The sequence below is a fragment of the Peromyscus eremicus genome, chromosome 8a (assembly GCF_949786415.1).
Source record: "Peromyscus eremicus chromosome 8a, PerEre_H2_v1, whole genome shotgun sequence".
Taxonomy (NCBI): Eukaryota; Metazoa; Chordata; class Mammalia; order Rodentia; family Cricetidae; genus Peromyscus; species Peromyscus eremicus.
The window spans coordinates 58,217,973-58,341,967 of NC_081423.1; the positions used below are offsets into that span (position 1 = coordinate 58,217,973).

Below are 123,995 nucleotides of genomic sequence, written 5' to 3' on the forward strand. Positions count from 1 at the left end.
CCTGACAGGCCACCTCTGACATCCATGCCAAGATGTTCCATTGGGCCTTCCCTCCCAGTCCCAAGTGTCTTAGTGCCAGATGGGGGTGGAAACAAAGGGCAGGAAACATCCGCCCCTGCAGAGTCTGTAGAACCCTGGGGGGTTGTGGGAAACACGTTAGCACCACCTGAGAATGTTGGCACTGAAGCAAGCAGTCCTCCCTCCCTGTCTTCCTTCCCCTCCCCATGTGGCCTGGACAGAACCTCTTAAACCCAGGCCCTTAGACCTAAGGGACGGTTTGCTGCACTTCAAAAGAAGGCAGAGCAACAGAACCACACATTGCCCTGAGCTTTCTGCTTGCCTCTCTGGGTCCTGGATGGACTGGCTTACAGGCTTTATTGCTGGACTTTGTTCCCAGGAGGTTTTCAGTTAGGAAAGAAAAAGTAGATTGGTCACTTTTGCTAGATGGTCAGTAATTGGTGTAACCAAGAAAGCTCCCTGCCGTCTCCAGGTCACCTCCCCAGACTGAGAAGGTACCTCCTATGCCTTCCTAGGCAGCAGTCACTGGTGCCTAGCATCTTTGTTCCTGAGAAAGACAGCGAAAGTCAGAGCTCTGGCCCGTGGTCCTGAAGAGCCTAAGTTTGGTAGAGAAATCCAGATTTGGTAGGAAAGGGACAAGCATAAGAAAACCTAGAGGATACATCAGAGCAAAGTCAATGACCCTAAGGGTACTAGCAACTGACAGCAGTATTGCAGCCACACAGACCAGGCGCTTTGACCCTGTGTCAGCTAGGCAGATCCCTGTTCTTAGGGCTGTGAGGGGAGCTCCTGTTCCCTCACGCTTTCCTTGGTGGACTCCTGCCCTATAACCAGAGCAACAAAGGGTTAAGCTGACAGCCTTCCATGTTTGTGTCTTGTGCTCTTTAACCTGCTCTGTGCTCTTTAGGTCTGACCCCAGCATTGAGAAGTCCCGCCTGGTGCAGAAGCACAAACAAGCGTCCCCTTTGAAGCCTGTTTAGTTTGGAAGCAGGAAAGCAGATTTTGGGATAGAATACCAGTTTTTCCTGTTTGATGTTCTGTTTGCTGTACCATACCACCCATTCACCACTGCCACACATTGTGTGGACCATGCAGCTTCATGGTGCTAAAAGCGTGTGTGTGTGTGTGTGTGTGTGTGTGTGTGTGTGTGTGTGTGTGTGTGTGTGTTAGTTCCCATATTGGCCTTTTCCAGAAAATGTTTCTGAATACCCAGACAATGAGTGCCAGGCTCACCATGGAACAGCATGCTCATGCCGATTCCCCAAGCTATGAATCATTATACTAAGGAGAGGCCTCAGACCCCAAACTCTCCCCAAGCCCCCAAGGAGTGCATATTTCCCACTTGACCTCAGGCTTTTGGCTGGAATTTTGGAAAGAATCTTCACCAGAAAATGAAGCCATGTTCCAGACACATAGACAGGCAGACAGGCACACGCATACACACACACACACACACACACACACACACACACACACACACACCAAGTAAGTATCAAGGAGGTAATGTGCCAAGGTTATGGTTTCATGAAATACCAGGGTCTTTGCAAGTAAGTCTGGCTGTCCTTCCTTGGTGGCTTCCCTGTCCTCTGCCCCCTTTTAGACTGCTGTGGTTCAGACCCACGTAGCTGAGGACGCACACCTCACTTACCCTTTTGCTGCTGTGTTCCTTATTTGATCCTATAACTAAGGAATGCCAGCTCCAGAAAACCTCGTAAGCTCCTCCTGGGAGGAAGATGGGCTCAGAGGAAGAGGCAGATAGGAGCTGAGGCTCCCTCAAAGTCTTGGGCCCTTTCTTGTCCCCACAAGCGCCTATCCTGCCACCATAGCTTCATTGGAAAACTCCAGTGGAGAGGTTGGCCTCCATAGTCTGTGAAGGTGCCTGGCCGAGAAAGTAAGGGGCAGAGACCACGGGGTAAAGGCAGGCATAATTGCTGATTGTAAACTCTGTCTCATCAGTGATCAATGAGCTAGATGGCCTTGCCAAAGGGCAGGAGACAGACCACCGGGCCGGGGGCTATGCCCGTGTGGTACAAGAAAAGGCCCGGAAATCCATCGAGTTCCTCGAACGGAGATTTGAGAGTCGGGACTCCTGCCTGCGGGCCTTGACCAGCCGTGGCAATGAACTTGAATCCATCGCCTTCCGCAGTGAGGACATCACTGGACAGCTGGTGAGACCCCCCAGGAAGAATGGAAAGCCCATGGTCCACTATAAAAAGTGTTCCTGAAAGGAGGGAGTAAAAGAAGGCTTTGAACCTGGGCAGCCGAGGGGTGGCCACCATCAAGGCCCAGGAGGGGAGAGTTCCCTGTATCACTGAGGACAGTTACACTTAGCCAAGCAGAGCCAGAGCATGCCTGAGTAAGACTCCAGGACAGCCCTGGAAGTACTCTGCCTCTGCATGGCGCCCCCTCCTGCCCAGTGGTGCTTTTCACACTGTCTTCTTCCAGGGTAACAACGATGACCTGATCCTCTCCTGCTGCCTGCACTACTGCAAAGACAAGGCTAAGGATTACATGCCCACCAGCAAAGGTACAGTTTGGCCTCTCCTTGGGCCTTCCATCCCTCTGTTCTACTTTATCCTACCCATCCATAGTCCCTAAGAAGAGCCCCTCTACTGACTTTGGCCTGCGAAGTCAATATAGGGCCTAGACAAGCCTGAGGAGGCCATCTTGTCTACCCTCCCAGAGGTTAGACCTCCTATCGTAGACTCCCAAGGAATGTCAGGTGATCTGAGGGCAACAAGGAACAAGCCTCACTAACCCAGGAAGCCCTGCTCTAGGCAGTGAGCTTCCCCACTCAGTCTGCATCCATTTCCTTTCTTGGGTCCTCAGTGAGTTCCTTCTGACAGCAAGAATGTTATGATTCAGTATAGCTTGTTCTGGCCATGGTCTCCTGAGGAGTAGAGCCTCAAGTGGGCACACTTTTTCTTGGCCATTCTCACCTCGCTAGCCATTTCAGAGTGTTATTTGAGTGTTAACCCATATCAAGCCTGCAACGGGGGTTGCCCCTGGCCAGGAATCGCTCTTCCTGATCTCTATTGCACTGAGCTATAGCATTGTACAGGCTAACTAGAGCTAGAAGTAGGGGAGAGCTTAAAGACTGAGCCCATGGCTGAGTTTTAAAATGTTTTGGTGAGCAGAATCCCACCTCTGGGTCACCCTAGAAATCTCAAGTGTCTGACTATCTCAGCTTTGAGTTCCAATGGCATACAGAAGACTTTGCTACTGATTCTCAAGATTCCAACATTTCTTCTTGTGGAAGGGAATCTTAACCCCTCCTAGCCCAGTATCATGTGCTGAGCTAGTAATTCTCATAAGTGGGTCTCTGCTCACATTTGTGTATATCTCTGTTGTTCCTTTAACTCCTCTGTTCATGCCCTTAGTCCTGGCTTGCTGGCTAACCCAGGAGTTGTCCTCTAGGGGCTTCTTCCCACACATTAGTACAGCCCTCTCTCATGCCTGCGTCTCTCCACCAGGAGCTAGTCAGGAATCCACCACTGCTGCCACAGAGGGGCTGCCACATGGACTCTCCCTGAGGGCCAGACCTGGACTGTCCAACTGACAAATTAGAATCCTGGCTGAGCCAGAGGAACTTGTGACCTGCCCCAGGGCAGCTTCTTAGAGGGAAGCAGGATTGCAAAGGTCCAGTTATCCTCAGCCACCAAACTGTTTTGTTCTTAACCCCTATGCATTTGGAAGCAAGGCTCTACTAGTCCCGCCACCCCCCAGATCACCCCCAAACAGCCTACAGAAATCCACTGCCATCCTGGGGACCGCCCCTATCAAAATTACATCAGCAACGGCTGGTGTAATCAAACCCCATTTGTCAGTGTGAATTCTTAGCAGATTAACTTGTCAGATTCACAGAGAAACCATCACCAAATGTTTATGTGTAAATGATGTTGAATTTTAAAATCATGTGGATTATGGCGGATGGGGCCTGACAAGATGACAGTCTCTGGTTTCTAACAAAGTGAAGTTACCAGTGTCAAAACAGAGGATGTTTATTGTTAAAAATGTCTCAAAGTATCCACAGAAACCCCTGCAGACCCCTGCCAGCACTGCTGGGCCTTTGCTGGCTGACCTAAGGCCTAGGACTCTTCTGGTCGGAGGCCCAGGCAGGAATAGTGGAGTTCCAGGCAGACTCAGCCAGCAGCTGGGAACCCCATGTAGCACCCCACACCACTACCCCACCACACACTCACATTCCAGGCCCAGGCAACAGAAGTGTCCTAGACCTCCCTTCCTCATGAACCACCTTCTTCACCCTCTATACACAGCTCTCTCCTTCCTCCTCTCCCTTTCCTCACCATCATCAGCCCCATGAGCCTCTCCCTCTTCATCCCCAAATTCCTCCCTAGGCTGAAAGCCAATTCTCAGCCTCCCCGCCTGGAGCTGGCAAGCCCAGAACTACTCAGGTCAGACATGGATGTTTGCAGTCCCCCAGCCTGCCAGCCCTAGCAGTCCCCAAACACCACAGGACATTTCCTGTGCCTTTGCTCTCTGCCAGACCTCCACTAGGAAATGCCAGGCCAGAGCTTAGGGGTAGACCTGCCACCCAAGCAGTCATGCCCAGGACTTGGAGTATCACTTGAGTGATTGCTGGGCCCCACTTTAAGGTCTCTCCTGTACATTAGTCAGAGACAGAGAAAGACTGCTAGAAAAGTTGTCTAAAAAGACGAAGGCTATTTGTACTGGTACAGAATGATTTTTGAGTATATAAAATGCTAAAAGAAAGTGTGGTAAAGAAGATCTCAGTAGCCGGGCGGTGGTGGCGCACGCCTTTAATCCCAGCACTCGGGAGGCAGAGGCAGGCGGATCTCTGTGAGTTCGAGGCCAGCCTGGTCTCCAAAGCGAGTTCCAGGAAAGGCGCAAAGCTACACAGAGAAACCCTGTCTCGAAAAACCAAAAAAAAAAAAAAAAAAAAAAAAAAAGATCTCAGTATTACAGGGGGGTCTATACATATGCCAGTGTGTGTATTTACAGAAGTACATAAGGAAATCTAGAAGGCACAGAGCTCCCTGGGGCCCAAGGCAGCTGGGAGGACAGTCCTGCCTCTCCTTTTCTTTTTACCTTCTGTACTGTTAGATGTCCGTAGATAACTTACTTAATAGATCTTTAGCCATAGCCACAAGGCCCCTTTAGCACAACCTCTCCTGAGAGCTCCCTGAAGCTCACCCCTTCCCCCACATTCGTAAACGGTTCTCACTTGCTATTCATCTTTGGATTTTTAACCTCTGGGAGCATAAAACATTGATACATACACCCCAGCCTTAGAAGGAGAGGATGTGGTGGGGTGGGTAACAGAAACCTAGGGCCAGCAGTACAGTTAGGAGTCAGTGGCAAGGGGCTGCTTCCCGTTAGTTCAGAATCCCGGAAGACAGGTCTGTGGATGACAACAGTTTGAGTACTCTCAGGCACCAGGCACAAGAGTCCTGTGCAGGAGGCCAGAGTTGACAGCAGCAGCACAACCCTTGCCTAGCCTGACCCTCTAAGCAGGAGGAGTCTGGAAGAAGGAAAGGGCTTGCCCCTCCAAGACCACATTCCCCTCAGGACAAGAAGTGGCATTTGACACTTTATCCTCAGTAGAGCCCATCTGCTTTCTGTGCCAACAGAGGAGCCGATCCGCCTGCTACGGGAGGTGGTTCTGCTGACCGATGACCGGAACCTGCGTGTGAAGGCGCTGACAAGGAATGTGCCCGTGAGGGACATCCCAGCCTTCCTTACGTGGGCCCAGGTGGGCTGAGGGGGCCACACTGGGGCCCACCCCCATGGAACCATTCCTGAGAGGCCACCAGGCGCCCAGTGTAGCACGGAAGATGTCCACGTGCCTGAGCCACCAATCCACCCAGACAATAAACCATCCTCTTCCAACCTCACGCCGTGGCCGTGCTGTGGGGGAGCTGCTCCTCACAGAGCCCCACCCGAGGGTCAGGCGGAAGCTGCTGGGACCCTCCTGGGCTGCCAAGTTTAGCAGGGAGGTGACTGGCTACAGTGACAACAGGTGGACAAGCCAGATAGGCCACCAAGCCCTCAGCCTTTCTCCCTCCTGTCTGGTTTCAGGGCTGGAGGGAGGCCTACTCACCAGGGACCCAGCCACTCTGTAGTGGCAGTGGGGCAGAAGTTCCAGAGTTTCCATCGGATGTGAGCGAAATGATAGAGCCCTCAGTCTGCAGAACCTACTGCCCTGAGTGTCTGAGAGGAAGAGAGTGCCCAGGGGGTCGTCATCTCCCTGAGGCCTAGATCCCCTATGGACCCACACTGGGTTCTGTCAATAACAGCAGCCCTAGTCCTTCACGACACACACACACACACACACACACACACACACACTCACTCACTCACTCTTCTCTTCCTGTCCACATCAATCCTTGTCCTTGCACTTTGCCCTTGTTTACCCTGGGCAGCCATGGATCTAGAGGGAAGGACATCTAGTCCTGGGCCCGCGCTTCCTGAGTGGCCTTGCCCTGCATATGCTCCCAATACTGCCTGCCTTTCACTCAAGTACCCTCTTGGGGAAATTTCCTCAGACTCTTCCTGTTCCTTCTTCGTCTGCCTTCCCTTTCTAGTTGACCCCTTTCATCACCTCAAGGCCCCTCAACTTCCTCACGGCAGTTCCTTGTGGGGCTTCTCCTTCTGAATTTCCCCCTGCCACCTGTGACAGGAACCCAACGAAGCTTTCCCAGCTCTCCTTCCTTCCTTCCTTCCTTCCTTCCTTCCTTCCTTCCTTCCTTTCCAACCCTCCTCACACCTCTGAGAAACTTCCACGCAGATAGAGCTGAACCAGGGGTAGAGGTGGGCCCCGTTTGTCCTGTTCCTGGCTTTGTCCTCTGCTTCTCTACCCGGAAGAGGGGACTCGGGGACCCTTTAGCCTTTGAGGGATTTTGTTGTTGTGTTTTTTCTTGCTGCCCTTCTGTTCACAACCTCACCTGGAGACTCCCTACCGGGAATGAATTCCTTCAGTCCAGCACAGAGGTGAAGGGGATGGAGAAGGCAGTCTGGGTTAGAGTAGGAGTCAGTCTCCACAGGATCCCAGCCCACTGCCTGATGGACCATCTGGAGGAGCAATGCTTCACCAAGGGTGCTCTGCCCTCTTCAGGCTCAGGACCCTACCAGGAGAGGGCTGTCCAGGAGAGTCTAGGACAGTGATTTGGGGGAACAAGTGCCCAGGGCTCAGAAGACCTCCTCTCTGAGTTGTAAGGCCCAGGCTACTACCCCCTTTGAGGTCCTCTCCCCTGGCTGTGAAGGCCATTGGCTGGGGGTGGGGGAAGTGGGGAGAACATCTTTCTTCTTTCTGTCCCGTTTGAAACCCTGGTTTTGTTTCCTTAATAAATTTTTAGTTATGAAACATAATTGACCTCCTGTTGGTCTATTTTGGGGACTGAAGAGGGGAGGCAGACTCGAGCCGGTACACCTGTGTTGGGGCCCAGCCACCCACCCTGGTGCAGGGGCAGAAGAGAGCCACAGGATTAGGGACCTTGGTTACTGCTTTATTGCTGTTTGGTTGAGTATAGAAAATGGAAGCGGCTCTAGAAGAGCCTGTGTACAGAGTAGGGAATATACAAAAGGACAGAATGGGAACCAAGGAGACCTCGCTCCAGCCCAGCTAAAGCCGGGCTCAGGATAGGGGCCACCTGGGGCGCATGCAATAAATATGATGGGGCCCCAGGGAGAGGAGGGGACCTCAGAAGCGGAGACAGGTGGGCCAGGACTGACTGTCATCCCTGGCTCCAGGCCTGCCCACCCTGGTGGGTCAGGAAGGGAAGGGTTGGCCCTGGGGCTAGTGCCACTTGTGCAAAATGAGGAACTTCACATTATCAGTCCCGGGCTGGGCAGGAGCGGGGGGCGGGGAGGCCCTCCGGCCGGCTCAGTCCCCTCCCTCTCCCCAACTGTGCCCAATGCTCCGACCCCAGCGGGGAGATTCACAGTGAGAATGGGTGTGGTCGCAAGGGCCGGAGGTAGGGCTGGGAGCGTCCGAATAGTGACACCCCTCCCCCAAGAGCAGCACGGAGCCGGGGGAGGGGGCCAGCGAACCACAGGGAGAGGCGGGGTTCTCCTTTGGTCAAAGCTGATATCAAAAATATAAATCTCCCTTCCCCTATCCCACCCCCGTCCCGAGGTTTTCCCCCACCGGCTCCCCCGGGTTAAGGCACAAAGCAGTGAGGCCAGGTGAGGCGTAGAAAGGTGGGGCCACCACTGCGGCGCTGCCGCTGCTACCAGTTGTCCCCGGGCCGCCGGGTAGCGCCGGGAGCACCTGCGAGGGGCGCTCTAGGTGGGAGAGAAACGGTCGATGGTCCGGCCGTCCGGTCCCGCGGCCAGGTGCGCGCCCTGGCTCAGCACCTCTGCCGCCTTATCCGGGCTGAGTCCCAGCTCGGCAGTGAATTTGGCCAGCGGGTAGAGGCTCTCGAGCGCCACCTTGGGGTCGTGCAGGAAGTGCGTGGTCTGCGCCAGCAGCTCTGCGGCAGCTGCCTTGTCCTGTTGCTTCAGGCTCAGCTGTTCAGCTGTGAGGCGGGCCACAGCAAAGACACCCTCCGGGAAATCGAGCTTGCCCTTGCCGTCGGGGCCGGGGACGCCAGGTAGTCCCCCGAGGCCAGCCAGCGCCCCTGCTGCGCCGGCCGCACCACCTACAGCGTGCATCTTCATGTGGCTGATGAGGTTGCGCTGTTGAGCGAACTTTCCACCGCACACCTGGCACTCGTAAGGCTTCTCTCCCGAGTGGATGCGCATGTGCTCCGTGAGGCGGTACTGGCGGGTGAAGCGCATGCCGCACGCGTCGCACGCAAAGGGCTTCAGGCCTAAGTGGCTGCGCATATGGCGTGTCATGGTTCCGCGCTGCGTGAACTTCTTCCCGCAGATGGTACACGGATAGGGCCGTGTCAGCCAGTGCGTCTTCTCGTGCTGCCTCAGCGTGGCCGGGTCCTTGTAGCTCTTGTCGCAGGACGCGCAGCGGTACGGCCGCAGCAGCTCTCCTAGGCCACCGGGGGCCCCAGCGATCTTGTCCCCACCACCACCAAAGGGGGGCCCGAGGCCGGCGGCCCCGGCGGCCACCTCAGCAGCCTCTGCCCTGCCATACAGTGCCTCCTCTTCCTCCACGTGAGCCTCCACGTGTGCATTCAGCTGTTCCGAGCTGGGGAAGCCTTTGCCACATGGGATGCATACGTACAGGTTGTCACCAAAGCTCTCAGGCTCGCCGTAAGCCAAGTGCGGGCATGGGTAGCCCTCCAGGTGGCCACCGGGTGGGCTGGGGTCCTCGCTGCTGCCGGTCTCCTCGCTGCTGCTCTTGTAGTCGTCGCCGTCAGCGCCTGTGCCTGGCCCGTCCAGGCTGCCCGGGTAGCGTGGTGGGGGCACCAGGCCGAGCGGGGGGCCCCCGGGTGACGTGGCTGGGTCCCCACCGCGTTCCTCGAGGCGCTCGCCTGGGGAGCCGTGATCTCGGACCAGATCATCGCCGTAGCTACCCAGGCCTGGCTCGTGCTTCATCCAGCGGTAGAGGAGGCTGGAGCCGTCGGGGCGGCCGGGGGGCTCGGGTCCCGGACTGCCGCCGCTTCCTCGAAACGGGTCTGGAGTCGGTCCGGCCTCTTCCAGCTTCTGGAAGGGCAAAGGCGGCAGCGGCGGCAAGGCGAGCGGTGGCTCCTTGTAGACTGCGGACCCCGCACCGGGAGGACTGTCCGGGCGCGGAGGCAGTTCGCGCTCACTCAGCGGTCGCTCGGGGACCGAGGAGCCTGGCGGGCTCTTCTTAGACAGATCCAGGCCGCAAAGCGGAGAGCAGCGGCGCTCCGGGGCGCAGAGTGAGGCTGCTGGGCCCGGGGCCGAGGCGTACAGCTCGGCACAGTGGGTGTTGACGGCGGCCTCGGGGCCCGACGGGGGCTCGGCGGCAGGCGGCGGCGGCGGCCCGGCCGGGGACGAGTAGCAGGCCTGGATGACGGGCGTGGCGGCCCTCAAGCCCCGGCCCGGCCGCCCATAGGGCGCATAGCCGCCGCCGCCGCTGCCTCCTCCCCGCAGGTGGCAGTACTTGCCGTGGCGTTTGAGGCGCTTCTTGCACAGAGCCACGAGGTCAGGGATCTGCAGGTAGCTGGCGGCGGCCAGCACCGCGCCCAGGCTCGGCTCGGCCCCCGGGGCCACTGCTGCGGCGGCGGCGGCCTCAACACTGTCAGTCAGGCGGCCGGTGTAGATGAAGTCCAGCACCAGGCGAAACACGGCCGGGCTCACCATGTCATGGTCCAGGTTTAGCAGGTTGTCATGCACCACCAGGGACTTGAGGTAGGCGCTGCTGGCCGCCAGCACGTTCTTGTGCGCGCGGAAGAGGGCGTTCTGCACCACGATGATCACGTCGCACAAGAAGCCCTTGGTGCGCTGGTTGTTGAGCTGCAGCAGTAGCTGCCTCGCGTGGCCAGGCGCCTCCATCGTGTCCAGCATCGTCTGCCCAGCACACTCTCCTGCGGGGGACACACACCAGCTGGGTAAGAGCTACGCCGTGCCCTGGCCGCTCGCACCCAGCCCAGCACTGTTCCCCTCCGTTTCCCCTTCCCCTCAGCTGAGCAGGAGCATGGAGGAGCACCAAGGCCTGGACACTAACAGAGGAGGCTCGGCGGCCTCTGGGAGCGGTGGAACCTAGGCCCGCTGGCCCCAGACGGAAGGAGCAGGAGGAGAGAGGCTGGGGATGGACAGGAGGCCAGGTTAGCCTAGTTGTCCCAGACCCAGGTGCTGCTGGGCACTCCAGCCGGGTGCTGGGAACTTCCAGGGAGAAAACTGTTCGGGCGAAATGACCCTTTCGGAGACAATTACCCGATTTAAGTAAAATGTCCGCTTCAGGAAAAGTCATTCAGGGCCGAAAAGTTTTGCCCAAGTGGGGAGAAAAGGAGCCGAGTCAGAAGCGCCTCCCGCCTCGAGAGAAGTTGCCCCAGTTCGGGGAAGTGATAAGGAGGACGGGAGCACGATGCCCATGGAGGCGCCGCCCTGGCCGGGGGCTGTCAGGCCTTGGTTTGGGCCGGCCGGCCCGGCGCGGGGAGAGGAGACAGTGGCTGCGGTGGCGGGCAGAGCGCGAAGGCCGGGCCCCGGCGCGGGGAGGGCGTTATATCGGGGCAGGAGGCTGAGGCAGGAAGCAGGTGGGGGGGAGGGGGGAGCCACGCAGCTCCCAGGGGAGGGAGGGGGCAGCGCCCCGGGCGGGCACGACGCACAGCCGGCTGCGGCCCTGACCCCGGCCTGCGCCCCACCCGCGTTCCGGACCCAGCCCCGGCCGGCCTCGACTCTGCATCTCTTTCCCCAGCTCCCCTCGGGCCCGTCTCCCCCGAAACTCTGCCGCCCCAAACTTGGGGGGAAACTTTCCCAACTTCAGACAGGGCGGGAGGAGCGCGCCGGCCCTAGCCCACCCAGCCCCCAGTTTCTCCTCTAGGCCCCCAATTTCAGCAGCCCGGCGACGGCGGGGACCCACGCCTAGTCTTGAGCCGCCCTGCCCGCCGGCGAGCGCGCCCGCCCCTGTTCCCGCCTGGCCCGCAGGGCCTCGCGGGCCCGTTACCTGCGGCCGCAGCCCAGCCCGGCTTCCCTCCCCGAGGCTGTGGCAGCTCCTAGCCCGCGCCCCACCCGCCCCGCTGCCAGGCGCCGAGCTGTGCCAGGGCAGCGCCCCTGCCAGCCCCGCCCGCCGGCTCCCCTTGCCTTCCCCTCTCCTCCCCAGCCCATGTGCGGGCAGAGCCGGCCCGGGACCGCTGACCCCGCCGTGAACCCGGCGCCGAGCAGCGGCCCAGCCGTCCCGAGTCCTCTAGGAAAGACACTCGGAGCCCTAAACGCCAGCTCCGACCCGGGCGCCCGCGCCTGAGGATGCTCCCCGGCCGGCCCACGCGCGAGGACCAGCCCGTCCCGGGTCCCTTGCCTGCCCCTCGCGGTCGCCAACTCGAGGACCCACCTGGGGAGCATGTCGGAAGCCCCGGGCCCGGCTGCCGGCGGATCCAGGGGGGGACGTGGCTGCAGTGCGCTGCCCTCCGCCCGCCGGGCCCCCGGTCGGTCTGTCCTGCCGGTCCGTCCTCCCCGCGTCCTGGTCGCGTCTCAGCCCCACCGCGCTTTCAGCACACTCTTATCTGGAGCGGCCCGAACCGGCAGACGCTGCCGCGGCCATGGCGCCACCTCGCGGCCGCGCGGGATTGTGTGTGGCCGGGCGGCGACCTCTGGCGCACACCTGGGCTGGAGGCTTACAGATGCCGAGCCGGGGATCTGCAGGTTCACGCTTCCAGATGTGCCCACCTGGGGACCCAGAGATCGGACCTGGGAGTCCCATAAACCCTGGGGTTTTGAGCTTCGTGCTCCCGAGTACATGTTTCTATGTAATATGGGGGTCAAGTCAGAAAAAGTTCTGTCTTCAGAAAGGGAACTCTGAAGCCGGTGTGATGGTACACTCTTGTAATCCTAGCACCAGGGAGTTGGAGGCAGGAGGACCAGGAGTTCAAGGTCAGCCTCTACTACATGAGACCCTCTCTTTAAAAAAAAAAAAAGGCGGGGAGGGGGTAGAACACTAGTGACAGTAGGTGGTGAGAGGGCAGTTTTGGAAATCCTAAATGAGATGAAGGTAGATCAGTTTGGGGCGGGGTGGGGAGGAGCTGGGAGATGGGGGGAGGCTTTCATTAGGCATTTCTGAACACCACTACTATCCGCTTGGACTCAGGCTCCAAAAAAAATCCCAACTCTTCCCTCAGGCACATGTTATCAGTATGCACATCATAAACCGTCGACACTCAACCGCTTCCAAGCGGTGACACTCGATGGAGCGTATGTTTACAGAGGCAGCCCGCCCCCTCCGGGAGTCCCAACTTCTTGGGCTACTGCGCAGGCTGCTACGGAGAGCACCGCTGTGAAACAGGGTAGCGGTTCTACCAAAGAGCCCTCCCTGCGCTTCCGGGTCTCCAGAAGGAACCGAGGGTCCTCGACTGGAAATAGCTGGACAGAGAGAGCCCCTTGGGACGTGCCCCTCAACCCCCACATCCCTCATCTAAGCAGTTTGGAGGGATCCCTAAGTGATTTTTTTTTTTTTTTAACCAATCCACCGTTTGAGAAACATCACGAGAGAGCGGGCAGCTTGAGATCCACTCCCTCCCAAAAGATCCTACACGCCACACGGGCTCGATTCACGTTGGTGACGCCTCTTCCAGGAGGGAGGGCACCGTGCACCGGCTCGTGGGTGCTCTCCGGAAACGTCCCTGCGCAGCTGGGCGGAGGCACCAGCACCGTTGCAAGCACCGCGCCTCAGTGGCCCACGCTCCGCCTCCTCCCCGCACCTCCGACCCCCGCCTACACCACTGGGGGGGGGTCCCCCAAACCGCCCACAGCTTCTTATTGGCTGCTCCTTCCTCCGTGGCCAAGCCGGAGAGGCTGGGGCGCAGTTACTATGGTAACCAATGAGGTTCCCAGGATCTCATCTCTCAGAGGCCTTGGAGAGCTTAGCAACCGCGCGGGGCCACAAGGCGGGTGGGGGCCGCGCTCGCCGCACCCCACGCTGTCCTCGAGCCCCCACGCCCCCGCTTGAGGTAGCGGCTGAGTCACTCGCCCGGGGCCGCAGACTCGGCCTCTAGCTGTACCCGTGAGACACCCAGGTCTTGGGCGCCCCCTAGAGGCTGCGTTTCATCGGCCGGCGACTGCTGCGCCGGGCCTTGTCTTCCGAAGGTCCAAACCCGTCAAGCCAGCAGCCCCTCGCCAGGTTCCCGCGGTGGGCTCCGTGTCCATCTGTGCCACACACAGCCTTGTAGCTCCCCACGAGACAAGACACGCACTTGCGGTCCTCCAGCGGGCTCCGCAATTCCTGAGCTCGAGGAGGAGCAGACACAGTATCTCGGTCGAGGGGTACGCTTTGGGGCTGAAGCGGAAGTGCAATGGAGCGTTGGGGATGTGAAGGCTCACCAGAAATGCTCCCAGCGATGGCTTTTGACAGATAAAGAGGGGTCTCCCACCAGATCGGAGGCCACATGCCAAACGTCAAGCAAGGGTGTGTCCGTTTTTATTTTCCTCCTTTTAATGGGGATAGACTGTACGAGTCTGGAAAGGAGCCCCCAGCCTCTGTGTGTCTTTTACACAGCGGAGGCTGTCAGCTGGCTGGCCCGCACACGGTTCCCTGTGTCCACTGCCAGTTCTTATTCCCTCTCCACCATACCTCACCTACTCCAGCCGTCACTGCAGCGCTGTGGGGGGGACCACACAGTCCAAGCATCTCCGTGTACCCCCCTCCTCCCTCCCACCCCCGTCCTCGGGTCTCACTATGCAGCCATGGCTGGCCTCGAACTCTATGGAGACCAGGCTGGCATCGAACTCACAGAGACCTGTCTGCCTCCCATGCGCTGGGATTAAAGGCAGATGTGCATCACCTTTAACTCCACTTTTCCCTCCTTCCTCAGCTCTCCAGGTCAACCTGGTGCCGCCCCCATTTAGAGCCTAGAGGTAGTACTGGGCTGTTCCGGGAAACCTGCCCCACATGGCCAATTCTCACTACTCCCCTCTTCCCAGCCCAGCGGTCTCATTCATTCCCTTAGTCTCATTCCCTCTCTTACAGCTCTGCCTACGCCTTTTACACCAATGAGTGCTGAGGTGGTCCCTCGGTGCCAGTGCCGGGCACTGCCAGGTTGCCCTCTCCATCACTTGTCAGGCTAGCCCTTCCTTTTGTGGATGCTCTGGACACGTTCCCCAACTCTCTTTAGATAGTTTCATTTCTGAAGTCCAGGCTCCTCTCCTCAACTTCCTTACCTTCCCTATAGTTTCCACCATCCGACTAATACCTTCCCCTTCCCGCTGCCGCCCAGTCAGGAAGCCTTCCGAGACTCCCAGGCTTCACCACCACCCCTTTCCCCAGCCTCTAGCTGGGGTTTCCTTTCCTTGGCCGAGAAAGTGACAGAGAGAAAGAGAAAGAGAGAGAGACAGAGACAGACAGAGACAGAGAGACAGCGGGGGTTTCCTTTCCTTGGCCGAGAAAGTGACAGAGAGAAAGAGAGAGACAGACAGAGATAGAGACAGAGACAGAGAGACAGCTGGGGTTTCCTTTCCTTGGCAGAGACAGAGACAGAGACAGAGAGAGATAGACAGACAGACAGAGACACAGAGAGAGACAGCTGGGGCTTCCTTTCCTTGGCAGAGAGAGAGACAGAGAGAGAGAGACAGAGACACAGAGAGAGACAGAAAGAGATAGAGACAGAGGAGAGAAAGAGCGAGGACGCCACAGTGGCCATACGGGGGTGTGATACCACCGCGGGGCATCTTCTGGCGTCACAGAGCTGTCGGGTCTAGCATCGAGGAATGTGATTGGGGGCTACCAAGTGAGGTCCCCCGAGGTCCAGGCGAGAGAGGACCGAGCCCCCCAGGACTCCCAAAGCCCAAAGGGGAGAGCGAATACACATGTAAAGGGGCCGCACCCTCCCTGCACTATCCTCCTCCAGCCCGCCGCCTGCAGTTCCGGAAAGTTAACCCCTTGGAGGCCAACCTGGGGTTGCGTACCCCCCCTACCCAATCCTGCTTCCGCGCGCACACCCTCCTCCCGCTCCCAATTCCCTGTCGCTTCGCCCCGTCCTCCCCTACGCCGCCCCCCCGCCCCCCGCGCGCGCTTGCCACTATAAATAGCCTCTTTTCCCGTTTCCTAAATTCCCTGCTGACGTCGGCAGCGCGTCAGTGTGTAGGAGCCGCGGCCGCATGAATGAGCCGCCGCACGAGTACTACGCGCGCCTATAAAAGCGGCGGCGCCGGCCGGGCTGCGGGAGGCAAGCCGGCACCGGCACCGGCGCGACGCGGCCCGCCAGGTAAGGACCCACCGACGGTCGGTCGGAGGTGGGCCGATGCACGGACACCATGGGAGGGCAAGGAGGGGACCGGCGGGCCGAGGGTTGGAGGGTCGCTCCGGAGTGAGGATGGGGACAGAGTGGGAGGGACGGAGGTTCCTTTGCAGCTCGGTGGAACCGGGGCCGGAGGCTGACAACCCAATGCAGCACCTGCCGGCACCCAGATGAAGACGCAGACACTCTGGGGAAACGTTGAGCGGAGAACCGAGCCCCCGACCCCATTCCCCGAGGCTGAGCGGCTCCTGCGCCATCCTGCCGAAGAAAGTGGGGAGAAGGTGCTGGAGTCCCAGGAGACGCGCCCCCTCCTTCTCTCCCTGTCCGCAGCGCGGTGACTCAGCCTAGGTGGCCCCGATTGACTGAGCCAGGGCGCCCACGACAGACAGACAGACGCACACCTGGGCCCTGCGACTGTCTCGGGACCCCGGCCCCGCATGCTGCCCAGACGCCCCTTCCCTGTCCTGTCCGGTCCCTTCGGGCTGTCCCACTGCGCCCGGGACTTCCCGCCTCTGCGAGCGGAGCTGTCCTCTCAGGACCAGGCGGGGGCGGGGCTTCGGCCAGGCCGCCCCGCTCCCCCCCCACCGCCACCCCACTGCCGGAAGTGCCTCCCCGCTGGGACATCTTTGACGTCACAGGACTCTGACGTCAACGGTCGCGTGCCTGTCCGCGCGCGCTTGGGCGGCAGAGGAGGAGGAGGAGGAGGTGAGAAGCAGCAGCGCCCCAGCCGCGGGCGACGGGACATCTCCGCCCGGGCAGTGCGCCGGCACCTTGGCTCTAGACTGCTTACTGCCCGGGCCTCCCTCAGTAACAGTCTCCAGTCACGGCCACCGACGCCTGGCCCCGCCCCAGGACCGCCGACCCCGGGCCCCTCCGCGCCTCCCTGCGCCGCTGTCCGCGGTGCTGATGCAGCGCGGGAGCCTCCCTCGGGCCCGCCCGTCCAAGGTCCCCGTGGGCCGCTGTGGGCGCTGGTCCCGCACACGCTCGCACAGCCCTCGCCGCCCCCGCCGCCCGCGGTGCTGACGTCAGCCTGACAGTCCCGCCCCCGCGTCTCCAGGGCAACCGTGGCTTTCGATTGTTACTGTGGGAACCGGAGGTAACAGTCTACAGCCATGGTCGCCCCGCAGCACGCCCACGCTCCCCACCACGCCGAGTTCTGCCCGCCCTGGTTTGGGCAGATGCAGAGCGAGAGGAGGCGGGGCGGCGACGCAACATACGATGTGTCTGCGGGGGTGGCAGGAGGTGTGCTCAGAGAGGCGGCCTGTGAGGCTGCTGCGCACCCACCCAGGCACAGAAGCAAGCAAGGTCCGCCGAGTGTCTGACCATCCTTCTCAGTGACTGTCCACTCTTTCCAGTCGAGGTATCTGCTACCTAATGGTGGCGAGAAAATGGGTTGTTCTGGGATAAGGATCCTTATCTCCCGGGGGTGGAGGACAGATGAGATCAGGAGTCCTTCAAGAAGGAAAGAGGACACACGTTGGCCTGCAAAGATTAAAGGGAGTGGAGAGGGAAGTTTGTCACACCTTTCTTCCAGAAACCCCCATGTGAGCAGGCAGAGGGCAGAGCACAGAGGACAAAGAATCCATTTCCTGATAGACCTACAGCCTCTCTATGACTCTGTCCCCCAACTCTCCCCTGAGCCACGGAAGACGATTAAAAGGGTCCTTGCCAGGTGGTGGTGGTGCACACCTTTAATCCCACCACTCGGGGAGCAGAGGCAGGAGGATCTCTGTGAGATCGAGGCCAGCCTGGTCTACAGAGCAAATTAAGGGACAGCAAGTTCACCTGGTCCCTTGTCCAAACATATCATCCAATATTATCCCTTCAGTCGGTCTCTAAGTACTGTATCCAACTCGAGTTTCTCCAACATGCCCTAAAAAGGAGTACCACAGAGGCTGAAAGGGGATACTCTGTGTCTAGGGCTACTGAGGGACTCTGCTAGGATAACTGTCTTTCCTCAGAGCTTTAGAAATCCTGGGTGTAATCGAGGCATAAAACAAATGATAGGGAAGAGAGACGAATCTTTTGCAGTGAACCCATCAGAAGAACGTGGGCAGAAGGTTAACTGTACAATGCCGCGATTGTTTAGTATCCTAGAAAGCATTTAGTGTAAACCATGCCCTCCTCCCCGACTTATTTTACGGATTGGAAAGCTGAGGCCCAAGTTGTGCATTTAGCCTGTAGTGAGTGGTAGCTTCTGCTTGCTTTCTACAGGGCAGCAGAGGAACCACCAAAGCCAGGAACACTGCTATGTACACGCAGTCCCAGCTACTCAGGAGGCTGAGGCAAGTGAGCCCGTGAGCCCAGAAGCTCCAGGCTAGCCTGGGCAATATAGTGAGATCCTCTGTGTCTCAAAACAAGGGGGAGGGGAACACTGATGGCCACAGGCAAGAATGTGAATCATCCAATCTTGAGTAATGTACTTAGCCTTTCTGTGACTTGTTTCCTCAATTGTAAAACTCGGTTATTAGGTTAATGACAGTACTTACTTCATGACATTACAGAATGAAATTAGGCAATAAGGAGGTGGTCTGGGCATAGAGCTCCATGGTACAGTCTGTGCTTAGCATGCCCAAGGTCCTGGGTTTGATTCATGGCACCAAAAAATAGATGAGTTAAGCCATGGTGGTGCATGTTTTTGAATCCCAGCACTTGGGAGACAAGAGAAATAAGTGAATTTCTGTGAGTTCAAGGCTAACTAGAACTACAGTTGAGACCCTGTCTCAAAAATAAATTAGATGGGCTTGTACTTATCCCATTGTCTGGTATAGTTATTTCTCAATAAATGTTTCTAGCCTCAGGACCTTATTTGCCTGGGCTATAAATGGAAAGAAATTGTTTTTGGACACAGGGTTTCTCTATGTAACAGTCCTGGAACTTGCTTTGTAGACCAGGCTGGCCTCGAATAGTCACCCGTCTCTGCCTCCCAAGTGCTGGGATTAAAGGCATGCGCCACCATGCCCACCCAGCTAAATTGAAGATTTTAGATTTAGATTTTAGAGCAGTGATTCCTCAGGGGACCTGCTTTCTCTCCTCCCCAGAGGGTTCTGAGTCACATAGAGGCTCTTTCCTAATAACGTACTTACCAGGGATTTAAAATTCTACCCTAGGCTGTAGTTTTCGAATACCTACCTCAGGAATGACCAGCAGCAGTTTGTCAAGTAGATCTAGCTAGAGTTTGCTCTAGGAGTTGCAAGTCTAACAAATGTTCCTCGTGTAAGTGACCCACAGGATGTGCATGTGGTAGTGTTGGGGTCCAGTCTGCATGGTGAGGTGACACTGTACTTGTTGGGAGTCAGAGCCATCCTGACCTCAGGAGGAATCTTTACTCCATGTGTGAGCACCTCTGTTTCAGCTAATATGCCTGAACTTCCCCTTTTCCTATAAGCCAGGGCCTAGAGACCATTCACAGGCATCTTTATTATAAGATTCCCAGTAGTGCAAGTGATCCTTTTCACCAACTTGAGTCCACCTAAAGGGGGCAGCCTATGACTGCCAGAGGATCCGAGTACTAATTTGCAGATCCATCTATTTTCAGAAAAGCAAGGAATACTACCGGTCCAAAGCCAGTAGGTTTAGAGGAGTAATCCCATCTGTTTGTCAAGGAAGCAACCCTTGGGAGACTAGAGCAGGGCAGAGGGACCAACTCCCCACCCCAGCTTTTTCAAAAGGTTCTAGAACCAGTGAACTGGGCCTTTGTAAAACTTTTAAAAAGATTCAGTGTGTATGAGGGTCTTCTTGTTTTGGCAGTCAACGCTTTACCGGCTGAGCCACCACACTGTCCCTTTAGTAGAAGTCTTCAGTCCCAGGCTTGGGTGACTCAACCAGAGACTACATCTGAGGAGTTTGGGGGTAGAGAACACCTGGCCAGGCTCTGCCTTGCTTTAGTCAAGTTCAAAATCAACTTTTGAAACAGTGTTTCTCTATGTAGACAGGCTGTCCTCAAAGTCAGAGATCCTCCTACTCTGCCTGCATGCGCCACCACCCTGAAATTTCTGGGTCACTGACTTTAAGCATATACCATGTGCGTGCGTGCGTGCCTGGATCCTGGGGTTAGAGCCTCTGGAATTGGAGTTATAGATGTTTGTGAACTGCCATGTGGATGCTGGGAACTGAACCTGGGTCCCCTGAAAGAGAAGCCTGTGTTCTTAACCACCCAGCCAGTTCTCCAGGCCCTCCAGTCCACACTTGGAAACACTTCTCGGTCAAGGAACATATAACTGTGGATACCTTAAGTGTGATTGTTTTCCTTTTTTTTTTTTTTTTTTTTTTTTGAGACAGGGTTTCTCTGTGTAGTTTTGGTGCCTGTCCTGGATCTCCCTCTGTAGACCAGGCTGGCCTCGAACTCAACAGAGATACACCTGCCTCTGCCTCCCAAGTGCAGGAATTAAAGGCATGCGCCACCACTGCCTGGCTTAAGTGTGATTGTTAAAGGATGACGTGGAGTATTTGTGCCAGCCCCAACTCCTCCTCCCTAGAGGATACTGTGGCTTGGGACTAGGTAGGACCTTGTGGTGTCTTAGAAAAAGCAATGTTTGTCTTTCAGAGGCAGACATCAGAGGGCAGTGTGTCTACAAGTGTGCCTGGAATGGGCACTGAAAAAAGAAAACAGCAAGAGGGCGGTGATCCTTACAGTGCCTGGGCTGACTGCACTCCCCAGGGGTAAAACAGCCAGTCTACTTAGGCTTTCTCAACACATCAGTGATAATTAGCATAATCGATTATGAATAGCATTCACCTCAGAAACCCCTGTAGATCCTTAGGAAAAGGCAGTTTATTCTGTGCTGTCTTTGGCCCTACCCAACATCTGGTACTACCCAAGCCTTCAAGCTCAGAGTTCAGAGGGTACGGAAGAGAAAGCAAAGAACAGGGCCAGGAACCAAAAGAAACCAACTCCAAATTCTCAGGTATCAGGATCTAGGAAGCCTAAAAGCTAACGGACGACCCAGGCAGAGCCTTGCCAAGTGTTCTTTCCCCAACCTCTTCAGATGTAAAAACTCTGATTCTGTCACCAAGACCTCTGGCTTCTTTGGTCTGGGACTTAAGACTTCCACCAAAGGATGGTAAAGGCCTGAGTTGCCAAGCCTGATAATCAGAGTTCCACTCTGGACTCACATGGTTGGAGGAGAGAATCAACGCCCTCTGGTTCTCCTCTAACCTCCACACGGTCATGGCTTGTGTACGCACATACACAAAATAAGTAAGCAGAATTTTAACTTGTGTATGCACATACACAAAATAAGTAGGCAGAATTTTAAGACACAAAATTTAAAAAAAAAAAAAAAAAGTTCCACCAAAAGTGGAACAAAAATGTGTCTTGGGGCTCAGAACTGCAAGTAATTCCTAGCTTGGCGCTGCCCTGGGGTCTGTGCCAGGAAAAAGATACTCACAATCTTACACCACTTTATTGTGGGCCAATCGTAATGGGGCCTGCCCCTGCTTGCACATCACTCTCCTCTCACGGGCTTTCTGGCCTTCTTTCTCATGTTTATCACAAATGAAGTCTATTAAGGCTGCCTGCTCCTCTTTGCTCCAGTAAAGGGCAGGGTTTATGTGAGTCCTGAGAACTGAGAGGGTGCCACAGTGGAGAGTCCACCAGTTTAACAACAGGAGGGCATTACACAACTGGCTGCCAGAGCAAGTGGGAGCGGTCCAGAGACATTTGTTGACCCTTCACTCTGCAAACTGGTCCAAGAACTTGAGGTAGGCCTGACGCTGGGCTGCAGCTGCTGGAATGAAGTGACCACCAGCGTGGGTGAGAGTGACCGCGCCAAGGAATCGGCTAGCCAATTGCATACTCTCCTGAGAAGGGATAACTCGATCAGTGTCCCCAAAAACATGAAGCGAGGGCAGTGACAAGGGGCTCTGCGGGATGGATTCCTTAAAGCCACGGCCTCGGGGACAGAACCCCGACACAAGTATGATAAATCGCGGCAAGGGGAAGCGGGGATCGCCTGCCTGACTCAGGGCACACACAAAAGCTGCTAGTGCAGCCCCCTGGCTGAAGCCAAGAAGTCCGTCAAAAGGTCCCAGCGTGTTCAGGGCCTGTGCCACCGTTTCCAGGGCCGCCTCCAAACCCCTGCATGCTGTAGGCTCTTCCAGCGCCGAGAAAACATCTGCTTCCTGTTCAGAAAACCACCAGCCTCGAGGCTGCTCCTCCGGAGCACAGGGCCCTAGAAGCGGATGGGAGAAGAGCACAGGATCAGGGTTCGAGGGGACCAGGGAGAAAGAGCGGGGGCAAAGCTGGGGAAAGATGCGACCAGGAGACTCGGTAGGGAGAGGGAAGAGACTCGGTAGGACTGGACACAGATAAAGGAGAATATCTGGAAGCGCAGGCTGGAGCCCGAGTTAAAGGGGCTGGGTGACTTCGAAGAACCGAGAGGCCCCGGTGTTAAGGGGACCGGCAAGACGCGGGGCATTTCCGGAGGCTTGTCTCACCGGAGTCTGGCCCGGCGCCCTCGGGAGCTGCTGCCTCGGGGACCGGGTGCGGCCCGCTGAGGCACACGAGCTCTGCGCGGCCCCGCAGCGCCTTTCTCAGCGCTCCAGTCTTCTCACGGAAGCCCCGCTCGCTCTGCCGGAAGCCCGCCAGGCACAGCACTCTCAGAGGCCGCCGCGCAGCCATGCTGCGGAGCCACCGGAAGCGGGCCTTCCCCGGGCGGAAGTGGAACCTGGGAGGGGCGGGGCCCGGGCGGGCAACACCCAGAAGGCGGGGACTCGGAGAGGGCGGGGCTTCTAAGACAAAAAGGTGGGGTGTGGCCGTGAATACCTGCGACTCGCGACGTCTCAGGGAGCGGGCGGTGCGGTCCTCTGCTCTGCGCAGCTGCAGCCCGCACAGGCCTGGGCTGGAGACGGGCCTCTCGACCCCTGCTGCACCTGAGGTGGCCCACAAAGCCAGGTCTCACTACTGCGACCTCTACCCGGCAAACTTGCATTTTCCCGGGCGTCCTCAGGGCGGCGGCCGTGGCTCACGTCGCTGGGGAGTCAGCCTAAGTCAACTCCGCCATCGCTGAAGTCCCCGCCTACCTTGCCCGGCTGGCCCGGCTGGCCAACACCCCGGGGCCCGGGGTCCCGACCGTGATTCACTGTCCAGGGCCCTAAGGAGCTGCCTGCGTAGAAGTCCATAGGGTAGGGCTGCTGCCAGGAAATGTCCTTCAGGGCCACGGCCGCCTAGAGAAGAAAAACAAGACAAAGATAGCAATCCTTTTTTTTTTTTTTTTTTGCCTCTGCATTAGTAAATTTGACCACAGCCTAAGAAAGGTAGTATTCTTCTTAGGATATAATTATTATATAATATATACTACAAAAAAAAAGAAGAAAGAAATGTGAGGTGAGACTCATTTACACAGTGAGTCAGGTGTGGCGGCTCTTGCCCTCCCAGCACTCCCTAAACTGCGGCCAGTCTGGGCTACTACCAACAGTATAGACCAAGTATCAGGACCAATTCTTAAATACAAACAAAAAAAGATGGTGACCCAACCTTGGAATGTGCTCATGATGCCAGCCATCTCCCAACCCTCTCTTGACAGGAGGTACAAAGCGCACTCTCCTGCAGATTTTCCAAATGTGGTTGTTACCTCGTAGGGTGTCAGCAGTGGCTTGGGAAAGGCTGAACCCCAGTCAATGGAGAGGCGTGGACATGCCACCTGCACCCACCTAAGAAAAGAAGTTAGTAAGACTTGACATGGAGGCCACCTCTTTCTGAGGTAACCACACTGAAGAACATGACCATTGTCAACAGGACGTAGTGATTCTATTGTTGTTAGTACTATACTGTTGGGAAGATAACTAACTCTAAAGTGCTTGCCTTGTAAGCCAAGGTCTTGACCTTAACTCCCAGAACCACTGCACTAATAAATAAATAAATACATAGTGTGTGTGTGTGTGTGTGTGTGTGTGTGTGTGTGTGTGTGTGTGTGTGATATACACTTGTACCCCAGCACTAGGGAGGCCTAGACAGGTGGATTGCAAGCTAGCCTACTTGGCAAGCTCCAGGTCAGTGAGAGACTGTGTCTCAGAAAATTAGAGAGAAAGAGAGAGAGAGAGAGAGAGAGAGAGAGAGAGAGAGAGAGAGAGGATAGCACCTGAGGGTGGGCACTAGAGCTCCACACATGCAAAATTTGGAAAAAAATTTCCAGCCGGGCAGTGGTGGCGCACGCCTTTAATCCTAGCACTCAGGAGGCAGAGGCAGGTGGATCTCTGTGAGTTTGAGGCCAGCCTGATCTACAAAGCAAGTTCCAGGATATCCAGAGCTATTACACAGAGAAACCTTATTTCAACAAATCAAAAAAGAACAAAAGGAAAGAAAAACTTTCACCTTAAGTGAATCAGGCTCAGGTCATCAGACCTTTACTCCATAAGCCATCTATCTGCCCGGCACCCTAAGGGCTTTCTGGGGGTAGTTCATGTGTGGGTAGTTACCTCCCCTAGAACCAAAGTTTGTACATAGTACCCTCACACACACTCATCCCACAAGACTACTATGATGGTCAGACAATGCAGGTGGCCCATGGTCAAGGGTGGCCCCTGCTGGATAGGTGCTTGATAAATACTAAAGTTTCAGGACCACACACGCAAGCCCCGTTGGCTGTAGCCTCAAGTCTGTGCTGGGCAGAACCTGATTTCTGAGCTCCCTTTAGCTGCTCACCCTACATGGGCAAGGTGGGGGACTTACACATCCACCCCGGGAAGTAGACTGAGCTTGCTGGGGAAGATCTCAGAGAGCAAAAGCCTCACGAAGGGAAGTCCCAAGTCTTTGAGCCGAGATTCCAAGTGCTGTTGGAAGAAGGAGGCCCAGTTGGAGTCTCAGTGATGAAACAGCCAAAGCGAGATACTTTGGCCTACAGAGTTTTCCAGCTACTTTCCTGTCAGCCCCCTTCTCCTGATGCTAAGCCTCTCACCTCCAGGATCTTGGGACTACCCTGTCGGCCCAAAGTTCCCAGAATGAGGCCCCAGGACTTGGCTGAGCGTGCCGCAGCAATGGCTTCCTGGCGAATGGCCTGCATGCGCTGATGGTCATAGTGCTCTCTGGATAGGACTTTGCTGTACGGGTCGTACCTGGAAAAGTTGCCAGGGTCACTGTGACAGCCAGAGTCACACTGGCTAAGAGCTTTCCTGACACAGGATCTAAGCAAGTAATTAAGAAATCTGGCCCCAGGCAGGAATAAGGATTGTAATGAGATCAGCCCCACAGCTAGAGCAGGGGAGAGCAAGGCAGTGTTTTAGGAGCTTGGTATGACTCCCAGGGAGGCCACAGCAGTCCTGGGTCTAAATTCCAGAGGTGCCTCAGTTGGGGATGGCTGCCACTTAGTGAACAGGGAATGTGGAATAGCCTGTTGCAGGCCTCCAGGGCAGAGATTCTCACCCTGCCTCAGATGGCCAGCCCTCCCCAGCCCATACCGGTAAGCAGGGACATTAGGGTTGGCAATCATGACAGACTCCAGATGGAAGCGGCCATCTCCAAGATACCTACAGGGAGGAAAGAGTGTGTAAGTGTGGTATGGGGTAGCACAGGGGGTACCCTGGCTTACAGGTCCAGATGACTGAGTCCTCAGCCACCCATGCTGCTGAGACAGTCCTCAATTCACCTTAGGCTTCTCATATGTACAGTAAGGACCTGGACTTAGATGCCTAGGAAACACCTCTAGCTGTGTATCCAGGCTTCTGTGGGAAAAGTAAAGGAAGTGCCAGGGCCAACCAAAGGCCACCTGGGCCCAGGAGAGCCTATTTTGAAAGCTGAGGGACAGTTTCTCTTTTATTAAGATCAACACAGACATAAGAAGTTGTGTTCAAGTTGTTATTTCTACTCGGGGCTGGAGAGATGGCTCTTTCAGAGGACCTGGGTTCCATTCACAGCACCTGCACTGTGGCTCGCAGCCACCTGTAACTCCTATCCTAGAGGGCCCGATGTCCTTCTGGCCTCCACATGGACCAGGCACACCCGTAGCAAACAGACATACATGAAGGCAAAACACTCATACAGGAAAAATAAAGAAGCTGGGTGGTGGTGACCCACCAGGCCGTGGTGGCGCACGCCTTTAACCCCAGCACTCGGGAGGCAGGAGGAGGACCTCTGAGTTCGAGGCCAGCCAGAGCTGCACAGGGAAACCCTGTCTCAGAAATCCAAAGTAAATAAATAAAGACCTAAAAAACTTTAACTGTATGTTATATAGGCCGAAGAGGAGGCTCCAGGGTGCACAGAGGCTACTCTTGAACCAAACCAGCACTGGCCCAGTGCCGAGTTACAAGAGCTGCTATTTCCTGGTCTTCTGATTTCCAGGCCCGGACTAAGTAACTAACACACCTACACTGTCGCCATTTACAGGAAACACCCAGGGTCTAAGGACCTTATATACTTGCTCAAGCCAGGTATAGTGACTCATGTCCTTTTGCTTCTTTTTGTTGTTGTTGTTGTTGTTTTAAGACAGGGTTTCTATGTAGCCCTGGCTGTCCTGGAACTCACTCTGTAGACCAGGCCAACACTCAGGGTATCTCCCTCAACACACACCTTGAAGCCCCAGATGAAGAGCATCCATTATACTGGCACGCGTCACACGTACAAAGGGAATGGCCCTCAGGGAACAGGACTGCCAGGTGTGGGCTGTGGAAGGCCTGAGGGGCTAAGGGCAGGAGTATCCTATGCAGGACCAGTACCCAAAGCTCCCGGGGCGGGACTGAGTCAAGTGCCCCTCCCACCTTTCTTGCCATTAGCTAGGAAAGAACTCCCCTCCAGAGGAGCTGTCGGCTCTGAGGCTGGCTGCATTCACACAACATTAAGCATTTCCATTACCTAAAATAATTAGGCGGCAGGAGACACGCTGCTCCCGCTTGTTAGCTGTCCGGATGCTAAATTAATGGGGCTGCAGCCTGGGCGTGCCCATCCATCTTCTCCAATTATATTCCCTCCATTTCTACCCATCCTGATCCCCCCATCAGGCCTTCGGAGTTCCGTCTCCACCCTAGGCATAGCCTTGTGGATGAAGGATGGAACACGGGAAGGTTCCAGTCAACCTGAAGTGTAGTCCCCACTTGGGCTCCATCTTGCAAGGTGACCTTGAGCACACAGGTTAGGAGCTTCAGACTCAGCCTCTTTTCCTGTACCAGGAGCCTCAGGCTCCTTCCCTGAGTACGTTTTGTGTGTCTCTACAAACTAGCCTCCATTTTTAACTTACACGAGAGCTTCCACATCCTTGGGTAGTCGAGGGGATGTGCAGCCTAGGATCTCCCCAGGGGACAGGGGCTTGCACTGTGGGACACTGACACGATAATCAGCTTTCAGCTCCTGTGCAGCTGCCTGTATTGATAATGAGGGACGGGAAACAAGTAGCTGGGAGAAAGCCAAGGCCAGAGAGAAGAGCCCAGAGCACCAGGCCCAGGAACCAGGAGCACCCTGGAGTACCCTCTCTGCCCCGTGGGAAGCCAGCAGTCCTTCATCTACTTACCTGCAAAGTTGACACAAACTGAATAGTGCTGACCAGAGCAAGTGAAGTGCCTGGGGTAAAGGTGAGGCGGACCGAGTCCAGAAGGTGGGCAGTATCTATGCGGATATCCACAAAGACATACAGCACACGGAAGTCTTGGACTGACGTGTCCATGGGAACTACAGAGAAGAGTTCAAGAAAGTGTTCTAAAAAGCAGGAGGAGCAGGAAGCCTGGCCCAGTCCCGGTCTTAAAAGTAGCCAGGACAGTGGCTTTGGCTTGGGAGGGATTAGGGGAGAAGGGCGGATCCCAGTCTCCTGGAACTCTTTCTCATCACTTAGCTGGGTACCCAGTCTGTTCTACCATCAACAGCCTTTCAAACACCTGCATCTGCCAGGTGTGGTAACTCACACCTGTAATCCTAGCATCTGGGAAGTTAAAACAGGAAGACAGCTGTTAGGTTCCAGGCCTTCCTGGGCTGCAGAGTAAGACTGTCTCAAACAAACAAACAAAAACATCAAACATGCTCATCTGAGACAGTAGCAGGATTTCCAAGGCAGCCAAATCCAGAGGAAAGAGTCACCAGCAAAGCAGAAAGGCCAAAGCCATCCTGGAAACCAGAAGGGATTCTGTGCTTGCAAGTAGATATAACAAGAAGAACCCATGATGGAGACCAGCCTGCAGCCTGCCTCCCTGCCAGGACTGATGTCCCAGCCCACCATACCTAGACAGCTGTGGCCGTAGTGCACCAGAAAGTCGACTCCCAAGGCCCTTGCAGTGAAGTCATCTACACAGCAGGCCCCATAGGTCACATCCCCCATGACCATCACTTCAGCCTCTGTGAACCTGGAGGGGTGGGGGTGGGGAAACAATGGTCCAGCGACACAAGGAATACGTGGGGAGACAGTCCTAACTCTGGAGGTGTCTCGGAACCCGGCTCTTCTTTCCCCACATCTTCTAAGTCCTTGAGTTGGCAGCTGCCAACCAACAGTAGGAGGGCGCAGCTGCCACCTCCCTCAGCCCTGGCAGCAGCTCCTAGAACAGTTGCTGTGCGAGGATATGTCTGCAGCACCCTGTCCAGCCCTAGACTGCAAGCAGGACCCCTACCCCACAGAAGTGCACGTGCAGAGTCCAACATGGACCCCAAGACTGATTCACCCTTCCCAGGGCAGGGAAAGATTCCCCCCACCCCCCACCCCCCCCAGCTCTGGCACAGTTGTTTGTGTGGGCATGGATGTATGGATACACATGGCCACCCCTTCCCCAGACCCCACCAGCTCCCCACCCTTAGGCAAGGCCATAGGCGCCCCCAAGATGGGGAGGACCCATGTACAGCTCCCCCACAGCACATGGCGCTGCCCACACTCCTCATGCATCAGGAAGAGTGGGCTCTGGACAGCACATTGTTATGAGATCTGCTGCCAGGCCTGAATCACTGGGGGGCAGGGTGGGTAGGAAAGACCCTGCAGCCCTAAACTCACGGCTGGGACAGAGCAGGGGGCTGAGCTCTCCGAGGAGAGACCGTACCTGAGCATAGATGCCGGCTTTGTGGCTGGGCTCCCCCATTCCTCCTCTGGGGTGTAGTGGGGGAAGCTGAACCGCTGCCAATCTGCCCCCTCCTCCACCCCCTTCCCCAAATCAGGCTGTGCACAGAAGCCGATTATTCAGCTCCTTAGAATGCAGCCCAGGCTCTGAGTCAGCCAGAGCACTTAATTTTTTATAGATTAAAATGTATGCAAATTGGCCTGAGCCCCAGAGAGCATCCCCGAGGGGCAAGAGGGTGGGAAGAGGGAAGTGGGTCTACAGTGGCAGGGAGGGGGAGGGGGAGGGCAGCAGCAGGGAAGTAGGAGGTTCTCAGCAGGAGATGACCTCCCCTTCCTTCATCCCCCCTCCCTGTGCTCATGCTGGCTCCAGATGGCTGAGTGCTGCTCCCCCCACCCCCCAGCAATGGCTCATTGTCATGAAGAAACTTAGAAGGAGGGGGGAGAGGAACTGAATACCTTTCCCTAGGCATCTCTCTCCTCTGCCACCCATGCCTACTCCCACCCAAACTTGAGTCTGAGAAGAAGATGCACCCTCTTCCACTCCCCAGCCCCTCATCCCCCACTCTACCCCCACCCTTGACAGCCAGACCCTCACCCACTTAGGTTCCTCCCAGATGCTACCACCTGTTCTGACCTAGAAACCAGAACTAACTTCTTTGCCCTTGTCCAGACTATATAGGGGAAGGGAGTTCTGTGTTGAGTTTTCCCCTTTGTGTGCACGTGCTTGTCGGAGGCTCAGAGGCTAGCCAATGGTCCAGAAGAGGAGATGATGCCAGCAGGCATAACTAACTATACTGGGCAAAGACTCGGCTTGCTCTCCAGTGCCCAAGCCTCACCTTTCCAAGATATCCACAATGGTGCAGGCAAAGAGGAGGAGGCCTTCTGGCATTTGTAAGGCCACTGCAAGACAAAAAAGACAGACATGAAAGGCAGAGGGCCAGAGATGGGACACAGGGACATGGCTGTGTCTGGGCAGGCACCCCAGCTCCATCCTTTGGGGGCTCACCCTTCTTGGCCTGGGCTTGTTGGATCCTCCAGATGGTCTTGGGGATCTCAAAGTTGTAGTTAGAAGGCAGGGCTTGGACAGCAGCCTGCAGCTGGGGGTTGTTCAGGATCTCAGGGGGGATCTGATTGGCCAGTCGACCCCGAGAGATGCGACCTAGAACCAACATAAGGCCTGAGTCTGCATCTAGACCACAGGCAGCCAGAGTCACTTCATCTGTTGACTCTAGACTGAAGACCCAGATTCCACACACAAAGGACATCCACCCAGCTTTTGCTTCAACTGAATTCATCCTACAGACAGAGACAGCCCACAAACCAGGGGAAAAACCTGCATAATTTACTTCTATGCTGTGAGATTATGACTAGCAGTCATAAATAGGGGTATGGCTCACTCCTCAGAACTAGAAACGGCACAGAAAAGACTAAAAAGCAAAGGAGAGTGAGTCTGTTGACCCAGAAGTCCCATGGACTTGGCCCACACTGACTAATCCATGCCTTCATCCCCTCCTCATTTAAAAGGGCAATAAAGCTGGACGTGGGGTGTACCCCTGAGGCAGGAGAATCAAGTGTCAAGACCAAAACAAGGGCAACATAAAAACCTTGTCTCAAAAAACCCAAAAACCCATCTCTAAATTTGAGGCTAGCCTGGCCTATATATAGCGAGTTCCAAGTCACCCAGCGTGACATAGAGAGACTCTGTCTCAGAAAACAACAAAAACTCCCACAAAAATCGAGGGTGAAGAAAAGGTAAGGTGCTTGTCACACGGGCATGAGAAGTTCAGTTCAGATCCCCAGCACCCATGCCAAAAAACACTGGTCTCACACACACACAAAAGCCGGGCAGTGGGGGGGTGGGGGGTGGCACTCGGGATCTCTGTGAGTTCGAGGCCAGCCTGGTCTACAGAGTGGGTCCCAGGACAGGACAGCACTGTTACACAGAGAAACCGGTCTTAAAACCGCGACACACATCCGCCACCCCCCACCCACCCGCAAAAAAGGCTGGTCACCACGCAGTCCTGCAATCCCAGTGTTCAGCTTGTTGGACAGCCAGCCTCGGCAAATCAATGAGCTCCAGTTTCACTGGCAGACTGAATCAGAAAAGGAAAGTGGGGTGCTGGAGAGCCGGCTCACAGCTGTGAGCACTTGGTATGACAACAGCCTGTAACTCCAACTCCAGGGGATCCAACATCCATTTCTGGCCTCCTGGGGTCCCTGCTCACGTGTGCATACAAGAAACACACACATAAATAAAAAATAAATCCCCCCCACCCCTGCCCCAGACAGGGTTTCTCTGTGTAGTTTTGGAGCCTGTCTTGGAACTCGCTCTGTAGACCAGAATGATCTTGAACTCACAGAGATCCTCCTGCCTCTGCCTCCCAAGTGCTGGGATTAAAGGCATGCACCACCACTGCCTGGCAAAAAATAAATCTTAAAAAAAATATATAATAATAATGGAGCTGGAGAGATGGTTCAGTGGTTAAGAGCACTGGCTGCTCCTCTTCGGGCATGCAGGCATATATAAAGGCAGAACAATGTATATATAATAAATAAATATTAAAAAGAAAAAAATCTATTGGGGGAAAAAATGAAGATGGAGGACTGGAAAGATGACTCAGCATAAAGGTACTTGCCTCTAAGTCTGAGAACCTGAGTTCAATTCCCTGAACCAATATGGTAAAAAAGAGAACTGACTCCCTTGAGTGATATCATGATCTCCACACATGTGCTGCTGCACATATACATAACAAATACATGTTTAGTTTATTTTATTTTCTGAGACAGGGTCTCTCTGTGTATCCTTGGCTGTCCTGGAACTTACTCTGTAGATAAGGCTGGTCTCAAACTCAGAAATCCACCTGCCTCTGCCTCCCAAGTGCCGGGATTAAAAGAGTACCACCATGCCTGGCTTAAAAAATATTTTTTTTTAATTAAGAAGGGGAGAAATCAAGGTACCTGACACCGACCTCTAGCCTACACACACATACACACACAATTAAACTGGGCATGGTACAGAAGGCCTGTAATCTCTGCTACTTAGGAAGTTAGGCAGGAAAATAAAATCAAAAGTTCACAGCTAGCCTGAGCAACTAATTGAGACTTTGTCTCAAAATAAAAAGTAAAAAGGATTAGCTGTATAACTCAGACTGCTTGCTTAGCATGTACAAGGCCCTGGGTTCAATCTCCAGTATCTGTCTCTGTGTGTGTGTGTATGTGTGTGTGTGTGTAACTTTTTGTTGTTGGTGGTGGTGGTGGTCATGGTGGTTTGTCTAGGCTACAGTGAGTCTCAAATTGAGTCTCACAACAGCCACAATTGGGGGCGGGGCTGGGGGCGGGGCAGCTCAGTCATTAGAGCACCAGCTGCTTTTCTAGAGGTCCTGCGTTTGATTCCCAGCACCCTCATTGCGCGGTTCACAACCACCTGTAACTCCAGCTCCAGAGGAGTCTGACAGGATCTTCCTACCTCTTCTGGCACCCACACTGGTGACACACATACACATAAGTAAAAATAAACTTTAAAAAAAAAACAAAAAACTTTATTTTTAATTAAAGGGAAATAAGCACCATACATTGCATTGACTGAACAAGTTCCCTAGTCTGTGGCCCTTATGTTCAACCTAGGAAGGCCAGAAAGAATACACTTTAGTACCATCAGCGGACAAACAGATAAGAAGAGTGACTTTACACCTTAGGAGTAACACTCTAGCCTGGGCAGAGAGGTATACAAATAAGGCCTTGAAGAAAAAAGAAAATACTCAAGCCAGCAGCTTAGTGGGTAAAGGTGCCCGCCTCCAAGTCTGAGGACCTGGGCTCCATTCCTGAGCCCTACATGGAGAAAACTGACTCTTCTGGTTGTTCTTTGACCTCCCCCACAGGCACTGGGACACATACCGTCAAATAAGCATAAATAATGTAAAATAAAGAAAATGAATGTGTTTTAAAAAAAAAACTAGGGGCTGGAGAGATGGCTCAGAGGTTAAGAGCACCGATTGCTCTTCCGGAGGTCCTGAGTTCAATTCCCAGCAACCACATGGTGGCTCACAACCATCTGTAATGAGACCTGGTGCCCTCTTCTGGCCTGCAGTCATACATGCTGTATACATAGTAAAATAGTAAATAAATAAATCTTTTTTAAAAAAAAAAAGAAAAGAAAAAATAAATAAATAAAAAAACCTAAATTTAAAAAAATACTCAATTTCTGGTTTAAAAAAAAAAATACTGAGGCTCATCAGCAAGGGCTTATCCTGGACATCCTATTCTCCCCAGTATAGTATCTCACTAGGAGCCAAACAGTTTGAAGATGTGAAAAGACAAGAAATTAATTTAGTCATCCCATAACTACAGAGCCGGTGCTATGTATCAGAACTTCTGCTTGGGCACCCATGATAGAAGGGACCCTCCCAGACCCGTACTTGCTTCTACTGTGGCGGAAGGGAACCCTGAAGAACTCTATAGCCTGGTAGGCTGGGGCCCTGAGACAACATTTAAATATTATCGCTGTCAGAGCGTTTGGTCAGTTGTTTTCATGGCCTTGAACAAACTAGCTTAGACTCGCCGGCTTCTCCGCAGAATATCTTAAACAGGTCTTTTTGGACATGGCACCTCCTCCTTTATCAAGGCTGTCATCTTCTGTGTGCATCAGTATCCCCTGCCCCCCAGCTGAGTAGAGATCCCTAGGTCAAGGGAGTATTCTAGTCCCTACACCTAGCACAGGGCTGGCATTTAGTGGGCGCTGCCTAGTGCCTAGCGAAGGACACCAAGCGCCTCTTCGCATAAATAAAAGCATTCCTTGTCCACTTGTAAAACGCACCACGGTCGGTCCCTTCCCCCCGGATCCGTCTTATCCGTCACGCTTCCGGGGTCAGTCTGCCAACCCGGATAGGGTGTAGTTTCGCCTTGAGGATCATAAACTCCCAGGAGGGACAGCTCTTCACGTCCCGAAAGACTGGTCCCTGGGGCTCTGGTGACTGGAGCCCAGAACTTCTAACAGCATGAGAGAGACTCTCGGGTCTCAAGGAGAAAGGAGTCACCTCCCGCCCTGTGCCTGACCGGGGGGTCCCACCCGAAATGCAAGGTCTGGAGGCCACAGCGTTGCTGCACCCACCTCTGCCAGGGCCCACTCGGCTTCCTGGCTCCGCCGTCTCCGACACAACCAGCGCCGCCATCACCCTGGAACCCACGTGGGGACCAAAAAGGCAGTGCTGGAAGAACGCAGAGAACCCAGGCAGCACAATCGACCGCCGAGCGGCCAGCAAAGGGCGGGGATTCGCGCAGGGCGGAGACTAAAGAGAGATGTGGGCGGTGCTACAATGGTCTGCCTTTGGTCCAAAAGGTCCGGACTCTGAGGACTCGCCCTGTCCCCTAGTGGTCTCAGTTGCCTTCTGAGCGACCTTGTCCCCATGCTCTTCCTGGCCTGGTTCTGCCGACCTACCGGGCCTTCCTGTTGCTCCCCACCCTCACCCTCGTTCTTTCTGGTAAGCAGTAGTCTGTCAGCCGACATGAACACCTTCTCTACCTCAGAGGACTGCTATCCCAACAAGATGGAGCCTTAGTGTCCACCAGCCCAGCTCCCAAGCCGAAAGCTTGGTGTGGATTGCTGTGAGCCCACCGTGTGGAGGGTTGACGTCGGAGAAGTTGGCACTCAAAAGAGCCTGGAAACTGAAAAGGCTTTCTTGGAAGGATGGGGCAGCCTGAGGCCTCCAATTCCCTAAACCTTCTGGGTCCTGGCAAGCCTTTGCCCTGCCTAGACTCTTTCAGGCAATAGCCTTTTTTCTGATCGGTGGACAGCACTCCTGGGACCCCGAAGAGAAGGCAGAGCAGTCAGTGAGACAGCCTTGACCTTTGGAAGAACAAAGCACCCGCAGAGCTGACCCTCAGCAGTCTGCACCACAGAGCAGTGGTCACCAGGACTCTGAACTCACACCCCCCCCATCCTCCTCTTTCTGCAGTGGTACCAGGAGCACAGCTGTCCCTTTAAGACAGCTCTGTGGCCTAAGGCTCCCCTGGAGGCCCTCCCTGCTTGGAAACCCCTAATTAAGGTGCAGAGAGATGTAAAAACAAGCAGCCAGGGACAGGCCTTGCCTGGGAGGCTGCTAGAGGAGACAGAGCTAGGCAGGCTGGGAGTGAGCAACCAAGGGACAGGGTGGAAAGGGTCAGTGCCCCTCAGTCTCTGCCACTCTGAGGACAGGGATGACTTGGCTCAGGATGTGTTCATCACGGTACACAGTCTTTCTTCACCTTGATAAGAGTCCAGCCTGGGCTTCCCATGTCTCCCAGCTTCTCTGGACATCCCCAACCCCTCCGAGTGCAGGGTCTGAGCTCCAGAAGCCCACTCTGCCCCCTTGGCATACCAAAACCTAGTCTCCCTGTGGACAGCTTCCTCTCTGGCTTTAGCTTTAATTTCCATGGTGGAAAGATGGTCACCAATGGTGTGGTGGCTTCTCCCAACAGCCGCCTCATCCCCTAGGGCCTTACCTGGTCAGAGGTATGCCCATCTCCTAACACTGCTGTATAGCATCCCATCTCTAATGAGCAGCTCTGCCCCCATTATGAAGCCAGGTGTTACAGAGGAACACCGCAGCTCCAAACAATCATGAGTGTGTCCCTAAGACCTTGCCGTGCAGGACCATGGTAAGCTGCCATTCAGCTTGGATATTTCCATCTGTCCATGAGGGTCTCCCTTCCTGGGTTACTCAGAAGTCTGAGTAATTACTGCCTGATGAGAAGGCAGACTCAGTGTAACCCCCTCCCCCATTACACCACAGCACCCACCTACAGCCACCCCCATCCCCTGGCTGGACTCCAAGTCAGCATTCAGCCCTCCCGAATCCCAAAATAACAGCTTCTCACACTCATGCCGCCGCCCAACTTTACCCAGCATACTGGAGTTTGTGGGGCAAGGGGGTCCTGGGGAGGCGGCATGGGAAGGTGGGAAAGGGAGTCGCACACCCTCACTGGCGCCCACACTTTGTCACTGATTACTGGGTGCTCTTGAGCTAGCTGTTTAACCTGTCTGGGCCTTAGCTTTCTGGATTGCCTCCACAGCTCTCAGTGTCCTAGAGTTTAGTCTGGCAGGACTCAGGTGGTGCAGGGTCGGAGAGTCCTACAGCCAGCAGGGACTATTACTTTGTGTTCCCAACCCTAGAAGGACCAAGCTGAGGAATGTTCTAAATAAGGTTCCTTCGGATCTTCAAACATTTGTGCATTCTGTTCCTCCTGGCGTTCCATCCCCCCTGGGTGCCCTTCCCTCTCAACCTGTTGAACCCAGACCTCAGGGGCACCTCTTCTGATTCTTCCTCCTACCTGATGCTGCTTGCTAGTCAGCCCCTTCCTGCTGCACCTTGTAACTTTTGTTGTGTTTGAACCTAGCTTGTGGGTCTTTCTTCTCTCTTATCAAATGCTTTTGATTGTCCTGAGGCCTGTGTCCTGAGCTTAAGCCTTAGGGCACTGAGTGCCTGAATGATAATGGCCTTGCTTTTGATCTTCCTATCAGAGGACTTCTACTAGATCTACTAGATCTCTGTTTTGACGGCTGCTGTCAAATTGGCTCCATCCCCACCGGGAACCCCACCCCAGGTCAGCTCCTGAGCAACACCCCCCCCCCCCCCGCTTGTTTTTCTTCCAGGCACTACCATCTCATCTGGACTTTTCTCATTGGTCCTATTAGAATGTAGACTTCAGGAAGACAAAGACCTTCTCTTTTTCACTAGCAGAATTTCCACATAGTGTAACACATGTATGTGTTCAATGAGTGACCTGGCCCAGTCTTTTTTTCCTTTTTCAGAGTCCTTCTTATCTCCGGCCAGTAGGGGGTGCCGGCCTCCACCTAGGATCTCTGCTGGCTTGAACCTTCTCGGCACTTGGCCCAGAGGGCCCTACAGGACCCGCTTTCCAGGAGGTACCTCCTCCCCGTTTGGAGAATCCTCGCACGGGCGGGGTCTGTGTAGAACCAGTGGGGACCAGGGGCCCTCCAGCCGGAGACAGTCCACCTGAGCTCGCATTAGTTCCTTATAGGGTTTTCAACTGGACCTCCTCGAATGCTAGCTGTCCCGCACATCTCCCGCAAAAGAACAGTGTCTTGGGACTCGGGATGGGGAAACCGCTATTTCTCCAGAGCTGTTCTGGGCAGGCAGGAAAGAACCGTCGAGCCCTGCGGGAGGAAGGGGCACCGGTCAGGGAGGAGACGGGACAAGGGTGTTGGACTTGTGATCAGGACTCCGGGCGGGTACACGCTTCCAGCCGCTTCTCTCCATGACCTCCAGCCGCGAAGGGCGAGCTGGCGGGGGCTGGGCTGCGGGTGCGTGCTCGGAGAAGCCTGCGGGGCCGGGGAGGGCGGTTCTAGTGGCCCGACGACCGGCCAAGGACTAGGGCAGGTACTTGGACGGACGCGGGCCGAGGATCGTCCCCGGGGGCAGGTGCAGCGAAAACACCTTGGGAGGCGGCGCCGCACGGCTGAGCGCTGCTGCCCTGGGAATAGGACGGCGCTCCGCACCGCGAGCTGAGAGCACTTTCATAAATTTTGTATGGGAGGCGCTCCGTGAGCGGGGGCGGGGAGCAGAGCGGGAGGGAGGGAGCTGAAGAGCGAGGGAGGGAGGGAGGGAGGGAGGAGGAAGAGAGGTGGGGGAAGCCGGGGGGAGGAAGGGAGGCGCCCCGCTCGGCAGATCGCTTGGTCCTGCAAACGCGCGCCGGGCGCTTTCCCCGGAGCTGGGCTGTGCGTGCGAGCGCCCTTTTGCAGCAGCCACTGCCCGAGGGGGCGGGGAAGAGGGGACATCGGCCGGCCGGCCAGGGGGCGGCGTCCCCCCTCAAAACCGCCTGCAAAGTGTTTGGGGCGGCACAATCAGGCCGCCTGCTCGGCGGAGCAAGCCACTCGCCCCGGGCTGAGCGAGCGCACCGGGTTGGTTGGTAGAGCCGCGGTTGCTAGCGGGTGCCGGTGCCCTGGGCGCCGGGCTTGGGCTCACCATGCCCCTGCGGGACCGGGTCGCCGGGCACAAGCGGATTCCCGGCTTGCCCCCGCCTCGACGCGCTCGGATTAGCTGCAGCTGGCGCCCAGGGATTTGAATTTGGACCCCAGGAGGGAGCGCGCCTAGGCCGACCTCGGAGTGGCGGCCCCGCGGCCAACATGCTTCGCAAAGGTGAGTGGGAACCGTAGGAGCAAGTTGGAGTTGAATGGAACCGGGCAGAGCCTCAAGTCCCCGAAACCGTCGAGCTCCAGGGAAATGGGTCTCGGAAGCAGCCCCCTGCTAGCTGGCTGGCTTTTGTCACAGACACCCGCCGTGCGCCTGCTGCTGAAGCTGAGATCCCGTTGGTGGCCTGTTGCGAAACACGGGGTTTGTTCATGGATCGAGTGGCCAGGCGCCAGGGGTCTGTCTCGAGGGCTCAGAGACCAGAGTAGAAGCCTTTGGTAAAAAGGGAGCTGGTCTCCGGGGACCTTTGCTTTGTTGCCATTATAAAGTTTTGCACTTGCATGCTCCATCCCCTGCGCGGGCACCCGCCTCTGCTTCTGCTGCTTCGGCGCCGGGTACCACCCGCACTCGGGTGCAGCCAGCGGTCAGTCAGCGCGCGACCCCGGCGCTCACCGAAGGTCCTAACTGGGCATCTTCCTAGCATCCTAGCCTTATCCCCAGGGACAAGCCCTGAGCACTCAGAGACCGAGGATGGGGAGTGGCGAGCGCCAGAAGTCCGGTTCCTCAAACTTTCCTAATGCCTAGATCAGAGGGACGCGACAGCGAAGGCCGTGCTGGCAGTGTGCGCGGCCGGAGCCAGGCTCAACTTGACGGGCGCTGGCTCGGCGACCACCTCGCCCAGACTCCCCGGCAGCAGGAGCGCAGCAAAGTTGGCGCGGGTGCCGGGGAAGTCCTGCCGCGCCCCCACGTGGTTGCCGTTCTGGGTGCTGTCCCTCCGGCCCAGAAAGGGCAGGTGACCACACGTGAGCCCGCGGACCCGTCACCCTCGCTTCCCCGCCCCTGCATGTCTCTTTGCTCCGAGGTCCCAGTGGGCTGGCTGTGGCGCCCCTCTGGGACCCCCTTGTCCCTAGCCTGGGCCCGGCGGCTGCTGAGCCGCGGTGTCTGCTGCTGGCTGCTCCCGCCCTGCGGGAGCTAGCTGAGGCGGGAGCTCAGGTAGCGGAGGGGCCTGATCCCGGCGCTCCGCGCTCCAGCCTTAATCCGCCCCTGTTTCCATGGCAACAGACCGAGGTGTCGTAAGCACAGGATTCTGACCTCACAGCAGGATGGGGAAGGAGAAAACGGGCAGGGGGAGGTGGTAGAGGTGGGGGAAGCGAAGCCCCATGATGGGCGGACAGAAGCAGATACCCGATGATATCTGAGAGCCAGATAAGCAGGTCAGACAGGTGGGTGAAGAAGCCACGCCTTCCGTATGAGCAGGAAAGGCTGAGTGGTGGTCCAGCCTCAGGTAACCGTGGAGGCTTGGTTGCCCCACCGTGTAAGAACAGTCACAAACTTGTGTATGACTTGTGCCCTCCACGTGGGTCGGTACAGTGCGGAGAGCCTTTCGCTGTGGTGTGGGGCAAGTCTCTGCAGTAGTTAGAGGAGACGCTTTGCTGTTGACACCCCAGTTCCTTTCTCTGCAGAAAGACATGGAAAGTCATTTCAGCCACTCAGCAGTGCTGGAGTGTTGACCAGTGTGTCTGCACAGGAAGGTGATTTTAGAGAGCTGAAGACAGCGGAGCCTGAAAGGCCCAGGCATAGAGCATGCAGACTTGCTCTAGTGGGGAAGGCTTCCCAGGCAATTTTTAAAAGGCTGCCATGTCTGGGCTGCAGGTCTGTGATGGAGATAATGAGGAAGAACTGACATCTCATTTCCCTTTGGGTCTTTTGTCTTTTGGCAGTTTACAGTTAAGAATGAGCCACAAAGCAGCCCACACACTTTATTTATATGGTTTAGGTGCCCGGGGAGGCTCCAGCAACCTCCAGGAGCTCTCTGGTATCCTTGCTAGCCAGAAGCCCAGCTCTAGGTAAGCCCCAGTGCATTCTGGGGGATGCTCCCTGGGAGAAGGTTCCTTTCCCTGCTCAAGAGGTGGCCACTGGAGGTTTAGTAGTCATGTGTGCTTGCCACTTGGGCTGTTTGTCCCTTCCTGCACAGAAAAGGTTGGCTAGAGAGATTCCATCAATTGAAGTTCACACCTGGGTTGATTTGAGGGAAACAGAGCAGAGAAGCCCTTGCCAAGGCTGAGTGGGGCGTGGGTGGCCTGGAGCCTGCTCCTGGGACACTCTGTGAGCAATTGACTTCTGTTTGGTCCTTTTCTGAGCAACTTTCTCGTTGGACCGTTGATCCGATACCATGGCTTTGTCTCTTCTGTACATGTAGAGGATGCTCAGATGCGTTGTGTGGATTGTAGGTGTGTGCCGAAAGGCAAAATATGCCTCGGGCGAATGCCAAGGGAGGTGGCCATTGAAGTTTCCGTTTGTGGAATTGTTCCCAACGGCTCCAAACAGCAAGGTTTACAGGTTGATTTGAGAAGGTGGTTGCCTAGCTGGTGTAGAATCCTACATAGGGTCCTGGACCTGGGTGAGTTTAATAGTTTATGATTTGGAAGAGGGTTTGAAGGAAGGAAAAAGTACTCTTCCTAGAGGGGGAAAGAATAGGTCCTAGACCATAAGCGTCATCTCTCTGATTTCTAATTGTCCTAGTAAAGCTATTTCTGTCAGGCCTTTTTTTGGGGGGGTTGGGGGAGATATCTTTATCTCTTAATAAACGGACTCCACTGGCCACCACTGTGTGAACCAGAAGCACCCCAGTGAAATCCAGCTGCTGACAGGGCTGGTATCTGAAGGCTTCGGCAGCTGCTCTGCCCGTGTTTCCAGCTCATAGTCTACCCTGAGAGAACCAGGGATATAAAAAGCAAGCCTCTGGTCAAGAGAGATGAGAGCCACCGTCAGGGCAAGCAAGGCCCCCGAGCCGAGCCATGCAGCCCTCTCCAGGAAGGAAGGTCGGCCTGCTGGGGGTTTTGCTGTTCCAGAGTTGCAAGCATAAGGTCAGGGTCTATGGTTTTCATTTTTAGAGCTATAAAAACCGAATGCAAATCAAGAGCCCCTGGGCTAATAACAGAGCCCTTTCCTTAAAGTTTTTGCCTTGTTAAGCAAGGAAATAGAGTGCCAAACAGGCTTTGTTAAGTGGCAGTCTAATTAATAATTTAAAATCGTGTAGCTGTCTTTCATTAGAATTTATCTGTACATCAACCACAAAATCAGTCAAACACACTCGTTTATAAGTTAATGCCATCCCTAAATAATTCAGCAAGTTCTAGATTAAGGCCTGCAACCCAGTAAGGCATGTTTGTTCTCCTGGTGTCCATATCTAGATGGGCTGGCTGGCCAGGTATCTGAGTGGGTTTCTCCTCCGTGGGAATAAGGGAAGCAGAGGAGAAAACAGTGTGGTGCTGTGTGGATTCCACAGAGTCCCCTTAGCGATGTGAGGGTCTCCTCAAGGCCAGTGTGGACGGCTCCATCCTTCTGAGAACAGGAGGACCCAGAATTGTGGCAGCATGGGTCTTCTTCGCCCCAATGGAAAGAAGAGAGAAAATGTTCATGGACGGCAAAGGCACTCTTTTCTGCTGTGGGAAAAGATGTGGAGGGGAAATATGAGATCTTTTCTAGAAAGAGCTGAGATATTTTACTTTTTTAGTCCAAATTCAGCCACGGAAGTGGAACTTCAATGTCTTCAACCTCTTTCTATCCCAATCCGGGGATTCAGCCTGGTGGAACTAACTTCACCCAAGTGCTTCATTTTATCAACCCCCTGGAACTGTGTGCCTCTCCTTACAGCTCCTGGTCCTTACTCCAGAAGAGAACAGCTAAGAGAAGTTTTAGGGACACCCAGGCAGAGAGGAAAGGCAGAGGAGGTTGCTAAGTAAAGTCGGTGAGACATGGTCTCTTCTGCAGCCAGAAGTAACGTGCTGGGTTTCTGTTTGCTTAGTGGTGGTGTTTTAAGACAGGGTCTCACTGTGTAGCCCTAGCTGTTCTGGAACTCACTATGTATGCCAGGATGGCCTTGAACTCAGAGATCTACTTACCTCTGCCTCCCAGAGTCCTGGGTTAAAGGCAAGTGCTGCCATGCCCAACAAGAAGTGAGGTAAGGACAGTGGTGAGCTTGGACAAGGTACACAGTTTGATCCAGTTCTTGACAGCTTGGGGTCAATTCTTTGGTACAGAATCTTTAGGTCTGTTTTCTATAGGGAAATTGTCTAGGACCCAAATTCCCGGCATGAATATTGTTCCTTCACTATAGGAATGAGCCCCAGATCTCCTGGGCTCTGTTCCACGTTCTAGCCTCTATCCCTGCAGAGGGTTCAACACTGCTATGGAGACCAGATAGAGAACCACAGCAAATGTGCATACATAGAGCCAGGAGAGGTTCTTGGCTAAGTCTGTCAAGACGAAGTCTCATTAGGGAAAGGCAGGGAAGGGTAGGTGTCTGCCCTCTTAACCTGAGCAGAGTTGGCAACAGTTGGGGCCCAAATAAGGGGAGCTTGTGGAGTGAATCCACCTCTAAGCTCTAGACACATCTTTGGGGTGGGGTCTGAGAAAGGACAGAGCAGTTGATGCTGAGGAGCTGAGAAGCGGGGAGCAGGCATCATGAAGGATGTCAAGAACGGGTCTGTTTGGTACCATCTGCAGTGAAGTAGTGGTTAAGGTTAAAGCAGAGAGGAGATGACAGGGAGGGAACAGATGGCCAAGGAAGCAAAATAGCTGGCGAAACGGGAACAGAGCCTCCAGGGACAGCAGAAGGCAGGACCTCGGCACCGAGTGCCGGAAGCAGCCCTTTCCTCGGAGCGTGGTGGCCAGGCCACCCTGGGCAGAAGTGAGTCAGGGAGCTAGCTGGGTATGGGGGCTCGTGGATATAATCAGGTACCCAGGAGGCTGAGGCAGGAGGATTGAGAGTTAAAGGTCTCAATGGACTACATAGGAAAACACATACGTGTATCACACACACACATACACACACACACACACACACACACACACACACACACACACACACGGCTGGGGTTATGGCTCAGTGGTGGAGCATTTATTTAGTACTATGCACGAGACTTTGGGTCTATCACCAGTGGTATGGGAGGGAAAAGTGAAACAGGAAGGAATGACTGGCTTGGCTCTCACAGAGCAAGGCAAAGCCACCTTGGATCTTCAGAGCTTGAAGGAGAAGGCTAGGAAGGGATTCGGATGCCACCAGGACATGCACAGCAGGGCATGGATTATTCTTCCTAGCTCACTTGGCTGCCCTGGGGCTGTTCATATCTACGTAACACTCACTGTGGGCCAAGCTGAGTGCCCAACACCGAGCCGTCTCCACAGATACCAGCGAGATCCAGCTGTGCTTATTCTCACTTTCAAGATGGGGAGACTGGGGATGGAGAGATGATTCCGTGGTTAAGGGAGAGGACTGCTTTTGCAAAGGACTCGAGTTCAGTTCCCAGCACCCACATCAGATGGCTCACAACCACCTGTAACTCCAGCTTCGGGGAATCTGACACCTTCTGGCCTCTCTAGGTACCTGGACTCGCATACACATAACCCACACAGAGACGCATAATTAAGATAAGAATAAAAAGGAGAAACTGAGGCGTAGGCAGATTCGTGTAGTCCTTGGGCCTGTGTCCTCCCAGCTAGCCTCCTGATGCATCTGACTGTAGTCCAAGGCTCTGTGAAGAGGCCCACACTCTTCTCACCCTCTCAACCCCTAAGCTCCACCGTCTCATGTGCCCGTCTGTCTTGATTTCTATGACATTTGCTTTGTGGGGTGCTAATGAGTCATTTGTGTCCTGGTGGTTTCCCCGGGGAAAACTCCGTGGCTGGGACCCAGAGTCCTGAACCTCTGTCTCCTGTACCCCCTTGAGTCTAGGTGGACCTTTCCTGGTCCTGCTCTGGCTTATGCTAGCAGACACAGGACAGTTAGCCAGGAGCTCTCCCGTCTGCTTCATATTCCCGAGAAAGGCCCAAGACCACTGCTTATGTGGGCTGGTTGTACACTCTCAGCCCTCTCCCATGCCTGCTCTCCCTGGCACCCCTTCCAGGCTAACAGCACTGGCCAACACAGCCACACCCACACGGGTAGGTGGATGGTCTCTGGAGCAACATGCTGGCCGGGCGGTTGCAGGCTGATTGAGACAGATGTCTCCACCTGTGCTGGCTTTTCTCTTTGTATGATCCAGCCATAGCCTACCAGCCAGGATGGCACCTGCCGGCCTCAGAGGCTGTTCTGTGCCCTTCCAGACACAGCAAATAACCACACGAAGCAAGCAAGGCAGAGTCTAGCTGAGTCTTGGGGTGTGGAAGAGTGAAATCCCGCTTCAGACGGGAGGCTCCCCTCCGTTCAGTTGAGGAGGCATCTGATCTAACTGATACAATGGGTGCTTCTGGGTCTGTGGTCAATGGGTGCTGCCTGGTCAGTCAGCGAAGTTTGGAGACAAAACTGCAAACAGCCCCTGCTATCTAATTTACAGGAGTCACTCTGGGGGTTCTGTGCTGGCACAGCAAGAGGGTTGGCACAATTTGGTGTGTGTGTGTGTGTGTGTGTGTGTGTGTGTGTGTGTGTGTGTGCCCGCGTGCACAGAAACACACCTGGCGAGCATGCAGCAGGCTCTCAGAGTATGCAAGTCAGAAGTCCACTGTTGCAAAGCAGCACCCCCCACCCAAGTGCACTGGCACAGATGTGAGCACCCACGCTCCCATCCACTAACGTGGCTTGATGCCACGGCAGGATGGTGAGCCACTCGTTTGGGGGCCCCAGGAGTGGGTGGGCCAGTGTGGTTGTGTGCCACATGTTGGGGACAAAGCTTGGTGAGTGGGTGTGTGGCTCGCCCTATAAGGGGGTGGGTGGGCACGACTCATCACACGTCTGCCAGGGGACAGGCCACTACAGCCCCCAGAGACGGAGCCTCTTGGCAGCTTACTGGCTTCTTTCCAGAGGGTGCTAGCATCATGGTGACAATTTGATTAGTCTACAGGAAACAGAGCGAAAGTCTTCCCTGAGTCAGGGGAAGAGCCGGGCTCCCAACTCCCCACCCATGGAGGTGGGATGAGAGTTGCTATTGCCTCCAAATGATCAGGGCTCTCTCCGGGCCCATGACCAGCTGATTGCGAAGGAGGCCTTTACATAGGCTTATGTAGAGAGATTCATGAGGCCCTAGGGGAAAAATTGGCATTCTTCTTACAATGATTTATTTATAGGGCGATTGGATGATGGGATGTGGAGGCCAAGGTGCCTCCATTAGCGAGAAGCACACAAGGCAGGAAGCCTTGCTCTGCGTTTGACATTTAGTGGGACGACTCCTACCAGGGAGCTGCTTTTTCTGTTAGAAGGTTTTGCCTTTAATGTTCTATTCATGGACTTGTCTGGGCAGGCTCAGGGAAAGAAGGAGCATGTGGTGAGATGGGCCGGGGACTGGCCAGTCTCAGGGGACACAGAGCCTGGGGAGGTCACTCAGTGGCCAGTGTGGGGACAGCCTGGGCTCTCGTTGGCATGTGCTGCCTGTGACCCGCTGCGCTGCGTGTGTACTTTCCTGTCCGTCCGTCCGTCCCCCACGCCCCACCCCCCCACCCTGCTCCAGCTGATTGCAGCCCTCTTGCAACCCTGGCTTTGGCCTTGGTGACACCCCTTTCTTTCTGGGAACTGTGGAATTGTGGGAACCTCAGTTGGAGTCCTGGAACTGGGTGAAGGTCCATCTCTGTGACTGACTCACTAGGACCCTGGGCACATCTCTTCCTCTTTGAGCCTCAGTTTACCCACTTCTAATATGGCTAGATGGATAGCCTTCAGCAGTAGAACAGTATTCTTTAATGTTTCCCGTGTCAGAGCCAGGAATATACAACGTAAGGGTGGAGCCCTGGCCAGGGCTAAGGGAGGAGCTTCCTCCTTCCTCCGGCCTGCCTGCTTCTCCAGCTTAGAGACTTATGAATTCCATAGGATCCATCCTAGCAAGCTTTTGCACACTGGAAGGCCACTGGTGTGCTAACAGGGAGAATATTTCTTCTCCCCGGATCATAGGGCTTGAGAACAGGCTCTGCAGTGAGGGGCTTCTTTCCTCTCTTCACTTTGCACCCTATGACCACTTGGCTCTGGCTCTCCCATCCTGGTGTCCTACGAGAGGTCATCTGCGCTAGCAGCATCCTTGTCTGTCACCCCCCACCCCCACCCCGTGGCCCCTCTACTCTGTTGACTGTCCTGTCTCCCGACTTCCATAATGACCACTTCCCCGGTCTCCCCCAGTTGCCTTCTCAGCTTCATCTTCGCCATCTTCCGCTGAGGTGCTTCCCTGGGCAGTGCCTGGGAAGTGTCTCTCTCCCTACCCTCTGCTCTGGAGGACTTTCCAACCACCCCATCTGCAATGGCTACTTGCTGATCCCAGAGAATCTGCTGCTTCTGATGCCCGCCACAGTCCACTCAGGGGACTCTCAGATATCCTCACTTGTTGCCTCTCTGGTCCCTCAAAGTCTAACATCCCTGGTGTTCTTCTTGTTCCTGTCCTTGTCTCTGCAAGCTGCTCTTTCCTCCATCTTGGCGTCTAGAACCATCTTTTCCCCACGCACTATAATCCTAGAACCGGAAGTCCCAGATGATGAGCTTCCCCTTCCTCCTCCCCAGAGCCGTCATGGAGTGGAGTCCTGGAGTCCTTTTACCCCCCCCCCCTCCTCCTCCTCCTTTGCTGCTGTCCTAGACTCCACCCCAACCCAGCTGCCTCTTCTGCCTCCTCCACCGCCTTCACCCAGAGTAGGCTTTTCACTGTGGCAAGCCTCCACAGTGCTATGTGTTCTTGTCTCTCTAGTTTATTCTTTTCATCAACACATCAGGATTGTATATATTTGTGGGGACCATGTGATGCTCTGTCACTCACCAGCTTAAAAACCTTCTCTCCTGCAGGAGATGGCCCAGACTCCCTAGCCTGGCTGTCAAGGCCTCCCCCTCCCCCTCCCCCTCCCCCTCCCCCTCCTCCTCCCCACTCTTGGGCTGCTTCTCCCCACTCCCTATTTTGAACTCTAAGCTCCAGGATCTGCTCAACAACTTTCCAATCTCCTGAATCATATTTCTCCCTCATCTCTAAGGATTTGCACAAATAAATCTGCCTAGAATACTCTTGTTTGTTTGTTTGTTTTGGTTTTCCCAGACAGGGTTTCTCTGTTAACAGCCTTGGCCATCCTGGAACTCGCTTTGTAGACCAGGCTGGCTTCAAACTCAGAGATACGCCTGCCTCTGCCTCCGGAGTGCTGGGATTAAAGGCTGCGCCACCACCGCCCAGCCCCTAGAGCACCCTTGATTGCTTTCCTCCACACTCCTGGTCTTCAGATGGCCGCTGACACCAGGCCAGCTTCCTGGGAATGTATCCCTGGCCCAGGGAGGGGTCTTCTATCTCCCTGTGCTGGTGTTTTCCCTACTTTACAGCAATGACTTTTCTGTCCCTGATGGCCGGTTGGGTTCCGTGAGAATACTGGCCACCACCTTCCCCATCGTCCTTCTAACCCATTCGCTGCTCTACTGTCTGCCCCTCAAGGTTGGCTGTCCACGTTCTGCGATGGGCTTATGTTCAAGTAGAGGCAAGCTGCCGTGACTTCTCTGGATCCCCACAGGAAAAGCCACCCACAGGTTTTCCCAAAAGCGCAGCCCGAAAAGATTCCAGCAGGTAGTTTCTGTGGGAAGTGATCCTGGGAAATGCCAGGAGCCAGTGGTGAGCTGACAGAGAGAAGGCAAGAAGCCAAAAAAAGGCCTTGTCACACAGCTTCCCACGTGGCCATCCAGGACTTAAACTCACGGGGGAAACTTTAGGGTACAGCCTAAGAGAGTATGCATCTCCTTTATCTCATCCAGAGAGGAAAGCAGGGAAGCCTGGTGGGTTTACACTCTTACCCACCCTCCCATCCCCCACCTCGAGCATTGGGGTGGGGGGCCAAGCAAGACTTCTGGAGAGGTGTGAATGCCCAGGTGCTTTTGGCCTTCTCTAGGGTTGAGCAAAGCCAGGAGCTTCATTGCTAGAGAAAGCCTCTGGCAAAGCGGGGGGATGGAAGGGAGGCTGTGGAAGGCTGAAACTGTCCAGGCTTGAACTGCGGGCAGGCCCTGGCTGCATCTGCCACCCAGTTCCTGCCAGCGCTGTTCTTCGTGTCTGGGCTCAGTAAGAACACCTTTCCCTCCCCGAGCCCCGGTGTGCGTCTCAGGGTTTCTTCACTCTCCTGTTCCTACTCATCAAACTATTCAATCCAAGGCCGGGCAGTGGTGGCACACGCCTTTAATCCCAGCATTCAAGGGGCAGAGGCAGGTGGATCTCTGAGTTCCATCCAGGCCAGCCTAGTCTACAGAGTAAGTTCCAGGACAGTCAGGGCTACACGGGAGAAATCCTGTCTGGAAAATGAAACAAAATAAACAAAAAATACTCAATTCATGGATACTCTGTTTCCAACCAGGATCCAACTAAACCAGCCTCCTGCACAAAGTATATGTAGTGCATCCACAGAATGGGTGACCCGCTAATAAATGGTGGTGGTTGATTCTACACATAGGCTCAAATACAAACAACTTAGCAGGAAAACTTAACTTTTTCATTATGTTATAGCCATAAGATTAGATCATGAAATCCTCAAGGTTTTTGTTCTGTTTCCTTGAGACAGGCCTCAATATGTTGCCCACTGGCTTTGAATTTCCTGGTTCTAGCCTTTTTACTGTCTTGGTCTCTAGCTGGGATTTCAGGCTCTTGTCTAACTTTAGAGCATTTGGGGGGGGGGAGGCAGTTTCTAGAGCCAGGAGAAGCTGTAGGGCAGGGTCCCAGGGTGTTTGCTATGAGCCCCCACCTTCACCCCCAAAAGCAACAAGGCCAGGTCTAATTAGCTCCAAGTCACAGGAGGACTCAGAGTGTGCAGGAATTGATAGCTCCTGCCAGCCCAGAGCTGTCACCGCGCCTTCCTTTAGTCTCCTCTTCCCAGGCATAGAAAGAGGCTGGGCGGGACAGGCTCTGCGTGGGGGAAAAAGAAACAACACTCTCCCTTGGAAAAGTTTAGGTTTCGGCTCGGCAGATTTTTCTGGAACAAAATTTGCACTATCGATTCCATGGCAAATGAAAATCTCTGGTGGGCACGCTGGGCTTCCGAGATCTGAACTGTTTAAATGAGGCTGGACCTAACACGAGGGGGTGAACTTGCTATCCGAAGCCGAGCGCAGGTGGTGCCTGGGGTGGGAAGACGGCTCTTTTGTTTTCTCTCCAGTCTGTGAAAATGACTTGCTCCTTTGAACTGATGCTCTCCTTTCCTCACAGGTGGCCTCAGGGTTGCTGCCCAGGCCTGTGGTTTCAGTAGAAAATCCGAGCAGAGGGGGAGAGGCTGGCAGAGGGAGAGAGGCTGGCGGCCCTGCACAGGGTCAGACAGAAAGATGCTGCCGAGGGGCACATTTTATCACCCAATCCAACGGTGGGGCAGAGGCTGGCCAGGGGCTGGCTGCAGGTGGCTCTCTTCTGCCTGTAACTGGCCCGCTGCCCCTGGTGCTGCTGCCTGGAGGACACATTTGATTGCAGAATCAAGGCTCGTTGGAAATGGGAGTGTTGCAAGACGAGCACCCTCTGCTTCCCAAGCCTCCAGAAAGGCAGCTCTGAATACAACCTCAAATGTAGTTCCCTTCCTGGCCTCTCCCCTGCCCAGCCTGCTCCACCTTCTCTACCTTGCTTTTGACATCCCTGGATTGTTGTCTTGCCTATGGCTCAATACGGCTACCCTAGGCTTACTCTTTAAGTAGGCCTTTCTGCTTCTTTCTTCCCCTCCCATAATGCACTGCTTCGTGCTCTGTTGTTAGTGTTAGCAGTTGTGTTTACCAGAAGAGAGACTCAGACTGAATCAGCCAGGCCACGGCTCTTGTCAGGACATGTGTTGGGTTACGGCTACCTTCAGATTTTCTCTTCATCGGCTGAGGCAAGAAGGGTATGGGAGGGCTGTCTGCCATTTCACAAATATGGATGTCACAACTCTTGGAATTTTGGTTTTGTTTTTTTTTTTTTTTTGCTTTGAGGCAGGGTCAGTCTTAGTTCAGACTAGCCTCAAAATGTAGCCCAGGCTGGCTTTGAACTCCCCACAATCCTCCCAAATGCTGTGATTACAGACACAAGCCGCCATACCTTGCTGGATACAATGGGTATTGACTGGTGGCCTACTGCTGTCTGGGCAGGGGATGCTGCAAGGAATGAGCCAAGCCCCCTGCTGTTACGGAGCACACACTTTAGTGGGGGTGGGGAATAGGTAATAAACCACTGACTATAATCTCTCAAGTAAGGCTAAGTGCTTAGCAGAAAATCTGCAGAGTTAATTAAAGGATAGAAGGTAACTGGAGAGCTTTTGATTTAGAGAGATTGGCTGTGAAGCCTTTCTGATAAGGTGATATTGGAACTGGGACCTAAGCAGAGAGAAAGACTGAGCTCTGTAGGTGATCAGAGCTGCTTCAACCTGGGAAGAGGTCTCTCTCCCCACAGTGAGAGCCACAGCAAAGCACAAAGCCCCTGAGGCAGGGGTATGCCTGTTAGTATAGCGGTCTGTTCTGGGGATGTGGGCAGAGCTAGCATTTTGAGGTATGGCCTGAGAAGTTAGTTTCACAGTCCTTTGGAGAGGACCAGAGCTTGAGGCCCATCCCAAGTTTATCAGCCACCATTGGACAGGGAATGGGAGATCTAGGTACCAGTCCTGATGGAGTGAGGGAGGTTTGGGGGGTCTGGAGAACCCCTTGCCTCAGGGTCAGACTCTTTCCTTGGCTATTTCTGTGGCCAAGATGTGGTCAGAGGTTGAGTCCCAATAGCCCTTCCGTTCTATTGCAAAGCATATGCATGGAACTGAGTTATTGTACAGTTTTATCTGGTCACTGGCTCCTCGTGCTTTTGTCTCTGTTGACAGTGTTGGTCAGGCCTGAGCCCCTGTGCATTGTAATCATTCCCACTTAGCTTTGTTTGGTTTGGGTTTTGGCCATGCTAGGGATCAAACCCAAGGCCCTATGAATGTTAAGCCAACACTCTGCCACTGGGTACATCCCTGCCATTCCCTGGGTAACTGAATCTCACTGTGGTACAGAAGGAAGCAGGTAATAGTCTGGATGGAGTCCCTACTCTCCAGCCTGACGGGAAAAGCCCCATGTTGGGGAGAAGCCACCGGCTGGAGAGAAGGTACGGGAAGCTGTAGGTGTCAGGGCAGGTGGTTGGTTTCAGGTGGGGACAGGTGGCTGGAGGGGGCGGGTCCTCCTCTCCAGCTCACCTGGCCAGACTTTGAGAGCAGGCTGGAAGGCTGTGTGGGCAGCACAAGGCGAGCATTCCATGTCACCAGGTGGCAGATCGGTGGTAGCAGATTAGTGGTCAGATAGATTGGCAGGAGTTTATTATCGCAGACCCTTAAGTACCAAGGAGGAGGAGGGTTGGTTAGCTCAACAGCCACAGAGTAATTTTTTTGAACTTGCCAAATAGTACATACCCATGGTAGAGAAACCACAGGCTTTCGAAAAGGAGAAAAATCACTGAAATCTCACAGCCCGAGGAGCAATATGGAAGCTTGGCCTGCTGGGCACGGGTGCTTCCTCCTGCAGGCCCTTCCTACAGCCTGCAGATGTGTCCGTCTTAACTAATTGTACCCCGAACACCTTTCTTTTTCGGCCATGCTAAGCCTTTTGTTTGTTTTTGTTCTGACATAGGGGTTTCAGTATGTAGCCCAGGCTGGCCTCAAACACCTGACCTCCGGTGACTCTTCTGTTTCCTGAGTGGCTGAGCCCCCAGGCATGTGCCACCGTCTCCACTTACCCCAGTTATTGCAGCTTTTGTTGTTTTGAGACATGGTCTCACTATGTAGTCCTGCCTGGCTTAGAACTCACGACGTAGTTCAGACTGGCCTTGAAATCAGAGAAATCCTCTTGTCTCTGCCTCCTGAATGCTGGGTGTGTACCACCACAGCTGGCCGAAGTCTAAGTTACAGTGACTGTAAATGTTCTATCATATGCCATGCAAAGTCCCCGGAGATTTGCAGGACCACTGTTAGAGACCACATCGTGGCCAACGTCTGAGAGATTTGGCCGTGACCTCTGAGAGAGGAGGTGGGGCTCTGCGGGGATCTGTGTGGATGAAGGCCATCATAGGAAGTGAGTGACGTCCATTGTGACTCACCAGCATCCAGTTAGAACCCAAAGCCAGAATCAGCAAAGAGCACCCCCTCCCTATCTCTCTCGTGTGTGTGTGTGTGTGTGTGTGTGTGTGTGTGTGTGTGTGTATACCATAACCATGGCCTTAGTACCCAGTAAAAAAGGTTGCTGGGGAACCCAAGAGGGCGATTACAAAGGCGTCCATTTTCTTTGATGCCGGGTGGTTTGTGACTATAGAAAAGTTCTGAGGAGAGGTGTAAAGAGGAACATGTCCCTTGCTTCTCATTTGTGCTGAGGGACTTGATAGATTTTTAGGATCTTAGGCTGAGGATGTAGTTCAGTTGGTAGAGAGTACTTGCCTAGCATTCGTAAGGTACTGAGTTCCATCTCCAGCACCATACAAATGGGATGCGGTGGCAAATGCCTTTCAGCCCAGCACTTGGGAAATAGAGGCGAGAGGGTCAGCAGTTCCGGTCACCTTCCTCTACATAGCAAGTTCAGGTCATCCTGGGATGCATGGGGAAACTATAAATTCTTTGAAATTTGGTGCTAAAGGGATCTGATCTCTCAGCTGAGGAAACAGTCTCAGAGAATTATAATGACTTCCCCAAAGTCACACAGCATTGAAAATAGTTGCTACAGGGCTGGAGAGATGCTCAGTGGCCAAGAGCACTGGCTGCCCTTCCAGAGAACATGGGTTTGGTCCCCAGCATCCACGTGACAGCTCACTACTGTCCACTTCTAGGGGATCTATATACCCACAAGCAAAAGACTCACACACATACAACAAGATTAAATAAATCTTTTGTTTGTTTGTTTTTGGTTTTTCCACACACGGTTTCTCTGTGTAGCCCTGGCTGTTGTGGAACTTGCTCTGTAGACCAGGCTGGCCTCGAACTCAGAGATTCCCCTCTCTGCTTCTGGAGTGCTGGGATTAAAGGTGTGTGCCACCACTGCCCAGCTGTTACCTTATTTCTTGAACTTGAATTCCTTCATCCATGAAATGGGGTTGTAGTAGTACCGACCTTGTGGAGTTGGAAAGATTGAAGGTGGTGTCTTATACAAAGCTGTGGGCACTTGGCTGTGGCCTGACTCAGGCACTTGGTGAACGTTGCCATCAGTGTGAGGAGTAGCAGCAGTGACTGCCTTCCCTGAAGAATTTCTGTGTTGTCTTCCTTCTGCCCTCCCCTGGCTGTCCTTTGAAGTGGAGCTGCCTGTCATCCAGAGCTGAGACTTGGGAGTAGCCAGGACTGGACTCTCAGGGCCAGCACGGACCAACCGAGAATTGGTTACATGAGAGAGAGTCTCAAACAAAATGAAACAAAACCATGGAGTGAATGGCACCTGTCTGTTGGGGATTTGGGAACGGACACCAAGTGGACTGACTCAAAGTGCCTTCCTGGTGAAGGTTGGGCCGCCCTACAACCCTGCTGCTGTTCCCTGTGTCACCTTTGAATTATTCAGCAGCCCTGCACCGAGGCCCTACTGTGTGTCCTGCCCTGTAGTCCCCTCTCAAGCCATCTCCTCACTCTTCTCTGTTCCAGGGCCTGCCTTGCCCTGGATCCACCTTGCTACAGAATCTACAACAAAGAGGCCTGTCTGCCGGTCTCCAGGACCAGGCATCAGTAGGCTTCTGATCCCTTATGGGGAGGGGGGAGTCTCACATCTTTGTCAGAGCTCATGACCTGCCTTCTCATCAGGTAGATACATTTCTGGAGGGGAAAGGTGTGTCCTGGGAGCTGACAGTGCCCCCTTGTGACGCTCTCAGCAGCCCAGGTGGAGAGCTAGCTATCCTCCCCAACAAAGGAAGCTGGGATCCGTTGATGGTCTCTTGCTGTCCCTTTGAAAAGAAGAGCCACCCTGTGGGAAGGCTGCTTACCATGAAGGGTTTGTCCTAGAGAGCACTGGGGACAGAAATGGCCAGGGAGTCCAAAATGAGGGCACAGACACCCTCCCCAGCTCCCCCCCCCCCCGCCGCCCCATGCCACCCCCCCACCCCCCACCCCCGCCGCCCCATGCCACCCCCGCTCTTTGCTGAGTTGAGATCTGTGCCTTCACTACACCAAGAATAGGGACCCTCCCTGGTCGCTGGCCCTGTGGGCCTCACTCACTGATGGCTGACCTATCCGTCCCACTGGGAACTGGCCGGGTGTTTCACTAATAAGCTAACCGCATTACCATCTCGACAGAATTAGCCAAAAAGAGAAAAAGGAAAAGCAGGAAAGAAATAGTCCTTGAACAAATGCTGCTGTAGTGTCTACCAGGACCTAAGATCTGGTACTATCTGTTTTTTAATAATTGAGGGTAATAAATATGTATTTCTTTCTCCTCCCTACCCCCCATCCTCCTCCGGAGCTTGTCAGCTCCCTTCCTCTCTCCTCTGATCAGACCAAGTCTTCCCCAAGCAAAAAAAAAAAAAAAAAAAAAAAAAATCCTTTAAGCAAAAAGGATTAAAGCCTTGAAAGTAGGTCTGCCTGCACGATCTCCTCCCCTCCCCCAGGCCTGGCATGGAGAGGCCCCTCAGGAAGCCAGGGACTGAGGTGGGGGGTGTGCATTGAGGCAGCAGATTTTCGGTGAGGAGCTCAGTAGGGAAGGACCCCTGTGGTCTTCCCTCCCTGTAACCCATCTAGCCTGGGCTAACTGGGGAATAGCAGCCCAGTGCAGACCAAGTGTCCACTGGTAACTGAGGGCTAGCCTGAGAGCCAGGCCCCCTTAGGCCCCAGCAGGACATAGGAAGACCGCTCTGGTCTCTGCTGCAGCTCGGCTTTGCACCCTGGGTCAGCATTTTAGAAATCTGTGTGTCCTTAGAATAAAGCCTCTAATTCTGTCTCCTTATCTGTAAAATGGAAAAATAAACAGAACCAGCCTCACAGAGGATCAAACAAGGAGAAGACAGCCTGGTGTCTGGCACATGGTAAATGCAGAATAAATGAAACAACTATTGTTGTCTTAACTGAATCTTCTCAGCTTTAAGAGGGCAGCCTGTCATCTCTCCCATCCCATGACCCACCAGAGCTCCGAGGCCCTGCCTTGCTTCCGTTTCATTCCTAACAGCCCCCCAAAAGGGAGTTGAGGCCAGAAGGTGTATTTAGGACCCTGCCTAAGACTGGTGGAAGTATCTCCCCGCATCCTCCTTGACTGATTTTATTTATTATATTATTATTATTTTAGACAAGATCTTACTGTGTAGCCCTAAGAGGCCTGGAACTTGCAAAGTAGACCAGGCTGGCCTCAAACTTACAGAGATCCATCTGTGTCTGCCTCCTTTCCTTTGGTGTGCTGGGTGTAAAGGCTGAGCCACCAGCCCTGGCTCTGACACTTCTTCTTGTGCCCATGTTACTTTCTTTTCTGTTTAGTTTAGTTTAGTTTTTTCAGACAGGGTTTTATTAAACTCACTATGTAGCCAAGCTGGCCTTGAGCTCCTCATCTTCACCCAGTCTTATGTCTCAAGTGCTGGATTTATTTTATATGCATGAGTGTTTTGCCTGCATGTGGGTATGTGCACCATGTGAGTGCCTGGCGCCTATGGAGGTCAGAAGATGGCATCAGATGCCTCTGGAACTGGGGTTATGATGGTTGTGAGCCACCATGTGGGCGCTAGGAACCCCAAGTGCTGGAAATTATAGGTACAAATACACCCCCCACCCTGTGACTCATGAGGATTGATTCTCCTGCCTCCGCCATTCAAGTACTAGGATTACAGGCATACACTACCACACCCGGTCCCATGCCATTTTCTGAAAACCCAGCATCCTTGGTGGTAGCTTTCAGGAACCCAACCAAGAAAGGCCTGGCCTGGCCGGGAATGTGGCACCAGGGCACCAGGGCTGCTGCTTGGCTCCTGCCTGCCTCCCACCGCAGCTGGCAGCCTGCAGTTCTGCTGATGCAGCAGCCATGGCCCAGGCGGCCTCCCTCCCTCTGTGCTGGGCATAGGCACCCTGGGCAGGCTGCAGGTGGCCTGGAGCTATGGCCCTGCGCCCACCGAGGCCCAAAGCCCCTGGTCTGCTCTATTGCTCAGTTGGTTGGCCAAATGGCCTCTGGGGCCCTGCTGCCCACCCCCCAGGCCTGCCCTGGCTACTCTGGGCCCTAGGCAGGAGGGAAGAGGCAAGGCTCGGCCTGAGGGCAGGAAAAGCAGGAGGGAGGTGGCTATTTATAGCTGGCTTTGCTTTTGTTCCTTTTCCAGCAATGCTTCTCTTTAAATAGGAGCAGGACTGGAGACTGCAGCTCTTCCCCAGCCACCGCAGTCAGCGTGCGCACGCGTGTGAGTGTGTGTGTGAGTGTGTGTGTGTGTGTGTGTGTGTGTGTGTATCATTGCAGGGGAGGAGGTGGTTGATGCATTTTGTGTGTGAATGTTGTGTGCTACCATATATGCACAGACATGGGGATGGGGCAGTTCTGATTATGAACAGGTTTCTTGGCTTTGGGTTTTGAGACAAGGACTAGATTAGAACTCGCAATTCTTCTGCCTCTGCCTCCTGAGCATTAGAACTGTAAATGTGAACCACCACCCCGGGCATGCGTATATAAGCGCATACACATCGTGAGATTGTGCAGCCACTCCTTAATGTGTGGGGTATGTGTGCACATGTGTGTACAGATGGGGTCAAGATTGGGCAAGAGTGTGCCTAATATGGGGCCAGCGGCTTTGTAGGGTGACTGTCTATCCACCCAATGTAGCCGCTGCCCATAGTGCCAGGAGGGGGAAGGGTCAGGCAGCTTGATTGCACTCCATGAGGCTTGAGCTGTGTCTTTCCTGTGCCAAGTGTTAACTGGATCCCTAGGAATTGGCATGGGAGAGAGGTGTGTGTGTGTGTGTGTGTGTGTGTGTGTGTGTGTGTGTGTGTGTGTACAGGCGCGCGCCTTTGTAAAGGGCCCCCGGGATCCTGAGTACACGCCCAGCAGGTGTTTTTAGAGCACTCACAGAGCCCTATGGGAGCAAGAACACTCCCCTTTCCACTTCTCTGCTGCAAACACGGCCTAGTGGGGCAGAGCGCACCGGGCGAACAGGCCGTGCAGCCTCAAGTAGGAAAGTGCCAGGGCGACCTTGGTGACCAGATCCCTGGAGGTTTAGAAGCAGGCCCTCGTTCCCAGCATGTGCCTAGCCCAATTCTGTAAAAAGGGGAGGGGAACACCGTCCGGGTTGCTGTTAGGATTCCTGGGAGAGCCAGCTTGTGAGGTGACTTAGCGTCCTGAGCCAGGTTGGGAAGCTGGAACTAGAATGGGACTCCGGATTCCCACGATCAAGCATTGCGGCAACCCAGATCTGTCAGCGCGGCTGGTGACCTGTGTGTGTGTGCGTGTGTGTGTGTGTGTGTGTGTGTGTGTGTGTGTGTGTGTGTGTAGGGGGCCGGGGTGCCACTTCGGGAACATCGCTTCGGGGCACCGGGCCGGCCATGGCCCACGCCCCTGGCCGGCCCGGCAGCTCCAGATCGTTGCGACAGCCCTCCCCGCCCCTCCCCCAAAGGCCAAACAAAACATAGTAAATATTTAATCCGGGCCAGGGAGCCAAGCAGGCCTCCCCGCCCCCTCCGCAGCCGTCTGGCTCCTCTGCCAGCCCCGGCTGCTCTCCGCCGTAATGAGGCCGGGAACGGCAGGGATCGATCGCGGCCTGGGGCGGGGTGGGGGTGGGGTGGGGCTCCCTGTGCCCTGGGGGGTGGCATCGCTGTCCACCCCAAGCACCAGGTCTGGGAGCCTAACTCGACGCAGCCACCCGCATTCTCGCTTTTCCAGGAAGGTCCAGGAATGAGTCCCCCACTGGCGTACCCCTGCGAAGAGGTCAAGTGTGAGCAAGTTGTGGGGTCAGTAAAGGGAGTAGGAAGTCCCATCCCTGGTTGATGCCTGAGCTTCTGCCCTAAGACCGGACCTGATCTTTAAGGCCTAGTGGACTAATGCGTGGGGCTATGGATGAGGCAGGGGTAGGCAGGAAGAGACCCCTAGAGAGAGGTAAAGCCCGCGGGGTTCCTGGCTTCTAGCTGCTCTACACTGGCCCAGAAGAGACTTAAACCGGATGATGACATCCTGGCTGCTCCATTTACATAGTAATCACTGAACACCTACTGTGCGCTGGGCCACAAGCTGCCGGCCTAGAAACACACCCATCCAAGCTGCAGACATTGCATTCTGAAAGGAGATGGTTGATAACTAAACCCAAAAGATGATTTCAGCAAGTGGTTGCATTTAGTGTAAAAAATAAAATGTAATATGATACTGTGCTTGGCTGGGGAAAGAACATTAACTGAGGTGGTCAGGATGACGGTGGATTGGGATAAAAATCATCCCTGACAAATTTTATAGAAAGTGCAAAGGCCCAGAGGCAGGAAAGAAATTAGCCTGCTCCCGGATTGGGAAGAGGGACCTGGGAGGTTGAATGTAGTGATGAGGAGGGAGAAATAGGCAGTGGCAGTCTCCAAGGATCTTGTAGGCTGAGGGAGGAGTTTGGATTTCATTCTAAGTGCTGTGTGATGGCAGAGATTTTAAGTAAAGGAATGGCGTGGCCTGATTTACCTGTTTAAAAGCTTCCGCTGGCAGGAGGGTGGCGAAAAGAGAGTGAAGGGAAGGGCACAGGTTGGTGGGGGATGGTTTAGTGGTAACCCGGAGGAAGGCTGGTGCCTGGCTGGGGCAATGTCTGTAAAGTGGCATTTACACTCTGGGGGGGCCCGGCCAAAAGCAGCCTGCTCTCAGGGCACAGTCCAAGGCTGGGTGGCCACTGTCCTGTCTCCCTGACCCAAACTCCATGATGGGCAGCCCAGGAAGCATTTTTTTTTTTTTCCTTTCCAGGAGCATTAGAAAATGTTGACATGTTTTTTGAAACAATTTCAGATCTGATATCTCCGCCAGATTGAGTTTGTAACCAGCTTTATTGTTTAAGCCTGCTGGGATTTCATCAAAGGCGTCTGCTGTTTACTCAGAACCATTTCATTGGAGAAAACAGCAAACAGACCTGCATTTCTATCTGATTTCACTTTTTCCCTTCTCTCATGAATTTAAGTGCTTGTGAAAGGCACTGCTGATAAGGCAAAGCGGCAAGGATCAAGTCCCGAGGAGGGGGGTCGGGTCTCAGCTAAGGCTTATTAACAGAACCAGAAAAGCTGGGGGTGGCTGGCGGTTCCCCCTGGGGGGCTGAGAGGCATTCCTGGCCAGCTGCCAGTCTTCCCCAAGGGGACACTGGGGAGATCCGCTGTTCCCCATACTCTGGCAAGATTTTCCAGTGTGTGCTGGTGTCTTTAGCGGGTTTTCATTTCAGAGACTGGGAACAATGAGACTGAACATCAGCTCCCCTTCAGAGGGAGAGACACCCAGCCTGGGAGATGGGCTGGGTGAGGTGGACTCCAGTTGTCCTGGGAAACATTTGAGACATATGTGAGGCCAAAGAAAAGTGGGAGCCAGGTCACAGGAGTGTAAGGGGTGTGTGTGGATTTTCCTGGCTGCTCCTCTGCTAGCACTGGGATTCAACCCCTCTGCCTGTGGCTGCCTGAGCCAGCTCAGCTAAGAGACTCTTGTCACAGGCTGAACACTCACTCTGTCCCCCCAAGGAATCTACCCTACTGTTATCTCTACTGCCTCTTAGGACCTGAGACCTTTAAATAGGACCGTTGACCCGGCAGATGTTCTAGTCCAGGGATGGAGATACAGCTTTGTAGCCTATCAGAAAGCTTCCTGAGAGATTCGGGTTAATGTGCCCTGTTCAGTTGCTTGAGCGGCAGCTAGCTAAATGCATGGGCTGCCTGGCATGCAGGCCGACTCTCACCAGTTATACATTAGACCCACTTGTAAGGTCAATCGATGTGAACCAATTAGCAGAAGGATAAGGACTTGTCTTGGACCGAGTGTAGATCTAACAGCAAGCCTTGAGAGAGGGCCGATGGTGTACAGAGGGATTCCTCAGTGCCAAGGACTGGCGGTACCATTGTGCTTTACTGCCTTCCCACAGGTGGGACCTCCAGCTACAAGAGCCCCTCACTCAGGTGATTAGCTTCAGGAGGGAAAAAGAGGAAAGGTCAAAGTTCTTGTCCCCAAGAGCCAATTCGAGGCTCTCCCAGTCAATCTGAGTTGCCAAATGGAAACCCATTGCTCTGGGCCTTCAGGGGCTCCTCCATCCCTGCAAGCTCAGAGTGGGGTTTCAGGCTTTCTTCAAGAACAGAAGAGTCACAGGTCTTGGGAATGCTGGCTGCCATCTTTATATATAATTATTGTACATGTGCGTGGCAGGGGTGAGTGCCTGCCCTATGGCACATGTAGAGGTGACCATATGACTTTATGGATGGCTCTTCTACTTACACTGGGTTCCAGGGATCACTCTCAGTTTGTCAGGCTTGTGCGGCAAATGCTTTTGTGTGCTGACCACCTTTGGGGGGCCCACACCATTTCATCTGTATGTCATGCTTCATCTCCATTGTCAAATTGGCTAGATCTAGAATCACCTTGGAGACAGATCTTGGGCTTATCTGTGGGGTTAAAGGGAAGACCTACCCAGAATGAGCTAGGGTCCCAGTGAAGAGGGGGGAAAAGGACACAGCATTCATCTCTCTCTGCTTCCCAGATGCTGATGCAGTGTGAAGGGAACACTACCAAGATGGCCAGGAGGGTGGAGTGGGCCCTTGGCTATATATATTTAAGCCATTTGCTCCCTGACTGTCCCAGTGACCTCTGCTGGAGGTTTTCAGGTCGTGTTATTACATTATTACAAAATTGGTTTTTGGCTATTTGGGAGGCTGAGGCAGGAGGATCACTTGGCTGTGGGATCTGAGGCCAGGCAGACAAGACAGCAATTCTCTTCCTAATGAAAACAATGGGACCAGACACGGAGGAAACCCTCGCTCTGCTCCCAAGGTATCCCACCTCTGCTTCAAGCCCCCAAACTCCTTTCTCATTACCATAAAAGGAGGAATAGCCGCTCTGTCTTCCAGCCCTGGTCATCACTTTTCTCTGGGCATCTTGTCTGGGAATCCTGCTGGAGTCCACACTCCTCAGACCCAGCTGGCTCTGCTGCTGCTATGCCCGAGGCTGGGGACTAGACTCGGGGTGTGGACTGGGAGTACTGAGGTGTAGTTGCCCATAGGGAGGGGCCAATGCAAATGTCTCCAGGAATGGGCTGACTTAAAGGGGTGTGGGGATGGGGGTGGGAGTGTATGTGTGAGTCTTCCTGTGTACATGTGCTTTGTTTTGTTTTTTTGAGGCAGAGTTTCTCTGTACAGCCCTGGCAGTTCTGAAACTTGAAATCATAGAGATCCTCCTGCCTCTGCCTCCCAAGTGCTGGGATTAAAGGTGTGTATCACCATGCCTGTCTGCTTGTGTGTATGTTTGTGTGTGTATGTGTGTGTATATGTATATGGGTCTGTGTATGTGTATATTATGTGCATATGTGTGCATGTGTGAGACAGTCTGTGTGTATGAGTCTGTGTGTATGTTTACAAGTGCATGTGTATATACATGTGTGTGAATGTGTGTATGTGCATGTGTGTGTATGTATACATGTACATGTGTATGTTCTTGTGTGTGAATGTGTATATGTGCATGTGTGTGCTTTTCTTTTAACTCAGTGAGTTGATCCCGAACTGCTTTAGATCTTACATCCTTTTCCTCTTACAGCATCGATTGTCAAATCCTTGACCTTTGACGGTGGGTTGGATTTTTTTTTTTTTTTTTTTTTTTGGAAAAGGCCAAAAGTAATTTGAAGCTGTGTTGTGAATAAAGGGAAGAGGGATTTTCAGAATGTGAGCTGCTTGTGTTGTTGGGATTTAAAAAACCGTCTGGATTCAGAATGAAATGGACCCTTGAAGAGCTGGGCCTGTTTTCTCCCAGGAGGCCCAGGGCTGTTATACTGGTGCCGTCACTTTGAGACAGGGGCCTGGTTCTAAGTGACCACTCTGACAGAGGCGGAAGGAACGTGATGTTTTATTGAGCCGCTGCTATGCGCTGGGCTTGTTACATACATTATGGCAGCCGACTGAGGTCATTTTTGGAGTGAGGCCCATCTATTAAAAAATTCTTAAATAATTCATTATCTTTCTTACTCTTCACTATAACCCTATTAGAACAAGCTCTTAGCCCACTTAACAGGTAATAAGACTAAGACTAAAAGAAAGTAAATGACTTCCCAAGGTCATAGAGTTATTCCAGGCCCAGGATTTGAACCCGGGTCTGATTGACTCCCAAAACAAAGACAATTTATTTATTCATTCATTGATTCATTGAGACAGTCTTGTTATGTAGCCCAGGCTGGCCTCAAACCCGCTGCCTCCCCAGTGCTTGGATTACATACCCAGTTTAATTTTTTCATACGTAATTTTTATATGTTTACCCTACTCACCCCAACCTTCAACACACAACTGTGGCTTCGTTATCTCACAGTGATGTCATTCAGGCTGTATTCATTTAAGGAAAAAAAAAAAAAGCAGGTCATAAGGAGTGAAATGCTGACTGTGTGCAGTGGTACCCGTCGTCAGCAGGCGTCTGGGGATGTGTAGGTGACAAAGGCAAAGGATGAAGTATGGTGTTTATTAGGCACTGGCAAAGGCCTGGGAGTTCCAGATGCCAAGCCGTGATAAGTGAGAACTGCCTGTCTCAGCTCTCGTCCAGTTCCAAGAGCTGAGCAGGCTCCCATTTCGGTGGCTTTGGAGCAACTGGATGCACAGACCAGCACTGGGAGCTTTCTCAGCCGTTGGCAAGGCAGGGCTCTCTCTGGATCGTAATGGCAATAATAGTACCAGATGAAGCCTGTGCTGATGGAGCATGTGTGATAAGCCAGGCATTGATTACATCATTAAACTTTGATCTCTCTCCTTCTCTTAGCCCACAACTTGAGGATGCCGCACCGTTAGCCCTTAACAGGGTCCCCAGTACACAAGTTGACTCTCTAAATCCAGAAACAGACTCTCTTCCTTCACTGTGATGTGGTCACATGTCATGAGGGTGCAAGGAAGGGGGTTGGGAACTTGTCTTGGAGAGACAGCTCCAAGAGGACTTCTCAGCCCTGGTCACAGCTCTCCTCTCCATGTAGTGGGGTCCTCACCCTCGCTCAGGTGAGCAGAAATCAAATAGGAAAGTGTGAGGAATATCATCATCATATCAACAACTGGAAACAGCCTAAAAGCCCATGGTGGGGGGTAGGGAGTAGGGGGTGGGATTGCTTTTGATTGGTAAGAAATAAGCACCCTGAGCACCGGGATTCTGCGATCCGAGGAATGGGTGGCTCCGTGCGCTGCGGGCCGTGTGCCAAGACGTATTGCTGAGTGAGAAGCAGTGCTAATACACTGTGATAACATTTGGATTTTAAAAAAGAAAGATTTACTGGTATGTGATAGACGTTTTCTGGAAAGGCACAAAAGAAACTGTTAACAGTGGGATGCCTCTGAAGAAAGATCCTGGGGACTAGAGGGCCGAGAGAGGAAAGGAGAGTTACTTTTCACTATATATCTTTTGTGTAAAAAAAAAAAAAAAAAAAAATTTTTTTTTTACTATGTGAATGCATTATTATTTTTTTCGATTAAAAAGCAAGTGGTAGGGGGTTTAAAGAAAAAAAAAAAAAGCCCAGGCTTTCTCTGGCTTCTCTGTCCACTTTCTCATCTCTGTCTCCTGCCAGGTTGTGTTATTCTGACTCACAGGCCATTTCCCAGCTCCTCTCCCTCAGCCTCAGCCCGTGCCCTCCCCTCCCAGAGGCATCATTACTGCCTCTTACAGGTACTTAAAACCTACCTTTTTGCCTTGAAATACAAATAACTCCAATCTGCAGAGACAAGCTTCATCGCACTCACAGAGCGGACAGAAATCAGCTGGCACCCGGGTGCTCCAGAAATGTTTGCAGAGCCAATTGAATCTGTGACTCGGTTGGTTACACTGAGCAAGGGACTAATTGGCCAAGGTCAGGCATCCGAAGCCCACACAAGTCGGTGCTCTTGGAACTTAGAGAGGAACTTTCTTCCCAAACGCAGGCTGGCCTCTTGCTCCATGTGGCTCATACCACAAGGTGGGAGCTCTGTCTGTCCAAGGAAGGAGAATGGGGGGCTGAGGGCAGTGTGTCTGCTAGAGACACGGTGCGGAGCAGCCACATGAGCAAGCAGGACAGAGTGATGACAGAGTGGCAGCGACAGACCCAGCTTTGGAAGCACTGTGACTCAGAAGAGCATCTGAAACCAGGCAGAGGCTCACACTGTAACCCCAGCACTGGGGAGGTAGAGGCAGGGGGATGGCTGAGTCTGAGGCTAGCCTGGTCTACTGAGTCTGAGATAGCTGTTATCTCAGAAGTCTTTGTGTCTCTATCCCTGACCATCCCTCCTCCTCCCTCCTCTTCCTTTCTCTTCTTCCTTTTGTTCTGAATATTCGGTGGTTTGATTTTATCACAAGAACTTGTAGATAGACATATAGAATTCACCACTAAATATGGCGGTGACTTACATGTTGTTGTGTGTATTCAGCATTGGCTGGAAAAGAACAATTTAGCAGCCCCTACACCTAGGTAGGTCATGGACTCAACAGACCACTTACAACTACATCCCCAGACCTGATCTTTATGTGTGTGGGGTGTGTGTGTGTGTGTGTGTGTGTGTGTGTGTGTGTGTGTGTGTTATATGTGAATGAGGGCATGACTTTTGGGAGTTGGTGCTTTTCTGCCACTGTGGGCTGCAGGGATCACACTCAGTTTGTGAGGCTTGTATGGAAAGTGCTTTTACCCACACAGTCATTTCACTGGCTCATTTTTTAAAGTTTTAATTTAATTTTTTAAGAGTTAGTTTTACTATTTTTTTAATAATTTAATTTTACTTTATGTGCACTGGTGTGAGGATGTCAGATTCCCTGGAACTGAGTTACAGACAGGTATGAGCTGCCATGTGGGTCCTGGGAATTAAACCTGGGTCCTCTGGAGCAGCAGCCAGTGCCCTTACCCACTGAGCCATCTCTCCAGCCCAGTTTTACCACTTTTAATTATGGGTCTGTGTGTGGATTTGTGCATGTGAGTGCAGGTGCCTGCAGGGGTCAGAGGCACTGCATCTCCTGAGCTGGAGTCTTGGTGGTTATGAGTCACCTGATGTGGGTGCTGAGAGTCAAATTCCAGTCCTCTGGAAGTATCCGCTCTTAACCTATAAGCCGCTTTTCCTTTCCTTTGTTGCTCTTCTTCTTCTTCTTCTTCTTCTTCTTCTTCTTCTTCTTCTTCTTCTCCTCCTCCTCCTCCTCCTCCTCCTCTTTCTTTTTTCTTTTTCAATAGGGTCTCATGTAGCGTAGGCTGCTCCTTAACTTGATGCGTGGCTAATAATGACCTTGAACCTTTGATCTACCTCCCAAGAGCTACTTTCAGATTTTCCTTTTTGTATCCCAGAAGTTCTTAGCATAAACCTCTTGGGTTGTCCCATGCCTGTAATCCTAGCAGGATAGCACTTGGAAGACTGAGGCAGGAGAATTGTCATGAGCTCAAAGCTAGGCGAGACTACACACTGAGTTTCAGGAAAGCTTGGACTTTGAGAAAGGAGTGGGGAATGGGGCCTCATGGGTTAAGAGCACTTGATCTTCTTGTAGAGGACCCAGGTTCAGTTCCCAGCACTCACATGGCAGTTCACAACCACCTATAACTCCGGTTCCAGGGGATCTTATGCCACCTCCTGGCCTCTGAGGGCACCAGGCAGGCACATGATGTATGTATATGCAGCCATTCAGACTACCACATCTGTAAGATGGGGGACAATGGCACTGGAGAGATGGCTCAGTGGTTAAGAACACTTTTATTTATTTATTTATTCGTTTATTCATTTATATTTATTTATTTTGAGACAGAGGCTCTTTAAATATTCCTGGCTGTCCTGGAACTCACTATGTAGACCAAGCTGGCCTTGAACTCACAAGAGATCTGCCTGCCTCTGTCTCCCAGGAAATGATGGGATTAAAGATGTGTACCACCACACCTGGCGCTTGCTGTTCTTATAGATGGACTGGATTCAGTTCCCATTACCCACATAGTGACTCACAACCATCTATAGCATTAGTTCCAGGGCATCTGGCTCTCTGATCTGATCTTCAAGGGCACCAGACATGCACTCCATGGACAGACACACATGCAGGTCAAGAATACATACATAAAAATAAATCTAAGTAAAAATGTAGCCGGGCATGGTACTGTATACCTTTAGTCCCAGCATTTAGGAGGCAGAGGTAGGTGATCTCTGTGAGTTCCAGGTCAGCTAGGGTAACATAGTGAGACCCTATCTCAAAAAGGAAGGAAGAAGGAGAAAAAGTGGGTGAGGGAAAAGAAAATAATTTATTAGCCTGGAGGAAGGAGTACTCAACCCATGGCTGTCCTTTTTAAAATGAACCCACTCCAGGGTTCTCTGGTGGCCTTAGTTGGCATGCAATGTCTCCTCACTCCTTTCTGGAATCTTCAAGGCAGCCACTTGGCTTGGGCTCCAGGCTCTTCCTGCCCGCTTGCTCGCAGAAAAGACTTCTTGTCCCAGGAAGGGTTATTATGATGAGGAAGCATTTGCCTGCGAGCACAGTGAGTCAGAAAGTTTGATGTGCCTTCCCCCCTAAAAAAGCCTCTATAATTTTTGACCACATTAATAGAAGTGTCCAAATCTAGGACGGCAAGGGATCTGGTTGCCTGTGGAGCGTTCACTGACTCATCTTCGCCGCCGTCATCGGCCACCATAGGCGTCCGAGTCCACCCCCTTCTGTGCATGTCCCCTGCGAGCGACTGGGGCTGCGTCTCCTGCTTGGAACATGGCAGCAGACTCCTGATTGGTGTGTGCGTTCCTTCTCTTGTCTCCAGTCTCCACACCGCAGTTGTGGAGTTAGAAAAGACCATCTGCTGGAGGAGCACTCTGTTTTCATCTTTCAGTGGCTTCTCTCGGCTCTTAGAATCCACCCTTCCCTCACCCCTGCAATTGTGTGTGTGTGTGTGTGTGTGTGTGTGTGTGTGTGTGTATGTGTGTAGACACACGTGAGCACATATACCATGACACACCTGTGGAGGTCAGAGGGCAACATGTGGGAGTCCATTTTGTCCATCTACCGTTGGCTTCTGGGGTTGGAACTCAAGCATGAGGCTTGACAACAAGGGCCTTTATCCACTGAGCCACCTGGTCCTCCTGAATGTGTGTCATATGCCTTTAATCCCAGCACAAGGAGTGGGAGTGGGGGGCAGGGGCAGGCGGATCTCTGGGAGTTCGAGGCCTGCCTGGTCTACAAGGCAAGTTCCAGGAGAGCCAGGGCTGTTATACAGAGAAACTCTGAAAAAAAAAAAACTAAAAAAAAAAAAAATCATATACCAAAATTAACCAGACCCAAAGACTTCTATATATACAGTAGGAAGTGGTTTTGTTTTTTAAGACAGGGTAGCCTCTGTCCTCAAACACTTTGTAAGTTCCAGTCCAGCCTGGACTACATAGCAAGCTTCAGGCCAGCCAAGGTAGGACCCTGTCTCAAAGACAACAAAAAGTCCATCACGTTGGGCACACTGGCTGGAGCAGAAGTTGAGGACACCTGTCCCTAACCACAAGCAGGAAGCAGAGCCCGAAGGACTCAGGAATAGCATGAGGCTAGCTTTTGAAACCTCAAAGCCAGGCCCCCAGTAACATGCTTCCTCCAGCAAGGCCACACCTAAGCTTCCCCAGGCAGGTCCACCAGTGGGGAGCAAGTACTCAAATGCCACACTGTAGGAGCAAGTGCTCTTAGCCCTGACCTCTCTCCAGCCCCAGGGTTCCAGTTTCCCTCCAGACTCATTTCACACCACGTTCCCTCCTGACCATGGGTCAGTCTCCCTACCTGGGAGACTCACGGGACGCTTCTTTGGGAAGTGGCCCTGAACGCTCCAGACAGGTCAGGACCCCAGTTAGAAGTGATGACAACATTCCACTTTCACTCATTCAGCAAATATTTAATGACACCAGCGGGGGGCCAGGTACACTCCTGGTGCTGAAGCTTTATTGTTGAGCAAGCCAGCTGCCTCGAGGGAGATGATCAAGCATTGTGGAGAGGCCTTAATTAGGTCTTAATTACCTCTGGTCAGAGAGGGTGGGGGGATTCTACATGGAAACAATCCATGTGTGCATATCTGGAAACTCATGTCTGCATTCTATGTGCCCACACGTTCTGGCCTTGAAAATTATACAGTTTCACGGGGCTGGAGAGATGGCTCAGTGCTGTTCCTTTTTTTTCCTTTCTGTCAAATGAAAAGCAGAATCCTGGGCTGGCAAGATGGCTTGGCAAGTAAATGTTCTTACTGCCAAGCCTGATGGCCTAAGTTTGATCCTTGGAACCCTCAGGGTGGAGGGAGAGAACCAACTTCCACAAGTTTTCCTCTGACCTCCACACACACAGTAGGGCACATGTGCAAGTGCATTCGTGTGTGCGCACACAGAGGCACAAGTACAAAAATAAATGTCATACAATTTTAATTAAAAAGAAAAAAGCATGGTTGGTTCTGTGACCCAAAAGCGAGGAGACCATGCTGGATCGATGCCCCATACAAGTCATAATCTCAGGTGTTTTTTTTCCTTTCTTTTTTTCTTTCTTTCTTTCTCTCCCTCCCTCCCGCCCTCCCTTCCTCCCTCTCTTTCTTTCTTCCTTTCTTTCTTTCGTTTTTCTTTCTTCCTCCTTTCTTTCTTTCTTTTTCTTTTCATTTTTTGGAGGGTGAATTGGAGACAGGGTTTCTCTTTGTAGCCCTGGCTGTCCTGGAATTCACTTTATAGACCAGGCTTGGCCTCGAACTCACAGGGATCCATCTGCCTCTGCCTCCTGAGTGCTGGGATCTTTGCACCACCACGCCCAGCTGTCAGGCAGTTTTCTAAGCCTTACTTTCTCACTCCTTATTACCCAGCAGTCCTCTCATCTGGTGCGGCAGCCCGGAGACACACCACTGACTTTGCCTAACTCCAGAAAGCTGAGGCTAGGTGACTTCCTCAAGGACACAGTGGTGACAGGATGGAGCCTAGGCTTCTGCCCTAGCGGAGCCACGTGTCTAGCAGAGCCTGAGTCTGGGGTCAGCCTGCCAGAGCCTGGCATTGCCATTTGTCAGCTGTGGGATTCTAGTTTCCTACGGCTGCTGTAAACGACCACAAGCTCGGTGGTTTAAAGCCACAGAGATTTATTCTTTCACAGCTCTGGAGGCCAGAAATGCGAAATCCAAATGTCTTCAGGGCTGTGCCCCCACTGGAGGCGCTGGGGACAATCTGTTCTGGCCTTTCCCAGCGCTGGTGGCTGTTCCCATTCTCTGTGGCTGCGTCACTCCAATCTCAGTCTTCACGTGGCTCTTCTCTGTCTTTAATAGAGACATTTGCCATTAAATTTAGGACCCATCTGGGTAATCCAGGATAATCTCTTCTCAAGGTCCCTAACTTAATTACATCTGCACAGACCCTTTTTCTAAATAATGTCACAGTCACAGGATCCAGGGATTTGGATGTGGACCTATCTTTTGGGGCACCACTTTCCAAATCTGTCCAGGGACCTCCATCAAGACAGTTATCCTCTTTCAGCTTCAACATTTTCATCTCTAAGGTCATAGCTGGGTGTGGTGGCATAAACCTGTAGTCCCAGAATTTGAGGACCAGGAATTCAAGGTCATCCTCAGGTACATACCAAGTTTGAGGCCAGCCTGTGCTACGTGACACCCTGTCTTAAAAAACAAACGGGCTGGTGAGATGGCTCAGTGGGTAAGGGAGCTTGCCATTAAACCCAAGGACTCAAGTTCAGTTCCCGGAACCATGTGGTAGGAGAGAGCTGACTCCTTAAAGTTGTTCTCTGCCCTCTGCCCTAGGGCCTTTGCAACCCCTGTAAGGAAGTATAAAACTAAACAACAAAAAGTGGGTAATATTGCTATTTGTGTGTGTGTGTGTGTGTGTGTGTGTGTGTGTGTGTGTGCATATGTGTGTGACATGTGGTATATGTATGTATAAATGTGCATGGTTTATGTGTGTGTGATGCACACTTTTTTTTAAAAGATTTATTTACTATGTATATAGTATGCCTGTACACCAGAAGAAGGCACCAGATCTCATTATAGATGGCTGTGAGCCCTCATGTGGGTGCTGGGAATTGAACTCAGGACCTCTGGAAGAGCAGCCAGTGCTCTTAACCCCTGAGCCATCTCTCCAGCCCCATGATGCACACTCTTGAGTGTGCAGTGTTTGTGCTCATATATACTCACGCAGAGGCCAGAGAAGAACCATTCTTCTGTCTCCTCACCCATATTACCTTGAGACAGGGTCTCTCACTGAACAGAAGCTTCATGTTTCATTGAGGCTGGCTGGCCTGTGAGCTCTCAGGATCCACCTGTCTCCACCCCTGCGTGGTGCCAGGGGTTCGAACTCAGGCCCTCATGCTTGAAGATCAACCACTGAGCCATATCTGTAGCCCCTCGTGCTAACTTATTTGGTTTTCGAGACAGGGTTTCTCTGTGTAGTTTTGGTGCCTTTCCTGGATCTCGCTCTGTAGACCAGGCTGGCTTTGAACTCACAGAGATCCACTTGCCTCTGCCTCCCAAGGGCTGGAATTAAAGGCATGTACCACCAGTGCCTGGCCCTAGTGCTAATTTATAAGGTTGTCATGGAGATGGATACAAAATGATCCTTTTGAGTACACATAGCAGTGAACACTTAGTAAATGCCCAATAAATGCTGATTATTACCACACATGGTCTCACTGTGGCCATCTAGGTGACTTTTTCATAGGTAGGCCTGGTTCCCATTAACTAGTAGTGGTAGAGACAAAACAGGGGTGGTTGGTGTCTTTGTGTACAGACAGAGTCATCAAGGTTCTATCTAGTCAAGGGACCTCCTGCTTGCTCCTCAGTTGGGGATGTCCTATTATCCTGTCAGGCCTGGAGTCCCTCAGCCTGAGGGGCAGCACAGCCTGAGGAGGTCTCCTGTCAATCACCTCCTCCTCACCCTGGCTGTAGGAGGCTGGCCTGGGAACTCGATGATTTACAGCGATGAAATGTAAATTGCAGAGATTCCTAGCTTCCTGTGCAGCCGGGATCCCATCAGTATCTCATTCCCCTTACCTGGGGCTCCTCCTGGTCTCATTTGGTGTGTTCTGTTGGCGGAGTGTGCCTCCTCAGCGACCACGACGCCTTGCTTCCAACATCTATCACACCTGCACTGTGACAATGTAATTTTTATCTCTGGTTGTTTATTTCTCAGATGGAACTACTTGTAAATTCCAAGAAGAAAATATATCCCTGTGTGTGACAGAACCAGCCCGGGGCGATTAATCTGGGCTTTTAAGCTGGGAATGAAAACCGGGCTTATGCTGCTCCGTGCATAAGTGTCCCGTAATCAACCACAGTCATTAATTGTCCTCTGATGGAGCAGTGGCCCCAGAAGGCACCGGGATCAGTGGGATTTGATCTAGATGGATGAGAATAGGGTCTTTATTTCCCTTCTGCCGGGTGGTTAGCAGGCCCTGGGGACAGAGTGGGAGGCACATGGCTTCTGGCCAACAGGTACAAGAGGTAGAGGCAGAGACCCATATTATTTTTAAGGCTAAGTTGACAGTGGGTGTGAGGAGGAGGGTACCAGTGGCTGTGGAGTAGACACACAGGTGAATGAGGGCCTGGATGGTAAGCACTCCAACTTGCTCAGCCCAACAGACTCAGGTTCGAATCCAGGTCCCACTACTTACCCCAAACCTTTACTGAAGGGCAAAGAGTTTTGGCCCAGAGGTCTCTGGGAGAATTGAGAAGCCAACCTGATACACACATGTTGCCTGTAATGGGTGTTCAGCATAAATGAGTCTCCTCCTGATTGTCCCCTGGGCCCGGAGGAGCATGCAGGCCACAGAAGATGAAAGTAGCAGAAACCATCAGACTTCTTGAGTTGGAAGGAATGTGGGTGACTCCTAAGGAAAAATCGAGTGGATGTTTGGGGAAGCGAGGGTATTTAGAAGCTGGGAGGGTACCTCCTGGCTGTCAGCAGTTGTCTGTCTGGCCTGTAGCAAGGCCTTGACCTGAGTCCTTGATTCTGTGGCTCCTATAAGCCCGGATGCTCAGTCTCAGGCACCCATAGTTCCCTAGGACCAACTGAGGTGGTATATAGAGTAGGAAATACTGAAAAGCTGGAAGAAGGTCAGGAAGGAGTCAGAGGCCAGCCTGGGCCTCTTCAAGTGTGATGGCACATGCTTGGCTCTCTCTCAGTGCTTTGGAAGCGGAGGCACAAGGGTCAGGGGCTTAAGGTAAGTACTGTAAGCTAAGTACTGCCAGGGACGGGGACCGCTGCCTGTGCCTCTTACCTCTTGGCCCAAACACACGGTCTGGGATCCCTTGGCTCCAGGGTTCCTGGACAACACTTATTCTAGCTCACTTCTTGCTTTTCTGGCCAGGGAAAACAGCTCACAAGTGCCATAAGGGAATGGCAGGGTGGGGCCTTCTTCACTTGGCAAAGCAATTTCCGAATTTTTCTAACTAGCCAGATGGAGATTTTGTGAAGCCTAAAAATGGTGTGTGTGTGTGTGTGTGTGTGTGTGTTGCTTTTATGAAAACATCTAAACCTGACAGTGGTGGTGCACGCCTTTAATCTCAGCACTTGAGAGGCAGAGGCAGGTGGATCTCTGAGTTCGAGGCCAGCCTGGTCTACGGAGTGAGTTCCAGGACAGCCAGAGCTACACAGAGAAAAAAGAAAACTCTGTCTCTGTCTCTGTCTCTGTCTCTGTCTCTGTCTCTCTCTGTCTCTCTCTCTCTCTCTGTCTCTCTCTCTCTCTCTGTCTCTCTCTCTCTCTCTCTCTCTCTCTCTCTATATATATATATATATATATATATATATATATATATATATATATATATAAAACCTAGCAAAGCATGAGTCCTGAGTTAGGTAAAAGGCCTTGGGAAGGACAATGTAGTCGTCATATAAGATGACGTTACCGGACACAGATCCTCTGGGAGCACGGGGTCTCAGAATAGCTCTCTCACTCAGTGGCCTCCCAGGGCCTACTGTGCCCTTTCCACTTAGATGTTTGCCCGGTTTTCTGGTTGCTGGCTGTTGGGTAACTGATACGGAACTATGAGAAGAGCAGCTCCCCTCCAAGGAGCTCACAAAAGGGGGACCCACGGTCAGTGAACAATGGCCTGGTGTTGCCCTCTCCCTGAGGTTTTTCTCTGACTCCTGGTGAGGCACCCTCTTCCCTGGAGACGTGCCCCCTTACTCCACTTTCAGGGCTGCCCTGTGGGCTGGATCCACCTCCCTGCAAGAGGAGGAGAGGGCCCCCTACAGGGCATCTGAAGTAGGGCGGTGTGTTTGTGAGCGGCCTTCCCATAGCTCCAGCCCCAGGCAGATGGAAGCTGCGGGGTGTGGAGACTGTGGGCTGCCCTTCTAGCTGCCTTACTCCTCCTGGTATTTGCTGGGTTGTAACTGTGTGCCAGGCACTGTGCTGGGGATTGGATGGTGAGGAAAAACACTATCCAGAGCAAGAAGCTGAGATGAAGGATCCAGTCTAGCTCTCTGGCTTTGCCAATTGCTAATTGCCAGCATCTGTGGCTTCGAACTTGCTGTCTAGAAAACAGTGATGACAACCACTTGCTGGGCTGTTCAGTTTGGGGTCTTCCAGGTGTGGTGCGGAGCACAGGGCTGGCCCTGGGGTTGGTACTGTAAATCTTTACTGTTACTGTCGTGAAAGCCTGTTGGAGTTTATAATCTTTTCTCTCTGGCATCTTGAGTCTCTTTCTGGAAGCATGGTCAGTATAAGACATGACAGAGCTTTCAGGATGGGCTCTCGTCAGTCACCCTGCAGGTGAGGCAGCTTCAGGAGGGGACAGGGACAACCCTATCTGTCCCACTTCCCTAAAGCCTTTGAAAAGACAAGCTTAACAACGAGAAAACACCAAGGCAGATTCTGACTCATTACTAGCCCTTGTAAGTTCTGGCCTGCACCCTGGATGGAAGGTTTCCAGGGAGCTGCTGGGCTTCGGCTGTTCATAATGACTACAGCGTCCCCGAGCGGGAGGGTCAGGCAGGGTTCATCTGGAATCCTTTGTCCCATCAGTGTTTCCCTGCCCCTTCTGTCCAGGGTGGCTCCAGAAAGAAGTTAGGAAAGGGGACCAGTCCTCATGCCCTGGGAACTACTACTGATAAGTTGTACTACTGATAAGGATTTAGATGGATTGTTGAGCTGACCCACTTATTAATCTTCTGTTTTTATTTGTCTTCATTTTGCTTTTTGTGACAGTCTCGTGCATTCCAGGCTGGCCTCAAACTTGTTATGAAGCTTAGGGTAATCCAGAACTTCTTTTATTAATTTTTACTTTATGTGCATGAGCGTTTTGTCTGCATGTATGTCTGTGCACCACATGTGTGCCTGTGACCCACAGAGGCCAAAAAGGAGGGGCATTGGATCCCCTGGAGTTTTTGGTGGTTGTGAGCCACTGTGTGGGTACTGGGATTGAACCTGAGTCTTCTGCAAGAGTAGAGCATTCTTAACCTCTGAGCAATCTCCCCAGGCCCCAATCTAGAACGTCTGATCCTCCTGCCTCCAGCTCCTAAATACTGTATTGTAGGCATGTGCTACCACATCTGGTTGATGCTAGAGAGTGAAACCTGGGCTTTGTGCATGCTTGACAAGCGCTCTGCCCACCAAGCTACCAAGAGACACAGTGGCTCACTGTATAGTCCAGGTTGTCCCGGAACTCACAGCCATGCATCTGTCTCAGCATTATAAATTCTGAAATTATAGTTGTAAACCATCATGTATGTATATGTGTGTGCACATGTGTGTAGTCTATGTGTGAACATGTGTCTGGAGGCTGATAGCCAACCGTGGATATTTTTTTTCTTTTTGGTTTTTCGAGACAGGATTTTTCTGTGTATTCCTGGTTGTCCTGGAACTCACTCTGCAGACCTCAAACTCACAGAGATCTGCCTCCTGTGTGCTGGTATTGAAGGCGTGTGTCATCACGATTTGCTTCATCTTGTTTTTAGAGACAGGGTCTCTCGCTGGCCTGGGGCTCGCTGATTTGACTGTGCTGGCTAACCAGCAAGCTGCCGAGGTCTACCTGTCTCCTCTCCAGTAGGATTCAAGTACTCACCACCATGCCCAGCCTTTTAGACATTTGTCTATATAAGTATGTATTTAGAGCAGTGGGGTGTGGATGTCCACATGTGGAGGTCAGAGGACAACTTGTGAGAATTGGTTCTCTCCTTCCCCATGTGGGTCCCGGGGATGGAACTCAGATCATCAAGGTTGGTGGCAAGCACCTTTACCCACTGAGTCATCTCATCCCCTCCCCGTGCTTTTTTTTTTTCTTTTTCTTTTTGTCTTCACTGGTTATGCAGCTGAGGATGATCTGATCCCTCTGCCTCCACTTCTGGGCGCTAGGGAATTTTTTTTTGCATTTATTTATAGATTTATTTTGTGTGTGAGTGTCTTGCCTGTATTGTATGTCTGCACACCATACATGGCTGGTGCTTGAGTTAGGAAGTGATGAGCCTCCGTGTGGGTTCTGGGAATTGAACCCAGATCTTTTGCAAGAATAATAAGTGCTCTTTAAAAAAAAAAACAACAACAACAACAACAAAAAAACAACAACTTATTTAACTTATCTTATGTGCATTGGTGTGAAGGTATCAGATCTCCTGATAGTTGCGAGCTGCCATAGTGGGAGCTGGGAATTGAACCCAAGTCCTCTGGAAGAAGCAGCCAGTGCTCTTAACCACTGAGCTAGCTCTCTAGCTCTGAGTGCTAGGATTACAAGGGCATGGCACTATGCCCAGTTTCATGCTGGGCTTCCTGCGTACTAGACAATCACTCTACTGACTGAACTACATCCCCACCCCTTGCTTGGTTTTTTTGAGTAATTTTTTTTGGTTTTTCGAGACAGGGTTTCTCTGTGTAGTTTTGTGCCTTTCCTGGAACTCACTTTGTAGACCAGGCTGGCCTCGAACTCACAGAGATCCGCCTGGCTCTGCCTCCCGAGTGCTGGGATTAAAGGCGTGCGCCACCACCGCCCGGCTGCTTGGTTTTTTTGAGGTGTGCCTCACTCCATAGCCCAGGATGGCCTGAAATTCTGCGTCCTCCTGCTCCCAAGTGCGGGGTTATAAATCCACACCACTACTCTGAGTTGCATTGTTTCCCTTGGATTGCTGTGCATGTGCCAGGAGGCAGCGAACACAGGAGCTACGCCTGTGTGCTGCCTGGGCATCCACAGGGGAGGCCGGTAGCCCATCCTTCACTGGGGCCCCTGTCTGAGAGCCTGCCTGCACAGGTTACTGCGTGGGGGGGCAGGGAGCTTCAGACACACGGTTGTCTGAGTGGGAGTCTCTCCAGCAACTGTGTGGCTTGCGCCATGGCCACAGCTTCCACATCCCAACCGAACTGTTTGTTTTTTCGTCATGAATCAAGGGCTACACATCTGCTAAGCTCCGTGCTAAGGGTTCTAAGCACATGGCTGCCCTCGGTCGTCACAGGAGCCCCATAAAAATGGGCCCTGCTTCCCCCCATTTTATGGATGAGCAGACTGAGAGGTTAAGGGAAGGGTTCAAGGTCACACAGCCAGTCAGTCAGTCCCGGCTGGAATCCTTGGGAAGGTCTAATTTGAAGCCGGAGCTCAGAGTCGCTATTCCTGGCTGCTGTTGCTGGGAGGCTCTAGGCAGAACCCACCTGGATGCTTCCGCTTTGATGGCTATTGCAAGAGTCCACCAGATATCTCCCCTAGGGCTCCGCTCCATTAGCTCCTCCTCTGGGGACAGGCGAGAGTGCATCAATGTACCAAAGAGAGCCCAGGTCCCAGAGAGGAATGTGTCACCTGTCTCCATTCTCTGGGTGCTCAGCAGTATTGGGTTTGAGCGGGAGTGGGGTGGGAGCTGGGTGCACTGGGTCAAGTTTCCCAGCCACTGATTTCTTAGCCCTTGAGCCGACGCCTGAAGGCGGCAGAGGAGGCTGGGGCACGGTGAGACTAAACGCAGCTCAGCAGGGCTTGGCAAACCGCCCCCAACTGGACCTCCTGAGGCAATGGCTGTTCCCTCTAGGAGGGGCCGCAAGGTCGTGGGGTGCGCGTGAGGAAGCGGGATGCAGGATGCAGGCCGACGCCCCCGCGCCAGCCCCCACCTGGGCCGGCCCCCGCAGGCGCTGGTTGGCTCCCTGGGAACGCTATTTGTCCTATCGTGCACCTGCGCGGTTGCCAGGCAACTGGGACTGAGTTGTAACACCTTGGCGAGAGCCAGGAGGGTGTTTTTATTTCCTAGCTGCTCTGAGTCTTTCCTTAGAAGTTGTACAAGGAAAGCATTTGCTTCCCCTCCCTAGAAACCCCACCTCACACAGTCCTTGGTCTCCAGTCCCCAGTCCAGCCTTGGGATTCAGGCCAGATCCACCTGGGGACCCGAGGAGTTTTTTACCTGAGGGGTCTCAGGCAGGCAGGCAGGCAAGGGGCTTGGAGGGCTGTACACAGTTCTCTGGGGTTGGGAAAGACACCCTCAGGGGAGCAGGGACTTTGGCCTGAAGCGAAATAGTGAATCCGGGAAGAACCCTTAAAGGTGGGGAAAAGCGTGCTCCAAGGTCACCATCACAGTCGCTAGCCTCAGGACAACCTTGCTGTGGCCTTGGGAGAGTGGGACACACTCTGGGTCTGCTTGCCTTCTGGCTTTATACAGGTTATCTGCGGGCTCCCCAACATTTAGGTTCCTGCCTCACATCTTCCCAGTGTCTCACCCATCTGTGTACCACCTGCACTATATTTTTCTCTTCTTTTTTTTCCTGTAGATTGACCCACTTTAGCTTAAATAAATGTATCCAAAAAGGAAACTTGATAACACTTCTGTAAATGGAGACTCAGTATCACTTACCATAAATAGAAAGTAACTGTAAAAATAAATACAAAGAAGCAAAACCTTATTAAATTTTAGCACATGGAGGCTGATCTAAGGGAGCTATAAATGATAACAAAATAATTGCTTATTACGCACTGACACTTACGCTGGGCCAGGCACTAGCTAAGCACTTTGCATGCGTTGGATCTCATGTCCTTAGTGTTCCCATTTCACAGACGAAGATGTGGAATATTCAGAGATCCTAAGGGCTATGGAGAAGGACAGATAGCCACTAAATGACCAGGTTCGAAGTTGAGCCCTATCCACAGGCTGGGCTGTCAACCATGACCTGCGCTGTCGCTGTCTCCATACATGGTGTCAGCCCTGAAGGGGCTGAAGGGGCAGGAGGGGGTGGGGGAGGGGGTAGGAGTGGGGGTGGGGTGGGGAGCAATCTCCAGTTGGGGCAGGGGCTTGAGCTTCAGCTGCAGTGGTTTGTGCTTGGCCTCAGGGAACAGAACCCACTAGATGCTTTCACAGCTAAACCACACAGCTTCCTGGCAGCCCTGGGTTACTCTCATCTTGTAGCTTAGGAACTGAGGGTTTGGGGAAGCTCAGCCACCTATCCAGAGTCACACTGCTGCCGTGGGAAGGCTAGGATGTGGCCCCATCTCCCTCTGCTTGTACAGCGCTCTGTTCTCTTGTGCCTCTTTGTAGCTCATTCAGCCTCATGCAGAGAGGAGAACCTTTTATTCTTAGCAAATCTTCCAGCGGAACTGAGCCCTTCTCCTTCTTGCAGGGAACTAAATCTCCACCTGGGGAGAGTGGGATTTGTTGAACCCAGCCCAGACTCTGGGCAAATGCCTCTTTAAAGCCAAGTTTAAGCATGAACCTGTTCCCGGTGGGCATAGACCCCCTTGGCCTCCCCACATCTCAGCAAGACTCCTGTACTACTGGCCAGGGGGGTTTGTTTGGTTTTATTATCTGCCCTCCTGGAGACATAGGCCATCATCCCTTATCAAAATGAGTGACTGCTTGGAGCTGGCTTCATTCTTACCTGGAAAAGAAAGAACAAGGGTGCATTTGGAGAGGGAGGAAAATCATATGTTATTTTTAAAAGGCATTTTGAGTGAGTGCTGAATAGAGTTCAAGAAAATTGCCTTAAAGACCTGTTCTCTGCGGGGTTGGCGTTTCTCATGGCTCCCAAGTATTTGGAAACTTAATTGCACATTTGTACGGGCTACTGTTTTTATTTCTTTCTGGTCTCAGAGGTGGGCTTTGAAGATTGTGAGCGCTCTCTCTCTCTCTAATGGTTTTTCTTTATCTCAAATAAATTCTGCACACCTGCAAGGTGGAGTTGCCTGAAAGAAACTGTGTCAGAATTGGCTCTCGATTTAATAAATCTGCAAATGGCAAGGGGGGTTGCTGAGATGATGTGGTGTTAGCTCTCTCTGAGCTCTTGTCACAGAGGTGCAGCCCTAATCCCCTTGCCCCCAAGGGGGCTGTGCTGCTGCTCTGAACTTGAGAGTGAGCATCAACCCACATCTTTGCTGAAACCCTTTCTCCACCCTAAGCTGGAAGCCATGGGGCGGCGGTGGGGGGGGGGGCAGGGGGGCTGATCTCTGTGTGGGTGTGTGGGGCCTTTTAGGCCAAGATGCTAATAAGAGGCTTTTAGGTTAATTGTAGGACCACAGCTCCCCGCTACTGGGGACTTCCTTGACCTCCCACACTGTGTCTTCTCAAAGAATCAGAAAGTCCATTTGGTGCTCTGAACTATACAGTAAGGGGAGGCGTCAGCCCCAGCTTGGGGCTGGGAGCAGGTGCCAACCCTCAGGATTGATAGGGGAACCCAGGTGTATTGGTAGCCAAACACCTGCCGTAAAGCAACTTAAGGGTGAGACGGTTTATTCTGCCTCACAGTTCAGAGGAAAACCATCCATCAAGACCGGAAAGGCATGGTGGCAGGAAAGGCGTGGTCCAAGGTGCAGGCCAGGAAGTAAAGAAAGGGGAATGCCAGGCTTCAGCTAGCTTCTTCCCTTTTCTCCTTTTTATTTGGCCTGAGACCTCCAACTTAGGGGCTCCGCTCCCCTTCAGTTAAAGCTCTTTGGAAACTCCCTCAAAGGTACATCCAGAGGTGTGTCTCCTCGGTGATTCCAGAGCCAGTCAAATGGACAATGAAGCTGAACCATCACACCAGGCTGTGCACAGACCCCTAGCCTCCTCGGCTTCCCCCTCTTGGAGATAATGGTGTAGGGAAACCTCAACACTTGGCCTCTGAGCCAGGGGAGTTTAGACACCAGTTCTACTATATGCCAGCTGCTGAAGGTGCTTGGAAATGACATCAGTCCTCTCCAAAGGGCACCAGACCTGGGAGGCTAACCTATTCCAATGACATTAATGAGCCTCTGCCCTCTGGCTTCAGGTCCAGCCAGCAGGAGTGGATGCTGGCTTCAGACCTGGTCAAAGGTCTCTGCTTTTGTCAGGGTCTCTTTCCACAAGTTTCTGCACTCTGGTGACTGACTTCTTGTCCCTTTAGGCCTAGCCCTGGCAATGACAATGTTTCTTTACTTTACTTGATATTTACTAGTCATGTGGATTCCCTAGCCCTGTCTACAACTTTAAATCTCTCTCTCTCTCTTTTTATCTATCTCTCTCTCTCTCTCTCTCTCTCTCTCTGTCTCTCTCTCTCTCTCTGTATGCATGGAAGGTGAACCACCCTTACACACAGACTCAGAAGACAAAAAAGGATGGTATTTCTTGTGTGAGTTCCTGTAGAGGCTGTCCATCCTCCAGACATTAGCACATTTTTATTTTAGTCTTTATTGTTGTGGGTAAACAAAACGATGCAGCTTTTGTGTGACGTGGTATTTCCTGAGAAAACAAAAGAGATGATGAGATGTCCCACTGAGCAGCAGGTGAATTGGGTCCCTAGGCTGCAGAGATGGCTCAGCAGTTAGGAACACTTGTTGCTGTTATAGAGGACCTGGGTTCGATTCCCCGCACCCACATGGTGACCCACAAGCACCTGTAACTCCAACTCTGACACCCTCTCTAACCACTTTATGTACCAGACACACATGTGGTGTACACATGCAAGCAAAACACTCAAACACATACAATAACATAAATGTGTCTAAAACACACACACACACACACACACACACACACACACACACACAAAAGGGGTTGGGGATTTAGCTCAGTGGTAGAGCACTTACCTAGCAAGCGCAAGGCCCTGGGTTCAGTCCTAAGCTCTGAAAAAAAACAAAAACAAAAACAAAACAAAAAAACCTCCGAATCTCAGCGGCTCCTTCTCTGCATGAAGGAGACATGTCCAGTCCTGTCACCCCCTCTGTGGCCTGTGCACTCTGGAGTCCCATTCAGTCTTGGGCTTGAGGATTCAGGCACCTGAAGATGAGTACAGTAAGTGGGAAAGGTCCCACACTAATAATGTGGCTGCAGCCTGTCTGGGAAGGGGAAGGTGAGAAAGTTGTGGGGTGGATGGTGGTTCCCATGGGGTCCGCAGCTAAGGCTGGGAGATAACACTTGCTTAGAGGAGAATAAAGCCCGAAACAGAAGAGGATGGAGCAGCTGTGAGGGAGTTCAGGGCTGTGGAAAGCTCCAGGGAGAAGGAAGTGTTGAGCATGGAGAAGGGAGAAGAGAGGGCATTCCAGGGGAGGAGTCCCAGTGAGAAGGGCCTGTGGCCAGATGAAGGAGTAGCATTGGGTTCTGAGAACAACCTGCACCCTGGGCAGGGTCAGGCAGCTCTAGGGGCCTTGCAGTCAGATAGGACCTGAAGAGCTGTGAGAAAACAGAGAACTGAGCTGTAGCTCTGGCCCCTCCCTCTTTTCTTCCTACTATTTCTTTTGAGACAGGATCTCAATGGTTGCTAAGACTGGCCTTAAACTAACTCACTCAGGCAGGCCTTGAACTTACAGTCCTTCTGCCTCAGCTGCCCTGGTGGTAGGATTGAAAGGTTATTTACACCCCAATAGGCCTCTCCACCGATGCAGCAATCCAAATCAGACCAAATCAGACCAAATTAGAAAAAGCTCCGGTTTAATGGGTGAAGTATTCCCAGGTGATTCTCCGGCCCCTCAGAGAGGAGTCTAGAAAGAGAGACCGGAAAACCACGTGTCTGTTTTCAGGGATGCTGCTTATATACCTTGTGGGAGTGGTCTTGATCATCTCTGGGGGAGGAGCTGTGTTTGGCGGGCTTTGAGGGGGCTGGTTTGGAGAAAGAGATGAGAGAGGGGAGTTGAGGTGGACCTTCCACCAGAACATTCCAGACTCTTTGGGTATATGGATGCCAGGGTGCCAGGGGCTGAGGTGGAGCTTCCACCAGAACAAGGATTACAGGCATATGAAATTCTTGTGTGTGTGTGTGTGTGTGTGTGTGTGTGTGTGTGTGTGTGTGTGTGTGTGTGAAGGAAGTGTCTCTCTCTCTATAGGCCTGGCCATCCTGGAACTCACTATGTATACCAGGCTGACCTTGAACTCACAAAGTTCCTCCTGCCTCTTCGATTCTTGTGCTGGGATTAAAGGTGTATGCCACCATGCCTGGCTTGGAATTCTTTATAAAAACTTAATTTTTCTTTTTGTATAGGCCAGGATGGCTGACAGCTCCCAACCTTCCTGTCTCAGGCCCTAAGTATAGTGATGACAAAGGTGTGCACTACCACACTTGGCCTGGGAAGAAATTCTTTTGTTGTATAAGAAAAAATCTTGGCGTTGGAGAGATGGCTCAGTCATTAAGAGCATGGGCTGCTCTTCCAGAGGAAGAGTTCAATTCCCAGCACCCACATGACAGTTCACAACTGTCTGTAACTCTGCTTCCAGAGGATCTGATGCCCTCACACAGACATATATGCAGGCAAACACCAATGCACATAAAATAAAAATTAAAAAAAGAAAAAGCCAGGCGGTGGTGGCGCATGCCTTTAATCCCAGCACTCAGGAGGCAGAGCCAGGCGGATTTCAGTGAGTTTGAGGCCAGCCTGGTATACAGATCGATATCCAGGACAGGCACCAAAACTACACAGAGAGACCCTGTCTCGAAAAACCAAAAATAAATAAACAAACAAACAAAGAAAAAAAGAAAAAGAAAAAAAGAAAAGTCTCATGCAGCCCAGGCTTGCTTCCAACTCATCTTTTATCCAAAGATTTGTGGTTCTCTTGTCTCTGCCTCCCAAGTGCTAGGGTTTATTGGCTTGCAATACTGTGCCAGTTTATGTTGTGCTAGACATTGAACCCATGACTTCATGAATACTAGGCAACTACTCTACCAGTAGAGTTATATCCCCAGGGGTGAGAAGAAATTCTTTCAAAAAAAATATATATATGAGTATTTTGTGGTGTGTATGTGAATCACATGTGTGCCCAGTACCCCAAAAAGCCAGAAGAGGGCTACAGATGATCCTGACCTGGAGTTACAGGCCATTCTTAAGTGCCATGTAGTTGCTAAGAAGACTTTCTTTGCCTGAGACAAGATCTCTCTATGTAGACCACGTTGGCCCTCAGCTCAGTGTATAGCCCTGGGTGTCCTGGAACTATGTAGACCAGGCTGGCCTTGAACTCAGAGATACCCACTCAGAGATACCCTGCTTCTGCCTCCCGAATACTAGGTTTAAAGGCATGTGCCACCACTTCATGGCTAGAGAAATAATCCTTTTTTTTATTTTTGTTTTATTGGTGTTTAGCCTATATGTATGTCTGTGTAAGGGTGTTGGAACCTGGAGTTACAGAGAGTTGTGAGCTGCCATGTGGGTGCTGGGGATTGAACCTGGGTCCTCTGGAAGAACAGCCAGTGCTCTTAACCACTGAGCCATCTCTCTAGCCCCCAATAAAGAATTCTTTTTTTTTTTTTTTAATATTTGGTATACACATCTTTTTTTTTTTTTTAATTTTTTTATTTTTTTGGTTTTTCGAGACAGGGTTTCTCTGTGTAGCTTTGCGCCTTTCCTGGAACTCACTTGGTAGCCCAGACTGGCCTCGAACTCACAGAGATCCTCCTGGCTCTGCCTCCCAAGTGCTGGGATTAAAGGCGTGCGCCACTACCGCCTGGCGAAGAATTCTTAACCGAGGTTCATGGGTACATGTATTCCAGAGTATTCCCAAGCCTCTGATGTTGTGTGGTGCTGTGGTCACCAGTATCTGGGCTTTGCTATCAAACCTGCCTTCTCAGAATCTAGGTTCTGCTACCCTCTAATTCCTCCTCCTTCTCCTCTTCCTCCTCCTCCTCGCCCCCGTCCCTTTCATCATTATGTTTTCCTAGCTGGCCTTGAACTCACAGAGCTCCTCCTGCCCCTGTTTCCCAAGTGCTGGTATTAAGATGTGTGTTACCACATCTGGTCTCTTACACCTCATTGACACCATCTTTCCCACCTCAAGAATGGAGCTAAGACGGTATTTGGAAGCTGAAGAACATGATAGTGTCCAATTGGGTAGTGGAGACTTCCCTTCACGTGCTGTCAATGAGGGTTCAGTAAAGGGCGTCTGTCATTAACCTGCTCCAGAGCTGTGAGTGACTGTGGTGTCTCTTCTCCAGTGAGGGGGTCTCCTGCGGTGGGATTGCTTAAGGGGGTCCCTGATTGAGAAAATGTTGAGTACCACTCGCTGCTAGAGAGGTTTAAAAATAGAGGCGCGTTCAGCAGCGGAGAGCAGTGTTTATGTGAACTAAACGTGGTGCCGGGGCCTGCAGGCAGGGAAGCCTGCATGGAGCCCTCTGTCCATCTGTTGGCTCTGCAATCTTTCATTCCTTCCCGTGGCTTTTGGAGCATTGCTGAGAATCTGCTCATTCGGGCCCCCTGCCAGGCTTGGAGGGCAGAGTCAAGAACGCCGCGGTGTCAATGGGAAAGGAAGATGTGCCAGGGCCAATCTCCGAAGAGGGCCCCACCCTGTGCCTACTCATGTCTGTACGAGGTCCCTTCCTGGCCTGAATCTGGGCTGACTATGGAGCCTGGCCTATTATTTTTGTTTATTATTGGTTGGTTGGTCAGTTGGTTTTGAGTTTGTGAGAGAGGGTCTGTATAACCCAAGGTTGACCTTGAACTTCTGACCTTCCTGCCTCCACTTCACAAGTGCTATAAAAACAGGAGGGTGTGATCCTATCTCCCTCTTTTTAATTGTGTGTGTGTGTGTGTGTGTGTGTGATGTATGTGCACATACATGTCCTTGTGTATGTGCACATACATGTGCTTGTGTATGTGGAGGCCAGAGGAGGTTACTGAGTGTCCTATCCCACTGCCCTCTACCCTTATTCTGTTGAAATCAGGTTTGTCACCGCCCCTAGGGCTCACCAGTTCATCTAGACTGGCTGTCCTGCAGGCCCCGAGGATCCGCTTGTCTCGCCTGTTTTGACAATGCTGGGCTAATAGACACTGGTATGCACACAGCCACACCCAGTTTCTAATGTGGGTGCTCAGATTTAAACTCAGGTCCTCATGCCGCCGGCACAGCTAGTGCAGTTACTCCCTGACGGTTCTTCCCAGACCCTGTTGGTCTTTTGGAGACATGGGTTTGCTCTCTAGCCCAGGCTGATGTAAACACCCAGTGTTGGTACCTAAGTCCCCCCACGCTCTGGGCTTACTGCGGTGCACCACACACCTGCTCCTGTGGCTTGATTTAATTCATGCAATGAATGAAAGTGAGGCTGAAAGAAGGCAGGCAATCCCCCTTGTGTTGAGCCAGCCTTCTGTGTGATCCCAGCACTCAGAAGGTGGAAGCAGGAAGATCCAGAGTTCAAGGCCAGCCTTGGCTACATAGTGAGGACAACTTGGACTATGTGAGACCCTGTCTCAAAACAGGAATAGGGAGCCGGGCGGTGGAAGCGATCACCTTTAATTCCAGCAACTGGGAGGCAAAGGCAGGAAGATCTCTATGAGTTCAAGGCCAGCCTGGTCTACACTGTGAGTTCTGGGATAGCCAGGGCTATATAGAAAGACCCTGGCTCAAAATGCAAAAACAAAACAAACAAACAAATAGGAGCAGCCTTACTTCTGTATTTTGGGGAGCTGGGAGCCACGACAAAGAGGCCAGCTTTGTGACAGACATCACTTTGAGAGAAGAAACTCACAGGAAAGGATGACAGACTCGCATGTCCAGCACGTTAGTTCCGTCCCCAGACGGCTTCAGACTCTGCTACCATTTGACTGCAGCTGGCCACAGGGGACACTCTCAGCGGGGACAGCTGTCCTGCTGAGTCTATTTAAGATAATGGATTAGTTTTGTTTCCAGCCTTGTCTTAGTCCATTTTCTGTTTCTGTAACAGACTACCCAAGACTGGCTAATTTATGAAGGAAACAAATTTGTTTGGGCTCATGATTCTGAGGGCTGGGAAGGCCAAGAGCATGGACCCTGGTATCTTGTTGGCTTTTGGAGAAGGCCTCATGATGATCTGACTCCCGGCGGGAAGGCAGAGGGACACATTTCAAAGAATTTGAGAGCTGCCTTGCTTGGAGTGACCGACCCAGTCCCGTGAGAGCAAGAACTCAGCTACAGTAGAAAGGCATTAGCCCTTCCTGGAGGAGACTTGTGCCCTTCATGACCGGAACTGCTCCTATCAGAGACTGCCTCCATCACTGGGGACCAGGTCTCACCATGAGTTTTGGTGGGTCCAAGCCATACTCAAAGCATCACAAACCGTTACCTTCAGCCAGGCTTATTACATGTATAGTAATAAATGAAGAATAACGAATCAAAGAATAAAAGCTTTTTATTCAAAGCGGGTTGTAGCCAGGGGGCGGCTGCTGTCACTTGCATTTTATCAGAGCCCAAGGCAGACAGAGGCGCGGGAAAGGCATTAGATAACATTAGATAAGCTCTCGTTGGAGGCAGCTGAGAGGAGAGAGCACATGGGTGAGGTTGAAGCTGGAAACCCAATGCAGTTGGTGTTCCGATTCTCTAGCTGTCCCAAGTTGGAAGCCGGAACAAAAATGGAGGAACTTAGTCAAGCCCTGGCTGGTTTGAGCCGGTTATCACAAGGCAGCTGTCTGGCTTTCTGAGTTGCTTGGTAGACTGGCAGTCTAACTTAGAGCTATCCAGCCGGCCTCTTAGGCTGGTCACTGCAGAGAACTGGGCAGCTTCCTCGGTTGGTTGCCTCAGACTGTGGGTCCGAGTGTTATTTTTATATGTGGTCTGGCAGTATTTATTCGTTTGTCTAATTAGTCTCTCACTTGCCTACAGATACCTCCACAGAAATGGACAGTCTTGAGGCCATGTTGAATGAATGCAGTGTCTGGGTAGGCCCAAAGGGAAGAGAATGCATTTGGCTTAGGCCAAGTTTAAAGAATAGTTATTTAAAGCTGGGCATGGTGGTACATGCCTTTACTCCCGGCACTCGGGAGGCAGAAACATGTGGATCTCTGAAGCCAGCCTGGCCTACAGAGTGAGTTCCAGGACAGCCAGGGCTGCAGAGAGAAACCCTGTCTCAGAAAACAAAAAACAACAAAAGAATAGTTATTCAGGTGGCTGAGGGGAGGAGTATTCCAGACGGAAGAGACAGAATGACCCAAGACTACAGACAGGACAGAACTTGGGGGCATGTGTGCCGCAACAGCCTGCTTTTGGGGTGTTGGTACTATAGGTGAATGTTGGCCGAGTCTGGGGTACTGAGCAGAGAGTTACTGATCAGGGAGGGTCACAGATATTGGGAGTGATGTCAGCCAAGTCAAGTTTTAGAAACACTGGGAGAAGGTGGAGGAGAATGGGGCAAACGCAGGAGATGAGTGAGGAACAGCTGTATTGTGAGGAGAAAGTGCCAGACGTACAAGCTACTGGGCCTGGTGGACTGGACTCAAGGGACCAAGAGAATGCAGAGTCCCACGTTCCTGGAAGACGAAGCTGTTGGTGATTTCTAGAACGTGACCCGGGGAGAGGGAGGCACTAGGAAGAGAGGGTGAGGCAGGGAGACCCCACAGGACACATACAAACCGTTTGCTACAGATCTGGAGTTAGGAGAGTAAGAGGGAGGTAACTCTGCTGTCATCAGTATATACACAGGATACGGCATCCTCAGCCCTGCCCAGAGGGCTGTTGGTAATTGAGAAATGGGAACGGTACCTGTGACAGAGACTGACAAGGAATGTCCAGAAAAGTTGGACCAGCTCTAGGAGAGAGCTGTGCAGAGGAATTTGAGGAGAAGGAGATTTTAAGGGGGCTTTGACCTCAGGGGCACTTGAGGCAAGGTGGAAACTGGAAACGGAGTATCAGTACTAACCAGGCATTTGTGCATAAGAAGCGAGCTCAGTCCAGTGTGCAGGGCTTGGAGAGCGGGAGAGGAAGTCAGCTAGCTTCCTGTGAAGGAGAAAGGCAGTCCCTGAGATTTCCTTTCAGCAGGGTTTTGTTGTTCAATAGGGGTGATAAGAGCAGGCCTACAGCAAAGGAGGAGCCGTGGGTAGCGGGGGAGGGGAGGAAAAGAACTCCTCTTGTGAGCTCCAGGGGGCACAGCAGACAGTTCTGGCAGCTGGCGGCAAGCATGGCCTCGGGCAGAGTCCAGACTATAGGTAGAGTGGTGTTTGCCCACACGGTGTTTGCTTTTTGTTTTCTTTATTTGTTGAATACAGTGTTAACCAATTGCATGTACAAATCCGTAATGCCAGCCTCTGGCAAACCCAAGGACATAATAACCAGAGCCCCACTCCTACCCCTTCCAAGACAGCCGTGGCTGGAACCCAAGGCCTTGGATGGGCCTGGCTTCCAGGCTGCTGCCTGTACCCCCTCACCTGCCCACCTCACCATATTGTTTCTTGCATGATTCCATCTGGGGCTCTGAGAGAGATGAGTGAGGATGCGGGGGAGGGGTTAGCTCAGGGGATGGAAGGGGAGTGAGAAAGGCCACTGAGCACAAGAAGAAGCCGTGGAGCCAGCACTGGGCTTGTAGAAAGCCGGGACCAGCTAAGATGAACTAGGGGAGGGCAGGCAGTAACTCTAGTTCCCGTTACTGAGAGACAGAACAGGAACCAGAACCTTTCCCACCCAACATCGGTGTCCCCTGGCTAGGGACGGTGATGTACCCAAGCCTCAGGGCCACACAAGACAGGTCTCTAAAGACAGAACCCTGTGTTCCCCACCCCAAGGATTCCTCAGGGCAGGGACACACTGAGACATTCCGCTTAGCATGGGGGAGGACTCCTGTCTAGGACCCTGCACAGTTTGGGTATACCTTAGAGACTATCAGAGTCTCCTCCTGTCCCGGTGACAGGCCCCTTTCCACAGCCCCCTTCTGCTTCTCTTGGCAGTGACTTCCGGCCACCTTGTCACAGCCTTACAACCTATTTCCATAGCTCCCCAGGTAGGGTTGCTGGCTTCTGACAGGAGAGGGGCTCTCATTTGGATCTCTCCCCAGGAAATAGCTCCACATACACTTCAAGATTAAAACATCCCCATTCACACCCTCTGTGGGAACATTCTCAGGCTTATTGGGAATCATGTGTGGATTGGACACATGTCACCGTCTCATGTTGAGTTGGAATGTAATTAGGTGACGGTGGAAAAAATTCCATCCGTCTCCTGGGAATGCTGGAATAATGAGCCATCAAGAGGGGACCGAGGAAGTTGGCAGGGGCTGCTGACCTGAGCCGAGGTGCGGATCATTCATTAGCTCCAGAGATGCCCGTGATCTGGGCTGCATAAACGAGCAGGCCTGTTCCTAAGTGGGAGGTGGGAGCCAGAGTGAAGAGCTTGAAAGCCTGCCTCCAGCTTTAAAGTGGGAAATGGAGCAAGTCATCCCTTCCTGGGCTGGGGCTGGAGGAAGCCAGTCTTCCATTGGGGGGGGGGGGGGGCAGGCGCGGGGGGGGAGGGGCGGGGCGGGGCGCTGAGCCACGCCCAGGCGAGAGAAGATGCTCTTGGGGGACCAAGATTTGAACTCTCCTGTGAGGCAGGGCTGAGGACAAGGCCAGGGCCAGGGGAGCAGGGTGTAGCCAGGGGGCCTCACTAGGAAGGTGAATTCAGAGACTAGCCATGGGAGAATCTCAGACCTGGACCACCCTAAGCCAACGCCCTCTGGGTCCTTGAGGGTCACCCAGACTTCCTTAGGGTCCTCTACCTATCCCACCCTTTCATAGAGGGACAAGGAAAGGCCAGTTGTGGCCCCAGCCTGCCCAGCAGTCCCAGGACACCCCTCCTTTCCCCATCAGACCACCAGCTTAACCCTAAATGGCACTACCCAGAGCTCTCCACGGCGGCACAGGCTGTTTCCCCAGCGGCCTCTGCCCTCTCTTTCCTCATTCTCAGGCAGAAACTTCTGGTGGGCTTCCTCAGCCCGCGGTGGGCACCCTCACCTCATCAGGTCTGCCCTGGCCCAGGCCAGCCGTCCGCCACTGAACTGCACCCTCCCCCTGCCGTCCTTTCTTTCCTGGCTTTACCCTTTTCTCAGCTCTGGGACACCCCGGCCGGTGACCCACGACTCCAGCTGTCTTAGGGGCTCCATTTGCTCTCCACTCAAGAGTTCCATCCTGGGTTCTTGTATCTGGACAGGTCCTTTTCCTGATGCCCCCGCCCCCGCCCCCCGCAACAGTGCCAGCCACCGCAGCATCTAGAATGGCCCGCGGTCACTGTCTACGGTGGAGGAAGGAGCCGTGACTGGACAGCCTTTCCTGTCCAGGCCACACCCCTTCCTGTCTCGGGGGTCCTCATGGGGCAGGTCCCTCTCCGGGACAGTCTCTGGCTTTCTAATGCCTACAGAGAGTTTTGAGGGGCCTCCAGGACCAGGAGCACCCTTTAGAGGTCCCCCACCCCCACAAGATCTTTTCTTACTCTTTCACCTCAAAAGGCCATAAGCCTCAGTGACAAGCCTGTACCCTCCTCAGCACGGACTCTGATAGAAGGCAAGGTGATGACTTAAGCTTTTTAGTAGGACCTTTAGAAAGGTAAAAACAAAAGATGAAAGTCAGCTGGGCCGCAGTGGCGCACGCCTTTAATTCCAGCACTCGGGAGGCAGAGCCAGGCCGATCTCTCTGAGTTTGAGACCAGCCTAGTCTACAGAGCGAGTTCCAGGACAGGCACCAAAACTACATGGAGAAACCCTGTCTTGGAAAAAAAAAATATGTATATGAAAGTCATGTTTATTTATTTGTTTGTTTGTTTATTTATTTTAGACAGGATTTCTCTGTCTAAGCCCTGACTGTCCGGGAACTAAAATCTGTAGACCAGGCTGGTCTTGAACTCAGGGATCTGCTTGACTCTGCTTCCCAAATGATCTTGAACTCAGGGATATTCCTGACTCTGCTTCCCAAGTGCTGGGGTTAAAGGTGTGTGCCACCACAGTCCAGCTTTAAAATGTTTTTATTTAATCCAATGTATTAGAATATTTCATCTCTCTTGGGGCTGGAAAGATGGGTCAGCTGTTAAGAGCACTTGTTGCTCTTGCAGAGGCCCCAGGTTCAGTTACCAGCACCCACGTGGTTTCTCACAACCATCCGTAACTCCAGTCTAAATAAATCTAAAGTTAAGAAAAATCATCTTGGCTGGGCGGGTGGTGGTGGTGCACACCTTTAATCCTAGCCCTTGGGAGGCAGAGGCAGGTGGATCTCTGTGAGTTTGAGGCCAGCCTGGTCTACAAAATGAGTTCTAGCACAGCCAGGGCTACAAAGAGAAATCCTGTCTCAAAAAAAAAAAAAAAAAAAATCATCTCTCCACATAATCAATATAAAAGCTATTTATGAGATATTCTACATTCTTAATCATGAGAAATCTTTGAAATAGCTATATTTCTTTCTTTCTTTTTATTTTTGGGTTTTGTCCTTTTTTTGTTTGTTTTTGTTTTTGTTTTTTGAGACAGGGTTTCTCTGTATAGACTAGGCTGGCCTCGAACTCAGAGACCCACCTGCCTCTGCCTTCCGAGTGCTGGGATTAAAGATGTTGGCCACCACTGCCAAGCTTAAATAACCATATGTCAATGATCCTGGAGACCACAGCTCTAGATCATGTGCTGGGCACTTGAGATGCCAGAATTCTGTATTCAAATGACCCCACTCCTCGCCCATGAGGGCTTCTTCTCCTCCTTAGCTCAAACTCCGTTCTGGTCCTAGGAGCCTGAGTGATGGGAACTGTAAACAGAGGAGAGAGAGGAGAGGCACACCTAGGAGGTGGTGGGTTAGGATTCCATAGAGGTGGCCTGCACAGGCCCTGTTGGCAGAAGGGAGCAGGGGGTGAGGTGAGGTGTCGCAGTCCACAGACAGGTTAATGGCTCCTGCCTTGTATACAATTGAATTTGCCCTTCTGAGCCTTCTGGCTTTGGTGAAGGGCCTCTCCTCCTGGGAACTCAGCTGGACTCCCAGAGCCACAGGGCCTAGACCAGCTGGGCTTGATTCAATCAGGAGAAATGAACAGTGGGCTCACAGACATCTCTGTGCCCAGAGGAGCTGGTGGCTCAGCCAAGAAAGATAAAGAGAGCTGATGGGGTGGGGGTGGCCTTGTCCCAGGCCTGTCCTGGCCCTGCGGCTCTCCTGGGAAAGCAACTCCAAAGACCGACACCCTCCCTGACTCCTAGGATACAGCTGAGGTTGCCTGTGATGTGCATCCTCCTCCCTGACCATCTCCCCATGTTTCTAAAAGCTGTTTGTGGAATGATGTGAAAGCAGCTGGGACCTGGTCTGTTCTCTCTGTACCTGTGAGCTGGTGCACATGTTAGGACCAGGGCTGGGGGTGTGTGTGGGGGTGGAGAAGAAGCAAACGAAAGAGACTCCATCCTCTCTGCTGGATCTTTTGTGTATCAACCCAACTCTGAGACCTATGATGTCGCCTCTGTGCAGGAGGCAGATGAAGCCATGGGACAAGTTGACAACTGTCTATGGCTCCTAACTGGCATGCTCTCTCTCAACCTCTGGACTTGCCCAGGTACTTCTTCTATTTCAAAAGTCCTCTCCAGTCCCCTGTGCACCCCCGCTGAGGCTGACCTGCGTCTGAGGCTTTCCTCCCTACTCTTCCAGGCTCCAAGAGTGCTGCTTCCTCTCTGCTCATCTGGGGGTCTGTAGTGCCGTAGATGGCTCTGTGTAGAGCAATAGATAGTGTGTTGGCTCTGTCCGACCACCAGTAATTGTTGAGGGCCCAGCACCATCCTGGGGACAGGGAACACATAAGCAAATAATTAAACCAGCTCCTCTCGGAGTGTGGAGTGCCAAGAGGAGAATCAATGGGGCAGGGTTCTTATGAAATCAAGAGTGGCTGGGGGCCAGATGGAGGTGCTCTAAGACGGGGAGGTGATGTCTGATCTGAGCCCTGGCTGCCAAAACAGAGATGGCTCTACAAAGGCCCTGCCTGGGACAAGTGGCCTTGTAGAAACAGCCAGTGTTAAAACTCCGAAGTAAATGTTATGTGATTCTGATTGCGTGAACTGTTCAGAACAGGCAGATCCACAGAGACTTACAGGAGATTCGTGGCTGCCAGGGGTTGGGGGAGGGAGTTATGGGGGTGACTGCTAATGGACATGTGGACTCCCTTTGGAGTAAGGGAAATATTCCGGAACTAGATAATGGTGGTGGCTGGCACAATGCTGTGAGTGCACTACATGCCACTACTGTGTGCGTTCAAACGGCAAATTTTATGGTTTACATGTGTAGGAAGTATGTGTGGACTTTACCATAAAGCAAAGCCAAACCTCCAAGGCACCAAAGCTCGCTCTGACCAAGAGTGGCTAGTGTGATTCGTGTCAGGGGTGTGGCTAGTGCTGGGGCAGGCTGAGGATGGTGCTGGAGAGGAGATGGGCCAGTCGTGAGAACATGGTGGACTGATAAGAAGTTGTATCTTACTGTGGTGAAGGGGAAGCCACTAGAAGATTCCAAATAGAAGAGTAGCATGCGTATAGCTTCCTTTTGTCTTTGCAGTGCTGAGGATCAAACCCCGGGGCATTGCATATGCTGTACCACTGAGCTGCACCCCCAGTCCCGTACTTAACCGTTTTTGAAAATATTTCTGGCTGTGGAGTAGATTGTGGTGGTGAGGGAGCGAAACTAGAAGCAGGGGATCCATTAGGGAAGTCATCGCATGGTCTAGGGGGAGAGGTGACAGGGGAGTGTGGGGACAGAGTAATGTGGGGGAGCATATTTTGAGGGGAAACCGGTGGGACCTAGGGGATCAAAGAAAGGGAGAAATGGGAACTAGCCTCTGCATTTTCAACCTGGGCAACCGAAAGAACGGCTTCGTCAGCCTCTGGGATGGGGAAGCCTGTTAGGAAACACGCTGAGGATGTGGTGGACCTGACTGTTGGTTAGCTATCCACGTGGTGACGTCAGTGGACAGTCTAGTGGACTACTGGGAACTTCGGGGCTAGCATCAGATCTCACTCCATGGAGATGGTGCTGAGAATGTTCCTGTGAGTTCACTTGGGGATTGGTGTGACTGCTGGGGCTCAGTCCTGGAGAATAGGAACCCACAGAGATGAGATCAAGGAAGAGCAGCACTCTGAGCAGCAGCCAGCAAGATGGCCGGGGGCTTCAAGAGGGTAAGGGCAGCCTGGACTATGTGTGATCCTGTCTCACACAAGCACCAGTGAGCAAATGCAGACAAATTGCCATTGGATGGAGCCTTGGGATGACAGACCTGCCTTCCTGGTGAGTCTGAGTGCTCACAGCAGCATTAAAGGCTGGAGGGTATGAGTTGGCTGCAGCTGCCCTTTGCGGCAAAGGCTGAACAGAGCGTAAGAACTTGGGTTAGGGATCTGAGATTGAGGGAAGTGGCCAAGGTTCCAGGCCACCCAGGAAATAAATGTTATTGAGTGAAGGGTGGTTGTGGGGATCCAGTGGAGCCCAGGACTCGGCACGTTCTAAGAGGGCCTTACTCCCCCTCTGGTCCCCTTTGCTTCCCGGGGAGTGATTCATATTTCAATATATTCCAGCTGAAAAGGGATCCCACTTAGAGCAGGTGGTAAGCCAGTACATGGAAATTTGATATATTTTGACTAATGCATTTTTGAAATTTGAAAACTGCAGACGATTTTATTCAAGATCCATTTTTATACCAACTCATTACTGGGAGAAAAAGGCAAAAGATTTTAGTTTTCCTGTGAACCCAGACCTGTCACCACCAGGCCCTGCTAAGCAGGCTTGACCTGGCCGGGTCAGCCTTGCATGCAGCCACCGCCCGCCTCAACTACCGAGTCCCGCCGGAAACTCTTTCTTTAGCAGTCTTTCAAGGATCCCTCTGGGGGTTACTAGTCCAATTTAAAATCTGACCTACAGCCCCACCTCTGCTGTGCCAACTCCAGCAAATCCCTGGGGCCGGCACTTAAGACAAGTTTTGTGATACAGACAAGGGTATTACACAGAATTTCCACTTCCTCCCTATCTATCTGCCTGTCCTCTCTCCAGCCTCCCGAGTCCAAAGCCTAAGGAGTGGAAGTAAATAATGGAGACTGGGGAGGAGGGAGGCTGTCCACAGGGGAGCAGGGGTAAAGTCCGAGAGAAGGGGATGCTGGAAGACGGTCTCTGAGTGAGCAATGCCCCTAAAGAGCCGTCTGGCCTTTCATTATGGATGCTGGATCCATCTTGTTTGAATCCTAATAGTTCTATCATCCTGGGCAAATGGCTGTAGTGTAGTGAGCTTTATTGTTCTTCCTGGTAAAATGGGGACATAAATACCTTTATGGTGACTGGGGAGGGCTAGTCAAGAAGTGAATGTGAATACCCCTAGGAGGCACAGAGGTGGTTCAACACACGCTTCAATCCAGTCTCCAAGGCAAAGCCTTTGTCTCCTCCGAGTAGCTCACTGGATGAGAAGACAACCAGCAGAAAGGGTCGACTCTCTCAAAGTCCCCGTAGCTGGGGACTTCTTTCATGCAGATCTCAAAGCTAAAGGCTATAAGCTAAACTTTCTAGAAGGTAACTTGTCAGGGTTCATCAAGGGGACTTGGGCTCAATGAAATTGGTCCAAAGAAAGATCTGGGATTTGGACAAGGATGTTGATTTCACTGTTATTTAACTTAATATAACTGACCTTAAAGAATTAATAGATACATCAATGCAGTAATAAATCAAGAGTCCCTGACATATAGAGAGGGTAGCTTCCTTCACCCCAGCCCCACAGCTTCCCATCAGCCTTGCCTCCCAGGATGCAACAAATATCACCAATTTCTGCCATGATTTTTTTTTGTTTTGTTTTGTTTTAATTTGAAACAGGATCTCATGTAGACCATGCTGGCCTAGGGCTCTGATAGTCTTGCTTCTCAAGTACTGGGAACTAGAGGCATGAGTCACCATTCTGCCATAAGTTTGTTGGCTACCCTCCACACCCCCCACCCCCGGCTGTTCTGGAACTCACTCTGTAGACCAGGTTGGCCTTGAACTCAGCGATCTACCTGCCTCTGCCTCCCAAGTGCTGGGACTAAAGGTGTGCACCACCACCGCTCAGCTAGTTTAAAATGTGTTTCATTATTAATTTCATGTATATGGGTATTTTGCCTGCATGCATGTGTGTGTACCATATGGGTGCATGGTGCCCTTGGAGGTCAGAAGAGGGTGTCAGATCTCCTGGAACTGGAGTTACAGAGGGTTGTGAGCCACCTTGTGGGTCCTAAGAATTGAACCCAGGACTTCTGGAAGAGCAGCCAGTGCTCTTAACAGCTGGGCCATCTCTTCTTCGGGCCCTGCCGTGAGTTTTTGTTTGGTTTTTGAGACAGGGTATGTTGCTCAGGCTTGAACTTACTGTGTAGCCTGGACTACCCTCAAATTAAAGATCCTCCTGCCTCTGTCCACCAGCTGCTAGGATTCGAGGTCTTATACCACAATGCCAGCTCAGCCATGATAATTTATAGCAGTGAAAGATGAGAGACGTAAATGTTTCAGAGATAAATAAATAATAATGTAGGCATAAAGCGGGATCATCCGCAGTCTCCAGGAATCTGGCCTGTTAACTCCATCATTCTTCCTTCTATGGCATACCTGGGTAACTGGCCCTGGCTGACTGGTGAGAGCTGACTCCCCACTGCCCCGGGGCGGGAACCACTCTGCCCACTGGGCTCCCTCAGGATCCTCAGTACAGAACTGAGCAGCCGGGTGGAAGCAGAGGGCTGCATATATAACACAATCTCAACTTTATTTCTTTAAATAAAATTTTTATTTAAATTTTATACAGCCCTATATAAATGAAGGAACTATTGAAGGTTCAGCAAGGACCTGTCAACGGTTGTCAGGGTAATGGGAATGGAGTGATTTTCCCCCCCTCCTTTTTACTTCCATACCTTTCACGTTTCTCCACAACTGGCAAGTATTATTTTAAAATGAAAGTAAATAGTGATGGACAACCTTAAAGGAAAATTGGATAGGTAAAAAGAGGGCCTGGAGACCACTCAGGAAGCCCACGCTAAATGTGACTTGGGTCAGGTCTCCCAGGCCTGGGGCCTGAGGATGAGCCCTTGTGGGTCTCTGGAGAACATGCAGCACTCAGGCCAGCAGAGATGAGGAAGCAGCTGGACACTGAGTACCTGAGGTGCTCATCTGGGCTCTGAAGGATATGAGCAGAATCTATGTGGGAGTCGAAGGAGGGATGGGGCCTGGAGAGTCTAGTTGTCCTCTGTCCTAGAACACAAGCTAGAGCCCAAGCGTCCAAAAGGCGGCAGGAAGCGTTTGGATTGAAGACGAGTCAGGAGGGATCAGAAGGGCCTGTTTGCAAATACTTCCAAACTCCTGGTTGAACGGTGCAGACTCACTGGCAACCCCACCCTTGGGTGACTCTCCCTTGCCTCTTGCCACACTTAGTAGCTAATGTCACTGGAGAAAGTCCCAAGATCAGGCCGGCTGGCGTTCTGCAGAGGGCCCTCGGGTGACCAGAGGAGCTGACTCACCCACAACACCAGATGTCCCTCCCCCTCTCGCCTCAGACTCCCACCCTCAACTCTGCCTCCAATCTCTACCTCCTGCTTCATGGAGAAAGGAGAGTCTGTCGAGGCTAATCTATCGTCATCTCTGTGTATGCCGTGGTCCCCCATGACTCGGAGCAGGTGTTCCTCAGGTCTCCCCCTATTTTCTACCCTTTCGGTCCTACTGTTTCAGCTTTTCTCTGACAGTTTCTCTCCTCCTGAATCATGCTTGTTGGCATGTGAACAGGCTCTATTTCTTCCATCTCAAAAAACAAACACTGGGAGGGTGTGGGAGATGGAGAGCATGGTTAATGGGTGCCCAGTGCCGCTGGATAGGAGTAACGTCCAATGTTCTGTTGCACAGTAGGGTAGCTGTGGTTGTCCATTAATTGTAAATTTCAAAACAGCTAGTAGAGAGGATTTTGGATGTTCCCTACACAAAGAAATGATAAACATCTGAGGTGATGGGTGTACTAATTGCCCTGATCATCACACATTGTATACATGTTTTGAAATGTCAGGCTGTACCCCATAAATATGTACAATTACTGTGCAGCGATTCGAGATAAAAACTATAATTTTAAAAAGCTAAAAAAAGAAAAAATAGCTGCCCTTGACCCACACCCCCACAAGGTCCTTCCTGTTTCTCCAACCACTTAACGTCAGAGCTTCCTGTGTGAGTGTGCTCTTGGTGCCCACAGACACTCCTTGCTCCCCGCCTCCCCCAAGAGGAGTCAACACTGTCCCATGATGGCAGGCAGGGACACACGCATGATGTTGACTAATGAAATGTGAGTAGGGATGATGCTTGTCACTTGAAACAAACAGAGAAAGAGCCAGTGGTTGCTCTGTCTTTGTGTCCTTTCCAGGGAGTGTTCTAGGTCAAGGATGCTCTTCTGGACTGGCTTCTTCCCACGTGGAGCCCTCCCTCATCTTTGGCCAACCTTTGTTGCCGGCCGCCATGGAGATTCTGGGACACTTGTTTTCTCCACACATCCTCCCATGTCCTGGTCGATCCAGTGCATCGCCTTCCTCACCCCCTTCATCCCTGTAGGTCCTGTGTCTTTGGTTCCCAGCAACCCCTAGACGTGAGCTTGCCGCTGGTCCCTCTCCATGGCTGATCCATCAGGCGCTTCAGTCCACAGTTCACTCTTAGCACATCGATTCCCTCTGGAAACCCCGGGCTTCAGGGACGCCATCTTCTCCACGGTTGCTTCTGTCCTCTTTCCAAACTGTCACACACCGCTGGATTCAATGCTGCATCTTCTCTCTTGACTGTCCTAGATGACCTCATCCATTCCCACGGACTAAATGCCATCTCTATGCCAATGGCTCCCAGGTGCACTGCCTTCTCTGGTACCAACTGCATCTCCGAGAGGCCACTCAGACTGCACACGTCCCCGAGCCTGCTTCACGGCTCCTTCAGGCTCACAGTGGCACCTGGTAAAGCCACCACGGTCCTCCCAGTACTCCCATACCTCACAGAAGCTCATCTGGATGTCATCCTAAACAGTTCTCCATGCTGCCCATTGCTTTCTGCCTCTGGAACCTCACAACATCTCTCACGGACTGTAGCCACGAGCCTCCCTGCTGCCTGCCTTGCCCTGTAACAACCTGTCCTCTTCAGATCCAGTCACGTCGCCTCTCCTTCAGCCTCTGGCTCCCATCTTTCCCACCTCATCCCTTCTCCTTCCCCTGCATCTATACCAAGCACAGTCCTGCCCCGGGGCTATTGCACCAGTCATCCTCTGAGAAGCTGTTCCTCAGTCTATCCTTGTTCCTTGTTTTTTCTTTCTTTTTCTTCTTGAGACAGAGTCTCATGTAGCCCAGGCTGGCCTTAAACATGCTATGTAGCCATGGATGACCTTGAACTTCTGGTCCTCCTGCTTCTACCTCCCAACTGCTGAGATTACAGGTGTTCCTCACCACACTTGGTTCATGTGTTTCTGGGATTTGAACCTACAACTTTATGCATTCTAAGCAAACACTCTGCCAAGCAAGCCACATTGCCAGCCCTTGTTCCTCATTCTTAGCCTTTAGGTTGCAACTCAAATGTTGAGCCCATAGTTAAAATAGAGCTCTTCTTTCATCTAAATCTTAATCCCTTCTTTGTGTTTCCTGTACTTAATTCAGCCCCCGCCCCCCAGTGGAGGATCCATGAGTGAAGGAGCTGTGTCTCCTAATGCTGCAGAGACAACCATGAGCCCATCCTCTCCCCAAAATGGAGAGGATTGGGGACAGGTGCAGAACAGGGTGGTCAGCAGGTATAGGCTATACTCAGAGCCTGCGTGTCAGTCCTGAATGCTTTTCACAGACAACCAGGAAAGTGGGGGGAGATTCTCTGGGGCTGGAAACAAGGACTCCTGGCAGAGAACTGCTTCTTCTCCAAATCATCGAATCATCGGCTGCTCAGGGTTTGGAAGCACCGCCCCGCTGCATGCCTCTGGCATCTCCATAGATAGTTGCCAACCCCTTCAAAGGGCCCCGCCCCATTACACACACCCAGAATATATTGTCACTTACCCATCGGGTTGCAGGTGCACCTACAATTTGCTATTGTTTGTGGGGAGTGGCAGTTGGCTCCACAAGGTTCCTGGGCAGGAGGCAAGTCCCAGAAACCTCCTGGGAAAGGATGAATGCTCAGAACCCTGCAGCCCTACCTGCAGGGCATGGCGGCACATGCCCGTAATTCCAGAACGTGGTGGCAAAAAGATCAAGTGTTCAAAAGGAGGTTAGGGCCTTCCCTGGCTACATAAGATCCTGTTAAAAAAAGAAGAGGAGGAGGAAGAAGAGGAGGAAGAAATGGTAGTTGTTGATGTTGGTGGTGGTGAAAGGGAGGGAGGGCCTGCAAACCGAGCAGTAGGGTTGATTAACATGGGGACACACATTATGAGCCGGGAGTGTGGATGAGGAGTTCTGGGAAAGGTAAAGAAAGTCCACGAGCCCTGTGTTTCCCACAGAGACATGTAGGCATAGGTGGGGATGATGGACGGGAACGAAGAACAGAGCAGAAAGCAGGATGCCTTCCAGGGAATCTTAGCCCTGAGTTAAGTGCCTCTCAGCATATGCTCTGGATTCTGAGACGGTCCTGAATTGGGGTGAATACTGCCAGGATGTCTTGGCAGTCTGGGAACAGTATCCTTTGCTAACAATAACAGTGAGCACAATCTCCCATGCAGCTTGCTCAGGCCCAGGAAGCTTAGGTGCCCAGACAGGCTCACTAGGCTTCCCAGGCCTATAAGGCCTCAGGGAGATTTTGTGGCCCATCTGGAGTTGCCGAGATGAAATGAGCTCCCACTGGGGTGAGTCATAAGTTTGGGCAGTGCCTTAATACAGAGCTGCACAGGGTAGCCTCCAGCCCCACCCCCTACAGCACACCCATGCAGGCAAGGAAGTGAGGCCTGATGGGTAGGATATGGGAGAGTCCAAATTGCTCTCAGGAGAAGTTGTTGGTCCAATTAGCATGGTGCATGGTTTCCAGGGGACCAGCCCAGGCACACAAAAGCCTGAGGGGGATTCCGGCGCTGGGAGAACCTGCAGAGGGTGTTTGGTTCAGTGTGAGGAAGTGAGCAAGTGCTGAAGGCGAAGAGGAGGTGAGGACCAAGATAAGACACCTCAGTGCCACCTCCAGGCCCAGGGGGTGCTGTGCCTGAGATGCTGCGGGATAAAGGGGGCCTGGGCTGTCACCCACGGTATCTAGAGACAGATATGAGCTTATATGCATGTACTCAGGTGCATGCAAATGCCTTGCATATGAACTATGTCTACATCCATAAGCATGCAGGCCAACATGTGTGAGCACATAAGCACCTCAGGTAGACATCTACACAGACATGCACATAAACATAATGCTCAAATGTCCACAGTCCATGCTTATGCTTTGGGGAGTCCAGCTCTGACTCCTGAACTACAGGTTCTGAGCCACAGTGTGATAGTATACTAACATACATTTGCATGGTCCCTCCCCTGCTTCCCTCCACCTCTAGGATATTTGTTTGTTTGTTTGTTGGTTGGTTGGTTGGTTGGTTGGTCTTTTGAGATAGGGTTTTTCTATATAGCCCTAGATGTCCTGGAACTTGCTCTGTGGGCTAGGCTGTCTTGGAACTCAGAGATCCTCCTGCCTCTGCCTCCCAAGTGCTGGGATCAAAGGTGTATGCGACCAAATCTGGCATCCCCGCTTCTTTAACTCAGACATTTCTGTTTGAAAGTCTCTGGTCCTGGCCCCCCTTTAGGGTGACTAAGTTGTTTTGGTTTGTTTGGGACTATTCCAGTTTATCGCTGAAAGTCCTGTACCTTGGGGAGCTCCCCAGTCCTGGGCAAAGCTGTCTGTGTCCCCCTGCTCCAGGAAAGGCCTGGTATTGGGTCTTCTCAGAGCTAGTCTATCATCTGATCACTTCTTTGATGGAGTCTCTGCGCTCCTCCTGGGGCCCCGCGTCTCCCCAGGAGTAATGGCTGCTGGTGTTTATTGAACACCGACTATGAGCCAGGTCCTGGGCTGGGGGTTTTCTGAGCCTAGGGCTTTCTTAGTGTCATCACTCAATTCTGCAGAGACTTGGGAAGGTGCTTCCCTCTCCCAGAACTGTTAATGAGCACCTACTGTGTGCAGGAAACACACTCATCAGGACAGAACGGTAGGAGACGGAAAGCAAACAAGTGAATTATGTTGTGCGTTAGAAGAGGTCACATGCTGTAGAATCAGATGTACCAGGGAAGAAGCACCTTGAAGATCAGCTGCTGAAGAGTGGCCTCCCTCACTGGGGAGAAGCCCTGCAGACATACTGGGAACAGTTCCAGGAGGAGGGAACAGCATGGGCAAAGGCAGGCGGCTGAGTGCCTGGCATAGGGGAGGGGACACAGTGAGGTCTGTGTAGCCAGGGAAAGCAGCGCCTCTGGGCCTGATCTAAACCTGGGAGCACCTTAGGGTTAGATGGGAGCCGTGGAGGATTTAGGCAGAGGGACAGCATATTCTGACTGGGACTTTCCCTGGACCTCTTTAGCTACTGTTGAAGGAGATGTAGGGGTGAGCGTGGGGACAGAGGGCCCACCCAGGAGGCTACCGCAACAGTCCGGGCGAGTGATGGCAGTAGGTGGCTGCTGTGAGTGGGTATACGCTGGATGAATTCTAAAATTAAACCAACAGCATTTCCAGAGAGTGGAGTATGGGCTGAGGGAAGGAACCACTACGATTCTGAGGTGTTGATCCTGAGCCGCTGAAGTGAGCGGGGGTCCTCTTCACCCAAGATGGAGAGGCTGCGGGTGGAGGCTGTGATGGAGGAAGAGAGGAGCTTGGTTTGGATGGATTCAGTTAGACAGATGGAGATGTGGGAGCGGTGGGTGGTACCAGCATCTGTGGGCCCGTCCTCGGCTTTCAGTGATTGTCCCATTTTGCAGGTGAGGAAAATGAGGATCCTTCAAACGTTAAAAGGAGCAGCCAGGGTTCAACTCCGGCCAGCCTCTGGCTCCACCACGCTCTTCTCACAGACATGGGTAGGAGGCTCCCGGCCATGCTGCCCGGCAGTGGAGGTTGTTGAGGGGAGCCCAGCTGTTCGCTGGCCAGCTTCCTTGTCTTCAGGGCTGAGCCAGGAAGGAGCCTATGCTTAGAACACAGTGGCATAAGTGCCAAGTGGCCCGAGGCGCCAGCAGCCCCAGGAGTGCAGCCGGCCTGGCCTGAGGCCGCCATCCACGCAGCGGAGAGCATTCGGTTAGCATTGATTGCTAAGAGAAGAGCATCTGGCCAGGCTGGGGGCAGGGGAGGGGGGGCTGAAGGCCGGAGAGATTGGCTACACAGCCGAGCAGCCTGCAAGCTTCAGAGAGACCCACTGACCTGCCCTGGGACCATGGGGAAACTAGCCATGGGGATGTCCCTCCTCAAGGGGAGGGAGGGCGAGCGGGTAGCACGGGCGGGCAGCCCCCAGGATGCTACGCTGTCCTGAGGAAGCTGACCAGCCCTATTTGAGGCTGCTCTGCCCGCTCCTGGGCAGGAAGCTGAAACGAGAGCCCCAGCCTGAAGGCAACTAGACAGGAGCTGTCCCACCACTGTGTTCTCCAGCTGTGGCCAGCCACTGATGCTCTGGGCACCTCATTTTCTCCTGTGTGAGTGATGCTGCCCCCACAGGGTTGTGAGAGCTTCAGTTTAAAGGCCCCATTCCCAGAGTCCGATCTTCCTCATTAGTTCCTCTACTACTTCTGGTGGCCGGGGTACTGCAGGGTCCCTACTACACTGGATTGTGTGGCCTAGGTATCGCAGACAGGCCCTGTTGATGCTGATCCCAGTGCCAAGCTCTCTGACCACCCCAGTCCTGGGTTTCTCCAGCCCAGTCTTCCTTGGAGGCTCTGCACCATCAGAGGGGTGGGAAAACACGGCCCACTTTCGTACCTCAGTGCCTTTGCACATGCTATTCCGCTGCCTCTGCCTTGCTGCCTCTGCCTTGCCGCCCACCCCACCAGGTCTATTCCCATGGGAGCATTCATAGGCACATCTGGCGAGGTGGCTGTCGGTGCTCAGCTTGGCAGAAGGAGCTGGAGTTTGCAGGCTGACCCAAGGGCACTGCCAGCTCCCTTGCCTGGATGTCCTCTGTGCTTAGATGTGAGCAGACTCCCCTCACGGCTAAGGCAGCTGCACAGAGCAGGATCCCTCTCAGCCTAGTTCATAGGTCAAATAGATCACACAGGGGTGTCAGTGACCAAACAATGCTGACGAGTGGCCCAGGGGTGGCAGAGGCTTTCCTTTACGCCCCTCCCTAGACCCCTCCTATACTCCCAAGGTAGATACCTTGGGCATCGCCACCCCCATATGCAAATGGACCATGATGCTCTTTGCCAGGCTCTTCCAACACTGGCTTCTGTGACTTTCCCAGACTCGGGGGCAAGTGTGAATGGAAGAAGGAATGAATGAGGTTATACAGCCGCTCGGGGAGCGTGTGCGCGTGGGAGGCTGGAGGTTTTGGAGTAGTGAAGCAGAACGCAGTGAAGGGCATCCCCCGGAGAGGAAGGCAGGGAGAGCTGGGTCTTCTCCCTTCCGCCCCCTCAAGCAGAAGGCAGCCCGACTCAGGAGGGGCCTGAGGAGTCTGGCAGGAGAGGAGCAGGGCCTCTCCGCAGAGACGTGGGTTCCTGCTAATTTGCAATCTTAAAATGCACAGCAAAGGCTCCCTCCTCATTGTTGGTACATTAATCAGGCAATCAGTGGGGCAGGGCTCCCAAGGGCCTCATGGAGGGGGCACAGAAGGCGCCGTGGTGATGCAGTGACTGCCTCCCCCAGGAAGAAACCTGCTGGATGACAGTCCCAGGACTGGCACCTGCTGGTTCAGGCAGGGGGCCCAAAAGTGGCCAGGGCTGGCTGGGACAGCTCATCCAAGGGCTTGGAGTGATACCACTGGCTTTTAAAGACACGGGTGTAAACTTGATTGGGCCCTCAACACACCCTCCCGTTAGAAGAGATGGAGGTCCTGGAAGGCTAGCCTTCCTGGCATGTGGGAAAATAATAAAGAACAGGGATCAGCTGCCCTGAGCCTGCATCCTCTTAGTATGCTTCACGGTGCAGGAAGTGACTGTCCCACACAGTCCTTGGCCTCATTGCCTTCGACCTCCTAGGGATGATAGCCTGTCCTTCCTTGAGGTAACAGGGGAACTGAGCCTGGTCCTGCATCAGGTCTTGCCTAGAGTCCTTTGTCCTCCTGTTGCCCTCTTTGAGGAAAACCCCAACCCTGCCTCCGCCCTGCCTGGCTATCCGCCTCTTCCACCTGCCACCATGCATTCATAACTGGTTACTAATCCCACAGCGGAGCTTTGGTGCCGTTTGATTGTTTTGCCTAAAAACCAGCCCTGGCCTGGTTTCCCCGGTGCACTGGCATTCCCTGGAGGCCCCTGCTTTAGGGTTACCCAAGGAACCCCCAGATTCTTCAGGGGTGCACAGAGACAGAGCAGCCACAGCGGGTGGCAGAGTACACACAGCATGGGACAGGTTGAGGGTGCAGGCAGAGCTCTCTGTAAACTCCGATGAGCTGTACAAATGTCGAATGGCATTAGCGCTAAGCCCACCGCAGCCCCTACCCGCCTGCAGCTGCAGGCCAGGGAGGAAATGCTTTATTTTCACAGGACCCCCAGTGGAGGCTCTGCTGTGTCTCCTTCAGCCTAAAATGTGAGCCAAGCAGCGTGGATGTCCTTGAACCTAGAGTCTGGGCTTTCTCAGAGTGACGGGGATAGGGCCACTCCTTGGGGAAGGTTCTGGCAAGCATGGCCTTCTGGGAAGGCCTGAGCAGGAGAGAGGGTACGAGCCCAGCAAGGAGATCAGAGGGGTCCTGTGGACAGTGCAGCCAGTGAGGGTTGGATGCTGATGGCATAGGGCGGGCTACCCTCCAGCCGGCTGGGATTTGGAACTTTGCCCCCTCTGCCGCGTAGGAGCAGGGGGTGGTAGGCTGGAGACCACACCCAGGACTCCAAGGAGGAAGACTGCCAGAGTAACATCTCCTAGACATGTTTTGGAGAAGGAGCTTGAGCAGAGGTGGCTATGGCCTGCATGCTGTCTGGTGGCGGGGTGGCAGCACTGCAGAGGACCTGCAGAGTATGGCCCAACCCAGAAAGGGTCCTATGCTGTGCAGACACTGCCACTAAGGTCGTAATTGCTCTGAAAATGCAACTGAACCCAATTATGCAAAAACTAAATTATGTGCGATGATTTTTATGTGCTGGAAACATTCAGTTGAAGCCGGGTGATTACAGGGGGACGAGAAGCAGCTGCCACTCTCTGGGAACCCATAACTCCCAACAGCTGGGAGCTGTCACTGACTTACGATGCTGTTTCTGTCGGGAATGGGATGGGGGGGGGGGTGATTGGGATGGCAGTCAAGGTGGAGACCTGCTTGGCCAGGAACCTGGGCAGCCCCTGGGCCTGGGCAGGGAGTGGGTCTGGGTTCCCGGGTGGGCAGGTTGGTCAGCAGGGTGGCTTCTTTCATCCCACATGATCTGGGCACAGCTGGTAGCAAGAAGACTCAGTTCCTATGCCCTAGGCGCCCTGGCTGTCCCAAGAGTCCTAGCCGGAAAAGAAGGGGCAAGAGGCTAGCTGAGCGGGGTAGGTCATGGCTGCCTGGCCCTTCAGGGTGGGCGTCTGTAGGCCTGGAGCCTGTCCCCATCTTCTTGACGCGCCTGCTGGGCCACTTGGGGCAGCTGTGACCCTGGAAAAAGGCAGGTAATGACAATCGTCCATAATGAGGCTGCTTCAGTAATGAGTGTGGGCCTATTACCCGACCACAGGCTGGACACATCCGAAAATAATTATTTTAAGGATCCATTAACGAATGCCTAATTAATGCCCAATTAGAGGGAAGCTACAGAGGAAATGCTCAGGACAGTCAAGAGGCAAGGCCTGGTTTTATAGCCTTAGCCGGGCAAGCTCAAGCATGGCGGAGAGATGCGGAGGGCCAGAAGGTGAATCAGAGGGGGGCAGCCTCGATCTGGCAGTGTCCTAGACCCCAGGGAAGCCTCATGTGTCAACCCTGGTGTCCCTCACAGTCCCTCACAGAAACACACCTTCTCAGTACACCCGTTCAGCTCTGTGAACCATATTTAACAAATGAGGAAACTGAGGCACGGGGGCGGGTGTGTGTGTGTGTGTGTGTGTGTGTGTGTGTGTGTTAACGTATTTGAAGTTTGGAACACAATGTGAATGAGGCATCTTCTGAGGTACGTTTTGGTATCATGAACGCAATGCTTTCCTTATTTTGAGGAATCATTTGAATAAAGTGATCGTTCAGGACTCCAGATGGGATATTTGCTTTGTTAAGAGTCGTTACTCGTGAAAGCAGCTAACAGTGAGCAAGTGGCAGGGCCGGCACCCGAGCTGGAGGCTGACATGCTGTGTTCATGGGTGCCTTCCACCCAGCAGGAGGGCTGACAGCCTTGAAGAGATGTTTGGATGGGCATTCGAGACTTTCGGGACAGAGCCCAAGAGGTGTGGAGATAATGTGGGTCTTGGCCCCAAATTTCCTGTCCGGCCTCCTAGCCTAAAGGGACCCCAGAATACAGTACAGAAGACAGAGCCCCTGTGGGCCAAGAGGGTCACTCACCAGTCCGCATTCCACCCTCTGTTCCCCACGCATCTCCCCGTTTCCCCGGGCAGTCCCTCATAGCTGTTCTGTCTCTCTTCCCACCAGGGTGCTGTGTGGAGTTGCTGCTGCTGCTGCTGCTGGCTGGGGAGCTACCCCTGGGTGGTGGCTGTCCTCGAGACTGTGTGTGCTACCCCTCGCCCATGACTGTCAGCTGCCAGGCACACAACTTTGCCGTCATCCCGGAGGGCATCCCAGAGGACAGCGAGCGCATCTTCCTGCAGAACAATCGCATTACTTTCCTCCAGCAGGGCCACTTCAGCCCCACCATGGTCACCCTCTGGATCTATTCCAACAACATCACCTTCATTGCTCCCAACACCTTCGAGGGCTTTGTGCATCTGGAGGAGCTAGACCTTGGAGACAACCGGCAGCTGCGGACGCTGGCACCTGAGACCTTCCAGGGCCTGGTGAAGCTCCATGCCCTCTACCTCTATAAGTGTGGACTGAGTGCTCTGCCCGCAGGCATCTTTGGTGGCCTGCACAGTCTGCAGTACCTCTACTTGCAAGACAACCACATTGAGTACCTCCAAGATGACATCTTTGTGGACCTGGTCAACCTCAGCCACTTGTTTCTCCACGGCAACAAGCTTTGGAGCCTAGGTCAAGGCATTTTCCGGGGCCTGGTGAACCTAGACCGGTTGTTGCTGCATGAGAACCAGCTACGGTGGGTCCACCACAAGGCTTTCCATGACCTCCACAGGCTGACCACCCTCTTTCTCTTCAACAACAGCCTCACTGAGCTGCAGGGTGACTGTCTGACCCCCTTGGTGGCCTTGGAGTTCCTTCGCCTCAATGGTAATGCCTGGGACTGTGGCTGCCGGGCACGTTCCCTGTGGGAATGGCTGCGGAGGTTCCGAGGCTCCAGCTCCACTGTTCCCTGTGCAACCCCTGAGCTGCGGCAAGGCCAGGATCTGAAGCTACTGAGGGCTGAGGACTTCCGGAACTGCACAGGACCAGCATCTCCACACCAGATCAAGTCTCACACGCTTACCACCTCTGACAGGGCTGCCCGCAAGGAGCACCATCCATCCCATGGCACCTCCAGGGACAAAGGCTACCCACATGGCCATCTGCCTGGCTCCAGGTCAGGTTACAAGAAGCCAGGCAAGAACTGCACCAGCCACAGGAACCGAAACCAGGTCTCCAAGATGAGCACTGGGAAGCAGATTCCTGAACTGCAGAACTACGCCCCTGACTACCAGCACAAATTCAGCTTTGATATCATGCCTACCGCACGACCCAAGAGGAAGGGCAAGTGTGCCCGCAGGACCCCCATCCGTGCCCCCAGTGGGGTGCAGCAGGCTTCCTCGGGCGCTTCCCTGGGGGCCTCACTCCTGGCCTGGATCCTGGGGCTGGCAGTCACTCTCCGCTGAGGATGCAGGGCACCATTACCCAGCACTGCCACATGTCCAGCAAGGAACAGAATCTTTTCTTTTCTTTTTTTTTCTATGTGGAAGATCTGCTGGGTTTCAGGAAAAGGCTGCTAAAGCCTTCAGCCACAGTCTGGACCCTCCCTGGTGAATTATAAGTCCGAAGTGTACAGCTCTAGACAGGAGGGTTGGCACATCTCACCTGGTTGTCCTGGCGCAGCACCTACGGACAGCATCCACTCGGCACAGCGGTCAAAGGCATGCAAAGTGAGTCATCGGTAGTGACAGACACGTGCCCTTTGCAGAAGCTGGGCTCTGTGGAATCCTGGTCATCGGGAAAGAAGGGCCGACGGACCCTGCTGCTTTGGGAAGGAGCAGGACTCAGGACAAGGCTCACCAGCTGGGGCAACCAGCAATCTCAGAGCGTTCTGGGCTCTTGCCTGAGGCCACTTAGTCAACCTGCCCAGTCCAACCCTATGCCACCCTCAGTCCCTACCCATGGGGATAATGCCTCTCATTCCTGATGTCTCAGGCAGTCCTGGCAGACCTGCTGGGGTCCAAGAACCAATCACCAAAGGAAAGATGGCCAGAGGATGACATTTAGAACTTCACTCGCAATGAGAGTCACACAGAAGGTGCAGCTTTATACCTATGTCCACTTATATATATTCTCACTCCTTACCCACACACCCACACAATATAAATATATATATATATAAATATACAAATGCACAGGCCCCACCCACTTCTTACCAAACTGTACGTCTTATCATGTTTATAAACTATACGGGAACCTATATTTGCTCAACTACAGATTGTATTGGTACTTTCTAGCAAGAAAAAAAAAAAAAACTGTGGCATTTTTCTTCAGAATCCCAGCTGGCAACAATAGTTCCTGGGCTTGCTGGGGCAAAGGTGTCAGTGGGAAGAGTTGGGGAGGAAGAGAAACAGCGAGAATCACTTCAGGGGACCAACATTCTTAGATACTTAAGAACATCACCTTGTTTTTATATGCAACACATGCCTGTCTGGCACCCTGAAGCACCCCACTACCCCTACTGTAGAAGCTGCTGGCGTTGGGGTGAGATGTGGGAAGTAGCTCGTCGGATGTCAGGGTGCTGGAGGCAAGTTAGGTGGAGCAGCTGAAGGGGCTTTGGGGGGTCTTCAAGCCAGCAGACGAGGCAGCATCCACAGTGTTAGTCCAATAGGTTGGATGGACAATGTCCTTCTAACGTTTTGCCAGTGATGCTCTGTGCAGGCCAGGGAGGCTCTGAGCTCTGACCTCATGGGAGGCTTAGCTGCCATTTTAACTCATAGGCTCTTTGGCCAGTGACCTGCTGGGAGCCCTGAATGGTTTGGCAGTGGAGGAGAATCTAGTGGCCTTAGCAGATGAGTGCATTTCAGGAACCATCTCAGGCACTCTACATTACAGAGATCTTGTTCTTCCTGGTCATTTTGGTTATACCCCAGGACAGGCAGAAGTCAGAGGACCAGACTTGGGGGTCAGAGTCCAGACAAGCAGTATGCAGGGAACACAGCAGGCAAGTCCAGTCAGGGAATAGGGGCTGTTGGCCCGAAGGTCTCCGGCAAGCACAATCTCTTGCGCTTTGCACAAACCTGAATCCCCTACCAGAGAGGCTGTGTGAGGAGTAAGAAATGCTGAATCCAATTAAGAGAGAAAAATAATAATAATAAAAAAAAAACTTCTCTTGGACAAGAACCCTGTTTTTCATTTCATAACTCTGAATTCCTGATGGGGTGGCAGATCCTGGGCTTTGGTGGGGTGGGCGAGCCTGGCCAGACTTGACTCTGAGAACACAGCCTGCTTGTTGGCAGGAGGAGCCATAGGGAACAGGGGCACACTGACTCATGGGAACACACAAGAATATGCTCTCTTGTTCTCTCTCTCTCTCTCTCTCTCTCTCTCTCTCTCTCTCTCTCTCCCTCCCTCTCCCTCCCCCCCCCCTCACACACACACACACACACACACACACACACACACACACACACACGCACACACTCACACACACACAGCTCTTCCCTCACCAGCATAGAACACAATTCACTTTCCACATGCTGGTTGCCCAGCTCAGTACTATTTCTATGCCTTTCCCCTGCAGAGGGGTCCTAGATCCTTCCAAGCTTCCAAAGAGCCACAGTGGCTGATTCTGGGCATCAGCGGAAAGGCAACAGCCAGTGCTTGAGCCTCAAGCATTTTCCACAAGTCTAGGAATTGACCAGGAGAGCACAGGGCAAGGGCCTGGAAGCTATGTCTGCCTCTCTGGCATCACAGATGGAGAGCGGAGGGCTGTTTTCAGTCCGAGATTTAGTGCATTCATGGAAGGGGGCCTCGTGCGACAAAACGAACACCGCCACCCTGCCACCGAGCCTGATGATTAGCCTGCTCTTACCCAGGCCAATGCCCGTGTCCCTTAAAATTCAAGCAAGTTGTTATGTTGTTGATTTCATTTTCAACCCCAGGCAGCAAGGCCCTCAGTGGGAAAATCAAAAGTCTGAGCACTTTATTAAATTTTTAAAAAAAGACTTAGCAAGTCCTATATAGTAGAAGCGATTGTCAGCCGGAAGAACGGTTATGTCTCCTAAAGGCTCTGCCGATGTGTGCCAGCATAATCCCCGTGGCCGAGGCCTTCCAGGCTGGGCAGTGGGGCCCAGGACACTGGGTGTATTTTTAGTAGCTTTCTCCCCCAGGGGGTAGAAGGAATGAAGGCTGTTGCTGATGACATCATTTGTCACTCAGCAGCTCATGTGCTGCACAGTTAGAACGACACCATTGTTCCAAAATCAAAACCAGTTGACTCTAAATGGAGCCTCTCCTCAGCAAGTCCAGCCACGTCCCCCATTCAGGGCAGGGTGCTGTGGAGTCCTTCTCCCTTAAAGGTTTCAGTCACTCCCTCTTTGTCCCTAATAAGGAACAGAATAGTTCCTCTGCCATTTTTTTTTTTAAGCTCATGTATTTTTTTTTTTAAAGACAAGTCCTTGAACTCACTATGTAGCCAAGGCTGCCCTTGAACTCCTGATCCTCCTGCCTCTATCTCCCAAAGTACCACTCTTGGCCTGATGGACTTTTTCGAAGAGTGTTCTGGTGGCCTAAGGTGGTATGTCAGTTGGTAAGGCGCTTGCTGTGCAGGGTTGAGGACCTGAGACCCAGTCTGCAGCGTTCCTGTAAGAAAGCTCAGCACAGGGGACTCCTGTAACCCCGACACTGGGGACGCAGGGACAGGGTGATCCTTAAGACTTGCCATCCAGGAAACTCTCTAAGTTCCAGGTTCAGTGAGAGACCCTCTCTCAAAAACTCAGATGGAGGGCTGGCAAGATGGCTCAGCGGACAAAGACACTGGCTGTGTGAACTTGACCCGAGTTCCGTCCACAGAATCCACGTAAAAGTGGTTGGAGAGTACCGAATCCACAAAGATCTCCTCTGACCTCTGAGTGCCATAGCACACCCACACTCACACAGCACATAACACGCTAATGGTGATAAGAATAATAAATTAAAAGAAAACTAGGCAGAGAGGGATTGAGGAAGAAACCTCTGGCCTATATACACATGGACAGCATATACATTGCACCCACACACATGTACACATGAACACATCCCTGACATCCCCGTACCCCAAAGCTTTTGTGCCAGTGTATTTTGCATGTTAAGCATATTCCTACTACACACACACACACACACACACACACACACACACACACACACATGCCCCTTTCTTGCCCCTCCTGTCTCTCCTTAGTCCCCTTTGTCTCCTTAGACAATTTTACTTCTACTTTCTTTTTCTAAAAATTTTATTTGTTTTTACTTTATGTGCACTGGTGTTTTGCCTGCATGTATGTCTGTGTGAGGGGGTCAGATCTTGGAGTTACAGACAGTTGTGAACTGCCATGTAGGTGCTGGGAATTGAACCCAGGTCCTCTGGAAGAGCAGCCAGTACTCTTAACCGCTGAGCCATCCATCTCTCTAGCCCCCTACTTTCATATCATACAAACATACATGCATGCATACATACATACATAGATGATTTTATAGGCGTATATAAAATGTAAAAATACAAATGAAAGAAAATATATATTTGTTTTATTTTAAGATGGATTTACTTTACTTAATACTATTATTGCCAGATGGCCTTCTGTCGTTTTGTTGGTGGTGTTGTTTGTTTTAGACAGGGTCTCATGTAGCCCAGGCTGGTCTCAAGCTAGCTGTGGGGCTGGGGATGACCTTGAACTTCTGATCCTCCTGATTGTACCTCCTGAGTGCTGGGAATACAAGCTTGTACCTCCACGCCTGGGTTATATGGTGCTGGGGTTCAAATTCAGATCCTTGTGCAGTCTAGGCAAGCACTCTAGTAACAGACTTCTGTCCCCAGGAGAGATCATCTCTTTCCTTTATCTCGCCTCCTCCCCAGCAGCCTTCTCTTCTACAGTGACAGAGGACAGAGTCAGCCATGTGGGGACATGGGGTGGTCCCTGGTACCCTCAGACAAGCTTCTTCCATGACCCAAGGGCTTGGATGGTTCTTCATTATTCATTCAACAAACACATGGACCAGCCATTGTCTCTGCATTGGGGGGACAGCAAAGTGACAAGATAGGATCTCTGAGGCGCTGAGAGGCGCTAGCATTCTCGAGCATTCTCGACCTCTACAGAACTGGAGCCTGTGTTAGCATAGTCTTCCAAAACAAGAGGCTCAGCTGGGGTAGGAGAGTCAGAGAGGTTGTCCAGGAGGAGATGATGATGTACCAGTCTCTGAAGAAAGAGAAGTACCCAGAGAAGAAGGTGGGAGGCTGCCAGGATGAGGGCTGGAGGCACACAGTAGCTCAGCCCTTGAGTTCTCTATAAACAGCTATGAGCTAAGGATGGAATGCTGTCTGCTGGGGTGCTGGGAGACTATTTAAGCAAGAGGAGGGCCCAGGGAGTCCCACTCTGGGCCTCTGACTCTGCTTGGAAGCAGAGGGAGTGTGTGGCTCCCCTGCCCGAGCTCTTCTTCACTCCCCAGCCTCATCGTAAGCACATGGGCTCCCATGGCACCCTTACCACAGTTCCTCAACTGTGGGTTTCATCATCACCACTTGCCTCTTGTGCCCAGCCAGATCCTTCCCTGTGCCAGCAAACTGGAGTGCTCACTGGAAATCTGCCTGGGCCTCAGTCCCATTCCCAGACACCTGCTGCTTCCAAGCTCAGAGTGTCTCCCATACTGTTTAGCATCCACAGATAGTGCTCCAGGCTTTCCCCGCCCTCGTGGCATGGCTCCTCCCTCAGCTGGCCAGACACCACAGCTGCAGGGAGCCACAGGAAATCCCAGGATTCCCTCTTCTGAGCTCCGCCCCTCCTGCTAGGCATGTGCATTACCAGAGCACCAAGAACTCCACGTGATGTGTGTTACCTTTCACCTAGCAAATCACCTGGTACTTCCACAGGCAGCGGGGCGCAGGAGCTTGGGAGCAGGTCTGAGGAGGTAGAGGAGCCAAGAAGGCCTCTCTGTGGATCAGGACAGGCTCAAGAGATGAGTGCTAGACACTGAGTCCATTGGGTTAGTCCCTACTGCTTCAGTTCAGACCTCGCTGGGCTGGGAAGGACCTGGCTGCTACGGGCCTAGTTTTTCTTCTGTGCTGATGTGGAAGAAGCCAGCCTTTCTTTTCTTGAAAAAACTTCTTTTTTCTTCCTCCTCCAAATTTTCTTCTTTTTCTGATGTGTGTATGTGTGTGCACAAGGTTGGGCGGGCACATGCCACAGCATGCATGTGGAGGTCATAGAACAACTTTGTGGAGTTTCCTTCATCTTCAGGTTCCAGGGATCGGGTCATCATGTTAGCAAGCATGGTGTTCAACCAACTGAAGGCCCTTTCTTTGTGGGTTTCTCTCTCTCTCTCTCTCTCTCTCTCTCTCTCTCTCTCTCTCTCTTTCTCTCTTTCTTTTTCTCTCTCTTTTTCTGTGTGTGGGGAATGGGGATGGGAACAGAGTCTTATACAGCTCAGACTGGCCTTAAATTCCTGGTCCTGCCGGGCGGTGGTGGCGCACGCCTTTAATCCCAGCACTCGGGAGGCAGAGCCAGGCGGATCTCTGTGAGTTCGAGGCCAGCCTGGGCTACCAAGTGAGTCCCAGGAAAGGCGCAAAGCTACACAGAGAAACCCTGTCTTGAAAAAAAAAAAAAAAATTCCTGGTCCTCCTGCCTCTACCTCCCAAGTGCTGGGACTATGAGTGTACACCTTTGTGCCTGGCTATGTTTTGGCTTATTCGTTTATTTGTGTTTTTGAGACAGGGTCTCGCCATGTAGCCCAGGTTGACCTTGAACTCATAATCCTCCTACCTTAGCCCCTGAGTGCTGGGATCGCAGGTCTGTACTGCCACATGCAGCTTATCTGTATTCCCTTTTCTTTTCCTTCTCTACCTCCCCCTTCCCCCCCACCTTCTATTTTCTGTTGTGATTTTGAAACAAGGTGTTGCTATGCAGCCCAGGCTGGGCTTACACTCATGGTGATCCTCCTGCCTCAGCTGTGGCCGGACTCCAGCTCATCAACTCCCGCTCCATCTCCTTCCTTTCTTCACCTTCCCGTTGCAGAAGTTCAAGCCATCAGCCATTCATTACTCCATCCATGTCACCAATCCCCAACTATCAGTTTCTAATGGGCCAATTTTCTTTTCCCTCCGCCTACTTGGAAAATACCTCGAGAACCTTTGATGGGGTGTTAAAATATCCTTTACAATTCTGTGCTCTGTGTCTCCTTCTGCTCCTCTAATTGTCCCTTTTAACTCACTGCACTTCCCATATAAATCTCCCAGCCTCCCCCCTTACAGGCTGTTAATAAATACGAGCTCTAAAAAAATACATAAACATCTATTGTTGGCTCAGTAACTCACAGTGCAGTCAAAAAGCCAGAAAAGAGGGCTCCTCATGGTGAATGCATGCCCTCTCTCTCTCTCTCTCTCTCTCTGTCTCTCTCTCTCCTCCCCTTCCTTCCTTCCCTCTCTCCCTCCTCTCCCCCCTCTACCTCCTTGTCCTCATCTCTTTCAAGAGGGTTTCTGGAACCAGGGTGGTTGGTTTATGGCTCTAAAAGTCCAGTGGGTGCAGAGTCTGAGGTTGCCCCAGAGAAGAAGAAAACAGAATGTAACCGTGGGGCTCACTGACAGGGCTCCCATTTCATGCAATCAGGTTTGGGGACAAAAAAGATCTAGGGTTGGGAGTGGTAGCTAATTTAAGTGACATTTCAGTGGGCCCCTTACCTCTACAAGAAGTGGGTCAGCCTCCTCCAACACTCAGCGCCAGCCTGCCCCGCTGTGGCCCGCCTCCCATCCCGCTCCTTTCAGCTCTCATTTCTCATTAGAGCCGTTAGTTTCTAAGCACCAGGAGGGTGGAGAAGGCTGTGCCTTTGTGTCACTGGTTTCTGTGTGGCAGTGTGCACATCAATGGCATGCCTGAACGGCAGAATTTGACATTACTGCTGCAGAATGTGCTTGGGTCACGGTGCTTTCCAAATTGGCTAAGGCTCCATGCCACCCCCTGCTCCTTTGCCCAGGCAGCTCGGAGCCCCTGCCAGCCTTGGTTTCTGCTGCTCCCTCTGGGGGGCCTCCGAAAAGAGAGGCAGTGAGACATGTATTAAACTCTTCAATCTCTGTAAGTACCATTTCCTGGGAGAGCTGCTTGGAGGAAGGAAGCGATGGCAGAGCCCAAGACCTAGACATGGAGATGTTGTGTCCCGATGCCTCTGTCACATCCTCCTGCCGCCATTCTGGGGAGCAGTCATGGACAAGACAATGATGTCTCTGTTCAGCCAGACAACCCAAGGACACAGAAGACGTTCTCAGGGATAGAGGGCTAGCAGGACAAACCCACAGAGGAAGGGCACCGGATGAAGGACATACCCACACATCGGCACTTGGAAAGAGAAAGCACAGCTCCATGGGGCAGTTGTGTGGCCAGTAGGAGGCAGACGGACAGGAGGGCTCCAAAGAGAGGCATTTTGCACATGCACACCTGCACATGCGCACAGGCATAACATCCTGTCATTAGACCTCATGCAACCAAGTGTGGGACATTCATGCAACCAACAGCTCTGAGCCCCGATGATGTGCAAAGCCCCAGCCAGGCCATTGGGTGTCTGGGTGAGCAAGGCAGGCCCCCACACTCGGGGTACATTTCTACCAGTGAGGAGGAAGCTGGTAGAAAGCTGAGTTCCCTTTTATTGGATTGTAAGGGTAGTCAACAGGAGAGGGACACAGGGATCAGTCATAGAGGTGTCACTTGGGATGAGTAAAAATGGAGGCTTTGTCTCACTTCCTCACAGGCTGGTGACCATCTTCAAGGTTTTTTTTGTTTTTTTTTTTTCTTTGTGATAAGATGGCAGATCAGGGCTGAGGCCTGAGCCAGGGCGTATCCCTCCTCCAGGGCCGGAGGGGTTTACCTGGTGTCCCAGCAGTGGAAGGCTCCTACCCAGTACAGGCCTCGAGGTTCTGTGCTCCAGCGGCTGGCTGGGCCACATTGACATTCTCCCCCCCCCCCGCATGAGGGGGTCACAGGGGTCTCTGAGATGTTTTTATTCTTTATCCTGGTGTCTGAGCCTCAGAGGCGCTGAGGTCCCTGACCTCTCGTCCTGCTTGCCACCAGGAGAGTCTCTCACTGTTTTATCTGAGACATTTAAAGTGTCACCGAGCGTCTGGCACTTTGCTAGTGGAGGGTACAGACTTTCAGATGTCCTCACCAGCCTCTTTTACAAGATCGGCCCCACCCCCACTCTGGCTGACTGTGACCAGAGCGAGGGGGGAAAAAAAAGGCTGAAATCCACCCTGCGTAGTCTTACCTGCACAGAGCAGGGACTGAGTGGAACCTGGGAATTCTGGAAGTTGCTGTGCAGTCTGCCTAGCTGTATACTGCTGGGGTACAGCAGCTATGAGCGCCCACCCTTGGAGCTGCCCATCAACCCCAACCTTGCCCTGGTGCCCGCCTTCTCTGTCCCCTCTCCACCACACTACAGGTGAGGGTCTCTCCACTCTGCCAGACAGGTGACATCCCTGTCTCATGTGTAGCGGATGTGGAGGGCGAGTCTTACTGAATTTCTCTGATCGTCTTCCCCCCCCTCCAACTTCACACGGGGTCCTCACTCTGGCCTCAGTCTCCTCAGGGGCTCTCCCTCTGCCTTATTCCTTCTTTGGCCTTCTCACTCAGAAACAGCTTTATTTCTCACAGCTGCTGACCCTCTTCAGACTCGGAGACAGCCTGCAGCCAGGCCATGGCCTTGTCTTCCTGCAGCTCCGTCTTCTTCAGCCATTTCCTCTCCAAGAGGCCACTGGCAAGGAAAAATGAGCAGCAACTTGGAGTCGGATAGTGTGTCAGGATTTGAAAGACCCTCCACCTTGTAGATACAACCTGATAACAGGACCCCCCCCCAGCAGTGGGAAGATTTGATTATGCCCCCCCCCACTTGCAGATATAAAGAAGTAGGTCTACCAGTTACTCAGACCCACGTTCCCCTCCTTCCCCAAGTGGACAGTTTTCCACACCCAGACTACCACTACCTGCCCATCTGTGTGACCCAGGGTAAGACAGGCATACATTGGGGAACCCAGCGCGTCTTCTCATACTCACAGCTTTGGGAATGGAAAAAGTGTTAGATGTCTTGGCAACAGCCCCAAGGTCCCAGGTCTCGATTTCCTTACACATTTTCTTTGCTGCTCTGACCCTCAAACTTCCCCAAACACATCACTAGGACCTCCAACTCAGGTGACAGAAAGAGCTGGCAAGAATTCTCCCCTCTTTCCCACTAAAAGTAGGGGCGTGGTGACAGGAAATCCCCAACAGGCCAAGGTTTCTCTCATCTCTGGGTAGCTGAGGCTAGATCATTATTTCTGTGAGACCTTGGATTAATTTCAATAGATATCAAGAGTAGGGAAGAAAGAGAAGACCTGGGCACATTCTTCTTCCTCCAGGACACCACGAGGCGGCCACTATGTAAAATTAAGTAGAGGCAAAGGCCGACTCGGCGTTGATGATGAGATCTGGGTGTGCCAGGCCCTGGGTCTATCCCCAAGCCACAAAAGGAAGAGAAAATGGCTGACCACAGGGCCTGCAAGAACCACTTCAATTAGGTCCATTTCTATCACTTTCCTCTCCAAGGGTCCAGTTTGTCTGTTTATGTGTGTATAAGCATGAACATGCCACAGCACATGTATGGAGGTCAGAGGAGAATGTTCGGGAACTGGTTTTCTCCTTCCACCGTGGGGGTTGGGAATTGAACTCAAGTTGTCAAGCATGAATGGCTTCTACCTACTGAGCCGTTTCCTCTGTCTGTCTGTCTCTTTCTTTCAACAATTCTTTGTGCTTCAAGCTTGTTTTCGTAATCCATTTTGAGTCTCTTTTCAAAGCGTTTGTGAACCCGTGACTGTTCTGGGAATTTTTGTTTTCTTCTCATTGTTTTTGTTCACTTGAGAAATCAACCAGGTGTGGTAGCAGAGGTCTAAGATCTCAGTGCTTGGGAGGCTGGAGTAAGAGGACAGCTGTGAGTTCAAAGCCAGCCTGGGCTCCATTACAAGTTCAAGGCTAGCCTGGGATGCATAGTAAGGACCTGTCTCAAAAACAAAGGAAAGGAAGGAGGAACGAAGGAATGAAGGAAGAGGAGGGGGAGGAAGAGGAGGGGGAAGGAAGGGAGGGGGAGGAAGAGGAGGGAGAGGTTTGGCAAGCGCTTGTCAGGCCTGTGCCTTGCTCTAGTTTTGACCCCTAGGACTGGGGGAGACTAAAAACTCAGCACCAAAGAGAATTGGGTGGGGCTAGAGAAATGGCTTAGTTGGCCAAGTACTTGTCATGTAAGCGTAAGAACACAGATTTGTGTCGGCAGCACCCGGGGGAAATGCTGGGCCGTGGGGTTGGAGATAGTTCCCTGGGCAAAGACACTTGCTACCAAGCCTAGGAACGCACGTTTGATTTGAATATCCACATAGTGGAAAGAGAAGACAACTCCTGAGGTCTGTTCTTTGACCTCCACGCATGCTCTGGGGCATGCACACACACACACACACACACACACACACACACACACACGCACGCACGCACGCACACACACACACACACGCACACGCACACGCACACGCACGCGCGCATGCACAGATAAATAAATGTAAGAAAGAAAGATGAAAGGAAGGAAGGAAGGAAGGGGGTCAGGTGTGGTGGTGCACACCTTTGATCCTGGCACTTGGGAGGCAGAGGCAGGCGGATCTCTATGAGTTTGAGGCCAGCCTGCTTGAAGGAAAGAAGGAAAGAAGAAAGGAAGGAAGGAAGGAAGGAAGGAAGGAAGGAAGGAAGGAAGGAAGGAAGGAAGGAAAAGCAGGCAATGGTGAAACATTTGTAACCCCAGTGCTAGGGAGGCAGAAACGGGGTAAGCAGAGCTCACGGCCCGCCAGTTTAGCCATTTGGTGAGTTCTAGACTGGGTAGGAGAGCCTGTCTCAAAAAATAAGGTGGAGAGATACTGAAGAAGATCCCTGGCACCAACATATCCTCTGCACAGATGTGAGTGAGTACACACACACACACACACACACACACACACACACGCACACGCACACGCACACGCACACGCACACGAATACATATAAACTAAACACAGCTCTGACTGCCTCAGCCTCCCTCATGCTAGGAATACAGGTGAGCATCTTTACTCTCGGGTCCAGTTTGATTCAGATCTGTCTTCTTCCCTTCCCCCTCACACAATGGAAACTAAGGAGGAGGAGGAGGATTAAAAGATAACCAGAAGGCAGCATCGGAATCCCAGCCCAGGCCCTCTGCTTCCCAACCATGCTACCATGCAACTGGGGAGTCAAAGCTCCAGCCAGTGCTTTCCAAACGCTCGTCTGAAGACAAGGGGAGCCTGTGATTACGGTTTCTGCTGATTTCCAATGAAACACTAATGCAGTGGGCTTTTCATTAAGCCAGATTTATTCAATCTAGAGATAATCCTTTATTCAGAAAGTGCATCTTTATATGTGGTTGGGGAAAGAGTGATGTTCTAAAAGAATTTCTCTTCTGAACTAATGGCACTGGTACATTGGTGGCTGCGACTTGGGTTCTCTAGTTGGAGGGGTGTGTGTGTGTGTGTGTGTGTGTGTTGCCCCTCCAAATTATTTCTGGAATTTTACTCTTTTTTGTTTCTTTGTTTGGTTTTGGTTTTTTGAGACAGGGTTTCTCCGTGTAGAGCAGGCTGGCCTCGAACTCACAGAGCTCCGCCTGCCTCTGCCTCCCAAGTGCTGAGATTAAAGGCGTGCACCATTGCCGCCCAGTTGGAATTTTACTTTTTGGGGTCCCCACGCTCAGTGAATGGTGGTATTGGGGGAGTTTGGCTGTGCAGTTCTTGCCTTTCCCACTCAAAGTGAGGGCTGCTTGCTGGAGCCAGCCCTTACCCCTGGACTCCTTCCCCTCTTTTACCTGTCTCCCCTTCATCTGCAGACAATTATCCTCAATAACTAGCCAATTACCCTTGAAGACAATTATACTATTCCACCAGCACACGCCGATGCTCTTTTCTTGGGTCTTTTAATGAAGTCGATATTAAGGAGATGCTTTATTTACATAAAGTCAAATGGCTCTCTTTTAGAAGGGTTTGGGTTCAATGTCAAAGTTTTAAAATCTTAACTAGAAGATGGGTGTAGAGGACTTTTGGCTAGGGTGGAAAAGAGACTGAGGGACTCACTCTGATGCTGCCTTACAAGGTAGGATGCCCAGGAGAGGCGAAAGGATGACGCGGGGCCTCCCTCCTCAAGCTAATGAAATCTGGAAGCAGGGATGATCTAGGCTCTAGCAGTGGAACCATTCAGAAGTGTCTGCCTTTGACTGACCACAGCTCCCGCCCTCCCCTCCCCCAACCTCTCTGGGGACCTGCCAGCGCTAGGAGCTAATCGCTTCAGGGAGCTAGATTGAAATGTGTTGCTCACCCTAGCTGCTCAGAAAACCTTTATCCCAGGCAAGAGCTGACCGAGACCAACCGTGACATCTGCCAATCAGGGGGCCAAAGGTGCAGGCAGGGTGGGATCTAGCAGAAACAGCTCCATCACAGCCCTCCCAAGAAAAAGTAGGGGGAAAGGCTACCATTATTTTTTTTTCTCTTGGCAGATGGGCCCTGTTTTGATGCTTTGGGCCTTACCTGGCCACTGTCTTTGCCCTGGACTTGGCCCAGGCAAAAATGTCAGGGAGATGCAGGTTCTTTCCAAGTTAGGGGAAAAAAAAAAACCCCAACCACAACACAACCTCGAAGTCTGCCCCCGCTGCTTTTCTAAAGAGCTGTTTTCTTCCCAAGCTCTACGGCATGGTGGCTCTAATCGGAAATTTCTTTTTAATCATAGCAGGAGTCCCAATTAGCGTGTTGGGTAATCTTTCAAGTAGAGCGGGAGTTCCACGGCCATAGAGAGCAGAGGCAATATTCTACATAAAGCCCTAGAGAAAGAGGGGAACAGGCGTCATGGGCCTGTGCACACGTGTGTCAATGAGCATGTGGTCTCTGGAGGCTGGCTTCCCACTCTCAAGACGAGGTGCGTGCACCCCAAGTCTCTTGATTCTCAATGCTTTATTAGGACCAGAGGGACGGTGGGGGAGGGGGTGCTGGTCACGATGCAGAAACCCTAACCTGGTCCATCCGGGAACCTACGTGCCAACAAACAGGTTGCACACACATGCCACCACCTCCCCTAAGGGTACGGGTATGAGGGACCAAGTGCCCCGCAAGACAGCAGGCATAGAGTTTGGGGGCTGGCCCTCCGCTTTCCATGAGATGGGCTGTACCCCAGACTCAGCCCCCACCCAGGGCCAGCTCTGATCTGGTACTGCCAGTGACCTACTTTCCTCTGTTGTTGCTTTTGGAAGTGCTGATGTCAATGCAGAATTCAGCAGAGAGGCTGAGTGAGAAAAAAGAGGAGGGGGAGGAGAGGAGGGAGGGAGGGAGAGAGAGAGAGGAAGAGAGAGAGAGAGAGGGATGGGAAAGAACAGGGAGTGTCAGGTGAAGACAGTGGTGGCAAGGTCCCTGTACATTAACTGTGTCCCTTTACTGGTCCCACAGAACCTGCCCAATGTAACTGGGACCCAGTCTGGGTGTTATGGCTTCAGGCTAAGTAAACAGGGGTGAGCTGCATACAGCCCATCCCCCTTCTCTCTCTATCCAGCAGGGACAGGAGGAGGTGGGGGCCACGCAGCCATGCCCGGCTCCGCCATCTCTCTATGAGGAGCCAGACACTTCAGGCACCTTCCCTGGGTGCCCAGAGGTGCTGTGTCTGCATCCATCCATCCCTCCTCGCTGCCGTCTCGGAGAGGCAAGCTGGGACCTGGTAGAGGTTCTCCACACATGCTGGCCTGGAGGAAATGGGTCTTTGGGGACACTGAAGGCAGTTTCCTCTCTACAATGGCTCCTTGGTAACCCGTGTGACAGAGCTCTGGTGGCACCTCAGCCTGCTCTCAACTCCCACTCTCAAATGCCGCCAAAACTGTAAGGCTTAGGGTGAGGAGAGCCCCAGACTGCAGATGTGAGAGTGGATGGGAGGACCCTCCAGGGAGTCACGGCCTACCCTTCTGAACTCTAACAGGGTCCGGCTTTTCCAGTCCACAACCAAGGAGAATCGGACCTGCGAGGAGAGGAACCTTTCATTTCTGACCTATTTGCAAACCTCAGCCGCTGAGCAGACCCTGCAGGTGAAACCGCCTCTGGGCATCCCTCGGGCTGAGTCCTTCCTTCCTGGGGACACCTGGGCAACAGATCCTTCAAGATGAAACAATGTCAGATCCATGCTTTCATGAAATGGAAAGCTCTAGGTCTCATGATTCCATAGATAGCGCATTTCCCTCCCTCATTCTCGCGGGAGTGGGGACAGGTTAGACGCGCCCGCTTGCTCTAGGACCCTCCAGCCCCCAAACAAGCCCGGAAATGATTAAAATCATTTTTTCCTGCTCATACAGTCTTCAGATACAGAGGAGCCAAAGCCCCCATATGCTGAAATTAGACCCCGAAAAATAGGTTACCTGACAATTACTTGTATCTAAGTGGAGCGTGATTTAGCGGCGGGAGCTCGGGGTGGGCTGCGAAGGCTGCGCCTTCTTCCCAACTTACTGTCTCTTAACCTCTGGGTTTCTTGCCGGGATGATAATTCTCCCCATCGCCTTCCCTCTGGTGGGCT

General features: G+C 52.6%; 5 protein-coding genes across 8 annotated transcripts in view; 2 read left to right on the forward strand and 3 right to left on the reverse strand.

Moving 5' to 3' along the window:
* The window catches only part of Smg6 (SMG6 nonsense mediated mRNA decay factor), a 246,475-nt gene extending 240,581 nt beyond the window's left edge, over positions 1 to 5,894 (forward strand). For all 4 annotated transcript variants that reach the window (XM_059271180.1, XM_059271179.1, XM_059271181.1 and 1 more), the window contains 3 exons: positions 1,975 to 2,186; positions 2,464 to 2,545; positions 5,631 to 5,894. In XM_059271180.1, the coding sequence (XP_059127163.1) occupies positions 1,975 to 2,186; positions 2,464 to 2,545; positions 5,631 to 5,761 (425 nt within the window). In that variant the 3' untranslated portion in view covers positions 5,762 to 5,894. The remainder of the gene's footprint in view (positions 1 to 1,974; positions 2,187 to 2,463; positions 2,546 to 5,630) is intronic.
* A 1,598-nt stretch (positions 5,895 to 7,492) lies between these two features.
* On the reverse strand, positions 7,493 to 12,456 carry Hic1 (HIC ZBTB transcriptional repressor 1). Its single transcript, XM_059269527.1, has 2 exons — positions 11,912 to 12,456; positions 7,493 to 10,448 (listed from the first exon to the last, which is right to left on the reverse strand). The coding sequence occupies exon 2, from the start codon at positions 10,426 to 10,428 to the stop codon at positions 8,284 to 8,286; it is 2,145 nt and encodes a 714-aa protein (XP_059125510.1). The 5' UTR covers positions 10,429 to 10,448; positions 11,912 to 12,456; the 3' UTR covers positions 7,493 to 8,283.
* An 8,739-nt stretch (positions 12,457 to 21,195) lies between these two features.
* Positions 21,196 to 22,549, reverse strand: Ovca2 (OVCA2 serine hydrolase domain containing). Its single transcript, XM_059271198.1, has 2 exons — positions 22,245 to 22,549; positions 21,196 to 21,979 (listed from the first exon to the last, which is right to left on the reverse strand). The coding sequence occupies exons 1-2, from the start codon at positions 22,426 to 22,428 to the stop codon at positions 21,480 to 21,482; spliced, it is 684 nt and encodes a 227-aa protein (XP_059127181.1). The 5' UTR covers positions 22,429 to 22,549; the 3' UTR covers positions 21,196 to 21,479.
* On the reverse strand, positions 21,871 to 33,990 carry Dph1 (diphthamide biosynthesis 1). The gene is made up of 13 exons (XM_059271197.1): positions 33,873 to 33,990; positions 29,772 to 29,924; positions 29,602 to 29,665; positions 27,946 to 28,067; positions 27,245 to 27,402; positions 26,975 to 27,096; positions 25,203 to 25,271; positions 24,704 to 24,860; positions 24,478 to 24,578; positions 23,381 to 23,459; positions 22,830 to 22,973; positions 22,573 to 22,679; positions 21,871 to 21,979 (listed from the first exon to the last, which is right to left on the reverse strand). The coding sequence occupies exons 1-12, from the start codon at positions 33,931 to 33,933 to the stop codon at positions 22,590 to 22,592; spliced, it is 1,320 nt and encodes a 439-aa protein (XP_059127180.1). The 5' UTR covers positions 33,934 to 33,990; the 3' UTR covers positions 21,871 to 21,979; positions 22,573 to 22,589.
* Positions 33,991 to 37,408: 3,418 nt separating this feature from the next.
* Positions 37,409 to 109,633, forward strand: Rtn4rl1 (reticulon 4 receptor like 1). Its single transcript, XM_059271200.1, has 2 exons — positions 37,409 to 37,899; positions 107,512 to 109,633. Exons 1-2 carry the CDS (start codon positions 37,887 to 37,889, stop codon positions 108,837 to 108,839), a joined length of 1,341 nt encoding a protein of 446 aa, XP_059127183.1. The 5' UTR covers positions 37,409 to 37,886; the 3' UTR covers positions 108,840 to 109,633.
* The last annotated feature ends 14,362 nt before the right edge of the window (positions 109,634 to 123,995 follow it).

Coding starts and splice junctions, on each gene's coding strand:
- Hic1 (XM_059269527.1), bottom strand. CDS start 10,428: ATGCTGGACACGATGGAGGCGCCTGGCCACGCGAGGCAGCTACTGCTG.
- Ovca2 (XM_059271198.1), bottom strand. CDS start 22,428: ATGGCTGCGCGGCGGCCTCTGAGAGTGCTGTGCCTGGCGGGCTTCCGG. Junction 21,980..22,244: donor GGGCGCCGGGCCAGACTCCG/GTGAGACAAGCC, acceptor ATCCGCTTCTAG/GGCCCTGTGCTCCGGAGGAG.
- Dph1 (XM_059271197.1), bottom strand. CDS start 33,933: ATGGCGGCGCTGGTTGTGTCGGAGACGGCGGAGCCAGGAAGCCGAGTG. Junction 29,925..33,872: donor CCGAGTGGGCCCTGGCAGAG/GTGGGTGCAGCA, acceptor TGTTGGTTCTAG/GTCGCATCTCTCGGGGTCGA. Junction 27,403..27,945: donor CTACGGCCACAGCTGTCTAG/GTATGGTGGGCT, acceptor TCTTCTCTGTAG/TTCCCATGGACACGTCAGTC.